Raw genomic sequence first — 144,179 nt, 5'->3', positions numbered from 1 at the left:
GACTTTAGTACCAGGACTATGGGGCTTCACCACTCACTCTGGAACTCTTCTACTACCCCCAGGGCCACCATCTCTTCAAGTTCCTTCTGGACTACTTCCTGCATCTTTCAGGGGAGTGGGTGTCATAAACAGATAGCTAAGGGTTAATGTCTCTTTCACCTGTAAAGGGTTAACAAACAGTGACCTGGTCAGGTGTTGCAGGTCACTGTTTGTTAACCCTTTACAGGTGAAAGAGACATTAACCCTTAGCTATCTGTTTATGACAGTGGGCGATGTTGGTTGTGGACCTTCTGTCTGGGCATGGTGCCTATATGATGACTAGTCGTCTGTCTAGAGTGGAAAGACACAATGGAAGAGAAGCTTTGGACCAATTGTTGTAGCCTCGCTTATTGTTCAGGGCTTAAGTCTTGCCCCATTGTGATTGGTGTCGGGTTGGGAGGTTCACTGGCCCCAGTTTGGTTCTGGGGAGCATAGGGTGATTATTAGACACTCCTGCACCTTCCAGGCTTTCAAAAGGTTTACATGGTATACTCTTAGGTCTTTTCGTTGCCTGGGGAGCTGGACCTCATAGTCCACTAGCCACACTTGCCGAACAATCTCAAATGGTCTGTGCCATTTTGCAAGCAATTTTGACTCTGAAGATGGCAATAACAGTAAAACCCTATCCCCAGGATCAAAAAACTGTGGCATGGCACCCTGATTGTACTGGAGTTCCTGGGCATACTGCACCTGCAGCAAATTTTCCTGGGTGAACTCCCCCAGCTTCTGGAGATGTTCCCACAGTTGCAGGATGTAGGGGACTGACCCCATGACCCTTGATTCCTGTTCTTCCCAGGTTTCTCAGGTCCAGGATGCCCCTCAGCTGTATCCCGTAAAGGAGCTCAAATGGAGAGAATCCCATGGAGGTTTGGGGAACCTCTCACACTATAAACAGCAGTGCAGGCAGCAACTTGTTGCAATTCATTGTCCATGAATTTCCAAAGCATAGCCTTCAAGGTTCCATTGAACTGCTCGACTAGCCCATTGGTCTTCAGGTGATAGACCAATGTCCTGAAGACTTGGTTGTTTAATAGACAATATAATTTGGCCATCAGTTTGGATGAGACATTCGTTCTGCGGTCTGAAGAGATTTCTTTGGGTATTCCTACCCTGGCAAAAATCTTAAGGAATTCTGTGGCTATGTCAGGGGCCATGGTGGTCTGTAGCCAGACAGTCACATAATCTACTACAACAAGGATATACTGGAACCCTAACATGCTTTTTTCCAAAGACCTCAACAAGTCTAGGCCGATCCTCTTGAAGGGGACCCCAGCCACCAGGAGTGGAATCGGAGGGGCCCTCTGTACCATCTTTGGGCCGGTGCACTGGCACTCTGGGCAAGAGGCACAAAAGTTCCACACCTCTTGGTTTATGCCCGGCCAGAAGAATCTCAGTACCACTTGTTACCAGGTGTTCTCATGCCCCATAGGCTCAGCCCAGGGCACTGCGTGGGCTAGCCATAACAGATCCCATCGAAACCAGTGGGGGGACAACAGCTGGCGGACCTCTTCTCCTGTCTGGGGCACCTGGGTTACCCGATAAAGATAGTCCTGATGGACCTCAAAACGTGATCGTTGGTAGCAGCGTGGACCCATTTCAGCCAGGGGTTCCATGTTCTGAATTTGCTCCCCGACCCAATTAAGGGTTGGGTCCTCCCTCTGTTCCCGTAGAAAATCCCCATTTCCACCAGTCACTCTTGGTTGATGTCCTCCTCTCGGTCATCCCCCACCTGCGATTTGTGGCAGGGCCCTTGTCTGGTTAGAGGATCCCTCAGGGAACCAGTCAGCATGTTTCTGGAGGATCCTTGCTTACTCGGTGGTAAGTGCCCCTGCCAGGGCCCTGGGCTGGGACTCTGAGGAGCAAGAAGGGCCACCTCCACCTTTATGGTTTATCCAGGGTGCCTGCAGAACTCCAAAAATATTACAAAGCAGATTTGAGAGCTCAGGGACAAGCAAAAGAATGGAGATAAATCAGAAGTTGTGATTAGGTAATTGGCAACCTACTATTTGCCATCCTTATGAACTTTGCATGAAACAGAGGTGGCACATTGACACAAGGACAGCAATCATTTTATAGCTCTAGTCAGAATATATACTGTATTTTTAAATGATCCTTTATGGAATGCTCCAGCAAAAATGTAATGGAGTTCTATAGAAATAACTATTAAAGGCTAGCGAATTGAGTTTTTCTATTGGTTTTTCGAACAATCTAATAGGATTCTGTAACAGGAATATAATTTTGTATTAAATTGTGCATAATGGATCCAAAAACCTATACACAAATAATTATTTTCTATTAAATTCTATAGGATTTTTCCATAAATTATTCAGGGATTTCATAAACATTTGTTCCATTCTGCACACATTCTTTTATTTAGGGTACTTATTTCCAGATGCTACGTTGGGATAGTCTACAACAGATATGGCAATCTGATTTCAGTTTACATAGCCACTTGCCTGAATCATAGTACCAAGAGATTTTGCTACCTCCTACTGATGCCTGCCCTTTAATATTTAACCCTCTGTTAAGAAAATAAGCGGATTCGTTTGCAGTTGATTTGGAACAGAAGAAATTAGACTAATTGTTATCTATTAGGCAATGATTATTAGGCAATGATTCATTTAAACATTTTACTACAGTTAACATACAAACTTCATCAAACAAAAGCCCTTGTTACCTAAGTGCTTTTTAAAATTATCCTTTTTAGATAAATTAAATGTAACCCTTCCCTTTCAAATGGTTGCAAATTTGCTTACAAATGCTGTATTACAGCACTGGTTTCAAGGTTGCTCTTTAAAATGAAGTACCATGCTAAGCGCAGAGTATTCTTAGATTCACTATGGGATGTATGACACTGAGAACAAAAGGCAGCTTTAAGCCTTTTATTGAGATAAATGGAACAGTAATGGAATTGTACTCAAATAATCAACCAATTACAAAACAATGATATTGTTCTAGCAGTACATGTGGTGTTATATACTATAGAGGTTTCTCGATTAATATGCTCACACCCTTCTTTGGTAACCTTGTGATAAGAGACAAGAGATCAGTCTTGCCTCTGGCATGCCAAGTAAATTCGATGGTCCACATTCCTCAAGTCTTGAGTGAGAGGTGAAGAACTTGGAATATGCTAGAGCTAGAAGCTATAGAAAAGACTATTGAAGCTAACTTAGAGTTTACATAAAACTAGCAATTAAGAACTAACAGAGATGAATTAACACAGAGCAAGATGAACCTAAACTTCTGGAACATGGTGGGTTGCCCCTATTATAGGGCTTGATCCTAAGTGCCTGCCTTCCATGTCCGAACTTGACTTCCTCACCCCCAAAAGTGTTAGGGTATCCTTACTCTATAGGTTGGCATGTTCATGCATTTTAATGACACATTTGTAACTACTAGAGACCATTAGTTCATCCCCACTTCCGTTATTTCTATCCTAACTGGTTATTTTGGTTATTTCCAAGTTCTTTGTGGTGTATCTGTTAAGTCTGAAAAATGTCATAAACTTGGGTAGCCTTACCTACCAACTTGCTTGAACTTGCCCACTTATCTGTGTGAAAGGTCACAAACATATATACTGTATGCTTTAGCTCATCACCACCTATCTAGGGTAAAAGACTTGATCTTATGTATGTTAACTTGCTTAGCTTAACATACAAAATGTTGCCTGTAGGTTCCTTGCGTTACAGCTAAACTACTCGAATACAAATTGATAAACCCATAATAATAACTAACAACAAACTTATAATATAACAAATGATTAAACTCATAAGAATATATATCTTCAAGCAAGCCGGCTAGCTCTAGAGGCTACTCATAAGAAAACAAATGGATGTAAGAATAATACAGAGCACTCCTATTGGCTCCTTCTGGCCTTAAAATCTATCAATCTATCCAGATTAATCCAACACAGTAAAATAATTGCTGCCAAGTCTGGATGTCAGATTCACGAGTAGGGCTGGTCAAAATGTTTCCGTTCAATGTGTTTTTCCATTAAATAAAAATGTTCACAGAAAGGGTCTACTTCAAAACTTCTCAGTTTTTGGATGGAAACGTTTCAGCTTCAGTTGCTAAAATTGCAATCACTTTTGGTTTTATGACAAAATGTTCAAAAAAAAATTATTGGGGGAGAAAAAACCCATTTTCCAAAACCCTATATAAAAAGTAACTTCATGGTGTAATCATCATCAAATGTAAAAGCAGATAAGAAATGTATTGTTAGATGAGAAGTATTATGGCTAATGGTGTCCCAGCTTGATTAAAAAATGTGAGGACCCTGTCATGGCAGATGGGTACCATGAAATTGTGTGCTGTTTTCATGAGTGTGGTTTTGAGTGTTTAAACAATTTGATTTGATCTTCATCTACCACAGTTTATCAAGACTCTCCTGATGTGTGAGGACGTGGAACAAAACAGCTCTCCTTTTGCAGTATGTAAAAGAAAAAATCAGAATGAGAGATAGTGGGCCAGATCCTCAGCTGGTATGAAATAGTGTTGCTACATTGAGGCCAGTGGAACTACATTAATGTACTGTATACCATCTGAGGACTATCCTAATATTGTCTACTACTTCTGAGCAACATAGAGTAAAGATGGGTGGGTGGGGGAAGTGAATGGTCATAACTGAATGTGATTGTAATCATGACTAAGATGAGATCAAACAGAAGACAATGGGGATCTTTGAGTAAGAGCAAATAAAATGTTGAAAGAGTGAAAAAAGCACAAGGATAGAATTAAATAGCTTAAAGTTATGGGGGCGGGAGGGAAGAGGGAAAGGAGACTTTGGAAATGGATGCATGGAAGCATTTTAGGAGGCAAATTATTGAATGCCTAACGGGTCTGCTTGATTTCTAGTGATAAATGAACCTCTAGGTAGGAAGAGCCAAAATAAATTAATGAGGAAAGGGAAAAACATTGAAGAATGGGGGGGAAAAAAAAGCAGGCGAAAAATAAAGAGAAATAAACTAAACACAAACCCCTTACTCACAAAGTGCTCAATGAAGTTAAGAGTAAAACATATCCGATGAAGTGAGTATTCACCCAAGAAAGCTCATGCTCCAATACTTCTGTTAGTCTATAAGGTGCCACAGGACTCTTTGCTGATTTTATGGCTAGGTAGCAAAAGGAAAAAAAAATTGCATGAGTCTAAGACAAATAAGATGAGTTCTGTCCTGCTTCCCATTAAAGTCATTGGGGAAACTCCCACTGACTTCTGTGGAAACAGGATCAGACCTGATATTTTCAAAAATTGTACTATTGCACCAGTGAAACTGAAGTTCTGAGGGCAAATTCTTAGCTGCTGCAAGTTGTCATAGCTCCATAATAATTTATACCAGTTGAGAAAATGCCCCACAAGTGGGATGGAACTTTCCTTCAAACCTACTATTCAGTAATTTTATACAATTTCTTTCAGGGAAAAAATGTTTCAATGTAAAGAAAATCCATTCAAGACTTTTAGTGATCTAATGGAACAAAGAAACACAAACCCTGGTTTTCTTCTATTTTTTTTTTAAATACTTGAATAATTCAAACTGGTTTAGATTAAATAAAAAAAAATCCAACTCCTAATGACTTTTCATACTTTGTAGTATTCACAGAGGAACAAATTCCTTGCTAAGATTGACTAATAGCCTTCTCTGTCCCACCATTGGTTCCAGCCTCAACACACACTTTATTCTAACCCATAACTTCTCCTGTGCCTCCTTTCTTGCTTCCCCCACTTATGGAATGACCTTCCTGAGCTAGTCTGTCATACTACTGTATTTAAATCCTCCCTTGAAGACTCGCTTCTATCACGATGCCTAGACAAAACTAGCCAACTAACTATGTCAATAATTGGGGATGAAAGTATTTTAACTGAAGTTAATGGGGAATACCCTTGATTCACCCTGATGTAATTCAAAACAGATTTTGGTTTTCAGGCATGGGTGGTCTTCACTTGTCCTTCAAACTTAATTGCCTTATTCTAGACACAAGGAGCTGAAGTGGTCTGAAGTATTAGTCAAGCATGAAATCCTTTTTTCTTCAGTTTTGTAGTTTGTCTATAGTTAATATTGTGTCATTGTTTCCACTATAAACCCCTACTTCCAGGGAATTATAACGCAGTTGTAAAAATGTGGTACACAAGCATTCAAACAAGCAGCACATTTGTTTTCATAGTATTTGACAAGAGAAACTCATTTGGCTCTTTTTTTAAATGTAGGAGTACAAAGAAAGAAATAAAAAGGAAGTTACTGCTTTCAGATGTTCCTCCACACTTCTATAACTCAAACATTGCTTTGTTTTTCAAAGTGAAATTTTGCAGCGCTTCCCCTTGTTCATAATGTGATGGATGTGGACTAGTACTTTTGGCTACTTTGGGAAATAAACATCAAAGTAACTGGGTTGGAAAACTAGCTTCTGCACATTTAGCTACCGCTTGTTCAACCAAAAATGTTAGACAGTTTTAAAACTGCAACATGTAGAAGTTGCACTGACACATAAAATAATAAGCCACAACAAGGGTGTGTGTTAACAGATTCCTAGTATGCTCTTTGGGTGTTCTAGGAGGCTTTAGCTCAATGGTAGAATGCCTTCCATAATGGCTGGCACATGGGCAGTCATGCCTAGTAGTGTAACCAGAAGCAGCCCAAAGAGTCAGAGCTGAAGTCAGATGCTAAAGCCTAAGCTGAAGTCACAGAAGGTCAAGAGTTGGAGCTGGGAGTCAAAATCCAAAGTCAGAGTCTGAAGGCATAGTTGGGAGTCAGGAGTCAGAACGGAGCTGGGGGCAGGAGCAAGGTCTGTCATAGCAGCCAGCTAACGATCCACCTAGTTGCCACAGACAACTTCCTCATATCCCCTCCAGGTTTCAGTAGTGTATCTTTACCAGCGATTCCAGGAGCAATGCCAATCAGGCCCTCTGTGAGCAGCACAGCCTGCTGAGTTTGGGCCTACAAGGCTCAGAGCCTATCAGTCAGCACTTTGCCAGAGCTATTGGGTGGTGATGTGGATGCAGCAGTTGCTCAGGGGCCAGCAGACCCAGCTTCTGGACCTGGGGATCCTCATGCCTTCACTAATTCCAGAAGTGAACTAATAGCATGTTAGAGTATGGCTTGTTAATAATCATAGAACATTAGGGTTGGAAGAGACCTCAGGAGGTCATCTAGTCCAACCTCCTGCTCAAGGTAGGACCAACACCAATAATACATTTCTTTAAAAATGTAAAACATTTTCCTGGGTTTTCATATAACGTATCTCTCCGCTATGAAAAATAGTTACTAATAGAAGAATAACAGAAAGTTTTCTCTACTATTTTGAATATATTGATTCATTTTTCTAACACTCTTTGTTGTCTAACCTTCCCTGGACTATATGGACCCTTTCTGACTCACCCTATCCCCTCCCAGATTCTGCGCTCTCCTTTCAGTAGCAGTTTCTGGCCTAGTAGCTACTTTCAGTATAAAAAAGCTGAGTTGGGATAGTGAAGAGTTTTGATTTCTGCCCTGATCCTGTGAGTACTCACACAGACATAGCTTTAAGTTTTATTGAACTCCACATCTCTACTCACGTGCATAAAGTTAAACGTAGGATCAGGGTCTTAGTATTTCAGAATAGGATCTTGTTAGAAGCAGCTAGATTTCCACAAACTCCTGCTGAAAGGTCACCATGGAACTTTGGAAGGCAATTTATAATGGTTCCCTTTACTTCCATGTCCCTCTCTGTTCATGTGCGGTTAAATCTTGCAAATGTTTGCACATAAAGCCTATACATGATCTGTGAAAAATATCACACACAATGTAGAAAGGGAAAGATTTCTCATCCTTATTTTCCCATTAACTATTTCTTGTTTGTGCTCTGATTTTTGAAAATTGAAGCTCACAGTGAAATTATTGGGAATGGCTGAGTGCTCATATTTGAAAATCAGGCTACATATTTAGGGAGATAATATGGACTTACAGAATCATTTTTTAAAAATGTTCAAAAATATAAATTCTTGATCTAGTTCTCCATTGCCCTCAAAACCAGTCAGAGACCTAGGTACTATAGGCCTGTGCCTGGAGCCTCAGCTCATAGATTCATCTGATTACATCAGAATTTTGGTTTCATTAAAAAGCCCTGTAAGTCTGTAGTCCTTATGGAAGTGACAAACTTGAACAAACGAATTGAATTGAGCAAAACTGTTAGAGCACTATCTGCCTGAGTTTGCAGACAGTGTGAAATAATAGCGTGAGAGGTATGCACTGCCTTATTCATTTAGATGGAGTGTTAAATTCAATTACATGCAAGACCCACTGCTCCTGGGAACTTCACCAACATCACTCCAGGAGAGGAATCTGTATGTGGTAGGAAAAAGGTGAAGTTGCAATATCTGGCACAACAGACCAAGTTATAACTGGAGTATCACTAATGTATCTTAACTTTTTTTGGTTGTACCATAGCTTTGCCATTATTTTAATGCTTTTTTAAAATTTTTGTATGGTTCTACAACAGTGACATTTGTCCGAAGGCTATATGTTGCGCTCCTATCTGTGATTTTATTATTTTTATAGTTACCAGGTTAGTAAGTTACCTGTACAATCTAACACTTACATTAAGAAAAAAAATCAGATAGAGAAAAGGTTTCATATCTAAGACCATTTCTAATTACTAAACATATAGAAAAAATAATATACATTCTCTGGAAAGGAAGTGGAACATGAAAATGTATCTGCTGAATGAGATAGGATCATGGTAAAGGGTCAAAGCAGATTATAATTATTTATATCCTTGCTCTTTGTCAGATTATCCATTGTAACTTAATTAAAAGGAAACTGTAGCACTGTAATGTAATTCTCCGACTGGAATAGATCAGTCGTCCAAAGATCATGAGTACTGTTTGATTCTGAAGACTACAGACTGACAAACGTCACCCCACATGGGGAGAATCAATATTTATATCCTACTTTCCCTGTGAAATTCAGCTACTTGGTTGTGCCATCATGGTTTTTTGGGCAAAAGAAAAGAATAAAACTGTTGTGAAGACATTATTCATTCTAGGCAAAGTTAGAAAATAATTTGTAATGTATGCCAATCTAATAACTCAACTTTTAGCAAACAAAGGAAGATTCATCTCCTGGTCTGCCAGCCTAACCACAAATTCTCTGTAAAATACCTGACTCAGAGTATGCTACTAATTTTATGATGGCAGTGAATACCCATAGCATAAGGATTTGTTTCATTATGCAAGAGACTTAGAATGTGAAAGCTAGGTTTTGTTCTCCCAGGGCCATATTCTGCCATGACTGCAAACCCACTTCAGGGACCTGCTAGCAGTGTAAGTCAGACAGAATTCCTTTCTTCTCCCCATAGTTTAAAAAATGCAAGATTATTTAACAGACTCCTTTTAACCTTTGTAAAAACTCCTAAAGTTGAACAATGAATGTAGTTATAAAGTTGTGATTTTTTTTGTGTATTGCACCTTTAAATGCCTAGGAATATTTTCTGTGTTGAAAGATAACAGCCATTTTGTTCTTTGCTACAGAAAAAACATGTGCATGCGCACATACACACACACTCTCTCTCTCTCTCTCTCTCTCTCTCTCTCTCTCTCTCTCTCTCAGCTCTCACATAGGCTTTGCTTTTATTCATTGTTGCTGTTGTGGTTTCTTTAATATATTAGTATAGACTGAGATGGTCAGATCATCGGGTGGTGTAAATCAGAATATGTATCACTGAAGTGTATAGATGTCTGATTTACACCAGCTGAGGATCTGGCACAGTTTCTCTGTTGCAAATTGTATGTCTTTAAAAATGCAATATATTTAAAATATAGTTTTATTTTCTTCTATTTTTATTTTATTATTTATTAAATGATCAGAATGATCATTCAAACTGTGTGAATGTCACGTATAGAGTTTTTTTTTCAGTTATCTTGAAACCAAGTTGGCGAAACAACAAAAACAATGCCAACTGAATAAAACTATGCATGAAAGTTTTGTTTTTAGAGTTCTGAATTAGGTTGCTAAGAAAGTCATTAGTACTTTGTATTTAGATTCTTCCTCCAACTGTGACTTAAAAAAGTTAACAGTATTTAATGTAGTAATAACTTAATAACACATTCCTCCCATAGCAGCAACACAAATATATAATGCAGTAACATTGCACTTGTAATGCTGTTTATAGTATTCACTGAGTGTAAAGTGAATAATTTGGTACATCTGAAAGTGAAAAAGTATTAACTTTTATATAATCCACATGGGATTAGCACATTTTAGATTTGCTTTTCTAATAAAATGTTGACCTATGATATAATTTACATAATATCTGGTGGTGTTTATACAAAATAGAATTTGCTGTAGGAGATATTAATTAGCCACGTAATTTTTTGATTCAGTGAGGAAAATGATATTGTAAGATATCTTTTTACTGTTTACCATTTTTAATCTTTGGGAGGTGAGGTGTAAAAAATTTACTGATGTCAGAGGGAGTCTTTTGTTTGGCTTCAGTTGGATTTGGATTAGATTTTAGAATAGCAGCATATTTCAGACTGCCAGTCAAATTACTGTTTAAGAGGATTTATTCTATGTGCGTACGCGAGCTATAAAATTTATATATAGCATTTGCAATCCATAAAAGGTGCTAATATAACAAACTAATCTAATATACATAGTCCCTACTGATCATATTATCTAAGTCCAGGACCTTCGGTACATGCCGCTACCACATGAGCTAATGTAGTACCTACTGGGTAAGAAACAGGCTTTTAGTTTTGCAGGGTCCAGCTACTAGAAGGTGACATGATCACCTGCTCTAAGCTAGTGTTTTATTTCCTCTTGGTACGTTTTTTCTGGCACATGAAGAAATGGGTTTCAGTTTCTGACACAAAAATATTGGGTTAGAGGGATAAATCAGGAGAGAAAAAGGTATGTCATTAAGTAGAAAATAGAAGGATTTGATCAACAAAGAGGCAGGTGGCAGTCCTGGGATATCATGAAGGTCAATTGCATTTGAGTTCCTTTTTGAATCATGACTATTTATGCTTTTAGTGTAGTATTTCCAGAAATGTTTCACAACAGGAGTTTGTGCCAGTGTGCCATTAGCTGAAATGTCCTACTGTTAACATCCCTCTAGCCTGTCTTTCATGTTTATAAGGCTCCTTTCCATCACTGTTTTTACATTCCAGACCTAGATATTCTGCAGTCCAGCAGGAAACTCTCCAACTTTGGTGGTGTTTAAAACTTACAAGCCCAAAACCAACATGGTAAATAAACTGGAATTACATCTGTCTGGAATTTATTTTTTTTTTGTCTCAAATGAAAGCACTTTCTATCCAATTAATAACTGGAAATGATTTAAAGTAAACAGAGTATAAAAAAGGCAGAATAATTGTATTAGTGAAATGTGAACAACATCTTGAAATTGTAACTTAAGACACAAACCCTGAAAATCAGTCTTTAAAGTAATTACAGAAAATAAATACTTTGTGTTCTTTGAGAGATGTTTTAAGAAACCAGGGGTACCATAATTAAGTGCCACTTGCCAATTTTTCCAGCTCTGTGTAAAGTTAACTGGACATATAAAACATATTGTCTCCTGCTGTTGACTTTTTATTGTCCTGTGTCTGTAGTAAATGCTGGACTGGTATGCTTCAGGATGTAATTGTGTGCAGGAAACCGCAGTAAGGTCTGGGAATAATTGCAACAAAAGACCAAGATTACAAGATAGAAGTTTGCAAAAATCTGTTGACATTTTTATCAAAAGAAATGCTCTAAACACAGTAATTCTAATAATGCATTCCTACATATGGGCAAATACTTGCAAGCGTAATTGACATTTAATATTGCCACACACCAAAACAGTTTTATGAAATCTGATTAAGGCATGAGGTTACCTCATCTGGCCCAGCACTCAACCAGAAAAATATTTAGTTATAATATTTTACAATCTTTTAAACTACAAACTATTCAACTTTTAAAAGAATATGTGTTAAATATGGAATTTGGATCTGTCTTCTACCTACATTTTTAAGTCTTTTTTTTCCTCAAATTCAACTGCCAACCCACAACAATATGCCAGACATTTTTGAAAATAGATTGTTGTTCTGTCTTCCCTTTTCAATTGTTTCAGTGAAATAGATTTTCTTTCTGATACACAAGGTCAGGGAAAGAATAAAGGAGAAGAAAGATGTTTTGTTAACAGGAACTTATGTTTCTGACTAGAAGTTCAAAGTTATCCATGGTCACCCATGACTTGACATTTTGGTCAACACTTGCAGTTTATAAACTTTCAATAGTTTATTTCTTATTTTGAGGAAGATAAGAGTTGATTTAAAGTTGAAAACTGAAGCTAAGTTTTCGGAGACAAATGAAACTAAAGCGGCAGCAACGGAGATTATAACACAAATATTATTGTAGATGATATAGTATATGTCAGGTATAGAGACAATAACTGCAATAGTGTGATAATTTCCCCTCTGGGAGCCATAGATGAGCATTCTAAAAAAGTGATGTTCCACTCATGTAATTGTATTTTAGATGGAAACTAATGAACTTACCTATGTTTCGATGGTCTCTATCAAAGAAAGTATTAAAGAGGGGATCTCTATATAATAAGGTGGGCTGGAGGGCAAAACTGAGGCATATTAGCAGAGCGAAATTTGGGAGCTTCCATATTGCATTATGACTGGCTCTGTTTAGCCATACTAGCCTGTTCCCATGATGAGCAATAAATTCATACCACTCACCTGCACCCCAGAAATAAAGAGCCATAGGATATGAGTGATCAATTGCTCTGGGAAGAGTGTGGGATCATAAGTTCATAGACTCTCAGATTCTAAGGCCAGAAGGGACCACTGTTATCATTTTATTTGATCTGCATACATAGTCCATAGGCTGGGACTGGGGATACTCATCTGCTGTTAACCATAAAATCTCATTGCTTACAATAACCAATAAAGGTAGAAATGTCTTCACTTTTTATTGTTATTATTACATTTAATGTGCACTACATCTACAGTCCCCAACCAGGATCAGGGATCCTTAATGACAAATGCTGTATACAGTAAAAGAAAATCCTTGCCCCAAAGAGCTTAAAGTCTTAAATAGACAAAAACAAAACAATAATATTAAAAAAAAGGGAGGAAAGAAGTATTAATAGTCCCATTTTACAGCTGGGGAACTAAAGCAGAAAGAGATTAAATGACTAGCCCAACGTGAGACAGGGAGTCTATGACTGCTGGGCACTGAGCTCAAATTTCCTAAATTTCAGTTCAGTGCCTTTCCCACAAGAAAAAACAATGAGGAGTCCTTGTGGCACTTTGGAAACTAACAAACTTATTTGGGAATAAGCTTTCATGAGATATAACCCACTTCATCAGATGCATGGAGTGGAAAATACAGTAAGCAGGTATAAATATACAGCACATGAAAAGATGGGAGTTGCCTTAACAAATGTGCATGCGGGGGGTGGGGGGGTCAATGCTAATGAGGCCAATTCAATTAGGGTGGATGTGGCCCATTCACAGCAGTTGACAAGAAGGGGTGAATATCAATATAGGGCAAATTTATTTTTTGTAGTGACCCAGCCATTCCCAGTCTTTATTCAGGTCTAATTTGATGGTGTCAAGTTTGCAAATTAATTCCAGTTCTGCAGTTTTTCGTTGAAGTCTGTTTTTGAAGTTTTTTTGTTGAAGAATGATGACTTTTAAGTCTGTTATTGGGTATCCATGGAGATTGAAGTGCTCTCCTACTGGTTTTTGAATGTTACAATTTTTGATGTCTGATTTGTGTCCATTTATGTACATGGCAGAGGGGCATTGCTGGCACATGATGGTATATATCACATTGGCAGATGTGCAGGTAAATGAGCCATCAATGGTGTGGCTGATGTGGTTGGCTCCTACGATTGTGTCCCTTGAATAGATATGCAGATAGAGTTGGTAATGGAGTTTGTTGCAGGGTTGGTTTCTGGGTAAGTGTTTCTGTTGTATGGTGTAGCTGCTGGTGAATATTTGCTTCAGGTTTGGGGGATGTCTGTCAGCAAGGACTGGCCTGTCTCCCAAGGTCTGTGAGTTGAGGGGTCATTGTCTTTATCCGAGATATCAGACATTGTCTGAAAGGTTTAGTCTGTTCCTGTCTTCTCAAAGATGCTTTGCTGCTAGTTTTGGAGGAACATGAGGCTCTATCACGCAACAATTCATTGGTCTGAAACAGAAGTCTCCACACCTGAGAGAGCTCTGTGGGTGGATTCTTTCCCTATTTCTCACCATTATCGCAGAGGAAGGAATTCAGACTCTTTTGGAGGGGGTTGTATCAGTCACATATGTCAAAAAAAGAATAAGACTTACAGCTAAAGATTCCAAAGTGACTAGTGATTTTGAGTGCCTTGATTTTTTGGTGCCCAAGCTAATATATTTTAAAGGAGACTGGGTTTCAGAAAGTGCTGAGCACCCACCCTTTGAAAGTTGGTCCCGTTTGAGGGATCTTCAGTTGGACACCAAAAAATGGAGGCATTCCAAATTATTAATTACTTTGTAAATTTTTGGCCAGATTAAGACTCGGATTTATTGTGCATGGGCAGAGTGCTGCACCCACAGACAGCTTCATTGACTTCAAAATCCCACAGACATCAGTGAGGCCCCATGTGCCACATGCAATGAATTGTATGCTCCTGGCCTGTGTAAGATCCCTTCACAGAGTTCAGCTAATCTGCAAGTTGCTCCTTTGTGATGCAAATGCTATCCTATTTCTTAAGTGTTTTAAAGCAATATAATACAAATCTCTAATCTAACTTGTGTGTGCCACTTCTCACTCTACTGCAGGTGTTTTTTCAAACATTTTAGCTGTGTACCCCTTTCCAAATGGTGTAGTCTACTGCATACCCCCCTCTGAGATAGGGTCATAATATACCCATGAAAACAGAAGGGTAAAAAAGGGCAGAATTACAGAATTTTTTGCACGTACCTCCTGAGAGCTTGTGTACCCCTAAGGCATGCACAGAGCTTAATTTGTAATGAAAGAGGTTCCAGTACTCAAGCAATTAGGTGGTGGTGCTCAAGCAATTTTTTTACTTTCATAACTGACGTGGAAAGCTCAGAGGTGCCAGAGCTATGAACTGCCAAGCAGGGTTGCCCAGAGGATTCAGAGGGCCTGGGGCAGGGCCTGGTCTTTGGCAGTGGGTCCCTCTTGGAGGGAAGGACTAGCTGCTGAATTGCAGCCGAAAAGTGAAGCGGTGGCAGTAGAGCAGCCTAAGTGCCACCAATCGCGGCTTTTTTTTCTTTCCGCCGCTTGTGGCGCTTGTACTCGCTGGGTGGTGTCCATCGCCGAAGTGCTGCCAAAAACCTGGAGCCGCTTGCGGGGCCCCCGTGGGGCCTGGGGCAAATTTCCCCACTTTCTCCCCCCCTGCCCCTACACCGGGAGGCCCTGCTGCCAAGCCTAGAAGTGCCAGGGCTCAGCCCTGGCAGAAATTGAGCACTGGTACATGTACACCAGTTGGAAAACCACTGTTCTATTGGAACAGTGACACGAAAACAGCCCAAGAATGATGTCATTTACGGTGAGCTTTTAACAGACATCAGCTTTTCAGCTGTGTTTTCTAAGATACATCAGTATAGAGCAGTGGTGGGCAACCTGTGGTCTGCATGCGGCCCATCAGGGTAGTCTGCTGGCAGGCTGCGAGACATTTTGTTTACATTGACCATCCTCAGGCACAGTCCCTCCCCCACAGCTCCCAGTGGCCGTGGTTCACCATTCTCGGCCAATGGGAGCTGTGGGAAGAGGTGTGGGCTGCAGGGATGTGCTGGCAGCCGCTTCCCACAGCTCCCATGGGTTGGGAACGGTGAACTGCGGCCACTAGGAGCAGCAGGGGGCCATGTCTGCAGATGGTCAATGTCAGCAAAATATCTCTCAGCCCGCAATCAGATTACCCTGATGGGCTGCATGTGGCCCATGGGTCGCAGGTTGCCTGCCATTGGCATAGCGAGTATATAGAGACAGGCTTTCAAGCCACACAGAGCTTGTCTGTTTCTTTCTCACCAGCAGAAATTGGTCCAACAAAATATATTACCTCCCTGACCTTGTCTCTCTAGTAGAAAATGAAAACAGTTTGGAACATTAATATAAAAAATTCTTTTGAAGACTTGTCAGTAATCATTTTAGAATTTCTTTTATTGCTTCTGTAAATGGTATATACAGATATCCAAACTTTGATTCTCTGTGCAATGAGAGAGATCCTACAAAGCACTGATATACAGGATTGTGTTTATAAGCATAAAGCTAAAAAGTGATTAACTGGACTACAAGGATATTGGATCTTTCATTAATGAATTAGCTACTGAGCAGCCACTAAGTTACTTCTGCCTCGCAGCAAGGAACAAGGCCACAGAAGAGAATGCATAGCTAAGTGCAACATTAGCGTGTTGAGGATCACATTTACACCCATGTCTCCTTATTAAGACAATATACATTTTCCTAACTTGGTTCTCAAATTGTGGCTAACTTTTACTTTCAGAATGTTGGCTCATGGTTTACTAAGTACATTTAGCAAAGTCCCAAGGCATTTATCTTTTGACAAACAAGTGGCACACAGATTACAAACACCCTCATTTTTAATAAGAAGAAATTGCTTACATGAAACAAACATTTTAACACACAGTGTTCTATCTGGATCTGAATGGCTTCTGCTGAGATCAAGATGGATACAGTTTCTGGGGCCTCAAGTCTCTGTAATCCACATTTCTGTATTAAAGTTAAGAGCAATGGTGGATGCACTGTAGAAATGCAATTGTCTTGTGGTCTGCATTCTGAGTCCACTCTTGTCCTAAGCCACTGAGGAGGAGCAAAAAGTTTTCCCGATGCTGAACTGAATTAACAAGCTGCTCATAACTTTAACAGATGTTCCAGCTTTTTTAGACAGTATAATGTTTGAAGGTAATTATCAGAAAATGGCCTATTACTGAAGACATCTAAACTAGTTATTTCCATCTATTTAAAATACAATGTTTGGGATCTGTGGGATTGTTGTAAATTACTAGAGCTGCAGTGAGCTGCTTGTTAGAGACAGCCTCTCATGAACTAATTCTGGTTGGAATACATGAAAAATATCAGTTTACCCTAACATCTTGCCTATTAGACTCATGCCCAACTCAGAAGAGACCACTGGCGTCGGAAGTGAATGCCTTGGTCTGGTGTGGCTCTGCAACCACAAATTAAAACTGGAGAAACTATGTCTCTGCATCTATAGTTGGGCCTGAGATCCTCTCAAGTGTCTGTATGAAAACCAGTCAAGCTAGCTAGTTTAGGTTCACCCTGACCTACTGGTTCATGAGGAACAATCCTATTAAATCATTCCTCAAAGTGGAAGTGGGAAGAGGGTAAAGAGAGAGAATTTTTAGTTAAAAAGTGTTCTGGCTCTGAACAAGGATTAAGGGAACTTGGGAAAGCATTTAGGTTTCTTAGAGAAAAATAAATAGCTAGAAAGTTATAGAAAAGTAACAAATAGTAGAAAATAGGTTAATTAGTTTGTACACTTTTCCTGAAATTCATAATGTTAATCATTTGTCAGATTGTCTGGACAGCCTGCAAAATTTTATATAAAGTCTTATTATTAATGATTTATGAACAAGGAAAACATAATGGATGTTCTTTTTTAATAGTAAATTTGGGATATGTGCAACTGATGTGACTGATAACTTTTAATGGTCCTGTGTTTAGTGGCGAAGCAAACTAATAGTTAGATCATCCAGGCACCATACATTACTGTGTGATTAGGATGACCAGTCACACACATCATATATGAAATTCCAAGTATAAGAGAGGCAAGTGGAATGACTGAGGTAATTTAACTGTAGGTTGGTTAGCCTGATATCTTTTCTGAGATGGGGTGTCCGCATCTGCATGCACTATTCAAAATGTGCGTGTACCATGGATTTATATAGAGGCACTATGATATTTTCTGTCTTATTATCTATCTCTTTCTTAATGAGTCCCAATATTCTGTTCACTTTTTTGACTGCTGCTGAACATTGAGTGGATATTTTCAGAGAAATATCCACAATAACTCCAAGGTTGCTTCCTTGAGTGGTAACAGCTAATTTAGACCCCATCATTTTATATGTATAGTTGGGAATATGTTTTCCAATGTGCATTACTTTGCATTTATCAACATTGAATTTCTTCCATCATTTTGTTGCCCAGTCACCCAGTTTTGTGAGAACCTTTTGTAGCTCTTCACGGTTTGTCTGGGACTTAACTAACTTGAGTAGTTTTGTATCATCTGCAAATTTTGTCACCTCACTGTTTACCCCTTTTTTCAGATCATTTATGAGTATGTTGAATAGGACTGGGCCCAGTACAGGCCCTGGAGGACACACTATTTACCTCTCTCCGTTATGAAAACTGACCATTTATTCTTACCCTTTGTTTCCTATCTTTTAATCAGTTACCAATCCATGAGAGGACCTTCTCTCTTAACCCTGGGCTGCTTACTTTGCTTAAGAGCCTTTGGTGAGGGACTTTGTCAAAGGCTTTCTGAAAATCGATCCCCTTGTTCACATGCTTGTTCATGCCCCCCAAGAATTTTAGTAGACTGGTGAGGTATGATTTTCCTTTACAAAAAACATGTTGACTCTTCCCCAAATTATGTTCATCTATGTGTCTGACAATTTTATTCTTTACTATAGTTTCAACCGGTTTGCCTGATACTGAAGTCAGGTTTATTGGCCTGTAATTGCCAGGATTACATCTGGAGCCTATTTTAAATATTGGCGTTACGTTAGTTAACCTCTAGTCATTTGATACAGAAGCTGATTTAAATGATAGGTTACAAACTACAGTTAGTAGTTCTGCAATTTCACGTTTGAGTTCCTTCAGAACTCTTGGGTGAGTACCATCTGGTCCTGGTGACTTATTACTGTTTAGTTTTTAAATTTGTTCCAAAACCTCCTCTAATGACACCTTCATCTGGGACAGTTTCTCAGATTTGTCACCTAAAAAGAATGGCTCAGGTTTGAGAATCTCCCTCACATCCTCAGCCGTGAAGACCAATGTAAAGAGTTCATTTAGTTTATCTGCAATGACCTTATTGTCCTTGAGTGCTCCTTTAGCAGCCCCCTGGTTGTTTAGCAGGTTTCCTGCTTCTCATGTACTTAAATGTTTCTGCTATTACTTTTTGAGTCTTTGGCTAGCTGTTCTTACCATTCTTTTTTGGCCTCCTGAAAATGCAACAGAAAAGAGCAACAAAAATTATTAGTATCAGAAGGGTAGCCATGTTAGTCTGGATCTGTAAAAGAAGCAAAAAGTCCTGTGGCACCTTATAGACTAACAGACATTGGAGCATGAGCTTTCGTGGATGAATACTCACTTCGTCAGATGCATGTAGTGGAAATTTCCAGGGGCAGGTGTATATATGCAAGCAAGAAGCAGGCTACAGATAACAAGGTTAGTTCAACCAGGGAGGATGAGGCCTTCTTCTAGCAGTTGAGGTGTGAAAACAAAGGGAGGAGAAACTGCTTTTGTAGTTGGCTAGCCATTCACAGTCTTTATTTAATCCTGAGCTGATGGTGTCAAATTTGAAGATGAACTGAAGCTCAGCAGTTTCTCTTTGAGGTCTGGTCTTGAAGTTTTTTTGCTGCAGGATGGCTACCTTTAAATCTGCCCCTGGAAATTTCCACTATATGCATCCGATGAAGTGGGTATTCACCCACGAAAGTTCATGCTCCAATACGTCTTTTAGTCTATAAGGTGCCGCAGGACTCTTTGCTGCTTTTAAAAATGATTAGGGGTATGGAATGGCTGCCATATGAGGAGAGATTAATGATACTCAGACTTTTCAGCTTGGAAAAGAGACGACTACAGGGGGATATGACAGAAGTCTATAAAAGCATGACTTGTGTGGAGAAAGTAAATAAGGAAGTGTTATTTACTCCTTCTCATAACACAAGAACTAGGGGTTACCAAATGAAATTGTTAGGCAGTAGATTTTAAACAAACAAAAGGAAGTATTTTTTTCACACAACACACAGACAACCTATGGAACTCCTTGCCAGAGGATGTTATGAAGGCCAAGACTATAACGGGGTTCAAAAAAGAATTAGCTATATTCATGGAGGATAGGTCCATCAATGGCTATTAGCCACCATGGGCAGGGATGGTGTCCCTAGCCCAGTGGCATAGCCAGGTTTTCAGTGTAGGGGGAGCAAACACAAAAAAGGTGCCCTCCCTTTGCTCCTCCTCTGGCCAAGCCCCCTGACCAGACCCCCCCCCGCTCACCTTCCCTCCTGCGCCGCCGACTGTCCCTGGCCTGCTCCCAGTGCGTGGCATGCTCTATGCCGGGCTAGCCTGCCAGGTGGGCTTAAAGGCACAGGGGCCCTTTTGCCTCCCCCCACCTGCCGCATTAACAAGGGGTGGGGGGCTGGGGGCCCGAGGAGCGCTTGGCCTCAGAGCCCTGAGCTGAGGAGCCAGTCCCCTCACTCCTCCAGCCGTGTCTGCCCCCCCCCACATGGCTCCTCTGGCCGTGTTGCTACCAGAGCCGGCCGGCAGGCACCGCTTCCGTGCCGGCCTGCCGCTGCTGCCCCATGGCTCCTCCGGCCATGCTGTTGGCAGTGTCGGCCGGCAGGCTACGCTTCTCCTCCTGCTGCCCTGAGGGGAAGCTGCTGCTTGCACTGAACCCCGCTAGCTACCCTACTGCCCTAGCCTCTGTTTCCCAGAAGCTGGGAATGGGGAACGGGATGGACCACTTGATGATTACCTCTTCTTTTCATTCCCTCTGGGACACCTGGCACTGGCCACTGTCAGGAGACAGGATACTGGGCTAGATGGACCTTTGGTCTGACTCAGTATAGCAGTTCTTACATTTTTTTTTTATATTAATCCCAGGCAAAATAATGTAAAATCTGATACAGGATTTAAAAAAGAATTAAAATATAGAATTATAATAAATGCCAATTGATAAAATTTTATGGAAAATTGTCAAATCTGAGTTTTATCTTTGAGATAAGTTTTTGGTTGATAAGGAAACGGCACAGATGTAATACTTTCAGACTTTTGTAAGTTGTTTGACGTCGTAGTACATGATCTTACTGTGAATAATAAAACTTTGCGTCCATATTTTTTTCAAGCACTATTAATCAAATTACAAATAAACAAAGGCCTACCAATTATGACTGGTGTGAGGATAATACTCGAGAAATAAGTTGTTTGCAGTGAAGAATTCAACCTAGACTAGTGCCGATTCAGTTTTTTGGACAGTATAGATATCTTTGGTACTGAATAATCTAAAACAATATCATGATAGATCTTCCTGGCCACTGCGCAACTTCTCCAACCTCTGCCATTTCTCCTAGTCTGTCTCACCTTCCTTCATTAGTTTCTTCCTTCACTCTCCTTTTTTTTCTGATAATGAATATGAAGGAAATAGCATTTATAGTGTGAGGAAATTCTTGCTGAAACATGTCTCATAAGGCACATAAGATATCACTGACCCTAATGTGCCATGCAAAATACCTTTTGTCTATCTTGATGTGATCATTCTTCCAAAATAGCTATCATAATGTTAGCTTAGAAAAGAAAAAAGCTTTTTCCATGTGGATTTTCCAAAGTGTGCACAGCTATACAAATGCGAAGGAAAGGAGGAGGGTGAGAATTGTATCTCATTCAATTCTACCTAGGTGGCAAGAAATCTGTTATGTATTTCATGCTCAATAATAAAAAAAAGGAAACCTCACAAGATTTCTATGTATTGCAAGAGGACTGCCATCTGTGCTCTATTTAATTAGGGCAGCCCTAGTCATACAGTGCAGTATTAAACATGATCTGGCTCAAGTTAAGAAAATTCTCCTTATTTACATAGAGTGCAACAATGTTACCAGTAAAATGTTAACAACATGGAGAATCTGGGAGGGAATGAAACAAAGACAACACAAATAACTGAAACCAAATAGGCACTTGCTTCTAGGGATGGGGAAAATGGTTTGGATAAACTAAGAACTCCTTCCCAACCTAAGGCTTTGCCCAAAACTTGAAAGAAATCATCTTGTGTTTTTTGGTTTTTTTGGTGGTTCAGCTCGGGTAATTTAACTCCTTCTCCACATGCTTCTGCACTGCTGCATTCTAGTCCAGGCTTAAGACAGGAATACTGTTATATCACAAAAATAGCCTTTCTTGAAGCATAAGTTATGTAATTGTTCTGCAAAGTTTCATGCAGAGACCACAGTGCATCAATGCACTGGCTCCTCAGTAGCTTCGGGGTGAAGTTTAGGTTCTGGTTTAGATCTATTAAACTATTTTAGGTCCTGGTTATGTTAGAAATGACCTCTTTCTCCCAGTGATACTGTAACAATCATGGTCTCTGATCTCCAATATATTCTTGGAATGTGTGGGAGACCACTTCTTATTTTAGAAAGTGGAGAAAGGTAACTGTGGGTGGTGCAGCGGCAGGGGGGTCGTATTTTAGACTTGATTCTAATTGGTTGTGAATCTGAAGATGGAAGGTAACAGGTGAAAGTGACCATGAAATGATACATTTCATTATTCTAAGGAACAGGAGTGAGAACAGCAGAATTAGGAATAATAGGCTTCACCAAAGCAGACTTCAATAAATTCAGAGAACTAGTAGGTAGGTAAGGTCCTGTGGAAAGAAAAGTTTAAGAGAAAAAAGAGCTCAGGAATGCTGGCTGTTTCTCAAAAGCCTAACTGTAAACTATCTGAATGTGAAGGAAAGATAGGAAGAATGGTAAGAGACCAATATAACTGCAAAGAGCATCCAGGAGCTCTTTAATGACCTGAAAATCAAAAGGAATCCTGTAATAAAAAGTGGGACCATGGACAAATAATTAAGGATGAGAACAAAGGAATAGTGCAAGCATACAAGGAAAAATTCAGAAAGGCTAAGGCTCAAAATGAGTTACATCTAGCAAAGGACATAAAAGGTGGTAATAATTTCTGTAAATACATGAGGAGCAAAAGAAAGACAAAGGAAAGTGTAGGTCTACTACTTAGCTGGGCAGAGGAGCTAAGGAGGATACCAAGAAGGATGAGTGTTTAATGTCTATTTTGTGTCAGTCATCACTAAAAAGGTTAATAGTGATAAGATGTGTTCAAGTCAGCAGTACCTGATGAAAATCATCGTTGAGTACTTGAGGAACCATTTGAAGCAATCTTGCAACTGTTAATGATTTAACTTCAAGAATCCATGGAGATGGATGAGGTCCCAGAGGACAGGAGCAAGGCAACATAGTCCTTATTAAAAAGGGAAACAAAGAGAACCAGGGAAATTACAGAACATTAAGCCTAACTTTGAGACCTGGAACAAATCATTAAGCTATCAATTTGTAAGCCCCTAAAGGATAATAAGATAGTAAGGAATAGTCAACATGGATTTGGCAAGAACAAATCATGTCAAACTAACCTTATTTCTTTTTTTGACAGGGTTACTGTCCTAGTGGATAGGGCGGAACATAGACATAATATATCTTCATTTTAGTTAGGATTTTGGGATAGTCTGACTCCACATTCTCATAAGTAAAGTAGGGAAATATTGTCTAATATTTCCAAAGGAGTCCAAACCTCCATTTGAAATTTTTATGGGTCCACAAATGAAAAAAGTTTGAAAACCACTGGTCTAAATTAAATTACTATAAGGTAGGTGCACAACTAGTTGAAAACAACTGTACTCAGCGAACAGTAATCAATTGTTTGTTGTCAAACTTGGAGCCTGTACCTAATGGGCTGTTACTGAGGTCTGTCCTGGATCTGGTACTATTCAATATTTTCCTTAATGCCTTGGATAATGGAGTGGAGAGTATGCTTATAGATGTTGCAGATGACACCAAATTGGGAAGGGTTGCAAGCATTTTGGAAGACAGGATTAAAATTTAGAATGACCTTGATACATTGGAGAATTCATCTGAAATCAACAAGATGAAATTCAATGAAGTGCAAAGAACTACACATAGGGAGGAAAAATCAAGTGCACATGTACAAAATTTGGAATAATTGGCTAGGCAGTAGTACTGCTGAAAACTATCGGGGGCTTATAGTGGATCAATAGTATGATGCATTTGCAAAAAAAGACAAATATTCTGTGTTGTATTAGTAGGTAGTCCTGTGTAAGACATAGAAGTGTTGTTATATGTAAAACATTGTCCTGCTCTACTTGGCTCTGGTAACTCCATGATGGCAGAACTGTATCCCATTCTGGACACCACACATTAGGAAAAATGTGGACAAATTGGAAGGAGTCCAGAGGAGAGCAACAGAAATGATAGAAGGTTTAGAAAACCCATCCTGTGAGGAAAGATGATAAACACTGGGCATGTTTAGTCCTGAGGAAAAAACCCAAGGGTAGACCTGATGATAGGCTTCAAATATGTTAATGGCTGTTATAAAGGGGATCGAGATCAATTTTTCTTCATGTGCACTGAAGTAATGGGCTTAATCTGCAGCAAGGAATATTTAGGTTAGATATTAGGAAAAACTTTTTATCTGTAAGGTTAGTTAACTACTGGAATTGGTTACCAAGAGAGTTTGTGGAATCCCTGTCACAGAAGGTTTTAAAGAGCACGTTAAACAAATAGTTGTTAGGTAGATCTAAGTATACTTGGCTCTGTCTCAGTGTGAGGTGCTGGACTAGATGAACACTTAAAGTCCATTCTAGCCCTACCTTTCTATAAGTCCATGGCCAATAGCATCTTCTTGTTTAAAAGGGAGAGAACTGATGGCAGTGCATTTTCCGGGAAAGGTCCTTGACTGTGGAACTCACTTTCTCCCCCTCTATTTTGGTCTGAGAGAGCGTAGATTTATTGTTCATTGGCATATTGCAAGGTTCATCTTACGCTTTTCTGGTTGCTTGAGGATTTGATCTGACCAATTACTGGGTATTATGATTAGTTTGTTCTTTATTGATAAATGGCATATTCATGATATTGATTATTTATGTTATGCTTCGTTATATTTTTAAACATTTGTACAGACACCTAGGATTTGAATAATAATTTTGTAATAAATCAGAATAAATGCATAAATCTTTCAGCTATTCAAAAATCATGAGTTCACTTTGGAAAAAGATGTTAAAATCATGGTAAACATATTTCAGAAACACTACAACAATTATGAAGTATTGCTGAAATCCATTAGGGCATGTATAGTTAGTCTATAGGAAATCTGGACTGAACAATATTTCAGCAATATTACCAATGCTGTGTTATCTGTGGTCATACATAAGTTTCGTGTTATTTCCCTACAAGCTAAGTAATGGTCATTTTTGGACTGAACTGAATGATGTTTCCTGGAGAATGATAGGTTCTAAGTTGTTGAGTCATCAGAAATTAAAAGATTTCTCTTCTTCCTCTTGATGATGAATGGTCTTGGTTATTAGGGAGGAGGAATAGCTCAGTGGTTTGGGCATTGGCCTGCTAAACCCAGAGTTGTGAGCTCAATCCTTAAGGGGGCCATTTAGGGATCTGGGGCAAAAATCCATCTGGGGCTTGGTCCTGCTTTGAGCAGGAGGTTGGACTAGATGACCTCTAGTCCCTTCTAACCCTGATATTCTATGATTATATATTGGCTACTTTAAGAATACTTGCCTGTGTCATGTTGGGACATGACTATCTTCTAAGAGGGTGAATTCTGTTAGCAAGCATATTATTTGAAAACTGAAAAAGAATAAAACAATGGACTCAGCTCTCTATTTAGACCTACTCATCCAGGCTGTGTAAAAGCTTTTCCTATATAACATTTCAAATACTCAGCCTTTCCTGTCTGTTCAGACTGCCAATGCCTTCATAATTTTGTGCTTTGACCTGCTACAACCTTCTCCTCTCTTGCCTTGAGACCAGCCACATTGAGCCCCTTCTTAAAACTATCCAGAACACTGTGGTTAGGATTACGCTTGTGGCTCAGATCCTATCACTCCATCTTTGCATCCCTCCACTGGCTGCCCCTCCTCAACTGCACCTCTATGTTGTTAAAGCTTTTTACCATGTTTCTCTATCCTATCTATCTGTCCTATATATCTAAGATACTAGCTTACTCCAATGATGCCAGCTCTGATTATCAGCTGCTCACTTAAGCACCTCCATGCTTTTTCCCATACAGCCCAGTCTGCTTGGGGGAAAAAATTCCCAATAAAAATGTTTAAATTGCCACTTTATCCTCTTCTAAATCCCTCCATAAAACCTTCCTTTGCCATGATGCCACAGATCACCACTATCTGGCACTGATTGGGTAAGCAGAGACATTTTCTTTTATGCTAAACTCTGTTCATTTCGTTTATAACCTTATCCCTCATTCTGTTGGCTGTCTTGTCCACCCATTGCATCCTGTCTGACAATATACATTGTCATCTCAATGGGGCAAGGGCTCTTCTCACTTGTTACTTGTCTGTATGGTGCCTAGCACAACGGAACTCTTATCCCTGGTAGTGCCATTTTCTGAGACTAAGCACTATCTTCTGCTATTACAACTACTAGCTAATAGAAGACCAGAGTAACAGGAAATGTAATGTACTTTAAGGCACAAGTAGCAGTAATATAGATTTATAAGAACTGTTAACTTTAGAGTTGGCAATATCTTTAATGCAAGATAATGCTAACTTTTCCTATCTAAGTCATATAAAAAGAAACAGCAGGATGTGACATGTATGCTTCCATTCTGTGATTAAACTCTGGAAATAACAAGTTTGATAGGAAATTTCAAGTAGGAGTTGTGTGTGTGTGAATTTATGTAGATATGTAAAATGTTAAAGTTGACTTCATTTAAGAAAGTGGGTTGCTTAAAATATACAAGGTTACATCTGTAGCCAATGTACCAATGCATTGTATGGATAGACAATCATTAATCAGCAGAATAAAATGTGTTATCTGTGGGGTCCTGCTATTATGTCTTCATTTAAACTCTCCTGAATCTTTTGGCTTATTGAGAATCTCAGCACTAATTGAATGGGCATAAAAACAAACTTCCCTTCCCCTCTGTTAGTAGGGCTTTCAGGTCAGGGTTGATACATGTTGGCAGTGTGGTATAGAGGAAACTTGTGTTGTCTCTGTTTTGTGGATCAATAGAAGACTTTACTATGCAAGGTCACTTTATTGCCCTTATCAAACATTGCACTTTTAAAATGAACAAAACAAAATAAGACATGAGCACAAGAGCTTATTAAGCTGCCATCAGATCAAAGACTAGCTTTAATTGAAGTAAACTGATTTACTGGATAATTCATAACGTTGTTAGTAATAGTAGTTGAAATGAGTAAAGATTCTTGGACTGTATCCAGTAGTCATCAGACACTAGGGGATAACACATTTTTGAGGGGGAGTGGGTTACTTGAGAAGTTTATTTGTTGTGACATTATCCATTTGAGGTCTCCTAAAGAAGATAACTATCCATGGAAATTATCTGTTTTTCGTGCAAGCTACTAAATGTCACAAGGAGGTGGCTATTGACCTTTCCATGTCATAACTGACTGGATCATTCTTGTTTCCTGCAATCACTGTGCAATAGCAGCTTGAATCAGACACAGATTTCATCTCTCTTATGTAGTTCACTGAAGTTTCCCAGCAGGGAATATATTCTGCTGAAAAATCTGCACTTAGATAGTGTCTTCTGTTTTAAGCTGCTTCAACTTCTTTTGGTTAGTGAATTTTTAACCACTTATGTTTCCTTTCTGTCCTGCATGAATTTGTATGCCTAATTCTTGGGGACTGGAGGGCTTAGGGGATTTGTAATAGGATACGGTGCACTGCCTCTATAGGTTCCTGGTTTGAATTTGACTCCAGTTGGTACTGATTAAAACTTATTACTACAACTGACTGCATAGTATTCTATATAGAATAAGTTGGTGGTCTCAATCTAGTTTCCAGGGGACAGGTATCCAAATCACCAACATCAGCCTTGTCTGGCAGTCTCAACAGATGCCTGAGACGAAATGAGATTGGAAACTGAACTAGCTGCTCACACCTAATGTTTGTACCTCTAGATCAGCTGAGGTACATGAGCAAGGAAGAGTACAGAAAAGCTGCTACCTGTAATTTAGATGTTCTGTGGCTAATAAGCAGATTGTCATTCCAGGTTCATGTTTCAAGAATTCATTTAATGATTTACAAAAATGGACTGGATTCTTTGAAGTTCAACATGGTGAATTAATATAAATGTTTTCGGTCAAAAAGAATGTTATTGTTTGCAAAAAGATTTATAATGTTGGATTAGTGTGTCATATCCCTGTAGAGTCAGGTGCAAATAAAGAATAAGAGGCTATTAGCATGAGATGCTATGCCAGAAACATTTTTTTTATATATGAGCTAAAGGAGTAAATGTATTAGCTCACCGCACCCACCATGTCCTCTAATATCCTGAGACCATACTATGTTGTTGTAGCCATGTTGGTCTCGGGATATTAGAGGACAAGGTAGGTGAGGTGATAACAATTTTGAAAGCTTTTCTCTTTCACCTGCAGAATATGGTCCAATAAAAGCTATTAATTTACACCCCTTGTCTCTCTCATTGTTGTATATGGCATATGGGGCCAGTATATATGCCCTATGGTTGTCAGTCCAGGGGTAATAATCTTTCTTAAAAGAAACATATATATTGTCCCTGCAGTTCTCTAGAAGATTGCTCTTTTAAAAAGTGAGATGCTATGCCAGAAACAAAATTTTTTATATTTGTGACAACTAGAGAAAGCCAAAGCTGGAATTTTCATGAAAGCCTATGAGAGCTGGGGCTCAGCTACCAAAGAAATTTCCCAAGGCTCTTTGAAAATTCCAGACTGAGATAGGAAGAAGAGCAGGCTGCCCAATTCTGAACTGATTGTGAGGGCTAATGAGGAAGTATTTGAAAGCAGGAAGACAGAATGTAATGAAAGAAACAGACACATTACTGCAGTGCTGGAGAAAGAAAGAACAATGTGGTTAGCAAGGCAATGATCATTGAAGTACTTCAAGAATTCCATGCAGACTGTGCAATTGTTATGGCTATAAGAGGGTGCTAGTTTGTCAAACAAAGTGAACTCAAGATGAAGAAAGACGAATGGGCCTCGAGCATGAAAAATGTCAGTACATCAGGGAGAGCTGGAGAGATTTACCTTAGATAGCAGAAACTTTGAGAACTGAAATGGTTCAATGGATTACTCTGTGTGGCAGATGTCAGAGAGTCCACTTTTTAAGAAAACTGGCAAATATGAATCACACTGCATAGGCATGGAAAAATTTTGTTTCAGTGGCAACAATAAAGAGCACAAATCTTTCATGGCCCACCTTCCATAGCATGAGATTTTTCAGCGACGTATGGTTGCAGGCTTTGTAGCATCCAATCTCTCTGCATGCTCTTTTTACATGTGAAATTTAATCCCCATTACTAAAAGTCAGACCTGGAGTTAGTAATCTAAACATATATTCTATTTCAAATGTAATAATAGAGGACTGTGCTAGGTAATGCTGTTTGAGCTTCCACACAAGAAGTTCAGGGAAAAATATAGCAAGAGTGATGGACAGAAACACATAGACAAGTGTCAACAGTTACTTTCAAAGACCAATTGCTGTTTGTTTTCAGCTCTAAATAAAAAGTTTACTTCATTCCCCTTCACTCTCTGAACCCTATCTCTCATGCAATAAATCATAAATAGTAATAATTATACACTGTACTCTACACTTCACCTTTCATCTGAGAATGTCAAAGCATTTAGTGAATAATTAGTTATAGATGAATTCATTAAGTTTCACACATCCTTGCCAGATAGAGAGATGCCTCCGTTTACTTTGGGTACAATATCCTCTATCTCCTTGCATCTACACCTGGATTCTTTTATGAATGCTCAGTCCATAGTTACTGAATGCTCTATTCAGTACATTTTAATAAGCTACATCAACTGACCCTGAGGGAGAGGTTGCCACCTCTGCTGTTGTGATGGTGGGTCTCTAATGTCACTCGAACATTCTCTAGCAAAATAAAACTTCCTTGGAACAGTATAATTCCAGTACTGGCTACCAGTTGAGAGAGCAGTCAGAATCTTGCACAACAGCAAAAGCTTTATGTCCTTCCCTCCGTCTGCCTTACATGAACCACTAAAAGGAGAAGCTGAGGTGTAACATGGGTGTCTGATACTAAATAACCCCTAGCAAATCTTTGGTTGTAACAACAGCATAATTGTCATTACAATCCAAATATAGGCTTTGATCCTGCAAACACTTCTGCACATGTTTAACATTAAGCATGGGAGTAGTCCCACTGGAACCCGTGGGTTCTAAAGACAGTGGTTGATATAAACCATGTTTTGCTTGTCAATAACATCCTATATGGAACTATAATGCTGAAATTTGTATGTTGGTGGCACCATGCTGCCACTTGATGCAGCCATCAGCCAAACAAAAAGCACAAGCTAGGAGAGGCATGTCGTAAATAAATTCAGAGTCGTCACTAACGTCAGTGCACCCTTTTATTTCGTCATTCTGGTCTAAATTGTTCCATCAGGAAATTTTAACATGTGAGTCCCTCAAATGTTAGCAAACCGCTTGACTACAGCAACACTACAGAGTTGATTCCAAATCCTCCTCTGTCTGGCAGGTGAGACAGACCATTATGGATCTAACTGTGGGCGGGCTTTGTTCGGGTCTGCATTGTCTCAGTACAAGTTAGGATAGCAGTATTCAGCCAGTACCTAGCGTCATACAATAATAGTAATACATAGTACTTTTCAAGTATAGAAATCACAGTGCTACTAAAGGTGAGTAAGCATAAAATTATAGGACTGGAAGGGATCTTGAGAGGTCTTCTAGTCCAGTACCTTGCACTCAGGCAGGACTAAGTATTGTCTAGACCATTCCAGACAGGTGTTTGTCTAACCTGCTCTTCAAAATCTTCAATGATGAAGATTCCACAACCTCCCTAGGCAATTTATTCCAGTGCTTAACCACCCTGACTGTTAGGAAGTTTTTCCTAAGGAACAACCTAAACCACCCTTGCTGCAATTTAAGCCCTTTGCTTCTTGTCCTATCCTCGGAGGCTAAGGAGAACAATTTTTTTTCTCCCTCCTCCTTGTAACAACCTTTTAAATACTTGAAAACTATTATCATGTCCCATATCAGTCTTCTCTTCTCCAGACTAAACAAACCCAATTTTTTCAATTTTACCTCATAGATCATGTTTTCTAGACCTTTACTCACTGTTGTTGCTCGTCTCTGGACTTTCTCAAATTTATCCACATCTTTCCTGAAATGTGTCATTCAGAACTGGACACAATACAGCAGTTGAGGCCTAACTGGAAGAATTACTACTTTATATCTTGCTTACAAAACTCCTTCTAATGCATCCCAGAATGATGTTTGCTTACAGTGGAGTACTTTGTATTTGCTTTATTGAATTTCATCCTATTTACTTCAGATCATTTCTCCAGTGTGAACAGATCATTCTGATTTTTAATCCTATCCTCCAAAGCACTTGTAACCCCTTCTAACTTAGTATCATCTGCAAACTTCATAAGTGTACTCCCTATGCCATTATCTAAATCATTAATAAAGATATTGAACAGAATTGGACCCAAACCTGATCCATGCAGGACCCCTCTTGATGTGTCCTTCCAGCATGACTGTGAACCACAGATTACTCTCTGAGAATGGTTTTCTAACCAGTTATGTACCCACCTTATACTAGCTCCATCTAGGTTGTATTTCCCTAGTTTGTTTATGAGAAGGTCATATGAGACAATATCAAAAGCCTTACTAAAGTCAAGATATACCACATCTACCTCTTCCCCCCCCCCCCCCCCCCCCCCCATCCACAAGGCTTGATACCTTGTCAAAGAAAGCTATCAGGTTGGTTTGACATGATTTGTTCTTGACTAATCCATGCTACCTGTTACTTATCACCTTATTATCTTCTAGGTCTCTGCAAATTGATTGCTTAATTATTTGCTCCACTATCTTTCTGAGTATTGAAGTTAAGCTGACTGGTCTGTAATTCCCCAGGTTGTCCTTATTTCCCTTTTTGTAGATGGGCACTATATTTGCACTTTTCCAGACCTCTGGAATCTCATCTGTCTTCCATGACTTTTTGAAGATAATCGCTTGTGGCTCAGATATCTCTTTAGTCAGTTCCTTGAGAATTCTAGGATATATTTCATCTGGCCCTGGTGACTAAAAGATATCTAACATGTCTAGATAATTTTTAACTTAGCCTTTCCCTATTTTTGCATCTGATCCTACCTCATTTTCACTGACATTAACTATGTTAGATGTCCAGGTGCTACTAAACATTTTGGGGAAAACTGAAACAAAAAAGTCATTTAGCCTGCCACTTTCACATTTTCTGTTATTGTTTTCCCCCCTTGTTGAGTAACAGGCCTACCTCTTTGGTCTTCCTGTTGCTTGTAATGTACTTATACAATGTTTTCTTGTTACTCTTTGTTTCTAGCTAGTTTAATTGGGTACCTTGGCCTGTCTAATTTTGTCCCTACATGTTTGCGTTATTTGTTTATATTCATCCTTTGTAATTTGACCTAGTTTCCACTTTTTGTAGGACTCTCTCTTTTTTGAGTTTCAGATCATTGAAAATCTCTTGGTTAAGCCAGGTGGGCAACACTATCTCTGTTTTACAAATAGGAGGAAACTGAAGCTCCAAGATGTTAAGATACAAATTTTCAAAACTGGCCACTAATTTTGGGTATCTCTGCCTCTCATATATCTTGACTTTTTAGTAAGGCTTATTGAAGTCAATAAAAGAGTTTCCATTGGCTTCAGTGAGCATTGGATGAGGCCTATGGATGACTGATGTTTAGACATGCTAGAATTGATAGAGCTGTGGGTGATCAGCAGCTTTAAAAATCAGGCCACAGCTATCTAAACCTGAACACCAAAAATACAGGTCCAAATTTTCAAAAGTAGCCTAAAGGTCACATGACTTGTGCCATTGGCAGAGCTGACAAAAATATACCAGACTCTCAATTCTGGTGCCTCGTCGACTGGACCAATTTGCCTTTTAGGGATGCATTTATTATATTTTGTCTATTTACATCTACAAAAGAAAAAAAAAAACAGGCAACCAACACAAAAAAAATTATGAATATTAAGACTAGTGTAAAGGTAAATTGAAAACTACGTTTTTCAAAGTAATGTTGAAGAATAATGCACTTGGTAGAGTGGTCAAAAATTATAAAATATTTTACATTTTTTCCTCTCACAAATTCTAAATTTTCATGAACAGTACTGCTAAAATTTCCACACTGGCTGCTCTAAAAAACTGCACAGAAAAACTTATCAATTTTTCCAGGGTTTTTAAATGAAAATTTGAAATTTGGACAACTTTGTATAGCAATGTTGAATTTCCAAAAACTTTTAACAAGCCAGAATGGCTAGATTTATGTGTCTGCTCTTGTTTCAAGATTCCACTGCTCTTACTCCATCCTTTCCTCTAACTGAGCATATGCAGATTGGTATTCTCAAGAGGCTAATAATATTTGTACCACATTTATGTGTTTGTTGGAAGACCAAGGTGACAGCATTTAATTTGATTATCTAGAATGTATTATTCCAGGTGCAATTTGAAAAAAATGTCAAATTTTATGCAAAGGTCAACAGTTATGTACCTTTTTCTGAACTCTGTCAAAGCTTATTTAAGAAATAAGGTTTAAAAAAAAAGCTGCAAGATTGCAGCATTTTGTAGTTTGTAACATATGTGTCAGCAAAGTGGAAAGAATATGACACACCAAATATATGTTTGTAATAGATTAGTGTGCAAATTAGCTGGATATTGTTAAGGTAGTGGCTAGATGGATCGAAGCGAACATGTTTTGCCATTTGTCGTATTTCTTTCTACTCACTGATATACACGCCTCTTAATACTATAGAATTCAGGTCCAGATTTTGCCTTTGCTTCAGATTTGAGGATGTTCAGCACTGGGGTTTTGGTTTGTCCCATTATAAAGAAAAGTGTCAGCTGTAAAATTCATATCAAGTTCTAATTCCTCCTTCCCCCTAAAAGTTCAAAGTGTTTTGGGTCTGGGACGTTGGGTCAATCCAATATCTAGTCAGAGAGTTAGTCACATCAGCAGTATGTGGGCACAGATCTATTCTATAATTTAAGTTTTTAATGTGGCCTAGTAGTTCACAGAGCTGGTGTAAATATTTTTAAGTGATTTTTTTTAATAGGTCTTTACATCTTTGTTTTTAAGTGCCTTCATGCTGAGAGATGAATTATAGAACACATCTTAGGTCTCATTACTTTTCCTTCTAATTTAGTATATAACATACAGGTGCAGGAATGCTTCCTCTGCAAATTATTATATACTCTCTTAGGCTATGCCTTCTAAAGGTTTTAATCATCCTGATACTCTTATAATAGCTAATACTTATTTTGTGACATTAACATTATTTAATCCAGTGTTTCCCAAACTTGGGACACCACTTGTATAGGGAAAGCGCCTGGCAGGCTAGGCCAGTTTGTTTACCTGCTGCATCCACAGGTTCAGCTGATTGCAGCTTCAGGCCCTTGGCCTGCGCCGCTTCCAGCAGCCCCCATTGGCCTGGAGCACCGAATCATGGCCAGTGGGAGCCGCAATTGGCCAGACCTTTGGATGCGTCAGGTAAGCAAACTGGCCCGGCCTGCCAGGGGCTTTCCCTACACAAGCGGCATCTCAAGTTTGGGAAACACTGATTTAATCAATATAGTTTTATAGATACATGTGTGATGTTGCACTCCATATTATTTTTGGAAATATGCTTATAATATGGATATGACATAACTGAGATATACTTTATGCAAGATGGGTCTTGTGAGGTATCATTGGAAAGGTATGGTATCATTATAATTTACTGAATGTGATTATCCAATTGGTATGCATGTACCATTTCTGTATCTAAAGTTAGGAATATGGACTATATAACAATTATAACTGGGTATATATTGGGAAGACACCCACCAGACGACAGGCCATCAGATTTGATGGGCCACAAGGAAGGAACAACAAGACCATGAAGATACTAATCTCTCCCCCTCCTGGGAGGTTTCTGTCTGGGGATGTAACTGTGACATACTAGGTCAGGTGGTCTTGGCACCTAATACTGAACATTACCTGGGACTTCTTGTAACTTTCCACTGGAAGGGATGTGGAGGGGCAAGTTTGGTAAAACAAAGGATTCCCTTCTCATGTAAATCCCTATTTAAGGGTGGGGAGGAAGGCAAACGGAACTCCTCTGCTCCATGGCCTGTCTGTCCAAGAAAGATTACAAAAGGCACCTGAAGGAGAAGGCGGGGGTGGGGAGGAGTCCAGAATGAGACAGGAGTCCAGTCTGAATAGAAATATAACTGGAACTCTGAAACACAGAAACTTTGCAATCTGCCTAAAATAACATTTAGGGTAAGAAATTACATTTTGTAACCTGTTTCTTAAGTATATTGAGCTTTACTTGTGTACTCTGTCTTATTTGTTCAGTAATCTGCTTTGTTCTGTCTATCTCTTATAGCCACTGAAAATTCACCTTTTATAGTTAATAAACTTATTTCTTATTTATAATATAACCCAGTTTATGCAGTTTCTAATTGGGGGACAAGAAGTGTGCACATCTCTCTTCACATTGAGGCAGAGAGGGTGGATTTTTATGAGCTTGTGCTGTGCAGATTTTACTATACAGCACAAAACAGTATTATTTTGGGTTTAATCTCCCAAAAAGGAGTGTGCTCATGAGTGCTGGGGGAGTCCTCTCACACAGAGCTGACTTCAGTCTATGTTTGCAGTGGAGTTTGGCCCTACCTATGTGTGTGTGTGTGCTGCAAGAGGCCAGAGAGCCTAATTCAGCAAAGCAGGGAGAGGAAACCCAGGCTGATAGAGCAGGGGAGGCTCAGTGAAATACCAGTGCATCAGGTGGCATCCCAGAAGGTGGTCCAACCCGTCACAGTATGATCACTTCATTGCATAGTATCTTGACATCACAGGAAGCTGTTGAAGTCCAATTAATTCACTTGAAGGTCTTCTCACACTGCTTTTCACCATTATGAGACAGTAGAATCTGTGTTAGTAGTGTGGCGAGATAAAAATATCTTTTTGGCCAAACCATACCCCCTTTTGAAGAGAGGTCAAAGCCAGTTTAGGCACATTGTGCATGCTGTGGAAATCCCAATTTGTGGTATGGAAGTATCTTGAAAATTTGCATTTCTGCATTGTAGTGGATATAAATTGTCTTATCAGCAGTTTATCTTACATCCACTGCATAGATCGCATGGAAGAATATATAGTCCATTCAGAGTTTTCCTCTTCCTCCTTTCCTGTAATCTAGTTATGGTGATTACTAATAATACGGTTGTTCATTTGGCCTTACCTCAGACCATCTTTGTGAAGGGTGAAAAATGAATCTGAATACTAAACATTCAACTCCCATGTTTGTGGAGCGTGGTTAGTAACCTGATAATCCTTGAGCATTTTTGTGATACTTTACGATACTCTCCAACCACTATGTGTTTAGCTTTGGCCTCTCCTAAACTTAAAAGTTACAAATGTTTGATGGAGAATATCTATGTCAATAAATTAAGTATGAGTGGAAATTAACAGTGCTCAACTTGCACTGGAAATGTTCCTCTTTCCTGAAAAAATCATTTTGTATAAAACTTGAATAGTTTTTAAAAAGTTTCTCTTCCATACAAAAGTATAGCATGTTGGGTCTACTTCATGTAATGTGTAATGCTGGCATTAATTTTGTCTTCAGAGAAAGACCCTCTGTGCAGATTGCCAACAGGCAAAAGGACTACTGATATGATGACTAAATGATTTCGAAATTAGTAAAATGGTGAATTAGTCATCTAAAATTTATATAAGATAATTAAAACCAAGTAGAATGATTCAGACCATAAAATAATATGTCTGCAGCTGAGGTCACTGGCTTTGTTGCATAAATTCATATGTTCGGTTTACAACAGTAATGAAGAACATAGAATATTTTGATTCTTCATGTACTAGTTTATCCCAAGAGAATCCTAGATTCTAAGGTCTAATATGAACATAGGCTCTTCTATTTCTTTGCAACATGTTGTCTATGGTAATACATGCCATGTACCGTATACATTTAGGTATCTGATGTACTTTCCTTTAGGTAGTGGGATATTGAGATCGTAGTAGTTTCACACTGAACCAAATGGCCAAACCTGTGCATTTTTATTTCACCAGCATATCAGTTTATTCATCATGTGCAATATATTTGTCATGTGAAAGCAATGTGCAATTTCCATAAAAATACTGATGAGGAACTTCTGTGGTCCCATTTCCTTCTTATTCATTATATTATAGTCGCCTGTAGAAGCCCCAGTCAGGGATCTGAGTACCAATGTACTAAGTGCTGTACTAACAAGTAGCAAATGACAGTCCCTGAGCCTCAAAAGACAGTCCCAAAGAGCTTCCATGGCATTAAATACTAGGTTCAAACATCTCTTGGATGGATCTATGCAAATATAAAACCATAATATCCTGGAATTAAAAGCAATGCATTTTTCATGTTGAATCTCTTGGCCATAATGTGACATGAAACAGGTAGTTTCTTGTATGTATTTAATGTTGTCATTATCAATTGCTTTGAAATGGTTTCCACAAAAGCAGTCTTCTTGACCACATTACAAGTGTTCATACTCAACATAATTCCAATGGAAAAAATGTTTGTTTGTGCATGCATGTGTGTGTTCAGTGTTGCTCTTTTCCTTCTAAAATTTAATAAGAAATTAGCAGTGGGGGAATAATCCCAGATAGTTAATTTAAGAAAGCTAAATAATGACACCTGGTACTTTAAGAGATGGGGTAACCTCACCTCTGACTTCAGAAACTGGTCCTAAATTTGCTGTGATTCATTTAATATAGAGCTTTGCCTACATAACTGACATGAAGTTGGAGTCTACTTCCATATACAAATGTTTTTGCACTACTGCATCTTACTAACCTTACTTGAACTTTAAAAGCTTTAGAGTTTTGGATAAAGACTTTAAAATGTAGGGTATTTTTCTTTATCCAACATTTACTTATAAATGTGAGTTCATGCTCTTTCTCCTAAAGCCCTTCATTCTTTCATCAAACATGCTTGTTTTAAATTCATTTTTTCCACTGTATAAGCTAGGTGGACCTAGACACTTACAGGAAGAATCTAAAGCATTTGGTTGTTATTAGAGGGATGATAGCTGACTCACACATGCAAAAAACTGAAGAAACCTTACAAATGTTCAAGTGATTTTTGTTTTGTTTTGGGGCTATGGAGTGCCAAACCACATCCTGTAGTATACATGGACCTTTTCTATTTTTTGTTTTTATTATGAAGTATCATTTAAGGCTAATAAAACAATCAAGGACAATATTTGTATTCTCTATTCCCAGCATTTTATTATTTTTTATTTAAATATAACATACTGTACATTGTTGATCAGCCTTTTAAAAAAAACAAAAACAAAAAACTCACCCTCTTCAACTTGATCAGGAGTCTCCTCTTATGGTAAAAGGAACTCTAATACTCTGGGAAGACTGTCTGCAGCACAATTCTACCACACTAAATACCAGAGCATGCCTATAGTGCAGGCCATCATTTTCCTTCAAGAATGTTTTATTTTTGTTAACCATCAGGAACCAACCATTCGTTCCACAGAATGGCTCCTGTCCCCACCTCTTCTCATTTCAGAAAAGTGATATTTTCTATTCTTGGCCTCTGTGAGCAGCGACATGTTTTGCTAGAAGCTGTTTTAGTGTTTTGAAATCCTGTAATTATGAACGTTTACATATACACTCCCCTAAGTCATGTAAATGGTTCTGTGAAATGAGAACCTAGTTTGTATCATAGATGTTGTTAAAGTGGTTATCCAATAGTATATTTTCTCAACCACACATTTAATTTTTGTTGTGGGTGGTCCATTATACATTGTCATATGCACTTATTACTTTAAAAATTTAAACAAGAAAACCTCCCTCTTAATATGACAAGTTTTGCTTTTCAGTCTCAATTACAAATTTAATTTTAACATCTGAAATTCTACTGTAGGTAGATTTTTTTAAAAAATCTCATTCATCAACAAATAGGTTGGAAACCAAATACCATGAAATGCAATGTTAGCTACAAGCCAAAATATTGTGCCTCAAATGCACTTTTTTGTTATAAAACAGCCAACTTTTTTGGAGGAACAGGAAATACAATCTGACTGTTCTTTGTTTTACATGTTATGGGAAAGCTGCTGCTACTGCTTTTTTTTTTTTTAATACACAGCTAATACTTAAATAATTAACTTTGGAAGTGCTGGTTAAGCATTGACTCAAATAAGTTATAGACGATCACAAGAACACCAGCCTTTTTACAGGTAAAACTTTAGTGTTTTTTTTTTAAAAAAAGACACATTTATCAAGACTCCTTTGTATCAAAATACAGTTTCCAAACAATAAAAATAAAACCAACTTTTTCCCAACAATACTGAAGATAGAACTGCACATCAATATAGTCTCATAGTTATCACTTAAAGTATTCAGAAAAAATATTATACTACTTTTTTTTTCTCACTACAGACACTGCAGAGAAGTTTATGCATTTATTTAGTGGAATACAATGTGAAGACAGTAGTACATGTTGGCTGATGTACTGTTTTCTATTCATCTGCTCTAACAAAATGAATCTCAGTACGGTTATATTGATGAGCTATCCATAGCTCTCTACATTTACAGAAATAAGTAAAGCAAAAAACAAACCTTATATTCTTTTAGAATGACCAGACTTCATAATAGGCTTAAACTCATTTGCTCTAATTAAGCCACGGGAATAGTAACATTACATAAAAAGTGCCTGATGTGTTTTTTGAGCATTCATTTATTGTGATGGATATGAAAGATATTCTAACTTGAGACACGGATGCTGTTTTTAAGCTGGCTCTCATAATGTTATATGCATGTGAAAGTAGTCTCTGATAAATGCATGATCATGAATATCCTATGATGTTTATTCAGGAAATACTCTCAATATATGTCTGCGACTCTTCAAGCTGTTAATGAGGACAATTTGTTTGAGTTATGCAGGTTAACTGAATAAAGACTGCAGGACTGTGCTCTTTTTGGACTCACTTTTCGGGAGCCAAATGCTGCTGTCAGGTGCTTCCAATTCCACAGGATAATTCTGCTTGTATTTAAATGCATGCAACATTGCAATCTCATTAAAATCAATGGACTTAAGCTGCATTTAGGGATGTTTCCAAAGATCACTAAAGGCAATGAAAAGATTCCCATTAACTGCAGTGAATTTTGGATCAGACCCCTAAGTAAGACTTTACATTAATCCCAAATACAAATCAATGGGATCTGAATTACATACACATGCCAAACACGAGTGCACCTGAGTACAGATTTGGCCCTCTCCATCCATTTCATACAAGCAACAAAACCCTCCTGACAATGTATTCCTTGAAGTTTGTTTTTGAGTGATGGCAGGTAGGATTCACAAACATAAACACATCCAATGTGTGTGATAAATCTGAGCACTGCTTCAGGTCCTTTTGCTTAAGTGCAAAACAGTTTAGAAGAAAACAGATTGGACATATTCACTGCAATGCTGACTTTACCTTAAAGACTTGTCAGTTTCCTATTCTCAGGCAGTCAGTAAGGTTTTGAAAGTTTACTATATCAAACCCTACGAGAAAAGCTGAAAAAAGGGGGAAAAATAAGGAAGCAACCGAGGAAATCATTTAAAACCAAAAAAAGATATTTAACATCCTATTAAATAAATAACTTAGAGAAAAATAAAAAGGAATGAAGTTAGAATACATGGGCAAACAATACTATTTATTTTGTTAGAATAGTTTAACTCTAATATGCTTATTTCTTAATCCTATCCATTCTTCCATGAGGCCACTCCAGAAACTTCTTTATTTGTGCATATGACCCAAGTGCTTCCAGTAAATGCTTGCGTGTTTAACTGTTCATTGGATCATTAGGCTTGAATGAGCAATGAAGGTCTTTGATATGAGTTAGTATTCCATAAATAACTTTTCCCAAAGATCATTCAACAGATTGTCTCACGTCCTGCAAGTTCTATCACAGAGATAAAAAAACATTATTCACACTGGGAATAGTTCCCATCCCATTTGATCCAGCTTGTATCTTGATTATAAGATATGACACAGAACTAATTAAAAGTCCTTCATGTGCCAGCAATGAGCACAAAACCTTCAAAGGCTTCCCCCCCTTTTTCAAACAAGCAGACGTCTGCACTGTTTCTTTGCCTTTACTCTTCAAGAGGATTACCAAGTATACTTGACAAAAGAGCCTTTGGTTCAACTGCATCAATAAAACAGTTCCTTCATCTATGACATTACTACCATTGGAAGGAAGTGAGCTGAGGTGTTTTTCCTCCTTGTTTTCTGTCCTCTCTTTGTAGCTCCTCTTCCATTCAAGGCCACAAACATTTGTCTTCCATTGTGCTTCCAATTTAAGGATGCGTATGTGTTGTATCCATTTTCTTCTATTCTTTCCTTCAGTTTACAATCGCTGTTAAACTCTTTCTGTAAATAGAGAAAAATGAACCGGCCACTTCAGAATGTAAAGACCTTTTTAACATCATTGAGGATAAAATAATATTGTATACAATAATAACCTGAAGAATTCCAAAGTGCTTTACAAGTTTTCTACATAATCTAGCTGATTATTATAAAATTATAAAGTTTGCTTATTGAAATATTTAATTGCATGCACATTATAACACGTCAGTTATGCTACAAAATAAAAATGTAACCGATTGGGCAATAAATAATTATATATAGTAATAAGAGTATATAATTCACCCACTAGTGAAATGCAGACACCTCTCAGATGGGACATGGCAGCAATACTACATCAGGTTCTTAGTTATAAGCTTTCTCTATGTAGCAGTTATGGACTCATTCACCATGTTGCACTTCTAAGCAAATGAAGTCTTTGAAGTGTCTTGATCCAGGTTATTGGTAGCACATGTTAAATGAATCTATAAACTGTAAAATTTAAACTGTAAAGGCTCATTTAAACTAAAGTCCATTCATACCACTGTGGCACTGAAAAGGAGACTTTAAGTGGCTGCAAATCACTCTGGCAGTGTACATGGACCTTAAGGCCCCTTTAACATGCCAGTAGGGTATAAAGGGCCTTTCCATAAATAAGGATCAGGACCTGAAAGACTTCAGTGCCTGGCCCAATATGCATATTGTAAGAATGTTCACTGTGAACCTAACAAAATTCTGCATACACACTTCCAAAGATGAATGGTTTCCATTTTTCAGGAAAATTGGTATCAGTTTGCTAGGAGAGGATGTAAAACATAAAAGGCAAGTATGTTGTCATGGGAGGCTAATTGTTCCTGTAATATTTACCATACACAGATCTGCTTTTCAGGAGTGATGACAAGAATGTCTTTAATAAACAAATAGCTTCCATATTGAAAAAAGGAAGCCATTTCAATAAAGCCACTTAAATACAAATTGGAAGTCTTTTGCAAGTAGGTCATTTGAAACCCTGCACATTGAAATGTGCAGTAAGACACAAAGCAGTATATATTTCTGTAATTCCTACATGCACAAAGCAAGTTCTTATTTACAGGGAAGCCCACAAGAACCCTACAATGGAACATGTAAACATTGACAACCTGCCTACCTACCTACCTACATATGGTAATTCTAAGGCACCTAGTCAAATGCCGAGGCTAAAATTAAGAAGGAATATGCTAAAATAATAAAGTGTTATTTACGGTACAAATAAGATTATTTTGAGATGCTTTAGACATTTTATTTCTGATGAATGTTGTTAGATACTTTGAGCATTTAAAATGTAAAAACCAGCAACAAATATATAGCAGGAACATTCATATAGCAGATAGTTTAAGTGAGTCTTTAAAATAATTACATGGCTTCAAAGACATTTGAAGGTACATAGAGGCAATATATGACAACTACTTTTTATGCAATTCATATAAATCTTCATGACTTATTCCTGTAGATTTGCCTTTTTAAAAACGGATTAAGAGTTCATTATACTTAGATACAGCTAAGAACTTTCAAACCCTGGCTTAATCTTTCATGTCACCTCAGGGCTTTTCTACCCTTGAAGGCTACAGCTGCATCGCTGCAGTACTTTAATGTATACACTACCTACTCCGACAGGAAGGGTTCATCCATCTTTCTGAGAGATGGTAGCTAGGTTGATGGAAGAATTCTTCTGTAGACCTACTGCTGTCTACACCAGAGATTGGGTAGGCTTTACTACACTGCTCAAGGATATGGATTCTTCACAGCCATGAGCGATGTAAGGATGATGGGTCAACCTAACTTTTTAGTGAAGATCAGGCCTCAGTTATAAACTACAGAAAACATACTTTTGTTTTCTTCACACGGTTGACTGAATCAGTCACACTCAATTTGACTTTCAAAAATGCTCAGAGTCGCAGTATTAGTCCATTAGCAGAGTTATGTAAATGTGGAAAAACATCTCCAGGGAATATATTCTCCCTTTCCCAGAATAGCTCTTTATAGTCACCACATTTAGAAACCTAAAGACTGCTTGGACTTACTTTAATATTTCATCATTTGCTTCAATGGAGGAAAAAAAGGCAAATGGCCATTAACTTAAGCAACAGCTCTAAGCCACACTAATTCTCCTTCTGTCTGGTTAATCCTGAATCGGATAAATAAATCAAATTAAAGAGCCACTGCCCCTTTGCCTGCTCATACTAGCTGTAAAATACCAATCAAAAAGGCTGGCAAATATTTCTGATAAAAAATAAAAATAACTCATTTGACTCCTTTTTCCCAGATGCAGAATTCTATTCTGATCCAAACTTTTATCCTAGTTCACAGATGATAAAAAAAAGTTTTACTGGCATAAATTTGGCCATTAAACCCATTAGTGAACTATGCAGGCCATTCTAAACAATGACAGTGTCATGCTCTGCCTGCAAGTTTATATATGGTCACCAGCCAATCAGGGTCAAGATCATGTGGCCACTCAGGGAGCCGGCTGAGGAATCCTAGAAGCTAGCCTACCCAAGTCTGAATTCCAAAGTAAGTCAAAGTAAGTGCAGTCGGATGGCCAGTGCTGTTTCCTGAGGACCCACTGGGCCTGGGTTCAAAACTGGTATTTGAGACCAGGGTCCTGACATGTACACTATAGATATATGCAGTGTGTGTGTAAACCAGAGTTTAGTTCACCCATTCATGGGGTTATATTACATGCAGCTGTGAAAATGATTGGTGGTGATTCATATATTACACAAACACACATTCTATCTTTTATAGGTAAGTACAGGTTTACCAAACTCTGATTAACCAAAGTTTGATTATGTTCCCGAGGATGTGATTATCCCCTCTCTACTGTATTCTTGTGCGATAATCAGTGTTGCCCCTTTAAAGCTGGTGAATCTGTAAAGCTGATCAGTATGCTGTCCAGTGCACTTTAGAGTTGGGAACCTAGTGTACAGCCTTTAAATACCTTCCAAGCTGCTGCTCCATCATCTGAAACCCCTGTTTATGAGGTTTCATATGCTTCCGTCCAAATTATTGACAAACAGGATTGTACTGTACACATGAAAGAATAAAATACCTTTAAAATTTTAAATTTTTTTAGATTTTCTCCAATGTGTCTGCAGTTTTCATGCTGTGTTGGCTGCTATTTAGTGGGAGATGTGACCGGAACAGACACCAGAAAAGGCCATTTCCATGACGAATGCCAGCAGCCACTGCCAAACTTTAGCCTAATGAACAAACCACGGTGAGCTGGTTTATGAGAGCCTGAAATTTTGATGAAGAACTCCTTGCAGCTCTAATTACTAGAAAATTACAGATAACTGAGCTAGTCCAGGGTAGGGGGAGAAAACTGTGTTATGACTCCTGCAGTCCATTTTGAAAACAAAAGCAACATACTTACAGAGCCATAGACTTTTCCTTTCTTGTTCATGGCTAAATAATAGTTGCTGTTAATCGATTTAACAGCCACAACTCCAATTTCCACAGATGTTATCTCCAATATACCTAAAATACAAAAATGAAATAAAATCAATAAATGAGAGGCTCAGCTCAAAGAATTTTATTCATTTCATTAAAGAAAGTGATCTGCCAGTTACAAGAAAAAAAAGAGATCAAATTTAAAATGAATCCCTTCAAATCATGCTAAAATTCAGTTAATATTCAGAACCAACCAACCAACCAACAAGCTTTAGTAACATTCCTCTCCAAATCACTACAAGAGAATATACAAACATTGTTTCAATTATCATGTTTCCTTTGCTAACCCTGCATTTAAAACCCCCATAAAATACTTACAGTTCCACTCTTAGCATAGATTTCACTAAAAGTTATCAGAAGAGACATCTGAACCACAGCATTAAATTAAATCTATAGCATATGTCAATAGAATGTCAGATTTGCCCCAATCTTCAAAAACAGTGGTAAACTATTTATTCCTTGTAGGACATTTACATAAACTAAATCTCTCAGCTGCATTGAGCTGATAAATTCATTTTTGGCAAGTGTGTTGACATTCTGGGATATAGTAAGACTAACCTTGACATCCACATTATCTTGGGATGGCAGAGAAACACTCTGCTCTGTTTGTAATAAAAGTGATTAGCACTTTTTTTTCAAGACAGCTTTCTGTAGGGCCGCCCAGAGGATTCAGGAAGCCTGGGGCAAAACGGGGGAGTTGCGGTGCTCGTACTCACCCGGCGGCGGTCTGGGTCTTCGGCGGCATTTTGGCAGCGAGGAGCCCTTCAGTTGCTCCGCGTCTTCGGCAGCACTAAAGGGCCCCCTACCACCGAAATGCTGGCGAAGATCTGGACTGCTGCTGGGCCAGGGCTTGTGGGGCCCCTGTGGGACCCGGGGCAAATTGCCCCACTCTGCCCCCCCCCCTCGGGCAGCTGTGGCTTTCTAGGATACTGAATGGCTCAAAGGACCAGTAATGGGATACAGACTCTTATCTTTAGGTTATTTTAATCCATATTGGGTTGTGTGTGTGACAAGTCACTGCCCCATGTGTGATGTTAGTGGTTCCTGTTAATATTAGGCAAGTCTCAATATCAACAAAACCACCACAAAAATGTCATCCTGCAGTGTTAGTAGCAGGCCAGTGGGTATGAAGATGGAGCTAAAACTGACCATGTTCACACTGGGATTAATATCTTGTTTAGGAGCCATATTTAAATTCAGGTTAAATATACTGGTTTTAACATGGCTTATGCAGCCTGTGTAGGTGAGTCCAAACCTTTCTTCCTGGTGTATAAACAGGTCTATACAACATGCTAAAATAGTGTCCTGCCTATACTAGTACTCATCAAGTTGATACAACCAGAAAAACTGCATGCGTGGTAGCAATGGTCAGAAATTTTATGAATAACAAATCCTAGGCCTTCTACACTGGCCAAGCAACTTTAGGAACAAATTTAGTTGGAGCCAGGTTTCAGCAAGTTTTCTACAGTAATGAGCTGCCAACGTTTGAAGCAACAGGAACCCACAACAATTTCCCTCCAAGTTTGTGTTAAACCTTGTGTCCAAGGGGTGCAAGTGCTCTCAGAAATAAGGGTTGGGGTGCTGGGGAATCCATTTGTTTTCCCAGTCACCTAAAAATTCCATATTATAATCACAACTAAGGGAGAAAACATAACTAGGCATTCATGCATTAGCTGGAAATGTTTATTTTTGGTCCTTAAACCATATTAAGTACATTAAGACTATAGAACCTAATCTGAAGTAGGGCTTGGGGTGAAGACCTTATGTGAGGAGCATACTTTCCTGGGCCTTTCTTTGATAATTGCGCTACATACATGGAAAAGCCCATTGAAAGTGAGGTACATTGGTGGGGTGATGCTAGGAAATTTGCAATAATGGTATTTGGTCTGTAGTTAAGGAATTCTGCCTCTAGCATAGAGGGCTTGCAGGAGGAAATCTGTTTGGGCCATGCATATTAAAAGTATTGTGAATCTATGTATGAGAGAACTATCAGGTAATTTTTAATGGTGAACAAGCTGGTGAGGTAGTTAACATTTACCAAAAATAAAGAAAAACATCAAATGGACCCAGTCAATATTCTGGATTATTTTTTCTCATTGAAGGATAAGTGGCTTCATTGGTGCATCCAGCAGCCACAGAAGTGAGTGAGGGCTTTCCACTGACCTGTTAGGAGTTGGATTTTATACTAACAGCCTGCCACAACTAGCCTGATCCTGCTGTTCCTGCATGCACAAGAGTCTAATTGACTTTAATAATAGCCACAAGCAGGAAATAACGGTGGAATAAGGCCCTTCCAAATTTCCTTTTTGAAAATGAAAGGCCATTTTTAAGCAGAAAGCAGAATTAAAAGTTTTCCAGTTTCTCTGTCTTGTCCACATTGAGAGTTACAAACTATCCTTTGGGCTCTGTTTTTTGTTTATTTAAACTACTCCATTTATCAAATCTCTTATTACAAATTTAGAATAACAACTAGATATGTGTGGCTCAAATCTATACCTATAATAAAATATAAATCCTGACAGGCATGAACAATTGAAGCAGTCCATATTATTGGAAACTTTGAAATAGCCCTTTTTCCTTCTGCCATAAGTCTTGTGAGTTTATATTTTCATCTGCAATAAGATAAATCATCATGGTACGGGATAATGTAATGCAGAGAATTCTGTAATCTAAAAGAACTCCATTATGGTGAGATGAGCCTGATTATCTCCTGAAGTCTACATTAATCTCCCCTGAGAACCTAAACACTTACAGTGTGAGTAAACACTGAATGAAGATGCAATGAATAGTGGTGCAGGTCCACTGCCAGTGAGGAGCAGGGAAAGAGGTTTACAATAATATCCAGATCTCAACTCTCTCACCTCCAAAGGCAGGAAAACCAGTAACAGTAGGGACCCATTGGGAATCTGGAGCTTCCTGACTAGTTTCAGTCAGGAAAAGACATGGGCAGCCAGATCAGTGAAAGTTTATGATATCTCAGTCAACATTAACATATATATGCTTTAGGGCATGCCTTGACTGTAAAGTCAGCTTGAGGTATAACATGAGTGTTGCCCCCATCTGATTCCCATCCACATAGACAAATCTCTAGCTTGAATTAAAGTGATACTTTAAACTCAAACTAGCTGGCCTATCGGGGATGCTACTGATGTTTGAGCTAGTGATGCAATGGGGATGTGGCTACTCTGTGCTGGCAACCCAATCACTAGGAGTATGGTTTTTGGTGTGGCCACTCTCCCCTACGCCAGGTTAATGAGAGGTGTTAACCCAAGGTCCTTTCTATACTTAAAACTTAGATTGACATGGCTGCAGCACTCACAGGTGTGAAAAATCCACACCCCTAAGTGCTATAGCTATGCAAACCTAACTTTGAATATAGATGCAGCTATGTCAATGGAAGAATGCTACCATTGCTCGGGGAGGTGGGGTTCATACAGCAATGGAAGAAAACCCTTCCACTGCTCTAGCCTGTGTCTTAACTACAGGCTTGCCCTATGCCACTCTAGTGTCCGTAGTGTAAACATGGCTTAACTCTATAGTGAAGATGTACCCTTTGGCAGCATAGCCAAAGAGAAATAAGGACAGGAGAGGAGTGATGAGCTCCCAAGTTCTAATTCTAACTCTGCTATGAAGTTACAATGGAGGCTACATTGAGTCATTTCACCTTTCCATATCCTGGATTCCCCACCTGTAAAATGGGGCAATAATACTTATTTACTAACCACAGAGGAGAGAATTAGTTAATTAGGGCCAGATCCTCAGATGACCTAAACCAGTGTAGCTCCATAGACTTAAGTGGGGTTAAGGCAATTTACAACAGCTGAGGATCTGGTCTCTAATGTTTACACAGCTCTTTTGAGATTTATTGCCACGTTCACCTGTCACACTCTCAGATAGCTTCAAAGTTTCTCTTTGGCTTGCCTACAAGAGCATTCTATGAAGAACAGCAGCTCTTTAGTTTCACCACCCTGTTGGCCATCCCCCTCCCTCAAAATACTCCAGCTCAGAAACAAGCATCACTAAATGGAGTAACTGTAGATGACAATCCCTGGCTGGGGTGAAGATGTGGTGCAAGCACTCCCTCTGTCCCTTTTTCTGTGTGATTGATATGTTTTTGCTCTTTCCATGCCAGACAGTGATGGGGAGAACACAGACCATTATTTATAAGGAAATTTTAAATTGCTGTAATTCCTAGTGTGGGTCAAATAAAACCAGGTTGAATCCATTTCTAACAAAGAAAGAATCTAAATTAGCATTTCAAGGGACATTATTAATACAGATATGTCAATATTGATTAAACTGAATTATGTTTTGTCATATTATACTTGTAAGAATTGCAACATGTTAAAATAAAATGTTATTCTATTGACCAATATAGTATCACTTTTCAGTGTAACATTTATTAAATTTTCAAGTGCAGTTTGAAACTGGATAGTATATTACTCAAGTACAAAATTGGAATTCAATTAGCCAGTCCTGTTTTGCACTTGAATGATGCATAAATATATTGTAAGTTGATACAGTACTTTAATGCAGTGTTTCTCAAACTGGGGTCACCACTTGTGTAGGGAAAGTGCCTGGCAGGGCGGGGTGTGTCGGCCGGTTTGTTTACCTGCCCCGTCTGCAGGTTCAGTCAATTGCGGCTCCCACTGGCCGCGGTTCACCACTGAGGCCAATGGGGGCTGCTGGAAGCAGTAGCCAGTAAGTCTCTTGGCCCACACTACTTCCAGCAGCTCCCATTGGCCTGGAGCAGTGAACCATGGCCAGTGGGAGCCGTATCAGCTGGACCTGTGGACGGGGCAGGTAAACAAACTGGCCAGGCCCGCCCCGGGCTTTCCCTATACAAGCGGTGACCTTAGTTTGAGAAACATTGCTTTAATGCATACAGTGCAATGAACCATACTCAGTATAACATCAAATACAACAGATTTTTCTGGTAAACTGTGGTCACAATCTCATACTCCATTTTATCCTCACTGATAGAGCAGAACTAACTCATCAGGACGAATGTTATTGCGCTGGAACTGGTTTGACTGTACCCAGTAACCCTTGCCTAAAATGTGGCTGGGTTCTTCTGGACTATTATCAGTTTCTTCTCATCACCATTGGTACAGGATTTATTCTCACTGAGTTCTAAAAACTTGGAAGCGTGGATAAAAAACATTATTTATGTCCCAAATGATAACTTCATAAATACTCATCTGCAGAGTCTTTCTGGAGATTTCAGTGGAGGTTCATGTTTGACATGAATCCTGTGTTCTTAATTTACATCAACCAAATTCTGTGCTTATTTCCTTCCCACCTTCCCCATTGCCAATGCAACCCTAGAAATGTCAACAGAACTGCACACTAGGTCTGTACAGAATTTGGGTCTACTCGATCACACTGCCTCTCTCCCTATGCAATTTTGCCTGATTTATAGTCTCTTCTTTAGAGACTTTATGTTTCATGGCCCTGATTGAAAGTCCATTTAAGTCAATGGAATCTTCCCATTTATTCTGTGATACAGCCATATGCATAATCAAATTTAGATGAGACCACCAGTTTGTTTGACATAAGTCACAAAACAGCCACATATTGACTTTCAGAAATGATAAGCTGGAATGGATTCAAACCAATGGCCTTTGGTAAAAAGATGAAAATACCTGCATACAAGTACTAATCACTTAAGTCATTCGATCATAGGCTGGCCCAGGTAAGAAAGAAACAGATTCTTACAGTAGAACATACCAAAATTGTAATTAAAGTTCTTTTAACCATCTAATGAAAATAACTCTTTGTTTTGAGATTGAAAAGGGAAATATTTGTGGCAAAATGTGTTATGGGTCAACTTCCCATTTGCTCCATGTATTTATACAATGCCCAGCACAATGAAGTCCTGGTTCATGACTGGGGCTTGTAGGCACTACTGCGATATAAATAATGATACTACATCTAGGGCTTGCAGGATTAGGCCCTATATGGTTCAGAAGTTTCATATTCCACAAGTACAATCAGCTTCAGCATGGCAGATAAACAGACTCTGGCATTCTCGTAGCTTAGTCTTCTAATTTCTACAAAACATGTAAAGCGGAAATTATTTTGTGTATAATTTGCCTTCATAATAACCACTATGAAAAACTAATGAAGCAATTTTGGGGAATCTCAGTAGTAGTTGTTCAATTCAGTTTTATGTCTTGTAGAAATCTGGAAGGAAAAAGAAAAAAATCTTTGTGGCCTCCATTATGGTTTTAAAACAGATATCACAATTATTTTACTGTCGTAACTCTATAAACTACAACAATTACAACTAATCCCATTTGACCACATCCACTGTAACAGCATGGTTTTCAATACCCAAATCATTTCCAACTCATTATAATTAGAAACATTCACAATATTAACTTGAGATGTGCCCTGTAGCCATGCATGTGCTCACTTCACAGTTCCCAAAGGCTAGAAACATATTCTCCATAGGAACCAAATATATTTACCTTAAATATACTGTATTTTTATAGTTTACACAAGTGTTCATTATACAAATGACAAGACAAGAGAAGAATGGCTGGCCATCTCACACTACACAGAGGAATTGTAAAAAAAAATAGCACTTATATAGTTTTGTATTGCTATTTGCAATCTTGTGTTCTTGTAAAAGTGCTGGGAACCTGAACTAAAAATATTTACAGAAAATCTTGGGGCGAGTGTGGAATTTAATCACACGGTTCCTTAGGAAATAGTTCAGTATTTTCTGTGATTAATAAAGTATCTGATACTTTATCAAGACGCTACTGCACTAATAATTGAATGCAGCTCTGAGAGTTCCGAACGTATCAGTCAAACAGGATTATAAGACTCCAGGACCTCTTTTTGTGGTGTAGGATGTTGTCTTGTCATTTGTATAACAAACACCTGTAAAATTTCTAAAACTGCAGTTTATGTGTCTGTAAACTTAGACTTCTAGAATAATTCCACCTTCCATTGCCTACCCCCCAATTCTGAGCCCTCCGCCTACCCTTTTGATGGTGATCTCTTACGCTTCCTATCTGTTCTCTCCCCACAAATATTGCCTCTCTGTTCCTGTAATGATCTTGGGGTTCATTACACAACAGACCAGTGAATGAGAAAGGAATAAAACTTTTATTCCCCCACTTCCAGGATACATCTCAAAATTCCTGTATTCATAATACTGTCCCTTACGAGGGAGCCTCTATAAATTATAATCTTGCATCCTAAAAAGCCAACTAGCTCACTATAAACAACCAACAACTATCTAACACATACATTAAATTCTCAGCCTGACTAGTACATTTCCATAAACTACAATTCATACACCTAACGTGTCAACTATTTAGAAAGGAGAGATTTACCTGCACATCTCTCTGAAGTGAGTCTTTACTACTCTCTCTTTCTTCAAATACCCCATTCTCCAGGCAGGTTAGAAAGTCTCTGAGTCTTTCAGGACACTTGATATCCCTCTCTGATCTTCTCAGCATCAGCCTTTCATTAGAGTCTGAATCGTTCTCTTGTTCCTTGCCAGTTTCTCCTTTGTCCATTGATAAATGATCAGTTGGTTGGTAAATGACTGAGTCCACATCTACTGTCAATGTTTTGGAACTTTCTGGGATTACTCTTAGATTTCTTCAATTACAGCTAAATGTATCCCCTTGGTTCGTCTGAACTCCATAAGACCATGGATTCAGCTGTTCTTTAATGGTATCCCTTTGGCCCCAAGTTTTACAGGCATGATTCCTCAGGGATGCTATCATTAGTTTTTCATAGTGGTTATTATGAAGGCAAATTATACACAAAATAATTTCCGCTTTACATGTTTTGTAGAAATTAGAAGACTAAGCTACGAGAATGCCAGAGTCTGTTTATCTGCCATGCTGAAGCTGATTGTACTTATCACCTGGGTTAAGAGATGGGAGATCACAGGCCCTTTTGTGAAAATAATATTTCTGCATCTATTTCTGATTTTCTTTAATCTTCTGTATGGTTTTGTTGTCATTAGATTTCAGTACTTTTTAGGGATTGATAAATTAGATCTAATCCTTCTTTCCATTAACAGCTGAGCTGGAGAAGAGCCAGTGAAGCTTTATAGAAATCACCTCCATTGTCAAATGTCTTTTTCATAAGGTCCTTCACTACCACAAATCCATTTGGTGGTGGGGGGTAATTTGGACTTGATGTTTTGTGATGAAAACCAATCAATGGCAAAGTGCCTAAAATCTGTGCTGGAAAATTGTGGCCCATTATTGTTAAAGATTGCATCTCGAATTCCATGTCTGAAAAATATTCCCTTCATGCCAGCTATTATGGACTTAGTACTAGTACTGTGCAGTGAGCAAATTGCTGGATACAGAGACTAATTATCTGGGACTGTTAAATAATCCTTTGATTGCCAGATAAATAAGTCAGTGCCTACCTTCTCATAGGCTTTCGTGGAACAGGGTGTGGTCTCAGAGGCTCTGCCTGTTGACTTGACTTGTATTTCAAGCATGAAAAGCAGTTTCCTATCGCATCAGCAATGTCATGATTGATCCGCAGCCAATATATCACTTCTCGGGCCCATTGTTTGCATTTCTCAATTCCTAAATGACACTTGTGGATCTTCCATGGCATTTCTTTCCAGGGGCTTATTTGTATTACAACCTGGCTGAATCTGAAAATCATCCAAGTCCATGTTGCAGTTTCAATAGTCTCTTATACTTGGATAGCAATTGCTTATTTCTTCAAGTCACCCTTGAATTAGCTCTTCTTTAAGGATCCCCAGTGATTCATCTTTCTCTGTTTCCCCTCTTATTTGTTGCAGTTTTTCATTAGCTACAGGAATTGACTTACAATCAGATCTATGTAGGCTTGCATCTCTGTCTCTACAGTCTTCTCTGGTTTCATAGTGGAGTCATTGCTCTGGAAAGTGCATCTGCAGTAAACATGAATTTACCAGGTGTGTAGGTTATAACCAAATCATACTTTTGTGGTTTTAGCATCATTCTTTGAATCCTTAAGGTACAATCATTTAGCAGTTTGCCAAATAATTCTAACAGAGGCTTGTGGTCCATGTCAATATCTACAGTCCAGCCATAAATACATTGATTGAATCTCTCACAGGCAAACAATATTCCTAAAAGCTCCTTTTCAATGTGGGCATATTTGGTTTCCTCATCAGTCAGTGATTTTGATGCATACTCCACTGGTTGCCAACAATCACTGTGTTTCTGTAAAATCACTGCACCTAAGCCAGACTGTGAAGCATCTGCTAAAATTCCAACAGGCCTGCTTGAAGTGTAGAACTTTAACATGGACTCTTGTATCAGTTGTTGTCTCAAAACTTCCCATGATTCCTCCTGTTCTGAATCCTAGTACTATTCATTTTTACTTTCTAGGAGTTTCCTCCATGCTGCTGCTTTTGTAGGTAGATCAGGTATGAATTTTCCAAGATAATTAACCATTCTCAGGAACTGCTGGACATCTTTGACTTGGGACATGGCATCATTTCAATGGCTGAAACCTCTTATCAGGTTTTACACCTTCATTGGAAATAGTTTCTCCAACAAAAGTCAGTTCTGCAACCCCTAAGACAGAATTTCTCCCTATTTAGTTTCAAATTTGCAGCTCTGTTGGAAGCCAACACTTTCCAAAGGCTACAGTCACGTTCCTCTTTAGTTGAGCCCCAGATGACGCTGTCATCCATTGAGGTGTCGACACATTAATATGTTTACAGATCTTATGTATGGTTTTGTGGCAGACTTTTGGTGCTGATGTTATGCCAAAGGGTAAGCATAAAAATCTATCTTCCAAATGAGGTATTAAAGCTGCATCTTTTGGGCTTTCTTCAGTTAATTTTAGCTGAAAAAAATCCTGAGGAGGCATCAAATTTACTGAAAGATTGTGCATTCACAAAATGAGCCATAATCTCTTCTCTGTTGGCAGTTGGAAGTGTTCTCTTTTTATAGCCTTGTCACAGTCTCTAGGATTTAAGCATATGTGTAGCCAGCTTTTATTTATCTTCACAAGGACTGGGTAGCTCACTCCTTCCATTGACTCTTCAGTTTTTTTGTATTATTTGCATTGCTTCCATCCTTGAGAGCTCAGCCTTGAATTTGTCATGGAGTGCAAATGGCATCTGTCTCCATGGATATGGATAAGTGGAGGGACCTAATTGTTTATCTGGATTGTATGTTCACCCTGCAAGCAACCCAGCTTTAAACAGATCACGATGTTCCTGAATAAGTGCCTCATAGCCAGGTTTACTATGATCTTATAGTGAGAGCATCCATTTTACCAGACTGAGCTTTTCACAGGCCTAAAATTGGTGTCACCTCTTTTAGTACTACAATGAATGAGAAGCTGTACGTGATGGTTTCATATTTGATACTAGTAACATATCTCCCCTTCACTGGTATATTTTTTGCAGAATAATTAGTTTTTTATTTTGTTGGTCCCTGTTTTAGTCTTATTTTCAGTCTCTCATAACCTTGTTTAGACAGAATATTAACTTGAGCTCCTATGTCCAGTTTGAGTGGAATAATTGTTTCATTCACTTTCATTGGCTGTATCCAGTCCCTCATAAATTGCGCTTCATCCCAGGGCTGGTCTTCACTATGGAGATAAATCCGCGCTGCTGCAATTGATGCATCTGCATCAATTTAGTGAGTCTAGTGAAGACACACCCAATCGATGGGAGACTGCTCACCCATCGAGTTCTGTACTCCACCTCAATGACAGGCAGAAACAATGTCAGCGGGAGAGCATCTCCTATCAACACACCCTGTGTGGACCCTGTGGTAAGTAGATCTAAGCTACATCAACTTGAATTACGCTATTAAAGTAACTTAAATTGTGTAGCTTAAATCGACCAGCTGCTGTAGTGTAGACAAGCCCCCAGCATATCTACGTAAAACTCCTCAACCATACAGTCTTCCACTGCATCCATTTGACTTTTCTGCATTTGGAATCTGCATTATTTTGCAAAGTGATTTACCCTCCCCTCCCACACACTTATGACAGAGTTTCCCAAAGGCAAAACACTGTTTTGGGCTGTGCTGTGATTCGCACCTTCCGCATGACCATCTGTAAACAGTCTCTTCACTAACAGTGGTTTTCACAGTGGGTGGTTCCACTTTTTGAGATGACCTTTAGTGGCTATGTTCTTTTATACTTGTATGAGAATAACCCCTTCTGGTGAATTTAGCTCTTTGGCTTGTGTTTCCACCGTTTCTGCTGCCCTGCTCATCTGGAATGCTTTTTCTAAAGTTAAAACTCCTTCACAGAGCAGTCTCTCTCTCTCAACATGTAGTCTTTACTGCCACAACTGATTCTATCTCTGACCACAGGCTCTGTCAGCTCAAAAGTCATGGATTTTACCGAGTCTCCTTAATTCTGAAGCAACCTTTTTGATACCAGGGAGCAGCTTGCGGTCTTCCTAAACTGTGTAAGGGAGATCTCAGGAACCGGTGCCAGTCCACAGACCGGTCATTGAGAAATTTTTTTGCATATATGTAAAAATGTGTCTCTTTCAAAGGCTTCATTCCTTTTTGGCATGCAATGTTTCTCAAATTTAATTAGTATTTTACTTAACGTCATGTTTTCATCTTCTTCAACTTAAAGTTGTTAAAATATCCAATGCTTCCTCCCCAACAACATGAAAAAGACTGCTGATTTTACTTCATCATTTTTCTCCTCTGCTCATATTGCTGCTAAATACAATTCAAATCTCTGTCAGATTTTTTTTCCAGTTCTCTGCAACATTGCCTGGCAATTGCAGACTGGATGGAGGTTGCAGCACATCCATTTTTGGCTGTCTTCCCTTCTGAAGCCAAGCTACCACCATGCTCATAAAATACATACAAAAGCCGTTGTACTTCTCTGTTTGCTGCTCCACATGCTCCCTTTTCCTCTGCTTTCAGTTTCAAACACAGGAGTTAACCTCAGAATGAATTCAGTCTCTCTCTCATTCAGCATTTCTGACACCATCTAAAGATCTTGGGGTTTGCTAAACAGCAAACCAGCGAAGGAAAAAGGAATAAAGCTTTTATTCTGAAAAGCTATGGAGTGCATCTGTGGTAAACTTCTGCAAGCAGCTACACTGTATTCTCCACACCCTCTGCTTCCATGGATAGGTCAGTGGTTTGAGCATTGGCCTGCTAAACCCAGAGTTGTGAGCTCAATCCTTGAGGGGGCCATTTAGGGATCTGGTGCAAAAATCTGTCTGGGGATTGGTACTGTTCTGAGCAGGGGGTTGGACTAGATGACCTCCGAAGGCCCCTTCCAACCCTGATATTCTATGATTCTATCACAGCACATCTCAAAATTCCTGTATTTATAATACTGCCCTTTGTGAGGGAGCCTTTCTAAACTATAATCTCACACAAACATATCTCTGCAGTTCCCTCTTCTCTCCCACAGACGAATGAGCCCAACTGGCTGGAATGTGATGATGTCAGATGGCTGTTGAAACAGGTAGTTTTCCAGTTCATCAGCTGCCTGACGACAACAGCTTCGATGGTGGTGGCAGCAGCTGTTGTTGGTTGAATGATGAGGGTCTTTCAGTAGGATTCTACCAGACTGTGTTGTTGGAACTTTTGTTTCATGTTTATTATTGGCTGCTGGTGTCTGTTGTCCTGAAAGGTTCCCCTGTATGTCTGGGTTGCCTGGGTCTGGGTCTATAGAGGTGGTGGTGGGGAGCAGATTAAGCAATGACATTAGGCATTTATCAGTTCAAGAGCTGGACAATTCATGTTTGAGGGGTGGAGGTGTTGTTATTGATAGGTCCCTCAGGGAAAGGGTGGTTTCAAGAGAGGTGGGTCAATCAGTTATAAGTGTTTGGTTGGTGGATAGTTGATTATCCACTTGCCCTGTTTGGTGGAGGAAGCCAGACTGATGGAAAGAAAAGGGGGAGGGAGTGAGGAAGATCAGGACACTAAGCCTGCAGTTGTTCACACCTGTGCAAAATGAGTATAAAATGACACCATATCAGAATGTGTGTAATTTATACTCACTTTTGCATAAGTACATATGACTGCACAAGGTGTACAGTGATGAAGAAGCAGGTGCAATAAGTGTAGGAAACAGAGTGAGTTAAGGAAGACGTGCCTTTCAGAAGTGTTTCATTAAAATAAACCTGTTTCACTGACTGTAATCATAATGATTTCAATGTAGTTGTCAGATAGCAAATTATGATACAAGGGTCACAGCAAAATTATTTTCCTACAAATCCAGCAGGGACCACAATGTTATAATTAGGAATAAACATCTCATCTTAAACCATATGCCAAATCTTGATCCAAGAGCGATCCTTTGAGGCTGGAAAAAATTCAGAAGATTTTAAAATGATTTTTAATGTTCTCATAGAACCTCCCCACTTCCTGCTTTAAATCACAAGTGGAAATATTGAAATACCACAAGGAAAGCTATTGCTGTGTCATGCCTAGCCCAACTCAAGCCAGAACATGCTGGATATCTTGTCAGAATCCTGATCATGTGAGATTTCCAATCCAATTTCCAGTTGCATACATTTAGATAACTTGAGACTATCATCCAAACTTTTGGAAGGTTATGGGAACAGAACCTCTGAACTTTTTAAGTTATTACAATGTCAACACAGAGTTCAATGGAGTAAGAGCATAGAAAACTCATGAAGGGCTAGATCAGGGGTAGGCAACCTATGGCACAGGTGCCGAGCGGCACATGAACTGATTTTCAGTGGCACTCACACTGTCCAGGTCCTGGCCACTGGTCCAGGCGGCTCTGCATTTTAATTTAATTTTAAATGAAGCTTCTTAAACATTTTAAAAGCCCTTATTTCTTTTACATACAACAATAGTTTAGTTATATATTATAGACTTGTAGAAAGAGACCTTCTAAAAATGTTAAAATGTATTACTGGCACACGAAACCTTAAATTAGAGTGAATAAATGAAGACTCGGCACACTACTTCTTAAAGGTTGCTGATCCCTGGACTAGATTATCACAGCCCTTACTCAGACATGCAGAGGGATAAGGAGAAGTAAGTCCCTTCTCCCTCCTTTAATTCTCAAGTGGTTTGGAAAATGGGAGTGAGAGGAGCTTTGGCTCTGCCCCCCTACTTACCAACTACAGTAGTCGGCCAAAATCCAGACATAGGGGAAAGTAAGCTCACTCACAAAAAGGATAGTGGTAATGGAGGAACCATGGGAGGAATGGTGACTGTGAGTCACAATTTATCCTCTGTCGTGCTCCTGGGATGGCAAAGCTACACAACACCCCTTACTCAAGGCACTGTGTAGCTAGCCCAAGCATAACAGCAATGCGAGTTAGCATGCTACTGAAAGAAACAATGCTATTGAAACACAAAAACAGTATTTAAAATTAGTCACAGACAAGCAAATTCTAATTTGTCTAGATGCTACAGCCCATATAGCTCACCACATGCAACAATACTTACAAGGATTTTTAAAGTTGTTGTATCCAATTTAGGCCCAGATTCTACTTCCCTCAACTCATGTTGAGTACTAGCAGTTTTCTCCATGAGTGGCCCCATTTTCTAATATAAATCATTGAAGACAAAGAAACAACTTGCAGAGTACTGAGTATTGGTGGCAGAATCTGGTCCAGAGAACAATGTGCTGGTTCTACACAGTCACTAAAAAGATGATATAATATGCTGTGTGCTTGTTTCTAAAAAAAATCTCTGCACGTTTTTAAATGTCACTATATGTTTTCTTAGACCCAGATGTGCATGACTATAAACTGCAGCATTACAATCTACCTGTAGCTGGTAGGGCAGATTCATATTTCAATTTAAAATGTTTTCAGGATTAAAAAAAACTCCTTCAAAATCTTTTCAATGAAAATTCACCTAGGGGCTGATCCAAAGTCCCAGTGACTTCAAAGGGATTTGGTTAATGCCCACAGATTTCACTGATCTGATGATAATTTTATGTTTCCCATCACTTTGCAGTTTTTTTGATTTGTGAACCAAATCCTGATTTTGAATGTACATGCACAAGTCCCATTCCAGGCAACAGGAGTCAGAAATATGCACCAAAGGGAATAACACAACTATTTGCAAACTAGCTAAGAGAAAGAAATGTTGTCAATCGTCTGGCGTTACACAAATCATAATCACAAGGAATCGTATTATTGGATGTTCAGTAGTGGACTAACGTATATATGGGCAAATGGCAGTGGAAACAAGCACCAGGAACATCAACCACAGGCAAAGACTAGTCAGGGATTTTGTGCACTTGCATCTCAAAGGATCATGATAGAGGAACCCTCTTAGGATACTATCTCAACAAAATTACATAGGAACAAAAATGGAGAACCTTTTCTACTGTATGTGACCACATGTAATATCTCCAAATCGACAGAGCAAATGTGGCAGCTGCTAATTTAGATTTAATATTTTGGAAACTCTTCACAAATTATTATTAAAAATGCTTGTACCAATATGTGTTAGCAAATCAAAATTCTAAAAGAATGATCTAAAATTAAGTAAGTCACATAAAACATCAGAAGACAATTTGGTCATAAAGTAAAAATCTCACTGGTGAACCACAATGGTCTGTGTCTGCGTCTGAGTGCTGAGAGCCAGTAGATGATCCAGCACTCTGATCATTTAAGCATTAATTTGCGAGCTCCCTCTTCTCCAAAAAGGCCTGATGGAGGAGTTGAGTACTCAATTACTTAATCAGACTGGGCGAGGGGGTGATATGCTAAGGAGAGGTTGGCCTTCATTAAAATGAATAGGTACTCATATGGGAGCAGCTGACTAGTAGCACCAGACATGCAGCTAGAAGAGGGGGAGGTAACATGAAGGAACTCTCTGGTTAATAATAATATCAACTTCTTAATGTGCTCATTGGTGAAAGCCTGCCACCGATTGTCTTATTTTCAGAAAGAACACATACTGCCTTTTTCTTGGACACCATTTGACTTGAGTAAGTTAATAAGTTGTGATCCTGGGGGAGACAACGATTAGAGCCAATCTACATTTTAGTTGGTTTTTTTCCTATGAAATCTGGCCATTTTTCAAATGTGGACAATTTTGCAAACAGTTTTTCTATGAAAACTTTTCTGCTTTTTGTTTATCGTTTTCAGTTTTTATTTCTTGCCTTTCAGTTGCCTTTTCAGTTTCTGGTTTTGAGTTTTCAGAAGGTTTTCTATTGCCAATTGTCATTAGTTTTTCTAATATGAAATTTTAAAAACATTTTCAGAAGTTCCAGTTTGACAAATGGATAAGAAGATAAAATATCATGCTGAAAGCTTCAAAATATGAATAATCAGTCAATTTTGAAATGCAGCAGAATCAAGTTATCTTTGATATTTTTGCTATGAAGCTCTTCTCCCCACACTGCCCAGTAAAGCGATAACACAAAAAATAAACCCACCATCATTTCAGAACTCTCTACTTTTCACATCTAATTTTAATTGTTTTTTCTTTGTTTCATTTCGGTACATAATAATTGTATTTATCTGAGTCTTTATATGTATTTGAGACCTGCAAATGTAAGTGATCTTATTTTCCAATTTAAAAAAAATTAGCTTCAAATTAATTTCTACATCCTTAGATGCATATTTATGAAAGTCTTGGCCTAAACTAAACAAAATTGTTCTCTCATTTTAATGTGGGGCAGAGCAGCCCCGGGAAAGTATCCACATCAGGTGCTGTCAGAGAAGCCAGGAGAAGATTGTAGGCCCAACATGGTAAAGGCTATAAAAAGCTGATGTAAAGAGCCACACAAAGGAAACCATTTGCAGTGCATGCCAAGTTTTATTAGTCCTACAAAACTCACGCTACATATTCTTGAGTATAATCTACTGTTCAATTAGATATTACTAGGTGAAATTCAAAGGGCTGGAGTATTCAGAAAGTAAGCCTAGATACTCTCAAAGTTCCCTTCTGGTCTTGAAATCTTTGAAAAACAGAGATTCTAAGCCAAATGTTATGAGATTCCCAATAACTTCAGAAAGTCTTCATCATAACCCTAGAAAAAGTTATTTATCAGGGGCCTGATCCAACTCCCACTGAAATCAATTAAATGACTCTCACTAATTTCAGTGGGAGTTGGATTGGGCCCTGTCATAAACAGATAGCTAAGGGTTAATGTCTCTTACACCTGGAAAGAAGTAACCTGAAACACCTGACCAGAGGACCAATCAGGAAACAAGACTTTTTCAAATCTGGGTGGAGGGAAGTTTGTGTCTGAGTTCTTCGTTCTTGTCTGCTGCTTGTATCTGTCCCTCTCGGCTATGGGAAGGATTTTTCTATTTCCTGCTTTCTAAGCGTCTGTTTCCCAGTTGTAAGTACAAAAGATCAAATAGAAATGTATATATTTTTTGTATTTACATGTGTGTAGTTGCTGGAGTGCTTTGAATTGTATTATTTTTGAATAAGGCTGTTTATTCATATTTCTTTTAAGCAATTGACCCTGTATTTGTCAGCTTAATACAGAGAGACCATTTTTATGTATTTTTTTCTTTTTACATAAAGCTTTCTTTTTAAGACCTGTTGGAGTTTTTCTTTAGTGGGGAACTCCAGGGAATTGAGTCTGTGCTCACCAGGGAATTGATGGGAGGAAGAAATCAAGGGGAAATCTGTGTGTGTTAGATTTACTAGCCTGACTTTGCATTCCCTCTAGGTGAGGGGGGAAGAGAGATTAGCTCTCGGTAATTCTGTTTTCCAGGACTGGGAACGGGGAGGGTGGAGTCCCTCTGTTTAGATTCACAGAGCTGGCTTCTGTGTATCTCTCCAGGAACACCTGGAGGGGGAAAGGGAAAAGGTTTATTTCCCTTTGTTGTGAGACTCAAGGGATTTGGGTCTTGGGGTCCCCAGGGAAGGTTTTTGGGGGGACCAGAGTGCCTCAAAACACTCTAATTTTTTGGGTGGTGGCAGCTTTACCAGGTCCAAGCTGGTAACTAAGCTTGGAGGTTTTCATGCTAATCCCCATATTTTGGACGCTAAGGTCCAAATCTAGGAATAGGTTATGACAGGCCCTGTCTTGTATCCAGTAGAAGCAGTCTTGTCACAAATGAAATAATGATCTTTTCTTCCACTATTATGTCTTCAGTGGAGAAATGTATGCTCATAATAATAACCTCCTTTAACGTCCAAACTTCAGCTTGTTCGAGTTCCCAATTCCATATAGCACGGATATATCAAGGGGGGTGTATAAATTATAAGGCGAAGGAAGAAGAATTTTTTTAGATACTTATCTTGCACATCAGCAGAAAGGTGAAATTCATGCTAAATGGATTTTGGGGGTTCACTTCATTTGGACTGTATAAGAAGGCAGGCTCCCCTCCTGTCCTGAGATCCCACACAAAGAGCCTTGGACACTTTGTATTTGTTCGCATCTCCATGAGCTTTAGTTGTATTCCTGCCACCAAATCACTATCACAATCCAATGCAGCAACTGTTGCTGCTGTTTTCTGTAGTCCTCAATCCTTCTTCCAGGAAGAGAAATCGGTCTCACCACCCTTAGCTCTTACTTCCTCTCGAAGATAATGACTAATTAGCTCCTTAGTATATCACTCCCTCATCCAGTCTGATTAAGTAAGTGAGTACTCAACTCCTCCATCAGGCCTTTTTGGCAAAGGGGGAGCTCACAAATGAATTCTAAATAACTCTCTCTTAATACAATATATTCTGTGTACTTACTGTGATGGGTTGGACCCCTTGGGAAGCCACCTGATGTGCTGAGATACCATAGAGTCTACCTGTTCTGCCAGCATGGGCCCCTTTAACCTGTCTTGCTGAGCCAGGCTCTTAAAACCTCCTCTAACACAGTGGTTCTCAAAGCCAGTCCACTGATTGTACAGGGAAAGCCCCTGGCAAGTTGGGCCGTTTTTTTTACCTGCCGCATCCACAGGTTTGGCTGATAGCAGCTTCTACTGGCTGCAGTTCATTGCTCCAGGCCAATGAGGGCTGCGGGAAGTGGCGCGGGCTGAGGGATGTGCTGGCCACATTCCTGCAGCCCCCATTGGCCTGGAGCAATCCTTTGTTTCCCAAACTTGATCCCCCTTCTCTTACAGTGGAAAGTTACAAGAAATCCCAGGTAATGTTTTAGTATCAGGTGACAAGACCATCTGACTCTGTAGTATCACAGTGTCCATGAGTCAGTGGCAGTATGGAGCATAAGCAGGAAGGCCAAGCCTTTTCACAGTCCATTGTCCTTGCTGCTGGGCCATGAGCCCTGTCTGGCTTTTCCATTGTTGTACCTAAAGTGTTAGCGGTGGGTGTTACCCAAAGCAGCATAGCTGAAATACTGATACTTAGTCAATATTCCTAACTTCAGATACAGAAAGGATACAGGCATACAAATTAGATCATCACATTCAGTAAATCATAACCTTTCCAATGATACCTCACATGAGCCATCTTGCATAAAGTATCTCTCATTCATATCAGCAGCATATTTTCATAAAGAATATGGAATGACATGTCACACTTATTTCAGCCTACAACTAATAAAAATATGGCATTCTAGAATTGTATGGAATGCTTTTATTATATTGCTATTTATTAGAAAACCAAAAAATTACAGAGATTTGTATCTTACTTCATATGTTCAATATGCTTTCTTCATCATCAAAGGTACGCAGCAATGTTAACAAGGCCTGCACACTTTCACACAGATGTAAACAATTGCATGATATAATACAAGCATCTGACATATGTCTTTCACAGTGTTTTCATCTTTAATACTTGACTGCTTCCTAACCTGACTGAATCTGCTATCTTCAGTCCCTTAGTACAAACACATTTTTTTTAAACTCTGATGAACAGTGATAAATGCTGTCTTCTTAAACATTCATTCAACACTTCATCAAAACATGGGATGACAAAGTCATCAATCTTGCACTGGAACTTAAAAGGCTGATCTGAAGAGCATGATCACTTCACACCCTTCTGTTCTCATTATCTTCTAGTCTACTTTTTTATTGTTTCCCCATCTTGCCTGCTGACATCCTCAGATAGCAGCCAGTTATTCTGTTCTGCGCACTGGACTACATGATCTAATTGCACAAGCTTGTGCCTCATGCCTTCTCCGTTTGTACAAATTCTGTTTCCATAGCTAAGCTGCTGAGGACACTTTTCTTGACTTTCTTACCCTCCTGCACACACATTCACAGACCTGTGCCTGCAACCCAGTTAAACGACAGCACTTGAACTGTGGTTTCATAAATTCTTTCCATCTCTTTCATTCAACCTACCAAAAATGTTGGCAGTCATATTCAGTGTGAGGCCTCTGCTCATTGGAATCCGATAGCAAAAAAGACAATCAAGTAACAGTTACAGGGGGCTAAATTCATGTGGTGATGTTGAGGATGAGGAAGACCCTCCAGCACAGAATCACTGCATGGGAATGGGCAGATGTTGAGTGGCCATGAAAACAGACCCAACACCTGTCTCTGTACAGGCTCAGTGATTTCTACACATAGGCATCCATGGTGGAGAGTGGCTGCGGTTAAGGCAGGGGCATGCCAATTGGGCCTGAAATCATGTGACTTCAGGGGCCACAAACCCTGCATGGTGTGCCCAGAGATGGTATATAACCTGTGGAGCTGCCCTACTTTTGGCCTCCACGTTGTGAATTTAATTCTATTCCTCCACTACAACCACTGTGAAGTTCCTGCCCAAGAACTCTTTTACTTGGGCTAAGAGTCTATGCTCATAAATTGCACCTTAGGTGATTAATCACATTAGGGCTTGGACTGGTTTTATACATTTGAAATGACTGGTACTTAAACCCCTCCCCCCCAACTAAACAATACTCTACAAGGCCTGCTTTTCAGCTGGACAGAGACCTTGTAATTCCTAATGGAGTTATGGGGTGTCCAGTTCCTCTGAAAATCATGCTCTTGGGTGTCACAAGATGAACTTCGATAAATGAAGGCACCCAAAATCAGTAGCCATTTTTGAAAATATGACCCACAATGCTCACATTTCCCCCCAACCCCCATTTTTGTGATTTTTTTATGTTCTTGCCACCCCATCATCTAAATGGCTGATGAGTCACTCCCTCTTTCCCTCAAACCAACAATGCAATCTCCTTTCTTCTTGTAGTAACCACCAAGAAAAATAGCTTGGACAGAAAAAGAGTAAATTAAAACGTGACTAAAATTACTGTGGTTGCCATTAAGCAGTGAAAGACTATTTATTTACTTTATTTATTTTGATGTTTTAAGACATACATGTGCCTGTACTGGGAGTCCCTTCCAATGTTTAAAACAACACAATAATGAACAATTACAACACATTGTGAAAATCCACTGAAATGCATATGTACAATTGTACTACACTTTTACTCCATTATACCACAATTAACAAACTCTTTCACCACTCTGCCCCCAACACACCGAGCTGGTTTCCTGGTCATGTGCCCGTGAAAGAAGAAAAGCATTACATTGTGTGCAAACAGGTAACAAGCACTAAACTGAGAAGGAGGGAAGATAAGGGACCCCTGTGAAGAATACACTACTGGCAGCTCTCTCTGTATAATACAGGCCATAGAACTTCTCCTTAATAACCATTAGCAAATTCCTTTGTGTAGCCCTCCTCAAGATCTCTTACATACACTGAACAAGATCCATGCAAAATCCATCCTAAGATTGCCCTAGAGGCAGAGGTGAAAGTAATCTGGTACGATCTGGTACGACTGGACTGGCTTCTCTGATGGTGATTTAAAAGGCCCAGGGCTTCAGCTGCTGCAGGGAGCCCTGGGCCCTTTAAATCACCACCAGAGCTCCGGCAGTGGGCTTGGGCGGGGATTTAAAGGAGCCCTGGGCCCTTTAAATTGCATCCAGAGCCCTGCCGCTGCTACCTCAGCCCTAACCCGAGCCCTGCTGCCCAGGGGTAGCAGTAGCAGGGCTCCTGAGGTGATTTAAAGGGACCGGAGCTCCATGGCAGCCGAAGCCCCAGGCCTTTAATTCGCCCCTGAGCCCCGGAGCTCCCAGCCGCCTCTGCAGCTGGTAGCTCCAGGGTGATTTAAAGGCCCTGGGACCCCCAGCCACAGCCAGAGCCCCAGAGCCCTTAAATCTTGAAAGGCCCCATCTCTTCCAGGTGAGGCCATGCCCCTTCGGTTGAGGCCAAGACCCCGCTCAGGACTCCAGTGTACCGATAAGTCCTTTAAACTACTTTCACTCCTGCCTAGAGATAGACAGACATTCACCCAAAATCCCCCTCTGGGTTGTTCAGTATAAAAAGGAGAGAAGACACTTCCAAGTAGTTCCATCCACTCCTTCCAGGGACCTCAGACATATCAACAGCACTTTGTACAAAAGGCAGCTAACAGATCCAACAAACTCAGCTTGGCCATGTTGACCTCAACAAGTTAGAAGATCACTAATCAATATCCTTAGTGAAATTTCTGTCCCAAACCTAGATTTAAAATGAAACTGACCAGAATCAAGAAAATCTGAAGACTTTAGATATTGATTTTACCATTTGGCTACTGCCCTCTTCATGTATTCCCCAAAATGGAAGATGTGATACTAGTCCCTAATTGACAAGATCATCCTCTTTGGTTGAGGCCTTCGTCAATGCCTCCTTGAAAACACCTGTCATACTAACCTTATACTACCCTCAGAAAGAGAAGTGGTTACTACTTCCATCAGATCATTAAGGCTCAATTCTCCTTACCAATTACTGAGTGGTATTTGCAAAGCTGATAATCCTTTAGGTCCCAAAGTCTATTACAGTCATCAACTGTTTTATGGGATTATCGCTATGCTAAAGCACCAAACTGTAATAACTGAATGGAGAAGGTTGCTACTGCACATGGTTCATAGCATCTGAAACAGAGTAAGATCTCTATCCACAAAGCATCTCCACAGGGACATGATAGTTACGATAAGTCATAGCACCAGCTCATAATGTCATTCCAAATCACTCAAACCTGGTCAATTAACACCTCAAGAGGTTGTTCTAAGACTGTTAAAAGAAAAATCACGGAGTATAGTGCATATAACATTTCCTGGAAGGGAGCAGGGACTCCTGCTGGTTTCATTCTGAGAAGTGTAGTTCTCAGAGCCTTTGTGACCAAAATTGCCAACCAGTAAATCACAATGCTTTAGGAACTGAGAATTCTATAGTGGCTTACTACTACTACCTAGCTCTTACATAGCACTTTTTGTCCGTAAATCTCAAAATACTTTACAAATGAAGTCAGTATCATTTCCTGCATTTTACAGAGGCACAGAGCAGTGAAGTGACATTCCTAAGGTTACCCAGTAGGATAGTGGCAAAGTTGGAAATACGAGCGAGAAGTCTAATCACTAGATCACACTGCTTCCTACTAATAGTGGTCTTTACTCATTTACACTTTAAACCAGCTAAAATTAATCTTTGATTTCCATTTTAACAATTCCAGTGTTGCTGGGGTTTTATTAAAACCCATACTTCCAGATCTTGAGTCTTTCCAGTATTCTTTCATTAAGCTGCTCCTGCAAGGTGCCAAGTGACTTCTGTAAGTGTTGAGGATAATGAAAGTTAAGGATGCTCAATACCTTCCAAATATTGGGTCAATCATGTTCTAAATTAAACTCAGGGGAATTTTGCAGTTGACATCAGTGGAAGCAGGAACAGGCCCTGAATCTGTAAATGCATTAGTAGCATTTAACTCTTAGAAGATCACTGACTTTTGACAAGAAGGTGGCTAACAGGGCACAATAAACTATGTGTAAGGAGACAGTGGCAGCTGATTCTGATTTCTCTTCCAACATGTGGAATATGTTACATCCACACAAGTTTTAAGCTTTCATCTTGAGCAGCTGTGAAGGTGAAGGCTTGTGGCGGTCTGACTGGTTAATTAAGTCTGACTTAAAATTCACCTAAGTTAGACTAACATGGATAGGAAGTCAGGTTCTGCTAGTTGTTCCACCTTTCACCTTGCCACACATCTGGGAAATATTCAGTTCAAGATCATAACCTTGCATTTTGGCATTAACTACCTAAAAGAAGAGAAAATTAAGATATCACCAACAATTTGCCTTTGACTGGGAAAATTAGAAGCATATTTGAGATGTAAAAACTGGTGTGCCAGTAACATTGCTGGTAATGATAAAAGGCTGCTATGTTTTATTATAATGGAATAAAGCAAAGTTGACAGTCTTAGTCAATGCACATTTTTAGCAAAAACAAGACAAGAAAATCCCAGTGGGTCTATCAAATTCAAAGGGAGAGAAAAAGAGAGAGAGAAAAAGGTGGGAATACTTAGAGAAGAGTATTTTCAATGAGATCTATAAATTGAAAGCAGTATGTGTAAAATACTGTAACAAATTGGTGATAACTCTGCAAAAATGGGGATAGACACTAGTTCCTTCTGTTCCACCAGCATAGTCCCCTATTGTTCAGACTAAAGGAGAAGCTTCTTTAGGTGTAAACAGGTTAGAAACTATCGCCATGGCTATGCTGGCGCTTTACAGCACTGCAATTTTGTCGCTCACCCCCCTGAGCACTGCAAGACACAGCGCTGTAAAGCGCCAGTGTAAACAGTGCCGCAGCACTGGGAGCGCGGCTCTCAGCGCTGCAAGCTAATCCTCATGAGGATGTGGAGTACGTGCAGCGCTGGGAGAGCTCTCTCGCAGCGCTGGCGCTGCGACTACACTCACACTTGAAAGCGCTGCTGCGGCAGCACTCCCGTGGCAGCGCTTTGAAGTTTCGAGTGTAGCCATACCCTATATGCACACTGGAGTCGGTCCAACAGAGGGTAGTAGTACACATTAGCCAATTCATGAGATCATCAGCACCATCATTGTTTCACTTCATGGAAAATACTATAGGTCAGTTAATGATGGGCATCCCATTTATAATCATATTTCCAGACAAAGGTACAGATGTGTCTCCCATCACCAAGAATAAGAGACCCCAAATCTCCCTCATCCCTCCTTTGGCCTTTAGAAAACATATCTTAGGACACTAGAAAGGGTTTGCTGTTATAATTCTACTGGCAAAACCCCCTTCTCATGTAGATGTAGCTTCTATCAACAAAAGCACTTTTTTGCTGATATAATTGCCTCTAATAGAGCTTTTGCCAGTACAAAAATGTTGAAAAAATAATCATGCTCCTAACCAACATTACTATTCCGACAAAAGTTTCTAATGTAGACTGGGCCTTAGAAACCACCACAAGGAAAACCTCCTAGTGTTTTCTCCCACACACCGATGATGGAGAGCTATCTGGGCCTTGTTTGTAGAAAAATTTCAAAATGAAGTTTTGTACTGTTTGAACTGTCTGTCTGAAAAAATATGGCAATAATTGTGTACAATCAGAAAACTGGATTTTTATAGACTGATGTAATTCCAGAGCAGGTAAGCTGTCTTCCCTCTCTCATGCACACATATACCACTTCAGCGGACATCAAGCACAGAAAATGTCTGCAGAAAAGGAACACTTCTGGTAAAGCTGTGCGTGAATGAGTTCAAGGGTTATGACTGAAATTGTCTTATAACCATAGCTATAGTGTATTGAATTTATTGAATGCTATAATTCAACTAAGACATAGCTATAAATTGAACTATATAAAGCTGCTAAGTGAGGTTTTATGGCTGTATCCCTTTACATATTCAGAAAGGATTCATGGCCTTTTTGATGTAGGACTCCATTCCCTTATTTGCGGAGTAGCCCGTGTGGTCAGGAAAGGTTTCTCTGCCACGAAAGAGATCAGGTGTTTCACCCTCCTCACTCCTGTGGCTTCTAGACACAGGACCTTCTGCATGGACCATATTGCCAGGGGCTTCCTCAATGGCTGATTGCCACCAAAAAACACTTGGGAAGGTTTTCCACACCATAAAAGGAAAAGTAGTAACATACAAGGCTTTACCCTGTGACAGTGTGGTGGAATCCATAGGAAACCTACTGACCTCCTAACCCACCCTTGCCTACCTTCAAAATCTAAGCCACTTGTGGGGTCAAGAGGAAAAGGGATGCATGGCAGGGAGGTGGCACTCCCCCTTTCTGCAACCCCTATCTATAGAAGGATCTACAGACACAGGCTACCTTCTGCTAAAGTTGCTAGCATTACCTATTACATTACCCAGTCACATTTAATGTCACTACACCTGGAAAGTCATTAACTTTAACCTTAGCAACTATATTCTGGACTGAACAATGGGTTGCCTGAGTGGGGAAGCCAATTTGACCAAGTTTCTCTATGGGGGGCTGATGAAGTGGAAAGGGAAATTTCTTGAACAGGACACAGCTACAGAGGTGACAATGCAGAGGTCTAAAAAGGACTCCCTGGAGGAACCAGGGAGAAGGCTTTTGGAGGAACAGCAAACTAAGGGTATGTGGGATTCTGCTTTTGGATCCCCTCAGAGCAGTCTGGTGACTGTTGATTCGATGTGTGATGGTGTCATACATCCATATGCATGGCTTTATGTGTGTTGCTACCAAGTCACAGGTAATATGTCATTGGCTATCTGTGTCAGCTTCTTGGGAAGATCATTTATTAGAAAATGTTCACGTATCCCAATTAGGAAACTTTGCATTGTACAACCAATTGATGACAATCAAATAGGTTCAATAAAAGGGAGAAAGATTAGTTCTGCACACATGGCAAACTCTGCACATTTCTTCATCTTCTTCAGCAGTGACTTACTGTGTGACAAGAAGAAAACTGGAAATAAGAATATATGGGGAAGCACCATATTCTGCAGATGCAGCCACAGCTCTCTAGAAATAATTTTCATCAGAGGATCTCAAACCACTATACAAAAGAGGGTAAAAGCTTGGAAAAGAGGCAGTTAAGGGGGATGTGATTGAGGTCTATAAAATCATGACTGCTGTGGAGAAAGTAAATAAGGAAGTGCTATTTACTCCTCCTCATAACACAAGAACTAGGGGTCACCAAATGAAATTAACGAGCAACAGGTTTAAAACAAAAAAAAAGGAAGTATTTCTTCACACAACGTATAGTCAACCAAGTGAGCCAGAGAATGTTGTGAAGGCCAAGACTTTAATAGGGTTCAAAGAAGAACTAGATAAGTTAATGGAGGATAGGTCCACCAATGGCTATTAGCCCTGAGGGGCAGGGGTGTTCCTAGCCTCTGTTTGCCAGATACTGGGAGTGGGCAGCAGGGGATGGATCACTTGGTGATTGCCTGCTCTGTTCAATCCCTCTGAAGCACCTGGCATTGGCCATTGTCAGAAGACAAGATACTGGGCTATATGGACCTTTGGTCTGACCCGGTATGGCCGTTCTTATGTAAGTATCATCATCACCATATCACAGATAGGAAAACAGAGACCATAGAGGGTAAGTGACTTACTCAAGCTCACATAGTGAGTTTGTGACAGAGTCATGGAACCCTGCTGTCCACCTGTTCAGTATTGTGCCTTTACTGCAAGACTATTCTCCCTCTCTAATTAACCCACATTCTTTCAGGTAACAGAGGGACATGAATTTCTGACTACATGATGGGAGGGGAGCTCCACAAGAAAATCTAATAGAAACAGGCAGGACATATGTTTTATTGCTAGTCTGCTTCAAACAGGAATTGTACTTTGGAAAGAAAAGATGAGTTGTGAAAATGATGAAAGAGACATCTAAAAGTGAGTGAGCAAGATAGGAATTTACTGTCAGAAATGGTAAGAATCAATCACTATCTAGTTGGGATATGTATCTTTGCCTGAATTTTTCTTTCAGACAAGATGACTATAGAGATTGTGAGATTTATTTATCTTTTAAAATCTTTTATTGATCAAATGTGGAAGGAATTGGAAACAAAAGAATTTCATGAGAATCTAGGGAAACTTGATAGAGTTCCCCACAATACATGAACTTTTAGAAAGGACAATGCAATATATAGTGTTAGAGATTGGGAAACCAGATACATTTCAGGTTGACGAAAGCATCTGTCCTGCATGTTTAGTTTCTTATGCCTTTGATGTGTTCAAAATATCACTAGAGTCCTTTCCTCATCTTCCCCCATTGCAGTGTGAGTTCAAAGAAGCATGTATTATGAAAAGGCTAAATTGTAACAAAAGCTTCTTAACAGCTTTGAATTGCAACATATAGCTTCAGTACAACTTTATTTATCAAAAATGCCCAAACATCTGAGTCAAAGTAAAGTACCCTATTAATTTGTTAGTGGTTCAGTGATTAGTGTATTCCGTTTCATCTATCAGAGACAAAAGAAATGAGGATTTTATTTATTTATTTATTTATTTTAAAGAGGGTGAAAAATATAACTTGGAAGTTTGTTGTGCACAAGGGAAGTATCTATACTGAGACTACCTACTCGGCTGCTTAAAAAATAAAATTCAGCTGTATCTTTGTAAAGGAAGTGAAGCAAATTTAGCTGGGAGGGAGAAAAATCATCAAAATCCCCCTTTTTGTTGATGCGGTTTCAAAAATTTTTGTCATAAGAGAAAATAATTCTGCCTACTTAGGGTAAGATTCTGATACCACCACTTCTAGTGTAGTCATATTGACTCCAACTCAAGAATGAAGGTACTACTCATGTGAGTAAGTTCATCAGATCAATCCCTTGAAGAGGAGAAAGACTAAAATTGAGGTACTTGCAAAATATCTGAGAAATTTAACCACGGAGATGGTCATATATGCAACAGGACTTGCAAAATTCAAGAAACAAAGGACAGAGTATCTCAAAAAATTTTTTGACTACTTTATGGAAGGCTTGTATTGCTAATTTGCCAAATTTAACAACAAAATAGCTAGTTGTTTTGTTCACTTTAATTTTAAAAAGTTAATTATGTAGGCAAATGTGTTCAACTCTTTTGAGAGTGGGCCAGTTTTGTCATCTGTGTTCAGTCAAAACACCACACTGAATTCAGCTGGGCAGTATGGGCTGAAACTATAGAATGAAATGGTGCTATACATTCAACTGGCAAAATAATTGAACTACAATTAGTGCTGGGTGAATAATGCCAAAAAGCAATCATAAATATTCAACTCACACAATTCACTTTTGCAAAGTCACGCCACTTTAGTGTTGATTTTCTACAAACATACAAGAGATCATGTTTTACTGGCACAAATAAGGAAGTGTATTTGAAAACTGTATGTGTTAGTGATGTTCAGAAACACAATCAAAATTTGCACATGCATTTCTTAGTGCTAGAAGTGCTTACAAACTCATCTAACAAAGGGAGCAAAACCACCAGGGTGTAAATGAAGAACAACCCCATTGAAACCAGTGACATTCATCAGTGTACATTTGAAGAGAAACTTTTCTTATGTGACTTATCTGACCAATTGAACATTCATGATGAATGCACATGGAGTAGGATCCCTGAAAAACTAGCTCTCAACTATATTAGAATAGCAAATAAATTTGAGGAAATCACAATCTGTTTGTGGACAACTGATAAACAGAAAAGGCTGCTCAATTAATTGAGTAAATCATCAGTTGTGAATTTATTCACTCAGTTTTAGCTGCTACTATGAAAATCAGATTAAAATACCTTCTGAAACTCCTCCCTCACAGTCTCTTCCTCTCACCCTCAGTTCATGCCTTTCCCCTCCATTTCTTTCTTCCCTCCCTCCCTTTTCCCCTGCTCTACCCCCTTGCCTCCTCTCTTCAATGTCTCCTCTTACTTTCTTGGAGCAGATCTACAATAGAATATTAGATCAATCCACCTCCATCACTCAAGGGTGTGAAAAATCCACACCTGCTAGCAACATAGCTAAGCCAACCTAAGTCACCATGTAGACAGTGGTAGGTTGATGGAAGAATTCTTCCGACCTAGCTAGCACCTATCTGGGAGGTGGATTATCTATGCTGACAGAAAAACTCCTCCTGATGTGCTACAGTGGCTCAGCTGCAGCGCCGCAGCAGTGTTGCTGTAGCATTTTAAGTGTAGACAATGGCCTTTCCATTAACCCAATCCTCTCAATTAAAACCCACATCCCAAAAAGTAAAAATCAAGGAACTAACATGACATTTGCTGCCCATTCTGCTTCTATGTTCCATCCCCTTCCACTACCTTTAGGCTGCCTTGCCTATTTAAAGTATAAGCTCTTCAGGGCAAGGACTGTCTTTTATTTTGTGTTTGTACAGTGCCTAGCACAATGGGACCCTGTTCTCAGTTGGTCTCTAGGCACTACAATACAATAATTAGCAATATGTATCCAAGTTATTTCTAAGACACATGATCACATTGGTATCTTAACCCAGCTAAGCACTATTATCAGGTGTTATAGATGGGTTAAACAAGATATAAAGGATTTGACCAAAGCCATACAGTGCATCAGTGGCATAACAAGGAGTTCTTGTCTCCCAGTTCTGGATGATAACTATTAGACTTCACTGCCTTTCAATATCCTCTGCTTTCTGGAGTCCTAAAACTTATACTCCCTTCCAAAATCACCAGGAACAAGTTGTACTCTGTGCTCAGTCATTCTCCCTGGCTATTTCATAGAATCATAGAATATCAGGGTTGGAAGGGACCTCAGGAGGTCATCTAGTCCAACCCCCTGCTCAAAGCAGGACCAATCCCCAACTAAATCATTCCATCCAGGGCTTTTTAAGCCTGACCTTAAAAACTTCTGAGGAAGGAGATTCCACCATGTTCCTAGGTAATCCATTCCAGTGCTTCACCACTCTCCTAGTGAAAAAGTTTTTCCTAATATCCAACCTAAACCACCCCCACTGCAACTTGAGCCCATCATAGAGGGCAATTAGGTTAGTCAGGCATAACTTGGCCTTGGTGAATCCATGCTGACTGTTCCTGATCACTTTCCTTTCCTCAAAGTGCTTCAAAATTGATTCCTTGAGGACCTGCTCCATTTCACCTATCTTTTATCGGTTCTAAAGCTTCTACTTATAAATTGCTCAGTATTTAACTGTACAGACTATCTGCTGTGAACAGCTCTGAGTGAATAAGGCAAAAAAAATTGCTATTTGTTGCCCCTTTACTTAAAACATGACAAAAAACCCGACTTTTAGGTTCAGCAATGGAACTGAATCACTAAAGGTTAAATTTTTATCCAGGTTCACACCTGCATAAATATTCCCATACTTCTTGTCCATGACACTTCAGTTGGAGCATAAAAATATAGGGGACTTTTGTGAAGAATAGGTAAGTGTGTATATTTCTGCATCTCTACTCATGGTGCCTCTGGTTCTATATATTTGTATGCTAACTACGGAATGACTTTATTATGGGAACTAAATAAAACAATATGTAATCTGAAACAAACCACACACATTAGATGTCAATTCCTAGGCTATAGATGTAAAAATAAAGCTAGAGGTGTGATCCCAGGTTTTTCATATGTCAAGAGACAAATCATTACACAGACTGGTTAAACTGTCTTGACTTGAAAGTTATTTCAAGTATTTAAAAGCTGCATTGTCTGTAGAATTTATTTTTATTTTTGTTTTGTATTTCCACTTGGAAAGGTTTTTTTGAAGCACTGTACTTCTGGTACTGAACGGTGTCAAGAAACAGAAAAGTTATGATGATAGAATCATGCTACAGGTGTAGAATAAGGACAGGCTTTTTTAAATACTTCGCATGTCAGGGGTGTAGGGTGAATATGCTTCGCCTAAAATTGCATGTAATTCAGCACAGACATGGAACATTACTCATCTTCCCCTCTCATATTTCTGCCCACAAGACAGCTGTCAGTGCTGTCTAATGGACAGATCTGGCCTAAGCTTTTTTTCAACTGGATACAGGAACAGGTCAGGAGAAGCAAATAAGTGCCGTCAGTAGAGGTAAGTGACTAGTGAGAAAAAATAAGTGTATGGTTTCACTAATCATGAATACCTTTTCCATTCAGCCATGTTCACACCCTTTTTTCTTCACTTTTTAGCAAACATCCATGCAGGCAGGTTTTGTCTGCAAGAAAGTTGGCAAATGGCTGCTTTGTGTGCATACCCATACTCACCTGTTAATAAGGGTATCCACATATTAATACAGGTGTCCAGTCCACTGTTGATGCCAGAAGACTTTGCAAAACCACCCCCATTTATAAATTTTCAGTCATCCAACCAGTGAGCAGAAATACTACCTTGCGATTTAGATAGTCAATGAATAATAACAACAGAAAAGGACTAGTTGATTATAGTTGAAGCAAGCAAATTGCAAATAACCTTTGGGCTGAAATATGTTCATAGAGTAACTGAAGATCCATTATCAAAAAGAAGTCTGCTCATGGATACTTCACAAACAAGAAAGAGGGCTAAATTTGTCAGATAATTTGTTCACTATAAATAGTTTGGCCAACTCTACTGAAATGTAGTTCTGAACTTAAGTGCCTGAAAAGTGACTTTGTGAAGATGAAATAAAGGGCTTTCATAGTTTTTCTCTCTCAGAGCCAAATTCAGTGCTGGCAAAAGTAGGGATGACTTAATTGATTTCCATGGAAATGTGCCAGCTGGTGCTCAGCCTCAGTTTGGCCCCCTACAAGACCTCCACATCATATGGATTCAGTTTACAAGTTGATTTTTTTTTCTTAATTGACGGCACTGCAAACAACTTATGATCTGAAAAACAAGCTCAGTTCTCTTTAACCATCCTTAGTAATAAAGATCAGAGCTCAGTGGATGTTGATGGTATATAATTCCAGCACACTCTTCCATAAGGGTATTGGTTTTGTAGTATGAACTGTAGTAATATCTTTTTTGTCAGCAAAGCATGCAAAAACTACATACATTTTCAAAAGCAATCAGTAATGGCCTAACTCTGAACAGCTTTACCATTCACTTCAATGGGAGAAAAGTTAAAGCAATGCTGAGTTCTTTTAAAAATCCTACCCATGGATGACATCAATTTACTCCGAGGGTTTACATCAATGATGTCAAGTTACACCCACTGAAGATTTAGCCCTGGCAGAGTGGTTGGATACATGAACAAATCTCCCACTGACTTCAGTGGAGAGTATATACAAATACCAGAGGCCAATATTGGCTTTTGAACCATGTAAGCCTTGTATATGAAAATGAAATAATTCTGTGGCTACCAGAGATAAATGAAAACGAGATAAATCAGCTTCCTCTTTAGAAAAAAATCAGCGGACGATAGTATGTCTCATTTTATTCTAGGCAGGTCTGGTAGCACTGCATATTAGGTTGCTCAACACAGCCCATTGTAAGACCCTATTTTCAGTTGTTTATAACCTTGCCAATTTGGGCTGAAATTTTCCATGCAAAGTGTCTGCCTCAGGTTGGATTTCTGGGGAAGTTTCAGCCAAGGTGGTTTAGCCATTTCTGAACACAGAGCTAATGAAAATATATTGTTTTGCCCCTGTTAAAAAAAATTCTAGTGACCTTTTATTTGAGAAGATCTAGCACCACGATGCTTTGAAGCAGGGCTTTTACCTTTGACCAAGAGTGCTGGTGGCGGTGGTGGCCTTTGTGGCAGAGAGGTGCCTTTTCCCATCCCCATGAAAACCCACCCAAATTTGGCCAAGTTATGAGCCTTAAAAAACAACAACAACAACAAAACAAAAACAAAACAACCCACAGTTCAAATATAAGTGGTAGAGATTTGCTAGAGGTTTGGAGCTAATTTCCCCAATGAATCTGTCCATACTGAGCATGCTTCTGCATGGGCTTGAGCAAGACTTTTCTTGCCACTGCAGCGCTAGGCTGGTATGGGTGATGCTGGGACTGGGCATCAGAACTGATATCAGGGAAGTTCTCTTTCCTGTGCTGTCAGTGGCCCCATTGCTGACCCATTCAAATGCAAAGGGGACAAATGCCAGACCAGGCAGAGTAGACTGGGACAAGGAGCCTGAAGGGGGCACACAAAATTGGTACTGGAGGCTGCCAGGTGGTAGGGAGAAGAAAACTGGGACTGGGAGATGAGTGGGGGCAAAGGATTAATAAATGTATAGATTTTTAAGGCCAGACAGGACCATTAGAACATCTAGTCTGACCTCAGAGGAGATTGGGACTTGGAGCTTGTAAGGGAAATAGGAGGCTAAGGGGGGGAGAAATAGGAGGGGGAACAGAAACTGGCTGGGCAAAGAAACTGGGACAAAATGGGGTGGGGGGGGAAGGGGATAGGAGACCGGAGGAGGATCTAGGGGAGGGAGACTGCCATTAGAAGTCAATGGTAATGGGGAAGATAGGTGGGAAGAGGAGGAAGAGAGACGGATCAGAAGAGGAGCTGGGATGGAGAAAAATGGACCGACTAGGCAAGGAGACTGGGGCTGGGAATGGAGGGTTGGGAGAGAGGGTGAGTGGCAGGGACAGGTAGGAATGAACAGGGCTGAAGGGATCAAGCTTGAGGGGAATGGGCAGAAGAGTCTGTGCCCTGTAAAGCACATTCCTCTCCAGAGCCAGGAATGGAACACACTATTCCTGAGTCTCACCATTCCTGTGCTGTCAGCAAATATCTGTGAAACACATTGGTGAAGTGTCCCATCCCCATCTAATGTCCTATCCCCACCCACACTGAGAATGACAACCTGTTACTGCTATCAGTTACTCTGTTAGTTCAAGTGGCAGAGTTCTGTGCTGTGGATCCAAATGTGCTAATTCTGATGACCTGCTGTGGCTGTCAGTACTGATGCCAAACGATGGCATTTCTGTTTTTCCAGTTTGATTTTTAAAAACTAAGGAAATAACACGCCACTGCCCCTCTACATTTTATTGATGAGATAAATGGGCCACAAAGGATTTAGCCAATTCCACATCATGAATCAGTGACATAGGCAGATGTCTTACCAATTCTTTGGTATGCCTTGAGACATGAACACAAAAGTAGGGGGAATACACAAGGAACATGGGCACAAGAGTTAAGTAAAATCACAGTTCTTATTCTCTACAAGCAATACTAGACATCCCAAAGTGTGCAGGAATGGATAAATAGGAGACTAATACATCTATAGAAAAACACTACGAAATACTTTAGTCTAAGCTGGGAAGTAGGTTTAAAATAGAGCTTAATTTCATTTTAGCCGGTGCATAGGTCTCATGAGGGCTTTATATACAGGAGTGAATTTCACACAGTGGAAGGAGCAATCTAAAGTACTGTTGAAAGGTACTGATAGGTGGTAGTGGAGAGCAAAGTAGACATTGGTTTGGAAAAAAATGTAATGTAACTGCAAAATCTGGGCTGCATATTCTTGCATACTTGCCAACAAGCTCTGTAAATGTGCACCCGTTTTCATATATTTGCATAAATTCTGGCATGTTCTTTTTTGTTTTACAGTTAAGGTCTACTACACCCCAGTGCAGAGAGCTAATTGCATGCATGCTAGGGAGCTGAAAGCACCACCAATTTTTTAAAACAAAAAATATAAATTAAAGCCAAAGCCATTGAAAACATTTCTTTTAAAAATAGATTTATTATAATTATCAATAATATTTTTGTATTGTGGTAGCACCTAATCTCACTCAGAGATTATGGTCCCATTATGCTAGATTCTTTACACACACCTTGCTTCCAAGGGTTTACGATCAAAGTGTATGATGAGACACAACAGGTGGAAACAAGAAATAGATAGGGTGAGCAAGCACAAGGTAAACAGTGTGGCTATTACGATTAGCCTGATTAGTGGCTATCACAGACAGCAGTGTTTTGTAGGCACCATGACAGGTGAGTTTTAAGTGGTGATTTGAAAGAGGACAACATGGTGGCTTTGCAGATTTTTTACATAGAACTCCTTGCATGTATAAGAGGCAGAATAAGAGAAGATACAAACGCATTTGCAAGAAAATTAGACTCATGGGCAATAAAGACTGACGTTGCTGGCAGAGCACAGGCAGGCCTCTATGGATCTAGTGCTCGCAGAATTCAGGTTGTTGGACTTGTGTTATGTAAACAATAGCATTGTGCTAATAAGCAGTGTGTTCAGGCACCACCTAGTGTTTCTCTGAGCAGACAACAAACGCTACCTACGGATGAATTCTGGCCATAATTTATTGGTGTCTGTGTGCAAGATGAGTAGGAAGTTGTTTTGTGAGTGGGGACTGTTGGGAGAGGAGAGGAAAGAGGCTTCATGATGAAATCATCTCCAGATGTCAGTGAGACCTGAATCTCAGATGCCATCCATGTTGCCAATATGGGCTTTTGAGACAGAGTTGTGTTCAGCGCACAGTGTTGTCCACGATAAGTTCAAAGTCATGATGAAATCACATGCAGGATTATTTTTCAGGAGGATAATTGGAAAGTTAGGATGGGAACCCTCTAGTATGCTTTGGGAAACAGGAATATAACCTTTTACTTATCCAGCCTGCTTTATCTAAGCTAAAACACATTTTTTTTAACAATAGCTCACACTTTAACAAACAGCCCTAACCAGTCTGAACAGCTATGTTAGAAACTGATTTAGCTGATAATATGTTTAAAATATGGCTCATAACCACCACTGAAAGGCAAGCAAGATAGAAGTTCTGGCTATAAAATGCTTTCTTTAAATACCTATTTCAATTGTGTCTTTGAAGGCCTTTCTTGTACCACAGTCTATAGCTTGGCACAGAGAAGGCTGAGTCCTTCCCCCCGTTCAATGGAGAAATGGCCCCAAGACTGAAACCATCAAGGTTTACTTCAAACCAGACTTTATCACAGGTCTTTAGACTGGGGGGAGGAGCCAGTGAATTAACCCATTGTCCAATGTAGTTCTCAGGTGATTTTTTTTTTTTTTTAATATAAATGTGTAAATTTCCTTGACTGGAGCTATACCACTTCACAGTCACTGAGGTGGTAGAGATGCTCATTAGTATCTGTAAAACATTTTTCAGTATAGTTATATTTCACTATAACAATCTTTTGGATTAACAATATACCAATAATGAAAATCATATCACCTTTTAAAATGCTACATTATTATAATTTAGGGCTTAATTTATCCCCTTTGAAGGAGTAGCCTGCATATGGAAATTGAAACTCTTGAGCTGAAATTCATTGGAGTTACCCTACAGCCATAAATCAAAGGTGCAAGCTGCTCTCCATGGGTAAATTCAAGAGAGAACGGGGCCTTATTTGCCATTCCTTTGGGGCCTGATTCAAAGCTCATTGAAGTCAATGGAAACCCTAATATTAAATTATTGAACTTTGGACTAGGTCTTTAATTGCATTTATTCCAGTAAACTCAATTTCATCACTGCACAAACCCAACTCTGACCCAAAATAAATAAATAATATTTCATCATATACACACAAAATCTTCTGGGAAGTAAACCACACCAAAATTATACATTAGTGACTCTTACTGATCAGCCACCTATATGCCATATGTTGTTTTACCATGAATCAACAATTTTATTCACTTTTCCTGTTAATATACAATACAGAACATTTTCTCTAAAAGTAATTATATGTACTTTACCAAAAGAATCTCATTTGATAAATATATTTAGATGATATTTCTCAATTGGCAGTAACCCTTACAAGAAAATATTTAGACACCACAACCAAGTCAAGAAAAACACATAAAACAAAAAACAGACAAGCAAAAGCCAGGTGTCAGAGTTAAGTGTGTTGTGATGAATTATGCATTTCTTTGCACTTGATTAGAATACTGATCCAGATCCTCAGCTGCATACATCGGAGCAGCTCTCCCGTAATCAATAGAGATATGCTGATTGACACCAACTGAGGACCCAGCCCAACATATTTATGTTTATTATTGGGCAGGGTACAATTTTTTCATTCCTTTCCTTGTTATTAAATTTGTGGGTTTTGTAACTGATATAAGTCAGTTCACTGTTGTCACTTAGCAGCCCTACCTGGTGTTTGAAATGAAGTTTGTTTGTTTCTGGAATTCTAGTTGATCAGTGGTTATCAAACTGGGATCCACAGATTGCTGGTGGTTTGCAGAGAACTGGCCAGTCATATGCTTCTGGCTTCTTCTCCTCATTTCCAGCTGCAAAACTGCATTAAAAGGCTATTAAAATACATAAAGGCTAGATCCACTGGAGCTATTCAAATTTATACCAGCTGAGGTCTAGCCTCAATACTTTCTAGTGGTATGTCTATACTTGGAGCTGTGGGTGAGAGTCCCAGGTCGAGGAGACATACTCGCATTAACTCTCATCGCTAAAAAGAGTGTAAAGCAGTGGGACGTGCTAGCTACATAGGATGACCAGATGTCCCAATTTTTGGGTCTGTTTCTTATATAGGCTCCTATTACCCTCCACCCCCGTCCTAATTTTTCATATTTGCTGTCTGGCCACTCTATAGCTACCTGAGTACATGCACTCTAGGCACACACTTGGGGCAACTAGCCAATCCTCCTGCTCACGCTGCTGCAGCTACAGTCTATTTTTAATGCTCTAGCTTGATGAGAGCTAGCACAAGTATGTCTCCTTGAGTTGGGAACCATACCCACAATTCCAAATGTAGACACATCCTTAGCAATACTTTTCCACTTAGCTTCTGTGATTGCCGCAGCAGCCGTATGAGTGAGAGGTTTGCATGATTGTGAATGTGAGGGGAAGAGGGTCCATGGGGCACTTGTTCTATTAACACGTGCTCCACAGTATGAAGATCTTTGAGTATCTCAGTATAAGTGAAACTCTAGTAAAGCACTTTTTTAACAATTTTTTTAAAAATAAAGAAACAATTTCAAATGAAATCTGTGTGTCATTTATAACTCTTAAGGATTGTGAAAACACTTCAGTGGCTTCTTTAGAAATGCCCTTTATCTTAGGAAGCAGAGGGTTATATTCCAGTGAAATACAACCCATATTCCTGGCCCTACTCCCAGTGAAGTCAATGGCAAAACTACCATTGACTTCAAGGACAACATCAGGTCCTATAATTCCAGCTCCTATTTTCTTATTATGGTGTAACACGCTAAACAGATGCACAAAATCCCTTGAGGACATGATGCTGATTTTATCTCAGGAAGATTAGCGTTAGCTGCTACCCAGTTGCTGGAAAGAAAATGAAAAGTAACATTTTGTTACCATACACCTGTCACTGATAAGCGATTGTGACAAGATGCCATGTGCTTGATGAAGGTCAGGCAGTTAATGTTGACTTACTGCATTAAGAGCCCATTTACTTGGTTTTAGGCAAGGGTAGTTTACTACTTTCCAATGAAAAAGGAAACATTAGAAGAATGTAGGTTGTCTAAAGTAAAGTCAAGGAAGCCTTTTCTCCTTTAAGGTTAACTTTTCTAACATCTCTCTAATTACTAAGGTACAGATCTCATAATTTTCCTCTTAAAAGGTTAGGTAAATAGAAGTACAGATTTTACCTTTTAAAATGGGGAGCAGCACTTGTTTTATCTCCTAAATGACCTTATTTTTAGCAGACACTATCATTAAGTTATACTTGTAACTGGAAGGGCAGTGGAATAGTTATTTCTAGAGCCAACATAAATGCAACTCAATGTGATCTAATTCCATGTGACTAAGGTGATCTGCATCCTCCTATTCAGCAAATACACTCAGGATGAAATTCACTTCACAGTGCCTACGTACTGCTTAATCCCCATTCAAGGTAAGGGCATAAGTGGTACACAGAACTTTTTGTAGGTCCTTTGGCCTAGAGTGAATTTCACCCCTTGTGATTTTAGGGTGTGTGTACTATGCACATTGTGTTCTGCAAATCCAAATCTTATTGTTAGTTGCCTCCACCCTTCCCTTTCCTCTCATTGCTTGTTACAGTCTTGTTTTGTCTTTAAATTAGAACATAAACTCTTTGCAGCTGGGAGGGACAGTGCCTTCCAGTGTGTTTGCACAGCAGCTTGCATAATGGAGCCTTCTGGGCATTACCGTAATGCAAATCATCAATACAGAAAAAATGTACGTAAACAGTAGATGGAGTCTTCAAGGTATTAACATCTGATCAGCTGTTTTTATGAAGGTGACCACCTCAGGTTAACTATAAAAGAGGACATACCTGGTGAGCCCTTAACTTACCAAAAAAAAAAAAAAAAAGAAAATATACAAAGACAAATCTGCCCTACAATTTCTCCAAGTGACTTTAATGGAAGCGTTCCTAGTGGAGGGAGAATTTCACTCAGGATGGGCTTGTCGACATACAAACTTGCATCAAAATAGCTAAATTTGTCTTAATTTACACCTTTTGTTATACCACTGCAATTCTTTGTGTGGCAATCTTATAGACTTGCACTGAAATAATAGGAAGTGTGAATTTAGTTATTTTGCTACTCCTTTGTGATTGGCCCTATTTTTTGTTTGTTTTTTGTCCAGTGGTGCTGCTATAAGAAAGAGATGCATAATTCAGTGTAGTGTGGCATACTTCTATTGTACACTATTTGGATTCACTTAATAATTCCTCCTGTTGGTTTTCACTGCAAAAGCACTGGTACTATTTACATCATAGGATATGGTTGGATGCCAATTCTGCACCTCCCCAGAATTTAGGTCCTCCTAAGGGTGATGCCCACATCTGCAGCAATGTTTTTAAATATTGAAAAGAAAAAGCCATTTAAGAGCATTTTTAAAATTATCAGGCTGAGCCAGAACGTATGGACAGACTGCAGTTCTAGTCTGAGGCTGTTGAATAGACACATACCCATCTGTGTTTTAAGTTGAGGGTGTAACACACAGCCCTGTGTTAGGAGCTGCAATGACCCCAGCTGTGTCTAAGCACTGGGAGGGATTGTGTCAGAAGACACAACCCTCATCAAGGTCTTTTTGGATGGTGCAGCGGGCTCCCCTCACTGTCCTTGTTTTTCCTTGCTCCTGTCCCACCCCATTTTTTATCACATGCACCAAAAGGGAAACATTGATCATGCACCCAATCATAGGGAATTGCAATTGTGTCCTGTCCCTTCATGGAAGGGGATGAAGTTCCTTATACACCACACTCTGAGTTCTATGCTGGTATAAGCTCCAGCCCTTAATGTTTTCCAAACATGCCAAATACCATCTTAGAAAATCTTTTCAAACTACATTTATCAGCACCAGTATGACTCAGCTTCTGTCACTCTTTTGGGCCATGAATTCGTCAGGAGGGTAGAGATGGATTTAGCAGGTAAAGCTGGAAAATGTTGACTGGTATGCACCACTGCAAAATTCTGATCTACAAAGTCATCCAGGCAATTCTGCTTTCGCTGGCTCTTCCCCTCCTCCTACTAGATTGAAGTTTGTAAACCTCAGAGATGCACTCAATTTGCCTCAAGTTTGGGGCTTGTAATTTAAGTTTCATTCAGTCGAGTCTGGCTCTAGTCAGGATGATAAAGCTGACAAAACAGTTAGTAACAGATGGCACCAGATGAGCTATGAGGTTCAGTCTATGTTATTTTTGTTCAAAAAGTTAATATTCGCCTGTACATTTCAGGCCTAATTTTAGTAGTGGTAAAGAATGAACATTTTGCAGAGTGAAAGAAATAAATCAGCTCTGATGAAAACTGCTGTCGTGGTTACAGGCTAAGAGGATGGCTACCCTCTAATCATTATCACCCACTCAGTTATATGGGGATTCCATGGATATGTGACTGCTAATCTGATCAACATTAACTCACGCACTATTGCCCACTAAGCAGTGGACACCTCTTGCCCTCAAGAGGGGTGGATCAAAAGGACACTGACAGTCACAAAAGCAGCTCCCCCAAGACTGGGTGCATTCAGGAACTGGAGTGGGTACTTGGCTGGGAAGGCAGCATGAAAGCATGCTGTTAAATACTGGTTTTGTATATATGTGTGAGTGAATGATGTGCATTCTACTGTCTGACCCACAGAGAGGGCATGGGACCTACTACTTGCAGCAGCTACAGAAAATCTCTTTCGGCTTGCTGTAGACCTGTGTTCTTGAGCACAACCCTCAGGATGCTGGGCCTAGCTGAGTGATTTACATAGGAATGGTTGTCTTCAGACATAGCTTTGTTACAGCAGGTTTTGTGCAGAACACCTTGGTCTCTGAGACATCTCAGCATCCCAGGATGTAGGGGACTGAACTCTCTGCCAGTTTGAGAGACCAGGGTTTTTCTTGGGAATTCTGTGGAGACTCCGTGAGTCCAGAGTACACATATTACAGCATATAGGCTAAATTCATCTCTGACATTTGCAGACACAGATTTCATAGCCTTCAGTGCTGGCATTAGGGCCAGACCCTAGCTTGTCAGAGTGGCACAAAGGGACAAGAAAGACTAGCTAAAAAAGACAATTAAGGGCTCACCTTTCATAAGGAATGCCTGGCTAGCATAGCAAGCTCTATACCACCCACGCTTGGCCAACTGTGGCAGGGTCTATTGCATAGGGTGGGTGGAGCTAACCTTGTAGAATGGTCTTTTGGGGGTGGTTCCACCGAGGGTGGGACATGGGCTAACCCACTATTACCACCTGAATCAAGTGGGTGGGTATATATGGCCAAATGAAAATATGTTATATAACACCACACATAGGGGACAATTTGACCCCAAACCAATAGGATTTCTTGATTATCTTCTAGCCCTGCACACCGATGGAGGCTGGTGACATCTGAAAGTGAGTCACAAAACTGAATCAGAGCCAATTTGTGGTAGCATTCAATAGTGATGCTGTATCTGACTCAGAGCAGGATGAGCAATGTATCTATTGGGTATCCGAGAGGTGGGTGGGAGGAAGCCCGCCCACTGCTAAAGGATCCCCCCTCCAGCCTAAGGGGAGGATCCACAGGACTTCAGAAACCCACTAATTCCAGGGGACAACTAATAAAAGAACAGGGACAGGAGTGAGGTCAAAGGGTCAGAAGGAGGGAACCTAACGGGAACACCGAGCAGAGAACCCCGGACAGCACCCACTGCTCCTCGAAGGCGTCAAGGGAGCCAGTGGATGCCGCCCAGAGGAACTCCGCCCGGATGCGTGATCGGACCGTGGAGCGGAAGCAAGCCCCACAGTCACCGGAGTCTCCGTCGGCCAACCTCCCCTCCCTGGTCGCGTGGATGGCCTTTTTAGCCACAGGATGAGCAATGTACCTATTGGGTGTCTGGGAAGTGGGCGGGCGAAGCCCGCCCATTGCTAAAGGATCCTCCCCCAGCCTAAGGGGAGGAACCACAGGGCCACAGAACCCACCGAGTGCGGGGGACAACTAATAAAAGAACAGGGACAGGAGTGAGGTCAAAGGGTCAGAAGGAGGGAACCTAATGGGGACACTGAGCAGAGAACCCCGGACAGCGCCCACTGCTCCTCGAAGGCATCAAGGGAGCCAGTGGACGCCGCCCAGAGGAACTCCGCCCGGATGCGTGATCGGACCATGGAGCGGAAGCAAGCCCCACAGTCACCGGAGTCTCCGTCGGCCAACCTCCCCTCCCTGGTCGCGTGGATGGCCTTTTTAGCCACAGGATGAGCAATGTAGCAGGGTGGCTACCCTGCTCCTACCCTGAAGGGCTTAAAACAGCCTTGGGGAAGGTTGTGGCTGGGAGCTACTAAGCTGGGCTGATGGGGAAGTGGCTGCAGCTGGGCCACACCCCACTCAGGCCACAGCTGGCCTGTATAAAGAGGCTGGGAACCAGGTGCTCAATAGTCTCCCTCTACCTGTAGAGGGAGAAGGGCCTGGCTGCAGGGAGCTAGAGACAGGGTACCTGAGTGGAGTAGGGTTGGGGAAAGGCAGAGGAGCTGGGGAGCTCCAGGCTGTGGCCTAACATTGGGCCAACTAGGTACTGGGGTTTGCCGAGGGCAGCCTGGGGTAGGCCAAGGCAGCAGATCCAAACCCAACCTTGCCAGTGATGAGTAGGCTGATACTGCAGTCTGCCCTGGGGTGTAGGTCTAGACAATAACTGGCAGTAGCCTTCATCTGAGATGAGGTGGGACTAGTGGATGGGGATTCCCCAGGGAGGGGAGACCCTAAGACGGAGGGGATTACTGCTAGGGAGCAGCACCCCAGGTAAAAGGGCACTGGGGTCCAAGGAGGGACATGGGGGCCAGAGGACAGGTGGATCACTGGCCTTCAGAGAGCGCTCCAGAGCTGGAATGAGCTAATTTCCTGAGAGACCAGCAGGAGGCAGTGTAGGGGTAAGTCTGCACCTCTACAAGCAAACACCTGTGTAACACTGAAGAGCTCCACCACTGTTCTCTTTTTAAGGCAAATCCTATGGTGCATAGGATGCTGCCATTGCACAGTTTAAGCCTATATTGCCTGGATAGCAGCAAGCCTATGATACTGCATCCTAGTGACTGCTCTTCATGGAACAATTTAATAGATTAAATTAGAGAAATTAAAAAAAAACTATAAAAATTGGAGAGCACTGAAAGGCACTCAAAATGTTTCTCTTCCCTAAGGCAGTGTTTCCCAAACTTGGGACACCGCCTGTGTCAGGAAAGCCCCTGTCGGGCCAGGCCAGTTTGTTTATCTGCTGCGTCTGCAAGTCCAGCCAATTGTGGCTCCCACTGGCTGCGGTTCGCTGCTCCAGGCCAATGGGAGCCGCTGGAAGCAGCGGCCAGTACCTCCCTTGGCCCACACCGCTTCCAGCAGCTCCCATTGGGAGCTTTGGGTTTGCACAATTAGACACACACAGAAAACAGAGCCTGTTTGGATTTATGAGCAGCCCAATTCTGAGTGAGTTTCCTTTACTTTTATTAGAGAGTCTAGAAGTCTATGACTACATGCACTGAGAGTACATGTTATAGTTTCACAGGAATTTTTCTTTAAACTGATTACTAATGCACTAAGGACACAGTCTCCTTTCAATTATCAGGTGTAATCCCAAGGACTTCCTTGGAGTATACGAGATAATTTTACCCTAAGAAATCCTGGTGGAAGAACAAAATATGAGAATGGTGCAAGCTATAATAACCTTATTTAGGTGAATTTTCTTCTGTGCTTTTAAAGCAGTCAAGTGACTGATGACTGCAGAAACTTGAGTCAAGGAATTTTCCATAGGAAAAGTGACCAATTCACTTAGTACACCATTAGTGCAACTAATCTTTGAGTTTATGTCTCATCCATACATATAAACTGATTAAAGTTATATTGCTTAACAAGATGGTAAGCCCTACTAAAACTGTATTACTTTCTGTGCTTCTGAAACATTATTTACTTTGTTTCTGCAATTTTTGAAAATATAAAGTGCAAGTGCTAAATATTATTCTGTTCAACAGGCTGGGTTAGTATGACATTTAGTCTTACAGATGGGTGCTTAGAATAACTATATATTTCTAAGGAGGAGAGAAGTCCAGGGTGAAGAGTGCTTTTTCTTTGGGCAAATGTACTTGCTCCTGATAGCATTCAGGCCTGCCAATGGGGTGAAGGAGGGTGCAAAGGGGGCAATTGTCTGGAGACCCCTGGCCCCCGCTGCTGGCAGTGCAGCGGGGGCTAAGGTAGGCTTCCTGCCCACCCTTATTCCGCACTGCTCCTAGAAGCAGCCAGCACGTCCCTGTGCCCCCTCCCCAAGCGCCAACTTTGCAGCTCCCATTGCCCAAGGACTGCAGCCAATGGGAGCTATGAGAGCGGTGCCTGTGGGCAGTGGAAACTCCCTGGGCCCCTATCTAAGAGCTCCTGCCAGAGGGGATGTGCTGGTTGCTTTCGGGAGCTGCCCGAGGTAAGTGCCGATGCCCTGACTCCTCCTCCACCCCAACCCCCTGACCCAGGCTAGAGCCCACACCCAAACTCCTTCCTAGAGCCTGACTCCACACCCCCTCCTGCAACCAAGCTCCCTCCCAGAGCCTGCACCCCACACCCCCTTCCACACCCCAACCTCCTGCCCCAGCCTTGTGAAAGTGAGTGAGGGTTGGGGAGACTGAGTGATGGAGGGAGGAGGGATGGAGTGAGCGAGGGGGAGGCTTTGGAGAAGGGGTGGGATAGGGAGAGCCTCGGAGAAGGAGTGGGGCAAGGGTCTTTGAGTCTGCACAATTAGACAGTTGGCAGCCTACCGAACGGGCATGTGGAAGCCTTGGCCGTGCTGGAAGAGTGTGCCCAGCAGTGCAGCCGGTAGCTCGCTGGGCACCAGCCAGTGCAGGCACAGCACTGTCCAGACAGCATCTGTGTGGGTGTGGGGGCCCACTGATGGTTCTACCCTGGGGCCTGGAATTGCTGTCAGCGGGCCTGAGCAAGGACTGACAGTTTTATTCAGGGCCAAAAGAAGGCAATGCAGCAACATCACTTCAACAAAATATCCTTCCTGGGTACATAGGAGCAAGGCCATCAAAACACATCGATGAACTTGAGTTCCCCACAGTCTAAGATGTACAAATATTTTATTAGCAGGAAAACAGTGTCCAGCTGTCTCATTTAAGCTCTCCATCCTCCTCTGCAGGAAGCCAAATGGTTCTAGGCACTTACATAAATTTGGTGACATCTGAAAGAAGTGTTGTGCTTTGTCCTGCAGACAGGTTTTGCATGGGAATATGTTGTATTAAAAAAGTTATAAAGCAGCTGGAGATTTAATACTGAATCTGTGATGGATAAAATCCAGGGCTACTGGCTCTGCTACTGCTTGTCCTTAGTCACACCAATCTCCTCTCAACCGACACATGTAACATATTAACAGTCCAATAATTAGTACACATTCCTGTCTGCTACTTAAAACTTCACTCCCAGATGCTGCTTTGGTCTAATCTCAATTTTATTACCTTTGATTCACTGTGCTTTGGAATACAGTCTCCATTGCTATTCATTAGACCCAACAGTGGTTAGGCAGACACTAGCTGAAGTCAGGTTTCTAACAGGAGTGCCCTTGCTTTTAGTTCATGTGGCTAAGTTCTATAAATTAGTCTGAGTCTTTGTTCCAAAACCACAGCAGCACGTGTTGGTGTACATAAGCAAAATAACTGTTAATACTGGAGCAAACCAAGCAGCTAGATAACGTAAGTCAAATGGATGTTAGGCAAAGTTAAAAAAAAAAAAAAAAGGGTATTCATTAGCAATGCCATCTTGGCTAAGAAGGTCATGTCTATCAGTTTACCTATTATTTTTCTAATGAGCACACACATAGATCTCCCAGCACCAGAGATCTCACCTTATCTGTGTCATACTCTGTGTATCTAAGAGTAACAACCTTCCAGAACTAGTCTGCCAGGCTTCTCCTTTCTCCTAACTCAAATTCTGCTTCTATTGAGGTGCTCATGAGAAGTGAGTCAACCATGCCATTTAATTTTGTTTATTGTTATTAAACAATAACTAGTTTCACTGGTTTGTGTACATGCCTTATTTTACTGCTATAGCCTTGGTTCTTCCTATCACAACTGCTCCCTACTGTTTTGTTGTGTTTGAAATTAGATTGTGGGTTCTTCAGGGCAGGGATCATGGGTTGTTTTTTTTTTTATGTGGAGATAAATACCCATGTTTGAACACTGTAAAAAATAATATGGGGCATTGAAAAAGTTGGTTTTCTCCATAAAGGATTTTAAAAGTCCTTTCTATTAAAAAATAATAGAAATAAGATGTCGGACAAGTACTATAGTAAGGATCTGGTCTGAACTGTTCAAAGCCAGGGAATGCATTTAAGGCTAGGTTGCTGTTCACCTGCCTTCTCATCTGTGGATACAGCAGAATGCTTGCAACAATAAATAATAAAAAAAAGAAATTAATCCACTGTTTGGAGTTAGAGCTGTTGGAAATATTCAGAGTAAAACAAGAAACTATGAAATTTGCCTGACTTTGGATTTTGTTACAAACTCAAACCTCAGATCAAGTTTGTCAAAAGTTCACAAAACCTTCAGGTGAACCTAGGCTGACATTTTTGTTTTGGATGGAAATCATGCCAAATTCTTGGTTTTGGCACAAAATCTTGACTGAGTTTGGCTTTAAGGGGTTGGATATAATAAAAACCCAAGGTCAAACCCACAATTTGGAGGAAGGAGAGGCATACATCCTGACAGAACGATAGCACAGAAAATGCTTACATTAACCACTGATGACTACAACTGGCAAATTTTACAGAGCTCTATTTAAAAAACAGCATCTCTTTCCTTGACTTTTTGGAGTTTAGATCATACCTTTAAGACATGTATCTAGGTTTTTTTTTCTAGACATCATTCTGACCTGCATTTGGTTCCATGTCCAAAGTTCAGAGCGATTCCCATTTGTGATAATGAAATAAACAAACAAATATAACAAGCCACTCAATTTCCTGAGTTCAAATAATGAGTGACTGAGTGCTAGCATCCAACAAGCTGTCATACCAATGAGAGAGGGAATGGAGTTTGTTTGCCACATTCTTAATAAAAAAAAGTACTTATGAAACACTTGCCCAGCCATCTTGATAATGGGAAAATCGACAACACACGTATCATGAAAGTTGGGGTGTCCAGACTGTTCAAATCAGGGTGTCACTTGACAACTTGCAAAGAGCCCAGATCTGATCCTGAGAACGCTGTGTAGTCTGTACTCACAAGGACTATCCCATTGACTACAATGACATTATCATTAGTGGAAATGGAGACTACTCACTTAAATGAGGGTTTGCAGAACAGGGCCCCCTATATGCATAACATGGAACAGACAGTAACCACTCTCAAGGCCAAAGCCTTGGTCAGTGTGAATCACTCCACTAACTTCAACGGAGCTATGCCAACATATGCCACTAAACATCTGGCCCTCAAACTTAAATATGTAGTGTGGTCTACAAGTCCCTAATCTCAGTATGCACCCATCTGGATTTGAACTGCCTTTGTATGCTAGGGCCAGTATTTGCCAAAGTCCTCCCCATTATACTAAACTAAGGGTGATCAAGAGTAATATTTCAGGCAGCTGCACTTTTGGACACCTCCGTTATAAAGCAAATGTTTTGAAAGCTGTCTTCTTAGCAAATTCAACAATTAAAAAGGAGCACTACTAATTGTTAATCCTGGGCATTATAATATCAACAACGTTTGGAGTCTGTTTCAATTAATATGAAACAGGACCTTTTCCATGAGAGCAGAATTAAACTCAATTTAAGAATACACTGCCAAGTCATTAAGATTAATCATTTCATTAGCTGCACTACCTAATACTCCTTTATTACACAACATATTAGATGTTGTAAACATCATTTTTTGGCATTCATGGTTTTTAATTCAGGAACCAAACTTGGACAGCACAGTACAACATTTGGCTAATGACTATCTTATCTTGGTTTTTGTAGTAATAACGTATAAACAGAAGTAGACATTTACTGGCAGCGGTGCACAGCAGAACTTGTGCCTTTCCTTTTCATAATTCACAGTATCACGCTGGCATTTGTTATACATTTCTAAGCACATTTTGACAGCTAAAAATGTCCCACATCATATCTCAGCATAATGAGCATTTTACATTATATTGTTATTTCTAATTCATTTTTTTAACTCAATGGATCCATTATTTTTAGTGTAAAGGAATTCTTTGGAAATTCTATTAGTTAATTATCCAAAAGCTGGAGAATTGTTGAGTGTTCTGTGATTCTTTTCACTGTGCTCTTATGCAGGCTAATTCAAGGTGGCTTCCATGCAAACAATGTCCAAGTTGGTTCAAGCATGTGAGCCAAATCAAACAGATTTAAAAGATTATTGTGCTGCTGCTCTGAAGGAGCAGGAATGAGGTGAGACAGAAGTGAATTGCCACACTTTAAACTCCCTGGCTGACCTTCCAAGCCCTTCCCCAACTTGTTCTTCTGCTCTTAGAAGTGTAAAACTGCCCCCACTCCATTAAAAAAAAGAAAACTCTGTTAGTTTGCAAGAAAATGAGTGATAAAAGAGATGGGGGTAATATCTGTGAAAGAGGGATAAATACACATTTCTCTCTGTGTTAAACAGAGATAATAATGGATTTAAATGAAGTTTAGAACTCAAATTAAATAGCCTTAAAGGGACACCATCATTTTAAAAACTGCTCTTCTATCTGAAAATGTTGTACCTTCTGTTGTTACAACTAACTTCTAGCAGAATTATAACAGAAAGATCAGTGAAAACATTTTATATGATTTATCAGTTTGTTTACTGTTCACACTAAACACTTTTTGTATAGGCACTTGGACTATTTCCACCGATATAGTCAGTTTCCTTGTTTGTGTGGATCTTCCACGCAGCAGCAAAGGAGAGAAAATAACTTTCGTAAAATAGAAAAATGTGATTATTTAACCTCAAAAATTGACAAGAGGACTCTAGTGCAGGTGAAGTACACAAAATTACTTTGAACTATTTTTTTTAAAATTTGCCAATTTGTAATCTTGTCATGTCCCTTTAATTCAAGCCCAGGGCTGATAGAGTGGAACTTTAAAGGTATTAAATGTTTTGATGGATGTTTGAGATTCTTATTACATGTGCATACAAAAGAGATGCTGTTACAATGCCACAGAGAGTACATAGCTGACTGACATACTTGTTTGAATACATACTAACTCATCTGTAGTAGACGGCCATGTGAGAAAGAAGCTTCAAAAACCAAAGAGATAGTACAGGGTACTGGCTGCTTTCCTGCTTTGCTAATGATAGCTTTCCCCAGATTGTTTATGTAGTATACTAGGAGTGTCAACTGATGTGGATAGTACTGGAAACTTTCAGGCATAATTAACCTCTGCAGCCTTTTAATGCAGTTTCACCTATAATCCACAGTCCTATACTGTGGAATAGTGTAACAGCTCTCTTAAACAACAATTGCAACATTTCATGAAGAAGTTAATGATTAAAGCCAGACATATAGACAGTAGAAACCCTCCCCCCTGAACCCCTGCCCAAAAAAACATATGTTGTCCATTATCTCCATGCAGTTGTAATGGTCCTCATTCTACCCATGATATCTTTAAAAGTCAGTGCGCTGAGAATATCTCCTGTTGATAAATCTATATCAAAAAGTCATGAACAAATTAAATTGTGCCTACTGGCCTCAGGAAATTCTATATGGAAAAGATCTGTCATAAAAGGAAAAAAAAAGCAGGTGTCTTCCTCTCTCTCTTCTCCCCCGCCCCCAAAATTATATACTTGTGTAGATCATATCAAATGCAAATAGGTGGCAACATGCAGAACATGTTTGTGCAAAGATTAATTAACATTCTTGCTCTTGGTAAAAATGTGTTATGCTCTTTATTCTCCATGAAAAATATGCAGTTTTATAAAATTAAAGGCTAACTCATCAGTTTGCAGTCTGCCCAGAGTAAGGGGCAGTGTGTTGTTGTGCGGTCCCTGAAGCAACTCTGGAGTTGCTCTGGTCCTCTTGGGAGGGAACAAACCATAACAAGTCTGTACCTGGTGGTAGATACACTCCTCAGTGCACCAGTGTAACTTCACCATTGGGCATGTTGAGGGTATGGAGTAAGCCACTCCCCTTCCACCCACACCTGTGAGGTGGGGATGCAGCAGCTCTGTGGAGCTTGTTTGCCTCATGCATTGGAAGTAGAGGAATGAGCAGTTGCCTTATGCCCCTTTGCTCTCTGATGTTGCCCACAGGGCAGGCCAGAACCTGATCTTAAACTGGTTGGAAAGAAATTGGTTACATTGCAGAAGGTAGACATTTCATGATTAGGATCCTACCTTTTAAATTACTTTATAAATAAAAGAAAGAAAACATATCAATCATATACAAAATAGATATAATGGCCCACATTTTAATAAGCGTGGGTACTTTTGCACATGCCTGAGTTGTAGGTGTAAAGAAGCCAAATGTACAAATCCAAGCCAAGGATTTAAGTTTGTGCAGATATTGCTGCATGGACACACTTTAACATTTTTAAGCCTAAACATGCAACCAAATCCATAGCACAAATGGAATACAAGTGCTTGTGAAACATGATGATTGGACAGTACTAGAAACTGAAGTCTTGAGGCCACAGGCTACATACAGTCTGAGAAGGGGTAATACAAGCTTCACCACAATGCCCTTCCAATGTGCCTCATCCCAGCTCTTGAGGACTGAGTGTACTTCAATCACTGTGCCAATGCATTCCTTGAATTCTTCAATAAGGCTGCCAACAAGGGCATGGAGCTGCTGGTTAGTGCCAATTATGGTGTTCACTTCTGCATTGGGTACAGTAATCCACTAGGAGCCTGATTATGCTTGGGACAAATACCATATACTACTGATCAGAGTTGCATCTGCTCACTCTCCAGTTTCCTTTGTACTCTGAATTTAAATAAAGCTGGCTGGGAATTTTCCAAGAAAAATGGTTTTTCAATGGGAAATGCTGTTTCATTGAAAACAAAAAACTGTTTGGGGGAAATGATCCATTTCAACCAATTTTTTTTACTCCAAAATTGTTTGGAAAATCCTTTTAAGATAGTCAAATGTTTTGTTTCAACATTTTCTAAACAAAAAAATTATGCCTTTCTGGTTCAAGACACCTTTTCATTAAAAAATTTAAACTCATAGTAAAAAAAAGTTTCACAATTACTAAAATGAAACATTTCAACCAACCCAAAACAATATTTTTCTCCAAATTTGGGGTTTACAACATTTTTTGAGATTTTGGCTTTTCATCCCCATTTGGGATAGGAAAAATTTCAATATTCCAAATTTCTGTGGGATAGGGAAATCATTTTCCATCCAACTCTAGCCATAAAATGAAAAACAAACCAAAGCAAACAGACAAACAAAAACCTTCCAGTGCTGTGATTTCAAGATTAGGGGACAGCATGTACAAAAATATTATTTATGCCACATTTGTGATGTGGGTGATATCCATGTGATACATTGCAGATCCATGATAAATTAGTTTTTCACACACCTTTGACTCACTCACCTGCCCCCTAATCATTTCTGCCTGGGCTACATCTACCATTGCAACACCTTCAGCAATTAACCTCTCCCCACCATCAATTAATTAATTTAGTATTGTACATGAGCTACTGGGAAAATGTTTCTTTCTAAATCCTATATATTGCATTTTCTATCTCAATATTACTTAGAGTTGGGTAATACTCAGTTCTTGACCGGGTAATATGGTTAAGGTCTGATTTTTTTGATGAACCATGAGGACTAGTAATGAATGACAGCAATATATCTTCAGATAGGGTCCATTCCCAACTTCCCAAAAGGATACATAGCGCTTGCATCTATCCTTTGATAGTCCCAAGTTTTTTGGACTTCACAATCATATCTTTTTTTTAAATCTGCAAAGGTAATTACATGTAACTAAGAGATTTTTAAAATTCATTTGTTATAATTTTCCTCTTCCTCCCAGAGTCCTGTACAGTTGCACACTGAGCCATCTTGGCTTTATTAAAAAAGAGATTTGCAAAATAGCTCCAATACAATTTGTAGAGACTCTATCACACTTTATAAATAGCCTTTGTGTAAAATATGTGGCATACACAAAATACATGATGGTATTCTGTGGAGTAAGCTTATCAGAGGTGTGTGGGAAATGGGTTCCTCATCCTGGGAAACATTTTGAGATTTTGAAAAATTTTCCCATCTCTAATCAGGATGAAAAGTTGAACTCTTAAAATTTTTTCACTAATTGACAATCTGGAGGGGGAGGGGAGAAGACTATAGTTTTTACCATAGTTAGATTAAATTTTGAACTTGCTTCAGTAACCTTCATCAGTTCTTATTTTCCCACCAAAGAATATTTCTTGAAGGACACAAAACAGGAGTTATGAGTGAAATTGCCCATTCTCTCATTGTTTTGTCCACTAATTAGGCCTACTTTCTGACACAACAATTTTGGTTGATAAATTTCCAATTTCACATCTTTTCTTTTTACCAAGTATGAAGTTAACATAGTCCTTGAGTTATATGAGTAGGCCTTTTTGTTTAGATTAATTAGACTGTCTCCCTTTTGTACCTTTTCCCATCAGCATTTGTTGTTATAAATTATTGTGACATCTTGTGAACTTATGCACACTTCTGATTGTTGAGCTCACAACAGGGGTAAATTGTAGGCCCAATTATCAAAACAGAACTTCACCCAATAAGTGTCTGAGACAATCCCATAATAGTTACAATGCATCCAATTGTTCAAGCTTTGAAAGGATAAGACAACTATAAAAAATAAAAATAATTTAAAAAACTTGGAAAAATTACTAAAATTAGATATCCATGCATCGTTATGTTGTAACTGTAAGGTCTGACGGGATGGGATCTTCCTGGGCTAGCAGCAAGTGGTGTGTACCCAAAGCATAAATTATCAAATTCCCATTCCAATTTCCAGTGCTCTGAAGCTCTTGTTTCTATCCCAGAAGGGTAATGAGGCAGTAAACCTTAAAACTGTCACTAGTCCAGATCACAGCATTGCCTCTTCAGGTTCATGGGTCATTGTATGGAAATTCTGTATTAATGTGAATGGAAAATGTTTCCCTAGCAAGTTTTCTTTTCTTTTCTTTTCTAAATGCTGCGAAGTTGGAACTGTTAGATGTAGTCCTGGGGGAGATGGATTACTGTACAGAGTGCCGGTGAGGCAGTAAAAAAGGTGTATGGAATGTAATTTACCAAATGATTCTGAAATGTTTTACTTGGCTATCACATGTATGGGGAACATTTTGTGATTCCTAGGAGCTAGTGGTGGAGAACAGGACAAGAACTCTGGCAGCTATGCGGAACCTGGGAATCTGCCAGGTTTGGGAGCTAGTACTACAACCTTTTTAGTGTGGGGTTAAACCCCACCCCACAATGAGATGATTGCCTCCCCAAAAGCACTTTCACATGGATTTAAACATGGCAGGAGATGATCTGATCCAATGTTCATTTTTAAGTAATAGTGAGTCATTAAATAGAGGTTCTAAGCAGCAGAAATCAGTGTCCATGGTTGGACTATGTGCACACTAATGCATTGCTGATCATTGTTCCTGAAATGGCAGCATGGGCTACCTGGCCTTTTCAAACCTGGTTTGCCAAGTGTATAAAAAAGGAAGTTTGAGAAAGAACAGCTGGAGTTTTGGTCCATAGCTTTTAGCTTCCTTCATAGCTTTACACAAGATGCCTCTTTTAATGATTGCATAATATGTGGCCTGGAGGACTGCTGTATCTTAAAACAAAAGTCACAAACCATTCCCTGCCTGCCTGATACTTATGGAAATCCTACAGAGTGTAAGCATGTGTGTGTGAAGGAGAGAGAGAATGAGAGACAGGGATGGATAGGTATGAAAGGTTCAGTGAGCCCCCATCTTACTTATCAGAGTTCACAGTGGAGGCAGGTACCGTAGAGAGGCTTTCAGAACAATATAGTCATCATTTATTCTGACAGCTCCCTCATCCCTGAGGCTATGCAATAAGGATAATTCCAACAATCGGGCTTTAGGAATTCTTGTGGGCTGTATTATTCCAATATTAGGGCTTGTGCAAAGGAGGCAGAGATGGTGATGGTGCTAAGATAGCTAGCTGGACAGAGCACAGGATATGGGGAGTGCTCCCCCTACCTGAAGTGCTCCCCCTATCACCAAGCTGCTCTGTAGTTCCCAGAACAAAGGTGGCTTTTTTTTAATTTGATTTAGTTTTTAATGTCCATTTTCTCTCCATCCCAAGCTGATCTTTTCCCCTGGCCACTTCAGCCTGCTGCAAAGCTGGCATCTTTTCAGGGTTTGCACAGCCCACAAATCAATGAGTATTTTCTCCCGGGTTGACCCCAAAGAGTATTTTTATAAGGCAGTGAAAAGATATATCTGGCAGAAACTGAAATCACAGCACGAGCAATTTGGCTACTTTGATTTCCCAAATTCAAGAAAAAAAGCAATACAATGGATAAAGAACTGCGATTATGGGATGTATAATTTATATATAGCGCCACTGCCTCTCTGTTCAAAGTCTCAGTAAATCTATGATTTTCAACCTGATAGTGCTCCTTTTACTACAGTTCTTATTTTCCCCTCACAAGGAAGTCTTGGTCCCTGTTCTGAGCCATTGTTAGGAAACATAGAAATTGCCATACCAAATCAAACCAGTCATCTGTCTAGCCTGGCATCCCGCCTCCGACAGTGGTCAATACCAGCTGTTTTGGAGGAAAGTGCAAGAAGTAGATAGTTACAGAATTATTAAATCATAGACATGCAGGGTCATAAGGGACCTCAAGAAGCCGTCAAATCCAGCCCCCTGTGCTGAGGACAGACAAAATAAACCTAGACCATTCCTGACAGGTGTTTGTCTAACCTATTCTTAAAAACCTTCCATGATGGAGATTCCACAGCCTCCCTTGGAAGCTTATTCCAGAGCTTACTCATCCTTATAGTTACAAAGTTTTCCTAGTATGTAACCTAAATCACCCTTGCTGCAGCTTAGGCCCAGGTACTTCTTAGGTACTTCTTGTCCTACCTTCACTAGACATGGAGACCAATTGATCACCATTCTCTTTAGAACAGATCTTAATTTTTTTGAGAACTGTTATCAGGTTCTCCCCTCAGTCTTCTTTTCTCAAAACTAACCATGCACATTTTTTCAACCTTTTTTCATAGGTCAGGTTTTCTAAACTCTATCGTTTTTATTTCTCTCCTCTCAACTCTCATCAATTTGTCCACATCTTTGCTAAAGTGTGGTGCCCACAAATGAAAACAGTTCTCCACCTGAGGTCTCACCAGTGGTGAGTATATGGGACAACTACCTCCTGTGTCTTACATATGACATTCTTGTTAACAACCTCCCAGAATGATATTAGCCTTTTTCACAACTGCATCACATTGTTGACGCATATTCAATTTGTGATCCACTGTAAACCCCAGATCCTTTTCTGCAGTACTACAACCTCACTTGTTATTCCCCATTTTGTAGTTGTCCATTTGATTTTTCCTTCCTGTGTAGTACTTTGCAGTTGTCTTTACTGAATTTCATCCAATTCATTTCAGACAAATTCTCCAATTTGTCGAGGTTGCTTTGAATTCTAATCTCATTCTCCAAAGTATTTGCAACCCCTCCCAGCTTGGTGTCAATCACAAATTTTACAAGTATATGATCCACTCCGTTATCCAAGTCATTAATAAAAATATTGAACAGTCCTGGAACCAGGACTGAGCCTTGCAGGACCCCACTAGATATATGTCCTCTTAGTTTGACAGTGAACCATTGATAACTGCTCTTTGAGTACAGTCTTTCAACAAGTTGTGCAACCAGTGCACAGTGATGTCATCTAAACCACATTTATGCAGACAGCTGCAGTGGCACAGAAACCGGCAAACAGAGCCGTAAACAGGGAAGCTTAAGTGGGAGTTTGCAAGGGGAGTTTGGGGAAAGACTAAGAGAGGCAGGCAGAGGAACAGATAGGCTAGTGAAGCAGGTGTGTGGTGTTCTGGCAGTGTCTTGGTGCTTGTTGGGTTTTTTTTGTTTGTTTTTTGTTTTTTTGCTGTGGGTGGTGGTGTTTTGCTTTGGTTTGTGTTTCCCAGACTAACAGGACTTAGGTGAGAAGGCTGTGACAGATACAGAAGCAGCAGTGGTAGCGAGTGGAAGCACACAATGAAGATGACTGGATGTGGAAGCTGCAGCATGTACATAATCCTGGAGGGGGTACCTGAAAAGAGTTTTGTGTGCATGAAGTGCTGCCTAGTAGAGCTGATGGAAGAAAAGATCTGAGGATTGGTGATGCAGTGGAAACTCTGGTTGAGTTTAGAAGGGGGTTCCAGCGGATGATGGAGCAAAGACATGCGGAGGCTGCAGGGAAAAGCTCAGACTTACAGATAGAAGCAGGACCAAAGAACTCTGAGGGGAGACTGCTGGGTGAGGAAAGTGGACAGTGGAAGCATGTGTCTAAGAGAACCATGCAGAAGAAAAGACTGGCTAGTGAAGGAAAAACAGAGCTCAGGAACAGGTTTGTGGAGTTGGAAAATGAAGAAGGGGCACAGCAGATGGTCACTGAAGGTGGGAGGGCAAGGAAGAAGAGATGAGCCGCTAGTACTATAGGAAGAGGGGAAGAGTTAATGGAGATAACACCAAATATGAGCCCCAGGAGGATATGGGATGGGTTGCAGAGGATTGCAAGGGAGACTAGGAATCGAGAGGACTTGCAGCTAGAGGGAACGGGATAGACCAGAGAATCGCACCATCACCAGGAAAAGGCAGGTCTACATGGTTGGGAACTCCTTACTGAAAAGAATAGACAGGCCTGTAACCAGAGCTGATCCAGAGAACAGAAGGGTGTACTGTCTGCCAGCTGCTAAGAAACGGGATGTGGACCTGAGGCTGAAGAGGATCCTAATGGGAGCAGGAAAGAATCCACTGATTGTCCTTCATGTGGGAACAAATGATAGGGCTAGATTCTCACGGGAACGTATCAAGGGAGACTATGCCAGGCTGGGGAAGATGCTTAAGTAAATTGAGGCTCAGGTGATCTTCAGTGGGATTCTACCTGTTCCTAGAGAAAGGCAACAAAGGGTGTGACAAGATTATGAGGATCAACAGATGGCTCAGGGAGTGGTGCTATAAGGAGGACTTTGGGATGTATGGTCACTGGGAAGCATTCATGGACAGAGGACTGTTCTCTTGGGATAGACTTCACCTCAGTAGGGAGGGAAATAGACTTCTAGGATGGAGGCTGGAACAACTGATTAAGAGAGCTTTAAACTAGGAATTGTGGGGAGATGGTTGGGAGATGTCCAGGTAATCTCCACGCCGGATTTTAACATTGAGAGGGAAGAAAACGAAGTAAGAAAGGATACAGCCGTGGGTAGGAGAATGGACATAATGAAAAAGTGTACTGTAGATACCAGTCTAATAGGTGATACCGGCGCTAGAATGTCTGGGCCTAATCAGGTAAAGAATGTGAGCGAAGCCAAACAGCAAAAATAAACATGTTTGTACACCAATGTGAGGGGCTTGGGTAACAAAATGGAGGAACTAGAGCTACTGGTGCAGAAAGTGAAGCCAGATATTATGGGGATAACAGAGACATGGTGGAATAGTAGTCATGACTGGAGTACAGATACTGAAGGCTATGTGCTGTTTAGGAAAGACTGAAATAAAGGCGAAGGGGTGGAGTAGCACTGTATATCAATGATGAGACTGTAAAGAAATAAGAAGGGATGGAATGGATAAGACAGAGGCTGTCTTGGCAAAAATCACATTGGGGAAGAAAGCTACTAGAGCCTCCCCTGTGATAGTGCTTGGGGTATGCTATAGACCACCGGAAACTGATCTGGATATGGATAGAAACCTCTTTCACATTTTTAATGAAGTAAATACTAATGGGAATTGTGTGATCATGGGAGACTTTAACTTCCCATATATAGGCTGAAGGACAAGTGCTAGTAATAATAATAGGGCTCAGATTTTCCTGGATGTGATAGCAGATGGATTCCTTCACCAAGCAGTTGCTGAACCAGCAAGAGGGGATGCCATTTTAGATTTGGTTTTGGTGAGTAGTGAGGACCTCATAGAAGAAATGGTTGTAGGGGACAACCTTGATTTGCGTGATCATGAGCTAATTCAGTTCAAACTAGATGGAAGGATAACCAAAATAGATCTGTGACTAGGGTTTTTTATTTCAAAAGGGCTAACTTTAAAAATGTAAGAAAACTAGTCAAGTGGATTGGACTGAAGAACTTGTGGATCTAAAGGCAGAGGAGGCCTGGAATTACTTCAAGTCAAAGTTGCAGAAACTATCAGAAGCCTGCATCCCAAGAAAGGGGAAACAATTCATAGGCAGGAGTTGTAGACCAAGGTGGATGAGCAAGCATCTCAGAGAGGTGATTAAGAAAAAGCAGAAAGCCTACAAGGAATGGAAGATGGGAGGGATTAGTAAGGAAAGCTACTTTATTGAGGTCAGAACATATAGGGATAAAGTAAGAAAGGCCAAAAGCCATGTAGAGTTGGACCTTTCAAAGGGAATTAAAACCAATAGTAAAAGGTTCTATAGTCATATAAATAAGAAGAACGCAAAGAAAGAAGAAATGGGACCGCTGAACATTGAGGACGGAGTGGAGGTTAAGGATAATCTAAGCATGGCTCAATATCTAAACAAATACTTTGCCTCAGTCTTTAATGAGGAGCTTAGGGATAATGGTAGGATGACAAATGGGAATGAGGATATGGAGGTAGATATTACCACATCTGAGGTAGAAGCCAAACTCAAACAGCTTAATGGGATGAAATCGGAGTGATGGGGGCGAGGGCAGGTAATCTTCATCCAAGACTATTAAAGAAACTGGCACATGAAATTGCAAGCCTATTAGCAAGAATTTTTAATGACATTGAGGTCAGTGGTAATTGGGACAAAATACAACATGGTTTTACAAAAAGTAGATCATGCCAAACCAACTGATCTCCTTCTTTGAGAAGGTAACGGATTTTTTAGATAAAGGAAATGCAGTGGATCTAATTTACCTCTATTTCAGTAAGGCACTTGATACAGTTCCACATGGGGAATTATTAGCTAAATTTGAAAAAAGATGGGATCAACATAAAAATTGAAAGGTGGATAAGGAACTCGTTAAAGGGGAGACAACAATGGGTCACAATGAAAAGTAAACTGACAGGCAGGAAGGAGGTTACTAGTGGAGTTCCTCAGGGATCGGTTTTGGGACCAATATTATTTCATCTTTTTATTACTGACCTTGGCAGAAAAAAGGGGGAATGTGCTAATAAAGTTTGCAGATGACACAAAGCTGAGAAGTATTGCCAATACAGAGAAGGACTGGGATATCATACAAGAAGATCAGGATGACCTTGTAAACTGGAGTAATAGTAATAGGATGAAATTTAATAGTGAAAACTGCAGGGTCATGCGTTTAGGGATTAATAACAAGAATTTTGGTTATAAGCTGGAAGTTATTGGAAGTAACAGAGGAGGAGAAGGACCTCGGAGCATTGGTTGATCACAGGATGACTATGAGCCACTAATGTGATATGGCTGTGAAAAAAGCTAATACATCAGGTGAGGTATTTCCAGTAGAGATAAGGAAATGTTAGTACCATTATACAAGGCACTGGTGAGACCTCATCTGGAATATTGTGTGCAGTTCTGGTCTCCTATGTTTAAGAAGGATGAATTCAAACTGGAACAGGTACAGAGAAGGGCTACTAGGATGATCCGAGGAATGGAAAACATGTCTTATGAAAGGAGACTCAAAGAGCTTGGCTTGTTTAGCCTAATCAAAAGAAGGCTGAGGGGAAATATGATTGCTCTCTATAAATATATCAGAGGGATAAATACCAGGGAAGGAGAGGAATTATTTAAGCTCAGTACCAGTGTGGAGACAAGAACAAATGGATATAAACTGGACACTAAGAAGTTTAGACTTGAAATTAGACAAAGGTTTCTAACCATTAGAGGAGTGAAGTTCTGGAACAGCCTTCCAAGGGCAGTAGTGGGGGAAAAAGACATATTTGGCTTCAAGACTAAGCTTGATAAGTTTATGGAGGGGATGGTATGATGGGATAGCCTAATTTTATCAATTAATTGATTTTTGATTATTAGTGGTATATATGCCTAATCGTCTGTGATGGGATGTTAGATGGGGTGGGATCTGAGTTACTACAGAGAATTGTTTCTTGAGTGTCTGGCTGGTGAGTCTTGCCCACATGCTCAGGGTTTAGCTGATTGCCATACTTGGGGTCAGAAAGGGATTTTCCTCCAGGGCAGATTTGCAGAGGCCCTGTGGTTTTTTTGCCTTCCTCTGCAGTGTGGGGCACATGGGTCACTTCTGGAGGATTCTCTGCACCTTGAAGTATTTAAACCATGATTTGAGGACTTCAGTAGCTCAGACATAGGTTAGGGGTTTGATACAGGAGTGGGTGGATGAGATTCTGTGACCTGCATTGTGCAGGAGGTGAGATTAGATGATCATAATGGTCACTTCTGACCTTAAAGTCTATGATTCTATAAGAGGGTCATGTGGGACTGTGTTAAAACCCTTACTAAAATCAAGATATCTCATGTCTACTGCTTCCCCTATCCACTAGACCAATAACCTTGTCAAAGAAGGAAGTTAGGTTAGTTTGGCTTGATTAGTTCTTGACGAATCCATGCTGGCTATTCCATATAACCCTATTATCCTCTAGTTGCTTATATATTGTAAGTAATTTGTATATTGTATAAGTGCAATAAGTATATTGTAGTAATTTGTTCCAATAGCTTTCCAGGTATCAAAGTTAGGCTGATTTTTCTATAATTCCTCAGGTCTTCTTTGCTCTCCCTTTTAAAGACAGGTACTAGGTTTTCCCTCCTCCATTTCTCAAAGATAACTGTTAGCAGTTCTGAGATTGCTTCAGCTTGTTCATTAAGCACCCTAGGATGAATTTGATCAGGCTCTCCCAACTTGAATACATCTAATTTAATTACATATTCTTTAACTTATTATTTTCCTATTTTGCATTGTGTTCCTTCTCCCTTAGTGTTAATATTAATTGTGGTGAGTAGCTGATCACCATTACTCTTTCTAGTGAAGACTGAAGCAAAACAAACATGAAACACCTCAGCCTTCTTGATGTCATCAGTTATTAGCTCTCCTTCCCTGCTAAGCAGAGGACCTACACATCTCTTTGTTTTTCTCTTACTCCTAATATATTTAAAGAACACCTCCTTATTGCCTTTTATGTCCCTTGGTAGGTGTGGTTCAGCAGTTTTAATGAGGGTCCGCAGATTGTGTCTAAAGGATCTGCCAAAGGTGACAATGAAAATAAAGTTTCAGATCCCAGAAAAGGCCTTCCATTTCTCCGATCATTCAAAATACCTCGCCTACGGGTCAAAACCCAGAAGTACTGTTGTAATCATAGAAGCCCACAGTTCAGTGCCCTTTCTCACGCTGCATCAAATGTGGTGCCAAGCATGTGCAACATTTATAGTTGAATTCTGTTCAGTCAGTTTTCAGTCCAAGACTTCTATGGTAGGGGGTCTGTGGACCACAGGTTGAATTTCCAAAGGGGTCCACACCTCCATTTGAAATTTTTAATGGGTTCACAAATGAAAAAAAGGTTGCAAACCACTTGCCTTTCTGATTTTCTCTGTCCGTGCTTGTGCTATTTTTTTGTCCTCTTCCTTAGCAATTTGTTCATGTTTTCACTTTTTTTAGGATTTCTTTTTTGATTTTTAGGTCATTAAAGAGCCATATTGACCTCCTACTATTCTTCCTATATTTCCTTCACATCAGGATAGTTTTCCTTATGGGATAACCTTCCCATAAGGAGAAGTTTCTTCCTAATCCCCATATATTAGAGGTTGGTTTATGCCATGGTGCATGAGTTTTATTTAACCCTCTCAAACATTTATTTTTAACCTTTCTATTATGACTTTTGATGTTCTTATTATCTATATAAATGTCCAGTCCTTTAACAAAAATCTTGCTAAAAGTTTTGCTCTAGTGATAACTTGTGGCAATGAGTTCCACATACTTTTTCCCACAATGTACAGTTAGCATTTCCTTTTAATTGGTTTAAAATGTATTGCCTTTCAATTTCAATGAATGCCCTTTTGTTCTGGTATTATGACAGAGTATATGGAAGTGACCTGATCTCCCTACTCTATACCATTCATTATTTTGTCTACTTTCATCATGAACCCCCTGATTCATCTCCTCTCTATTCTAAACAGCCCCAATCTTTCTTTCACTAACACACACACAGAGAAATCTTCCCTTCACCATTCCACTTCTAAAGAAAAACTCATCTCAATGCTTTTAGTCATAATTTTACAAATGTAAAGCTTGAACTCACCCACTCACCATCCATTCTGAGCCATGACTAATTCATATGGTATGTTTACAATGTAAATAATTTTCTTCCTTGGCTCTTCTATACCAGCTCAAGATTTTTCTCCCTGGTCCTCATTTTGAATCATGATTAACACATATGTTTAAAATAAAAACCTGCTTTCTCTAATGTCTCAGCAGCTGATTCTCACCCATTGTTCTCTTTTCCAGCCCTGGGTCACAGAAACATTTCACAGACAAAGCCAACTTCTTCCACTATTCTAAGTGATATCAGATCAGAGCACTATAAAGGATTATGGGTAAACACTTTCTAGCAAGGGAATGCTTATGTTAGCAATGTCACAGTTGTCCTAGCTGAAGCTGTCAGAAGAGAGTCATCTTCAAAGCGCTATACAAATGCTCTCCAATCTAAATCTTGGATATCATCTTATATGAGGTTTCCCTCTAGCCCTTTACTCTCCTGGCCTCAATACCCTCTTTATTTCTTTTATTTTCATACCTTCTTTCATGCTGCCTCCCTCAATGCAAGTAATGACCTTTTTACCCCACTGTGACCTCACCTTCTCCCTTGTTTAAATCCCTCCTAAGAACTCACTCTTCTTGCAAAAAAGTCAATATACCACTGCAAAAAGGGATAAAAATAATGTAGCTAAGGTAATTGCTTCTTCTGGATTTCCCAATTCATCTTGTGGTCTATGCCTATCTTCTGGAGTGTGCATTAACTAGGGCATGGGCTGTCTTGAAATCTATCTACTGACCAGTGCTAAGCACACTGTCAGCACTAAAAAATAATAAATTGGAATACGTTTTATCTTATTCTGTGCTTTCATGCTAAAACAAACTCAGATCTACCATGGACTTCCCCAGGACATCTGATGGACTGATATTTGCTCCCCTCTTTCCTTCTCCCCCAGCTAGCACTGGTCTACTCTCACTAGTAGTTTTCATATAGCCATGTCACTATTAGTTCAAGACACTCTCTTCACATCCCTCTATCTGGAACATCATTCCACTACTTCTCTCTCGTATTGACTCTTCATCTGTTTTCAAAATCTTCTAGACACATTTCCTTCTCTCCTCATTTCTCTTTCTCTCTACATATGTATTTCTATATTTCAACTTTGTACACGTAGTATTTAACTCTGTGAGGTGTTCTAGGACAATGTCAATATGAAAGATAAACCAAATGTACTACATAAAGCATTGGGAAGTTATCATTTGAGTAACCAGTCATCAACATTCATTTTGTTAATGGAAAAAGGAAAAGGAAGAGCACATTTTATCCAGAGACATCCGAGACCTAATCATTGGGAGTTCTTGTGAAATAAGGTACTACATAGAAGGAAAATGGGTGGCAGACTCTACCCTTTAAACACTTTGCCTCAGTTTCCCTCTCTGTAAAATAAGAGAAATAATACAAGACTGTTGTGAGGATTAAATATTGAATGTTTCCAGAGCACTTTGTAAGTGAAAGAAACTATAACATTTTCCAATCTGGATGCCTAAATCTATAGTTTGACACCTATTTATTTACTTCAAGCACCCATGTAGGGTTTCCTCCCCACTCTGAACTCTATGGTACAGATGTAGGGACCCGCATGAAATACCCCCTAAACTTATTTCTACCAGCTTAGGTTAAAAACTCCCCAAGACTCAAATCCTTCCTTGTACCTTGGATTAGGTAACACTGCCACCACCAAGTGATTTAAACAAACATTTAGGGAGGGCCAGTTGGAGCGTTACCTTCCCCAAATATCCCCCCAAACTGCTACACCGCTTTTCCTGGGCAGGCTTGAGAACAAGCCCCCTTTCCTGGGGAGATTTAAGAATATATCCTCACCAACTGGTACAACTGATCCAAACCCTTGGATCTTAGAACAAAGAAAAATCAATCAGGTTCTTAAAAGAAGAGTTTTAATTAAAGAAAAAAGGTGAAAGAGTACCTCTGTAAGATTAGAATGGAAGGTAATCTCACAGGCAATCAGATTCAAAACACAGAGGGTTTCCCTCTGGGCAAAACTTTAGTTACCAAAAGAAAACCAGGAATACCCTCCCTCTCAGCACAGAGAATATTCACAAGCCAAAATAAAAGTAAATCTAATGCATTTTCGGGCTAAATACTCACTAACTCTATAGGAGTTAAATTGCTTGCTTCTTTGATCTTGCTCTGACCAAGGCTGCATGGAATAGACAGACAAAACCTTTTCCCCCCACCCCAAGATTTGAAAGTATCTTGTCCCCTTATTGGTCCTTTGGGTCAGGTGCCAGCCAGGTACTTGAGCTTCTTAACCCTTTACAGATAAGAGGATTTGGTGCCTCTGGCCAGGAGGGATTTTATGGTACTGTATACAGGAAGGTTGTTACATTTCCCTTTATGTTTATGACAACCCAGATTGGAACTTTCTGATTTGAACATTTTGATCTGTGTTAATTTTTTTGCTACTGTTGCTTGGGATCCTGCTGTCCCCTCCATCTTATTAAAACTAAACATGGAGTATTCTAACATAATAGCTCAAAGTACAACAGTATCACTAGTATAAAATGTAGAATTTTGGACTGTTAGTATAGGGTACTGTAATACTTTCTCTTTTTTATAAAGGACTCTAATCCAGCTGAAAACTTTATTTTACCATCAGTTATTTTTGTTTAGAGCTATTTTAACTTCTTTTTCTCCTAATGGAAGCCAATTAGAATAACGAGGGCAAAAGGTTAGACATACATCTGGTCTCTCCATTTAACATCCAGGTTTATCTTTTACATCATGCTGACAATAATTTAGGGTGGGAAAAACCTCCCAAAACATTTGTATATTTTTCCATTACAAAAACTGCAGCCTCCATTTTTCACATATTTGACATCTGAAATAGCTCAGACAAAAAGAAAAAAACATGCTTCTTAGTTTAATGTTTAATTGCTGGAGCCAAAAAAGGTGAAGAAATAAGGCAGGTCTTGTATAGCTGACACTGTTTAGAAAGTAGGGTATACCAGGCATGGCTCTCATTATATTTAAGTGAATTAGTCTGTTTCCTTTAAAAATGAGATTAACAAGCCACCAAGGGCCTGCTATGGGGTTCTGACACTTTTAGTGGCTTGTGACATATGACTTGTGAATATCAGCTCTCCTTCAAAACCAGAAAACAAATCTACCCTTACTATAAGGAATGCCAAAAAACTAATATCAGGTTATGTTAGCTAGAATTCATTACAGGGACACAAAAAGGAGGAAAATCCTTTATTTGACTAAATGCTGAGAATATAATTAGACATCCTGTAATCATTAAAACATTTGTCAGCCTTTATCTGACAGCAAACAGCTCTATTTGAAAGCAGAAGTACCCTACAGCAAGAAAATATGTACAATAAATTGTCCTGTGAAGGAATTCAGTCATGGGCTCAAATAATGGAACAACATATAGCGCTTTTTATTCTGAGATTTACAGACTGACCCTGATTCTGCAAAGCCTTGATCCTATATCAGCAGTGTAAGGACCACTTGTGAATTATACAAGAACATACTTAAATAGCTATGCCCTTAAGGATTCCTTTGGAAAAACTCATCCCTGCATGCCTTCTATTAGCCATGTGTTATCACTGCATATTTGCCAGTATGTGATAGGAGTTCCATGTACAGAAGACTTGCAGCATCAGTCTTGGAATTTATACAGTGCCACTGAGATGTAGTCACCTTGGTGGAGAGTTGCAGCCAATCAGCTGGAGGAAGAGAAGGACATAATTTTGGGCAAGGACAGTGGGGTAAATACCAATACTTTCATGAAAAGTGTCATGGGATCTTGAAAATTCAGATACAGGGGACTGGACCTTGTTCTTCTCTGAAATCTGAAGGGAACTCAATGTATCTACCTATGAAGATGAAGAATTATTTTTAAAGAAATATGCTCTAGTTCAAATGGGAATTAATTCAGGGAAGTCCTATGGCCTGTGTTACACAGGAGGTCAGGCTTGATGATCACAGTGGTCCCTTTTGGCCTTATAATCTATGGACATGTGAAGGGTTGAATTAACCTTCACAGAATACATTTACAGTTCCAGGGAATTTTAGAAATGTAAAAGCTAGAGATTAGACTCTCTCTCTGGCTTTTGCTGATTGCACATAAGAAGGATAGATATACTGAATAATCAAAAAAGTGAGGTGAAAATTAGCTTCCCTGAAAAATATCCTACTTTATAGCAGCGCTAGAAAACTGTATTGGCATATAATAAATAACCTATAATTTAAAAAAATGAAAACAATATATTTTACTTTATAGGGTAGACAAATTAATTTCTGTTTGTAATACTTAATAGCTAGATAATTCTTCTTTACTGCACTAATATTATATTTCAAATGTTTTTATGAGAAGTATGTTTCAGAAGAAAAACTGTGTTCACTCAGACCATGACTTCCCATTTAAGAGAGTTCAATTCCCTTACAAATAATATTGAGTATACAGTATAACTCCGATGTTATGAACTAATTGGGGATTGAATACTTCATAAAATCAAAAAGTTCATAAAATTGAACATCTCAGAATTACAGTAGGTAGAGTGTATAAGTTATACATTATCCCTGAATGACTATAATGAGTGGTAACAGATATAACTCTGTCTCTCCTTTCCTGACAAAACTCTGTCTTTTCAAACCTGTTCAGCTGCGTGAACGTTGGTTGAAGGACTGAAGTCATGACAGAAGGAAGACATTGGCAGCAGGAAAATGTTCATATAACCGGTTGTGCATCAGATTAACGTTAATAAAATTGGGGCTTTACAGTATGATCATGCTAGAAAAACAATTTTAAAGTTTGTCAATTCTCATGCCTCAGGGCATAAAAAAACATTGTTAGTTGGGGTCATTGTCCCTGGTGTTATAGGTTTGCACAGTTCGATCCATTATTCATTCTACACTTATGTGGCATTAGTCACTATCAGTGACACTATATCAGATTAGATGAATCATTGGTCTGTCCTAGTCTGGTAATTCTGACGTTCTTACATCAAATTCAATGAAAGAAAAAAAAAATTACTTTGACAGTTAGTATGGCATTTAATGGGCTTTTACATGAAAATAAACTCTGTGGTGGAAAATTCCAGTCTCTTATGAGCATTTGATACCAGGAAAGAGCATAAAATGGCAGCCTGTAAAGGAGCTAAGCCAAATACAGGCTGAGCTGTGGCTCAGCAGGATATAACAAATTGTTATCTCAAACCCATGTAGATATTTTGATGTTTTTAAACCCAGGCATATTGCTTTAGAACGATCAGTTCAATGAGCCTGCCACATTGCTAATATGCTGCAGATTGTGGTTAGTGTCAATTGTTGCACACTGCCAAGTTCAACTGAAAACATTTTGATTAATGCTTGTTGCATGGCTGTGGCATCCTGATTACAGGGAAAGTACTCTTAAGACCAAATGTTGCCTTTCTTAGTCATATAAAACTTCCTCTGAGATCAGTGGGCATTTTGTAAGGCAAGCAGTATTAGGCCCATAAAGTGTGAAATACCAGGCTGAAGTACAGTAGCGTGTGTTAAGTGTTGGTTAACAGTATAGACTATAACTTGAAGAGAAATCATCCCTATTCATGTACACATGTGACTACAGCAGGTAGGAAGGTTTTGCAAAAAATGAAATTTAAATGAAAAAGCAGATACAGAATGGCATATACATTTTCTGATTTTTTTTTTTTTTGTGACCAGGTCCACAAATGAAATATTAGAATACAGTATGGCTAGCAGCTGATAATGCTTTCTGCTTATGCTGTAGTTGTGTTGTGAGGCTTTATTCTAATTTAATTAGAAAAGCAATTTCCATCAGTTAGCAGAAGTAACATGGTACAGTACTTAGTATATTGACTGTGGCTGACTGTTTACTATGGAAAGACAGAAAACATGTGGATCAAAATCCCTGTTGGTGCTGCAATGTATTGTAACGTGATAGAGCTGTTTCTAAGGGCGTTCCCATCTATTAAATAAAACACCCATTACAAGAACATTTAATTTGCAAACTCAAGCACTCTGAAGTTAGGAAACACCAGACTTAAGGTTCCTTGTACCTCAGTTCACCCCCTTGTGCATCTAATGGGAAATGTTGGGCCACTTAACCATAGGCATCACTTGCTACATTGCCTATAATGTAATAGCAAGCTACAGGATGTTCCTGTGTACTGATCTTCTTGCTCGTCAATATTGTTCAAGACTTTCCTTGTGTGTGTATGGGCCTCACACCGACAGCTTCTCCTCAAGAAAGCCTACAAATGACACAAACTGGCAATACAGATGGGATCCCAGAATAAGCGATCGCTGTTGACACTTCCTTAGTCAGTGAAGCAGCAATTTTGTAATATTTTATTCCAAACAGCACTAAATATCTTTCTGAGCCTGTGTAGGGTGGTTTGGTTTATTGGACATATGGATCCCTATGATGAATTATATGTTGAAAGACTAGAGCAGGTTTTATTATGCTAATAGCATTGCAGATACAAAAGCTAACACCCCTGTTTACCTGTATGATCTATTATTGTGTACACTCACAAAACCAATGAAGTCAAAAGAGAAGAGTTTCACAGATATTATTATAGGTATTTTATAAAGGTCTTTGTCTCCAAATCCTCTTACCATAGCAAAAACATTTTCTGTTGCATAAGCAGAATCAGCATATGGAATCCACAAGTGACTGTGTGGTAGAACTGTAGAAATTAAACAAGCATGGTATATTTTGAGCAAATCTGGATGGGTTGTTTGGTGTGTGGTCTGAGGCATGAAGACACAGAGAAACGGAAGTTGATCTTCCATGTTTTCCAGCTGCAGATGTGTCTATTTTAATGAAGACTGCAGCAAGAGAAGTAGAAATGACCAAGAGTGATGTACACCAGATTAATGTCACATTAGCCAAGTGTCAGACTGAATAACCTTATTGTAAGTGTTTTCACTGTAGTCAAATAGAGTATAAACTAGAGGACTGTCATTTCAAAGAAGAGCTATACCGTAAGTGCCATAAGAGAAGGCAAAAAGAGGGTGTGTGTGTGTGTAAAAGTAAATGCAATTGTTGCAAATTCAGCCAAAAGAATAAGGCCCTAGGATGCCAAAGGCATGATGACAATAATGAAAAAAAGGATATCCCAACTCTAAGATATATTTAGCACTTCAAGAAGGTGTAGACTGATTTGGAATAGCCTAATATTGTCAGAAATTGATGTCATGATCAAATACCTGTGGCCTGGTCTACACTACTCATTTAAACCGAATTTAGCAGCGTTAAACTGATTTAACCCAGCACCCATCCACACAATGAGGTCCTTTATATCGATATAAAGGGCTCTTTAAACCTGTTTCTGTACTCTTCCCTGACAAGAGGAGTAGCGCTGAAATCAGTATTGCCATGTCAGATTAGGGTTAGTGTGGCCACAAATCGACGGTATTGGCCTCCGTGCGGTATCCCACAGTGCACCATTGTGACCGCTCTGGAAAGCAATCTGAACTCGGATGCACTGGCCAGGTAGACAGGAAAAGCCCCGTGAACTTTTGAATTTCATTTCCTGTTTGCCCAGCATGGAGCTGTGATCAGCACAGGTGGCGATGCAGTCTCAAATCCAAAAAGAGCTCCAGCATGGACTGTACGAGAGATACTGGATCTGATCGCTATATGGGGAGAAAAATCTGTTCTATCAGAGCTCCGTTACAGAAGACGAAATGACAAAGCATTTGAAAAAATCTCCAGGCTATGATAGAGGCCACAGCAGGGACTCAGCACAGTGCTGTGTGACAAGCGTAACAGAAAGCCAAAGAATCAGAGAGACACTCATGGAGGGAGGGAGGGTGGACTGAGGACTCCAGCTATCCCGCAGTCTCCTAAAGCATTTGCATTCTTGGCTGAACTCCCAGTGCCTGAAGGGTCAAAAACATTGTCCAGGGTGGTTCAGGGTATATCTCGTCAATTTACCCCCCTCTCCCACCCATGAAAGAAAAGGAAAAAAATCATTTCTTGCCATTTTTCAATGTCACCGTATGTCTACTGCCTGCTGCTGGTAGACGCGGTGTTGCGGCGATGAACAGCAGCATCCCCTCCCCTTCCTTTCCTAATGGCAGATGGTACAAAATGGTGGAAAACAGTCATCAGCCCGTAAGTGCTCCTGGCTGGCCTCGGTGAGGTCTGCCGGGGGCACTTGGGTAAAAATGGGAATGACTCCCTGTCATTCCTGGCAGATGGTACAAAATGCTGGATAACCGTCCTCATCATAGCAGCTGGAGCCTGAGATCCATCAGCCATCCTTCCCCCTTTTGTGTCTATAGAAAAGATTCTGTACTCCCTGGACTATCATAGCAGCGGGAGGCTGCGCTCCTCTCCCCCGCACCCTTTAATGTCCTGCCTGGACTATCATAGCAGCTGGAGGCTGCCTCCCCCTCAATTTATCTTGCTAAAAAGTCAGTGTTTCTTATTCCTGCATTCTTTATTACTTTATCACACAAATGGGGGGACACTGCCACGGTAGCCCAGCAGGGTTGGGGGAGGAGGGAAGCAACGGGTGGGTTTGTTGCAGGGGCACCCCTAGAATGGCATGCAGCTCATCACTTCTGCAGGATCTCTGGGGCTCTGACCCAGAGTGGCTCTGCTCTCTGGCTTTCTAGTAGACTTGCCCCATATTCTAGGCAGGACTGACTCTATTTTTAGAAAAAACATAAAGAAGGGAACGACCTGGGGAGTCATTCCCATTTTTGTCCATGTGCCCCCGGCCGACCTCAGTGAGGCCAGCCAGGAGCACTCATGACAGCAGCAGATGATACAAAATGATTGATAACAGTCATCACCACTTTCCAATTGCAAACAGTACAAAATGATTGATAACAGTCATCTCATCACCGATTTACAATGGCAGACTATGCAACAGGGATGGTAACCATCTCTGCTACCTTGCAAAGGCAAATGAATGCTGCTGTGTAGCACTGCAGTACCGCCTCTGCCAGTGGCATCCAGTACACATACGGTGACAATGACAAAAGGCAAAACAGGCTCCATGGTTGCCATGCTATGGCATCTGCCAGGGGAATCCAGGGAAAAGGGGCGCAAAATGATTGTCTGCCATTGCTTTTATGGAGGAAGGATTGAGTGATGACATTATCCAGAATCACCTGCAACACTGTTTTTGCCCCATCATGCATTGGGATCTCAACCCAGAATTCCAATGGGTGGGGGAGACTGCGGGAACTATGGGATAGCTACGGAATAGCTACCCACAGTGCAACGCTCCAGAAATTGACGCTAGCCTTGGTACATGGACACACACCACCAAATTAATGTGCTTAGTGTGGCCGCGTGCACTCGACTTCATACAATCTGTTTTACGAAACCGGTTTATGTAAAATCAGAATAATCCCCATAGTGTAGACATACCCTGTGACTAAAGCATATAGAAGTATAGGGAAGGGGAACAGAAAGAAGCTGTGCTCATGGCGTATTTCCTAAAGCATCTACATTTATGTTTTTATAGAAATGTTTTATAATGATTACAGACAGGCCCAACCCACAGAATTAAGATCTAGTCTTGAAACATCGCAAGTTTAGGTCTTTAAGATACAATCATTTCTGATGTTTAGCACACCTTGTCTGTCATGAATGTAACACTGTTGTACTGTATAATAAGATTTGGGCTCAGTTTGTTACAAAGATAGGACCCATTTGCATCTGTAGCTATACTGTTTTATCACTGGCTATTATATTTTTAATGTTTGTAGTTGTGTCCAGCTACTACAAGAAGCTGATCCTATAATCAATAAATCAATGTATTGCACTAATTTTGACTAAAGGGAGTGCATGTATTGTTAGTTTGTGCTATGCAATGCAATTGAATGATCCATACAGTGCATTGAATGAATGAGTAAAGCTGTGAAGCAGAAGCAGTTACAGAGGTTACCAAGTTTTATTTGATACTTGAGGGCAATTTCCCTCACTTTCAAAGATCTTTGTTTTCCTTTCCCCAACATCATTTTAATATACCTAAAATACTTGTATGAAAACATAAATCATACCATGAAAAAAAAATCAGCCATATGGTTATATACAAAAAGAAAATCTTGGCTCATGATTGCCTAAAAATGGTCATTTGATGAGGCAGTAAATCCCTTATTGTTTACTTCCTCGGAAGTCAATGATATTGAAGTCTGGAGTTAAATGAAATTGCATTGAAAGCTATTAATCATCTCTTGTGACCTCTAACTTCATCTCATCTTTAGAATGATCTGAAAAGAAATAAACCTCCTGGCAGTTTGTGTACTTAGATGGGAATCTTGATTAACTGTTTGAAGGACTGAAATAATAAATATATATTATGTAATAAAACAGTATATTGAAGTCTTCACTTCGGTCTCTCGCTATATTATACACACAAAAACTATGTTAAAAGAACATCATTAAGGTTGCAAAGTCAAGCACTCAAAAGTTAGGAAATGCCCAAATTAAGATTGCCTAAGCAACTTTAATTCTACCCCCTGGTGCACATGTATTAGGGCACAGTCTCTTAATTACATCATCCATACAATTTTTTCCCCACAGGATCCTGCCTCAGTCAGTGCAGAGGAGGATCCACTCTGGGGATGAAGCTTGGTTATATAGTGAAGGAGATTGGTATTTGTAAGCCCACTTGTTCATTTGTTGCAGAACCTGGAAGGTTGTAGTGAATGAGGCACGGCATTGCAGGAAGAGAAAGGATGGTCTCCCAGCCAACTAGTTCCCAGTCCCAATTTCCTTGTTCAGCTTCTCATCCAATCTGTTTCTTCCATACACGTTCACTCACTCTGAGTCCCTCCCATTTCCCTTCCAGTCTCTTTGCTCAGCCTGTCCAAGTCTCCCCCTATCTGCTCCCAGTCCCCAGTCTCCTTGCTCAATCAGTTCTAGTCTCCTCTGTCTTCTGGTTCCCAGTTTCAATCTCTCCTTCAGTGGCCTCCAGTCAGCCTCTTCCACCCCTACTTCCTTGTCCAAATTTATGCTGGCCCTCCTCCCCAGGTCTGGCTCTTCTGCTCTCTGCATTTGAATTAGACAGCTACCTGCTCCATGCTGCTTGGACCCAGCGGGAGAAAGGGGGTGTCACTGAAAGCATAGAAAAGGAAAGGTTCCTTGTACTCAGTTCTGGAATCCATTCCTGGCACTTCCAGCAGAATTGCAGTTAAAGTCTCCCCTCCTTAGGGCCTTAAACTTCTATTTCCTATTAAACTGATCCGCTTCCCATACATTAGAAGACTAGCATATACTACTTCATTACTCACTACAAATAGATATTATAGTTGATACATGTGTAGTTAAAATAGCTGAATATACAAACCAGTAAAGCTTACACAATAAAGATATTTCATAACACTAGACAGATCATATATAAAAAAGATTCTTCTACTCCACCATTATACTAACCTGTCAGAAACTTTGCAGAACTCTGACATAACTTAGTGTACTGAAGGACTGTGCTTCTTTTGAAAACTTTACTACACAATCACAACAGTGTACAGAATATTTCCATTAAAGACAAAAACAATGGGACAATGATAGTGAGTGATACGGGTTCTGTGGCAGTGGGGAACAGGCTTTACTCTTCATTTTCACACAGTATTTCCAAGTTTGTTTGTTTGTTTTTTCGAGAAATGAATAGATTGTTGTAAATGCAGATATTAAATTTTCGAGTGCTGGCTATGTTGCACTGAAAAAAATTCAACCTTAACCCTTCTAGCAAAGATTTTTGATTGTGAATGCTCTACATAGTTGATAACTTCTAGAGCAGTGTGTTTAAACCAAGGTGTTCTCTTTCAGTTTGTGTATTTCATCTCACTAGTATTCATAATACTGAAGTTGTGCCATCAGCTACAGGTAGGAGGACATAGCAATAGTGCATATTGTCACAGATTCTGGGGGAAGGGAACAATCCAATTCCCTATTGTGCGTGGAAGGACCAGAGACTACATAAATACTGGCTATCACTGGGTGGCATGCACAGAAGCTGCAGTGAAACAATTTCAGCCACATTACTCTAAGAAATTGTACACGTCCTTTGTGGGTTTGTGACTTCACACGTTCAGGGTGAGGGTGATGTCTAATTAGCACAGTAGCTCATATACTTTTAATTTATAAAAACAGTTATGTAAGCAGTGTCTGAGTGACTGTGCTAATGTAACCCATACCTTCTTGGTGTGGCACTGTCGCCCTCTAGTGGGACCTAGTCCAGCTAGAGATGAAGAAGTCTGCCAGAGTCTTGGCTAAGCGATATTAATCTGTTAGCTCAGGTAGTAGCACTAAGTTTCAGAGGTCCCAAGTTTGATCCCAGCCAACATTAACTGGGGTTTGTTGGTGTTCCCCTAACTCCTGTGTTGAGACTCAGATCATTCTGAGTGTATATCAAAATGTTTCCAGAATCTTTCTCAAAACCTCAGCCTTGTCTATACCCCAAAATTGCACCAGTTTAACTAAAATAATTTTTTCCATCAGTTTAGTTAAACCTGTCCAAACACCAGTGTGGACACACTTAAACTGGTTTACATCTGACTTATAATGATTTAGCTCAATTTAGTTAGTATGAAACTGACTATACCAGTACCTGTGTTAATCCTTTGAGCATGTCCAGTGTACACTAAACGTTTCCAGAAGCCTTAGCAGACTCAGACTGAGCTGAGTATTTGTGCAGTTAAAAAAGTGACATGCCTTATCTGCAACAAACTTGCCTCATGACTGCATATGAAATATTCCATGCCCTGCGCTTTCTATAAGGAGGAAGGGTAGTGTAGATACCAGTCTAATAGGTGATACTAGTGGCAGAATGTCTGTGCCTAATTGGGTAAAGAATGTCAGTGAAGCCAAATGGCAAAAATTAAGATGTTTGTACACTAATACGAGGCGCCTAGGTAACAAAATGGAGGAACTAGAGCTACTGGTGTAGGAAGTAAACCAGATATAATAGAGATAATAGAAACATGGTGGAATAGTAGTCATGACTGGAGTACAGGTATTGAAGGCTATGTGCTGTTTAGGAAAGACAGAAAAAAAGGCAAAGGTGGTGGAGTAGCACTGTATATCAGTGATGAGGTAGACTGTAAAGAAATAAGAAGGGATGGAATGCATAAGACAGAGTCTGTCTAGGCAAAAATCACATTGGGAAAGAGCTACTAGAGCCTCCCCTGAGTTAGTGCTTGGGGTGTGCTACAGACCTCCAGGATCTGATTTGGATACAGATAGAGACATCTATAATGTTTTTAATGAAGTAAACACTAATGGGAAATGTGTGATCATGGGAGACTTTAACTTCCCAGATATAGACTGGAGGAGAAGTGCTAGTAATAATATTAGGGCTCAGATTTTTCTGGATGCGATAGCTGATGGATTCCTTCACCAAGTAGCTGAAGAACCAACAAGAGGGGATGCCATTTTAGATTTGATTTTGGTGAGTAGGGAGGACCTCATAAAAGAAATGCTGGTGGGGGACAACCTTGGTTTGAGTGATCATGAGCTAATTCAGTTCAAACTAGATGGAAGGATAAACAAAAATAGATCTGGGATTGGGTTTTTTATTTCAAAAGGGCTAATTTTAAAGAATTAAGGAAATTAGTTAGGGAAGTGGATTGGACTGAAGAACTTGTGGATCTAAAGGCAGAAGGAGGCCTGGAATTACTTCAAGTCAAAGTTACAGAAACTATCAGAAGCCTGCATCCCAAGAAAGAGGAAAAAAATTCATAGGCAGGAGTTATAGACCAAGCTGGATGAGCAAGCATCTCAGAGACATGATTAAGAAAAAGCAGAAAGCTTACAAGGAGTGGAAGATGGGAAGGATTAGCAAGAAAAGCGACGTTATTGAGGTCAGAACATGTAGGGATAAAGTGAGAAAGGCCAAAAGCCATGTAGAGCTGGACATTGTAAAGGGAATTAAAACCAATAGTAAAAGGTTCTATAGCCATATAAATAAGAAGAAAACAAAGAAAGAAGAAATGGGACCGTTAAACCCTGAGGATGGAGTGGAGGTTAAGGATAATCTAGGCATGGCCCAATATCTATACAAATACTTTGCCTCAGTCTTTAATGAGGCTAATGAGGAGCTTAGGGATAATGGTAGGATGATAAATGGAAATAAGGACATGGAGGTAGATATTACCACATCCGAGGTAGAAGCCAAACTCAAACTCATGAGCCACCAATGTGATATGGCTGTGAAAAAAGCTAATGTGGTCTTGGGAATGCATCAGGCAAGGTATTTCCAGTAGAGATAAGGAAATGTTAGTACCATTATACAAGGCACTGGTGAGACCTCATCTGGAATATTGTGTGCAGTTCTGGTCTCCCATGTTTAAGAAGGATGAATTCAAACTGGAACAGCTACAGAGAAGGGCTACTAAGATGGTCCGAGGAATGGATCTGTCTTATGAAAAACCTGTCTTATGAAAGGAGACTCAAAGAGCTTGGCTTGTTTAGCCTAATCAAAAGAAGGCTGAGGGGAGATATGATTGCTCTCTATAAATATATCAGAGGGATAAATACCAGGGAGAGAGAGGAATTATTTAAGCTTAGTACCAATGTGGACACAAGAACAAATGGATATAAGCTGGACACTAAGAAGTTTAGACTTGAAATTAGACAAAGGTTTCTAACCATTAGAGGAATGAAGTTCTGGAACAGCCTTCCAAGAGGAGTAGTGGGGGCAAAAGACATATCTGACTTCAAGACTAAGCTTGATACGTTTATGGAGGGGATGGTATGATGGGATAGCCTAATTTTGTCAATTAATTGATCTTTGATTATTAGTAGGTAAATATGCCCAATTGTCTGTGATGGGATGTTAGATGGGGTGGGATCTGAGTTACTACAGAGAATTCTTTCCTGGGTGTCTGGCTGGTAAGTCTTGCCTGCATGCTCAGGGTTTAACTGATTGCCATATTTGGGGTCGGGAAGGGATTTTCCCCTCAGGGAAGATTGGCAGAGGCCCTGGAGCTTTTTCGCCTTCCTCTGCAGTGTGGGGCATGGGTCACTTTCTGGAGGATTCTCTGCACCTTGAAGACTTTAAACCACAATTTGAGGACTTCAATAGCTTAGACGTAGGTTAGGGATTTATTACAGGAGTGGGTGGGTGAGATTCTGTGGTCTGCATTGTACCTTCTGACCTTAAAGTCTATGAGTCTATACATCCCTTGTCTTCCACACATGCAGACTATGCAAAGTTTGTGGGAGTGGGTGGGGGTTCTACCCTGTCTTCTTGAGACCATTTGATCATTCCATGGAAACATCCCTCTGAGCCCACAGTGGGATGATGAGTTACCTTGTCCTTTGAAGCTTTCCCTCCTTCTTGCTTTTAATTTTGTTTCCTACATGTCCTCTGTCACAGAGCCTTTTAAATAAAGTCCTATTTCATCAGCACTGTAGATGTCAGCAGGGAAAACTTTTCAAGAATGTGAGGAAGTTTTTCGTACTGTCACTGCTAAGCTGCTCGTGTGTCTGCCCACTGCTTTTTGTCATGCTCTTCTTTGAAAGTGACATTGAAGCGTTTCTTCCATCTGGTAAAGCAACTGTCATTTGCCTTAAAATAGTTTAATCCAAGTAAAGCAGCAAGCTGAAGGGCTTTTTCCTTGATTGTGGGTCCAGCAAGCAGTGCTCCCTGTGCCCTCTTCTCCTTGAACCATATAAAGATAGCTGGTCAACATCAGGGGCTTTTCCTTCACACCCACTCTTACGGCAGTTATTCAACTGTCCATCATAGTATTTAGCCAAAAGTTATCCTTCTGCTTCCATATTCTGCATGCAACTGACCTGTGCAATTCCCACTTGACTGCAACTTGGTTTTGAATAGCCCTTGGAGTTGGACGGTCTTGGATAATCTGTACTTTTTCTTTCAGTTAGAGCAGGGGTAGGCAACCTATGGCACGCTAGCTGATTTTCAGTGGCGCTCACACTGCCTGGGTCCTGGCCACTGGTCCGGGAGGCTCTGCATTTTAATTTAATTTTAAACAAAGCTTCTTAAACATTTTAAAAACCTTATTTACTTAACAATAACAGTAGTTTAATTATATATTATAGACTTATAGAAAGAGACCTTCTAAAAATGTTAAAATGTATTACTGGCACATGAAACCTTAAATTAGAGTGAATAAATGAAGACTCAGCACACCACTTCTGAAAGGTTGCTGATCCCTGAGTTAGAGACTTCTTGGCATTTTGTCTGTTTTTGCCACACAAAAAAATGATGCAAGTAAGTGGAGTATGTGGCATCACAATGTCACAAATGTTGCTCTTATGTGGTGGCTATGTTGCTGAGTGGACACTTCACATTAGGGAAAGTGTTCCCAGAGAAAATGTTGCTGGTAAGCAGCAGTTGCTCTTACAAATTGTTGCTGCGAACAAGGATCTACTGTACAAGCATCAAGAGAAACACCATGTGGAAAGTTAGAAAGAAATTAAACAGCTTTTTGTTTCAGCATATTTTAATTTTTGAAGCTTGCCCCAGTGTGTGAAAATTCCTCTTTAATCACAGAAGATACACAATACTGACAGGTTATTTAGAGCTAAACATGTAAGGAGATAGGCTAATAATTCTTTAGCCTAACTATAAAATAAGGTAATGCTTTACTACTACTTACTATGAATCTATCAAGCAATAATTGGATGCACGTGTTAGTAGCAGTAAAAAGGTATTGTCCAGTTCTCCACCTTACATGGGAATATAGTTTAAGTGTTTTCTTTGATTTACTGTTCTAATTAGAACAGAATGTTCAAAGAAAGAACAAAAGTGACCTGATTTAAAAGCAAGGAGTGCCCCTAAAGCTATTGTTTTGCATGTGACCTGGCTCACATTTAAATTAACTGAAACTCACATTTGTGTAAAACTGTACCCCCTCAAAGGATTAATTCAGTTTTAATAATCCATTCAAAGATGAAAGTGTACACACTTTTTTCCTTGAAGATTTTGGTGTTTATAGACAGAGACGGCTTTCCAAGAAACAGGTTGATTTCTTCTTAAAGCTTTGGATGGCATTTTTTATGTCTGATTTCTTCTTTATTCCATATTGGAAAGCCTCTTTGTTCATTACAATGAGTTGGCACTAGCAACAAAGGCAACTAGTACTGTGAGAAAATGATTTTCCCAGTCCACAAAACCAAGTAATAAAAACCACTGATTCACAGAAAAAATAAAGCATCTAAATAATAAGAAGCCATAGACATTAAAATACTGGAGAGCTTTTTTCACTAAATAAATCTTTGGGGTAAGAGAAGGATAATCTCTATGTTAGCCATGCATGGTCTGACTTGCAATAATAGTGCATATGCCAACATAGAAATTAAAGTATATTGGTATAGAGTCCATTTGTAAATCCTTCCTCCATTATACAACGAAGTTGTGTTTCATATCCTGGAGTGAGTGATGCGAAATTTTCATTTAATTCCAACAAGATAATATCCACTATTAATGTTGACAAATTTTGGAATTATACACTATAAGGAACATTTGTACTATTCTAAAGGCAAACGAGATCATTAAAGTCTTTAAAAATAAGATTTAAAAAAAATACCCTGCAACAATACACTTTAACACTCCACTTCTTACTGCAGCTGCACAGAATAGTTATGACATTAGATTTGAGTGTGAACTGTAATCTTAATTCAAAACTTTTTTTGAGTAATTAAAGACTGAGTCAAGCTTAGGAGAAAAATGGATAGACTCTAGAACTACTCCCATAGTGGCTGCTTAATCACTCTACTGACTTTACTGACACCATTTCCACCTCCTCAGCTGGAAAACGTTTGAGAAAAAACACAATATTGTGGTTCAGAAAGGATTTTTTTTCCAGTAGCACTCACATGAAGGAGGTTCTACCTTGTTTGTGTTTAACATTCATGAATCTTCAATGTGATAAAAATAATTGGGAACCACCCAAGACACAAAGAGTGGAAAGACATTGCTTGCAAATATAAGCTTTCCTTCAACAGGTAAGGCTCTGTAGACGAGCGAAAACTTTAGTCCTACAGGACCTGATCCAACTCCCACTAAAATCAGTGGCAAGACTCCCATCAACTTTAATGTGAACTGGGTTGGGCACATAAAATTGGAGACTTAAGAAGGGCTTCTGAAAACATTTTAAAATGCCTTCTTTCAAGACAGAGGCTCTTACACTATAGTGGAACATGCTTGAGACGTTTCATACTGCCTTGAGCCACATATTACGGTCCTTACCAAGTTAAGACTGAAATAGCAGTGTGGAATATGTAAGCTTAATTGTCCTTGGTCTCATATTCTTCTTACGTTGTCAGGGTGATCCCCACCTAATGCTGTCTCAGTCTTCTTTTGCAAGGGATTATAAATCAGATTTATTAAGACAAAAAGAAAAAAAAAAGACTCCTTACAACTATAAATCTTAAGAAATTTATGATAAGGCTTCACTATCAGTGTGGAGGGTCCACATGGTGGTAATGCAGTCACGGTAACAGGAGAGTGTCATGTAGACATTAAATAATAGAGTTCCTTCCATATACATAAATCCCAAGTGTCTGTGCTTGTATGCTGATGGTTATAAATTATGTAACTGAACTCCAGGAACAACCTAGACTTAAATGAGATACCAGTTAAGTAATAAAAATATATAGATTTCCTTCCCAAGAAACAAAAGTATTTATTAGGAGGCAGTATATGATTTCCTGAGGTCAATTTTTGAAAAATTTTTTTGAACTGTCAACAACATGTAAAAAATGACACCAGGGAAATACATGAGCCTGGAAAGCAGTCTTTAATATAAAAAAAAAATATTGCTTAATATACTAAACCAACTCTGAAAGAATTAAAATGATCTCATACATTCTGTTCTAATAATATCCAGTATTAAGACAGCACTGTTTGCTCAGTGTTCTAGTCTTTATTTAAAGATGTACATCTGATCTTATTGCAGCTATCTCACTGTTATTTACAATCAAATTAAATGGTTTTATTACACCTGGGAACAGTTAAACATTGTTTACAGCTGACAAGCCAATTACAAGAGACAATGAAGTTAGTAGATTTTTCTTATAGTCATGTATCCTTAATCGAATGTGCCACTGTTAACATAGGTGACATTGATGTAGATTTTCTTTGTGCATTATCTATCCAATACAAAGTTCACTGAAGTCAATGCAAAGACTGCAAGGGCCCACTGAAGTCAATAAGTAGATATACTAGAAGATACAATCTCATCTGCTATAAAATCAGTGTGATTCCATTGATTTAAATATAGCTGCATCAGTTCACACAAGCTCAGAACATACCCCTATGGTGCCAGTCTAATTTGAGTGTAAATTCCTTGTGGTAGTTGCTGTGCCACCTTCTATAGTATGTTTTGTACAGCACTGTGCACATACCACCTTACTGGAAGTGAAAGCCCATGGGAGTGAATGGGAAATCTTCCATTGATTTCAGTGAGCTTTGGATCAGGCCCACAGATTTAATACAATAGAAAAAAAATGAATCCAGTTCTGCAATCCCTATTCAGGCTGCAGAACTTAATAACTGTGCAGTTCATATTTTACCCTCTTCCCTTGTTACTGCTATCCCTATTAACATTCATATCTTGCATACTTTGAGGCCTTCAGCAAAGTTGACTCTGTAGTCAATTTTTTATTGTTTTTGACAGTGTAATACTAAAAAGACTGAATGTACGTCTACCTTAGCCAACTCATCATAAGTTATATGGGCCAAAATTCACTCTCCATTATACCCGTGCAATCCTACTAATTCCAGTAAGATGCAACTGGGCCATATGTCTACACACAGCAATGCCTCTATCTTTACATATGCTAAAAGCGTAACACTCTTCTTAGCCATCTCAGATGTCAAGTTATAGGCAATACTTCTGTACTTACTCAAGGCTTTTGTTTCACACATGCTCACAGTCACTGGAGCGCACTACAGCTGTTTTATTCACTTCTAGAAATGGACTTATCAGGAGCTGTAGCAAGAGGACCTTGCAGCTGTAACACTGAGGTAAGAACTAGTGCCGAGTGGTAGAGTTTCAAAGGGCAAAGCTCTAGATGTAAAGAATAATAAAACAAAACCTAAACTATACTATGTATATCTATAAAAGCAGCAAAGAATCCTGTGGCACCTTATAGACTAACAGACGTTTTGGAGCATGAGCTTTCGTGGGTGAATACCCACTTCCTCAGATGCATGTATATCTAGTGACAGATATACTCCAGCTATGATAAATTATGCAAGCTCCCCCAGACTTCTCACAGAATAGTCATAATTCACCCGTTCTGTTATCCTGGAGGTATGCAAAGGCTGAGGTAACAGTTCTGGTGTAATCAAGTTGGAAAACATCTGCCAAAGTAAACTTTTATTTAGTGCATACTATATAATATTTATAGAGCAAAGCAATGAATGCTTCTTGGGCCATTTTAGGAACTGGAAACTAAATTGTACTTTCTGAAGGTTTATCCTGACTTTCTCAACTGTTCCTTTTACTTCATAGCATTTCACTGGCAAGCAGCCATTAAAACTGTTGTCTAATTATGTAGCATATCAGAAGCTTGCAGCCCCATAGATAACATTTTTTGTAGTGTAACTGGATTTTAAACATTATCATCTCAGTGAAAGAAATTAATCCCCAAATTAAAATATTTAAAAAATAAAGCCATGGGTGTCAATAGTAATCATTATTTGTCTAGGGAAATGTGATTTTGGATGAGGAACTTATTTCAGGAGGTTAAACACCCTAATATTTAACAGACTACAATTTGATGGGCTGGCTAGATGGCTTACCTCTTAGGTATGGCAGGAGTTTATTCACATGTAATTACACATTTAGACAATATCTTAATGATGATACAAAATACTGCCACTGACTCAAATCCATCTGGAGATTATGGTGGTATTCTGATTACATAGCCACATGTTAAATTATGATTCACAGAACCTATGCTTTTCACTTACAATGTTTTGATATGGATGTTCTTGAAATACAAGGCAACATAGGTGGGGATCATTTAACACAGTTGTGCGCTTTCATTAAGACATTTTAATTTGCATTGGTATGTAGTTAAAGAACAGTGTAGATGTTTGACTCTTTTTGATCTGATAGCAAGAACTTAAATACTTACTAAAATATTATATATCCAGATGGGTTTGCTTTTTAAAGGTATTCCAGTACTGTGCTTCATTTAAGCACTCTCAAGTTACTCATTTTGAAGAAACTGTGCCCTTCATTTACTTTATGTAAACTTTGCTGACAAGAAGCTATAATTATTTTGTAGTTTCTGAATTAATGCTTGACTTACGTCACTTGATGATTACCTGTTTTGTTCATTCCCTCTGAAGCACCTGGCATTGGCCACTGTTGGAAGACAGGATACTGAGCTAGATGGACCATTGGTCTGACCCAGTATGGCCGTTCTGAAGTTGTTATGTGCATGGGGGGAAACAGGTAAACAAATCTATGTTTTATTTAATTTTTGGCACTGCAGACAAACATTCTGCAAATCTGAAAATATCTATGACATGCCAACAAGAATATTAACTACCTTCTAATTTTATTATGTGTTGGGTGAAAAACAAAGTCCTAGGCATAATGCCAGATAGATTAAGGGGAGTTGCTCCTACTGTAGGACTGGGGCTCTGATCATGTGTATGTTTGTGTTTCCCTTTATTCTCTTTCCTCAGTTAGGGACTCATCCTGTAGGCACTTACACATGTAGGTAACTTCATTTAAATGAATAGCTGTACTGATTAAAATAGGACTACTCACCTGAGTAAAGTTACTTGCCTGCATTAATGTCTGCAGAATCAGACATTAATTCCCATTCCCTTCCTGAAGCAATATGTTCACACAAAACCTATTTACTTTACAAGTAGAGGAGTACACATTTAGAAACACATTTCTAAGAAGCTCAGTACTCTGCTCTATTAAGAAACATGGTACAACAATGGTAACAGCTAGAGGTACGGGCTAACCTACCAAAATGAAGTCTTCAGGATATGATTGTATCTCATAAAACTATTTTCTATGAAAATTAAAAGACTACATGGTAAAACCAATCTGCTTTGACACCTAAAGTATTACAAACATAGGTCTAACACTGCAGAATTAACACCTGTGATAATATAAAATATGAAAATAGGTTGCTAGCTGTAGCAAGTGGAAGCAATGACACAAGCACTCAAATGAAAAAAAGGCATATTATGGAGGTGTAAAGAAAGAATACAAGTACTGGAGAATTAACTGTAATTTTTTTTTTAAACATACAACATGGCATCCTGCCAAACCACAGTCTGTACTTTACTTACTGTTTCAAGCAGCTCTCATTTATTTTTAGTTTAGCAGGGCATATATCCCTAGGTATATCTGGGTTTAAAAAAAACAACTAAGCCTAACCAGCTGCTCTTCACCGGTAAGATCAAATAAAGCAGCTTTTTCAAACATTGGTATAGCACAGGCTACCTTTCCAACACAGGGATGTTGGCATTTAAAATTACACTACAGTGTATTGTACAATGTTTTTACTACAATGTATTGTGATTTACTACAGTTCCCCACCCCCTCCACTTGAGATTATTCATTTTCTTGCCTGCACAAAAATTACATTTCTCAAGACTGACTACTAAAAATATATTACCAGAGACACAATATTACTGTAAGCTAATTAGTATTAGAGAAACGATCTCTCTACAGGGTAAACTACAGCCACTGAAACAGCCTTGTGACTTTTACTTTGAAAATATTTCTTCTTTAAAAACGATGACAATGAAATGTGTGTGAGGTCCGTATGAGTACAGCCCCAGATGTTTACGATGCAATAGTAGTATAGCAGTGCTGCAATATGAGAGCTTTCCGAAGAACAGAGTACAACAGGACACCACAAAGCAGCACATATGCTATTGACAACGCAGACATGAGCATCATGTTACCAGAGAGAAGGCAAAATAAGGCAAAGACAAATAGCAGCAGTGGTGCCTTGAAAGTTAACTTCATGGGCTGCAATCGCTCAAAACCCAACAACATGCAGGGACAGAAATCAAAACCAGAAAAACACTTTTCACAGGATAGAGAGTGGAAGGATGGGGAGGGGGGGAAGAAGTAGATAAATCTTGTGGGGCTTAAAGGGAGGTGGGGAATCAATGTATTGTTTTAAACTAGAGTTCACATCAAACCATTCTAATGACGGGATAATTGTTTTCAGACTCTGTAGAAAATACCCTCCCTTCCCCCTTTACAAATCTTTCTAAGTTGCTTTTCTGCCAGCCCAGGAAACCAATTGTGTTCACTCAAACCATTTGCAAAACAAATTTCTGGAGAGAGATGAGATGTGCAGATAGGAGAAGGATGCAGCGAGCAGAGTCCAAAGAGACACCACCCCACCTCTCCCTGTCACCTTCCCAAGCAAGTGCTCTTGAAAACTAAAAGTTTGGATGGCAGGGTGGGGGTTGGCATGTGAGCAAACGAGATGCACTATTAGTGGGGTGACTGTCCTAGTTGTGTGAGGCTTTTCTGGGGGGAGAGGTGGGATATTGATTGGGCTCCTTCTGGGCGCTCAGTTTTCAGGGGCTTCGGGGAGTCAGTACTTACTGTACGGGCAGTTCTCCTTCTTGGTCCCGCTGACCTTGCCGTTCTTCTCAATCTTGAGAAAGTACTTGTTGTAAGAGTAGAGCTTCCTCCAGCGCACATCTCCCTGGAGGTGATTGTAGCTCCGCACGTGCCTCCCGGCACCGGCAGGAGAGGAGAAGGATGCAGAGGAGGAGGAGGATGAAGAAGACGCGTTGGTGGCCACCGGGGACCGCATGTCCTGGCAGATGACAGACCCAGAAGACACCAAGAAGAGCAGCAGGAAGAGGCAGCAGCACCCGCAGCAAGGCAGGTGGGAAAAGGCTGAGGCACCATTTGTCAGTATCCATTTGCACATTGTACTGAAACACTGGGCGCTGGAAAATGTCTCATCAGAAGAAACATACTGGAAGGGTAAAACCTGGTAAAAGGCAAATGGAGAGCTGGTGGCTGCGGCTTCTGGTTAGAGCCCTCTGAGCTCTGATCTGGCCTGAAGCGAGGGCACCAACATCCATAACTCGGGACAAATCGCCTCAGAAGTTGCTGCCTTTTTAATCCTTCGAGTCCTCCCTCACAGAAGAAAGTTGGTGGGGTTTTTGTGTGGTGGTGGTGGTGGTGGTTAATCCTCTTTCCTTTTACTCTCACCCCCCCTCCCCAACCTGGTCTGAGGCTTCCCCGTGGTTATTTCGTTCTCTTCCTCCCTCCTTTCTTTACCATCTTAGATGCAGAAAGGTCTGAAAAATAGATGACAGCAGAGTGAACAACGATAGCAAAAATAAATAACGACTAGAACCCAAGGGGGTACTGGAAGGGGTTTCTTGCCCCAAGCCCACCCCCCCCCTACACACACACACACACACACACACGATGACTTTTGCACCTTCTTCTGATTTCCCCACCCCTTTCCTTGGCAAAGCGCAAGCCAGTTGTACAACTCGTCCCTTTTCACTGACAGCCCAGGAGGAGGCAGTTTCTTTGTTTTGCTTTGAATCCTCCAGAAAGTACCAAAAAAAAAAAAACAAACAACAAAAAAACAAAGAGAGAGAGAAAAAAATCCCAACTTCTCTCCCCCGTCTGGTTGTAAACAGTTTGGAAGCTGTAGCCTCAGTGTATATCAGTGATTACAAGCAAGAGGTGGGATGTGCCTCTGGTGGTCAACCCTTGTTTGCAGGGGGTCAAGCAGCGGTGGGACATCTGAAACTCTTTTGCAGCTGGAGTGAGCAAATGCCTGCTGTGGAGGGAGCCTCCGGACGGAACTGCCCTTGCTTCCTCCCCGTCTGCAGCAGAAGTAGCAGCCTTCAGCTCTTTGCTAATTGCTCCTAAAGCGTTCTTCTCCTCCGAGTGCTGGCCACCAGCATGGCTTGGAGACTCATGCTTTACTAATTTCCCTGTCTTCCAGGCTGAACCAATCCCCTCTAGGGAACCCCCCTTCTTTCCTTTCTTCCTCTTTTTTATGCTTGTTTTCTGCGCAGGGTTTTATTTTATTTTTTTGGCAGTGAAGCGCTTGAGAGAACCACCTGGAGCTTGTTGCTGTACTTTCTTCCCCCACCCCCCTTCCTGGGCTAGACAAGGGATCGGGGGCGAGACTGGTTAGAAGAATATAATGCAGACAAGCCCTGAAAAGTAAGATTATATGTTGGTCAAGGAGAGTAAAAGGGAAGAGACATAATTAGTTCCCTTTCCTTCCCCTCTGCCAGCTTCCATGGAGGTCTCTCCCCCTTTAATATACCATTGATTTCTCGCTTCCGTTGCTGAAATAAAAAGTTCACACTTTAGCCTGCTCTTCCTTTTAAGCCTCTCAAGATTTATCTCCCCTCACCCTCCTGGTCTCAAATGAAATCGGGGATCTAAATGACCTATAATTTCTAATTACTAACATGAGTCATTGACTGAATCAAGCGTTGGACTTCAAAGCAAAATGGGCTTTTATGGGGATTGCAAAGTTTTCCCCATAAAATCTGTCTGAATGGTTTTCTGTGGTTTTTTTAACCAACAATTAACAGGCAACCCTGTGTGATGCGCTAAGTTTTTATACCTTAATAAGAGACCAGGGAGTGTCCCTGCTCGTGATTAAGGACAGTGGTACACAAGATATTAAACTGTGCATGAGCATTCACTAATGTAAAATAATCTATATAAAATGCAAGATAACCAAACACGATCAAGTAAGAGAATAGATTACAGAGGGAAACTGACATTATGTGGAAACAAAATGAGTTATCCTGTGCATAAACATAGAACTTGTCTGAGGGAAATAATGCTGATCAATAGAATGCAGTGGAAAAACAGCCTCTGCCATTATATTGTGCATTTGGAATCAATCTTACTTTGAACAACAGCAAATACATAAAAGACAAATAGGTAAAAAAATTAGATTGATTCATTAGGCTGGGCTCTTTAGTATAGTGTTAACTTCACAGTAAAAAATTAGAAATGATTTTCTCCAATTTTGATGTTTATTCAGTTGCAAAAGAGTCAGCTCTTAAATTTATGTGCTTAGATTCTGCGGGTGACATTTAAACAACCTTGAAAATGGAACCATTTAATGCTGGAATCAATATGTTTTATGGTGTTGTTTATGTTACTTCAGAATATTTATTCTTCATATTTTCACTATGGTAAAGGCTTCAGAAAATTCTGGGGCTTAATTTGATTTAGGATTTATTTTTGTAGTTACTAATCTTAAAGAGAAAAGAAAAAGGAAAAGTTTATTTTATAATGAATGGCTGACAACTTTAATGTGGCCACAATGTTAATTTCAATTTTCTAGCTCATAGTTTTATACCTGGGTTACCCACAATGTCTGAATACGGTATAGGGTTTCTGAGGGATCTGTGTTTCAGCCAAAAGTTCAGCTGATTAAAAAAATTTAAAATGACAAGTAATTAAAAATACGTCTTTTAAATTGTACATTTGATGACACCATTATATAGCCCTTTGTGATAACAAATGTCACAAAATGCAGCAATTTTTAAAAGAGTTTTTCTGCACTGGGAAGAGAAAATATAACTAGAAGCTAAAAAGGCTTTATTTAAAATATTATTTAAAGCCTCACAGCTGAATTTTCTGCTCACGTGAGAAATTCTACTTAGACCTATTTATAACTTCTGCTTGATTGCATGACTCAAAAATAAAAATTGCAACTTTAGAAGTTTCATATTAAATCTGGTTCTGGCAGGTGCAATACTTAGTGCAGTACTTAAAACCACTACAACAGCTAGAGTCCTTTTCTATACTGTGCGATGACAGGGAGGGCATTTACAAAACAGAGCCCAAATGAAAAGCTGACATAGCTTTTTAGATTATATCTCATTCCTTTTTCTACTTTCTGTATAGCCTTTCTTTTATGGCACAGTTGAATCCCTAAATACCCCACTACTTTGTATTGTTAGGTCACCTCTTAGGTTAGCCTGAGAAAGCCTGAGAAAAGTTCCACAGGAAAGATGCACTATTTAACGGAATTCAATCTGTCCCAATAGATTTGAATCACTAACATAAATGTATGAATGTAGATTATATCTCTGTAATGAGGCCTGAATCATTCTCAGTTACTTCAAAGGACTGAAATTCAACCTTCCTTTTTAGCAGCAACAATCAGACCTTAATGGGTTCCTTTATTAATTGTTCCACTGCTAAGTTGAAAAGGAACTAACTTCAGTACAGGTCCTACACTAGAAGTGGTACCTACTACCTCTAAAACCGTTTCTTTTTTGCCTCCAAGCTCTTTATGATTTTCACATAGCTTATTTAGTGGCATTCTCAGAAACATTCAGTAACATTGACTCATCCACATTGAAACAAAGCAGCCCCCCCCTTTTAAAGAATATATGCAACGAATAGAAAACATTTTTCAGGGTGTTGTTTTGGCAGATCAACTTTCCTCAGAATGTTGGGGGAAATGAAGTACACATAGGAATTTTAATTGGAAATATTCATAACAATCTACTAGCTTCCGATGGTTGTATCAATTTCTTTTCTTTTGATCAGTAGAGATCTTTTTTTACAGTAAGAATTCCAAGTGTTCCTGTAGTTAGACAAAATTTCATTCTTGATTTGCTGGAGTATCTCACGGGTGGACACACTAGGCTCTGCCTACTTTTGATTTCCCTCAAACTATCATCTTTACTTGGTGTTGTATGTAACTTCTATGTCTTTAAGTTTGCAGTATTGGTGTCGCCATCTTGGTCCCTGGATATGAGACAAGGTGAGTGAGGTAATATCTGTTATTGGATCAACTTCTGTTGGTGAAAGAGACAAGCTTCCAAGCTCCACAGAGCTCTTCTTCACGTAACCCTGAAAGGTTGTTTAGGTAATAAACTTGTCTGAGGAAGAGCTCAGTGGATCTTGAAAACGTGTCTCTTTCACCAACAGAAGTTGATCCAATAACAGATATTACCTCACCCACCTCGTCTCTCTTATATCTTTAAGTGTTATTTTAGTCAGCTCACTCTGAAATACCACCAGCCTCCTGTACAGACTTTGGACTGCTGGATAGTCATCATGACCATTTGCTGCTGACAGTGTAATTAGAGATGTATATTCACCTTATTGGATCCAATCCTGCTCCCATTTTAGTCCATAGGAATTTTGCCAGCTACTGCAATGAGAGCAGATTTGGGCAGGTGACGTCATTCGTAGAGAGAGTGCTGCCTGAAATGATGCAAAGAATGTTATATGACAGTGATGATGCAAACAATGCAGTCTGTAGGCCAAATTCAGGCTGCAGAGTTCTGCAATGACCAATCCCACCTGTACAAAAGTGGTCTGACAGGTAGAATCCACAAGTCCCAGCATGCAAAACTCTGTGTTAATGAGAGGCAGGCCACTCAGACCGAGCACTGCTTGCTGAAACCTTTACACCGTATGCTTTACTCCCATAAATGAAGGCAGATGCATCTGTGGCATTTTATGCAAATTATGGTTTATGACAAGTCACCATTATGGTTCTCCTGTAAGTAATCTGCAATATAACAAAAATTCTCTGTCCTTCTATAGTGCTCTTCCACATATCTCAAAGTGCTTTACAAGGGTGAGCAAACATTATTATTCCCATTTTCCATATAGTGTGAGGTACAGTAGAACCTCAGATTTACAGTCACCTTGGGAATGGAGGTTGTTTGTAACTCCATAACTGAACAAAATGTTATGGTTGTTCTTTCAAAAGTTTATAACTGAACATTGACTTAATTCAGCTTTGAAACTTTACTATGCAGAAGAAAAATGTTGCTTTTAACCCTCTTAATTTAAATGAAACAAACAGAAAGTTTCCTTACCTTGTCAAATTTTTGATTTTAAAATTTCCCTGTATTTTTAGTAGTTTACATTTTAAATAGTACTGTACTGTATTTGCTTTTGTGTGTGTGTGTTACTTCCTGATTGCATACTTCCAGTTCCAAATGAGGTGTGTGGTTGACTGGTCAGTCCGTAACTCTGGTGTTCATAACTCTGGTATAAAGAAATTAAGTGACTTGCTCGACCTCCTGAGGTCCCTTCCAACCCTAATAATCTGTGATTCTAAGTTCACACGCGGTGAAACTCATTCCTAAGCATAAGACCAGCACAATGCACCTTTTAAGAACCACTTAATTAGGTTTTAAGTGATACATAGACCTTGGACACAGGCCCTCTGCGCATGGATGAATTTAATCCACAGTGAGTAAGTGGCAGAGATGGGAAAAGAACCTAGATATTTTCATTTCTAGACCCATTCTCAGTCCAGTAGACTATAGTTGCTCAATACAGTATAAATTGCCTGTTGCAATATAGATGACTGCATGGGTATTACCTTTTGTAACACTTGAGCAACCCTTGAGTTGTTGCACACTCTTAGAATCTTCAACTGAGTAACTGACACAATTCCATGTATATGAGCAAGGACTATATTAAGAGTTTTAACAGAGTTCAACTTGTTTGCATTCATCTTTCAAAAAGAGCTTGAATGTCTAAGTCAGTCATAACCATGAAAACACATGCAAACAGCAAGTCTGAAATAAACAAAATTGAGTTAAGCCAGGCCTGCCCTAGATCCATACTGCAGTATTGTAATTAAAGCATAGAGCATTAAAGGGAGACTGTCAACTTAAAAATCATGTATATTGCATAACTGTACTACTAGGAGCACCTTTGATGGATAAAACTGAAATAATTTTAAAAATCCAAGATTCTGTTTGCAATTCACTCAGCAAGGACAATGAAAACAGATGACTCACTTTTCCTTTTATTTCTATTCAGCCCTCTGGACCATTGATGATCCTACTGGAGTCAATAGTAAAACTCCCAGTAGCGTCTGTGGGAGTAGGATTTGGCCAGTTGGCAATTTTGCTTTTCAGTTCTCATGCATTAGCACAGTGCTGCAATGTGGGAGTTGCAAACACAGTAAGGGGACGTTTAAATTCAAACAAAAAATATTTTACTGAAATGAAAAATAGCTTCCTTAAAACAGTTCTAGGACATTTAGATTTTGTAAAAGCTCTCTCCAATCCTCCACTTCACTGACATTTTCAGCTAAAGTCTTAAGTATTTCAGGAACTGATAGCAGTCTCTGACTTTACATCATCATCCACCAATATTGTACCATCTTCAAAAACTGCAGGTTACTAGATCCACAGGTCTTCTGAATTTGCAATGACAGATATCCAAAAGGGACATGGTTTGGACAGAAAGTTTAACAGATTTCTTTGCTGCTGTCTGAGATAGAACACTTTAAAATGGTCTATTCTCTCAATATGCACGCAAAACTGCCATTGATGACAGCTGTCTGCACATACTCAGAAGGTAATAGATCTCAAAAAGTGTGAATAAATAACTGATTTTTTGTTCTAGAGGGGAGCTGGGGAGAAGAGTGGAGAATAAGTCCTGGACTCTCCTATATCGTAATTATCTGGCTCATGTTAGTGTTTTATACGTGTTTTTAAAGAGACAAATGTAAAATATAGTACTTAAATTGATGTGACTTAAGGGACAGAGCACTGGACTCAGACTCAAGATACCTGAGTTCTACTCCTGGCTGCTACTAGCCTGCTGGATGACCTTGGACAAGTGACTTCACCTCTCTGTTCCTCAATTTTCCCATCTGTAAAATGGGGATAATGATTACTGACCTTCTTTGAAAGTGGTTTGAGATCTACTGATGAAAAGCTGAGAGCTAGGGATGATGATGATGACTGTTATTAAGGATGTTGGGCCAAATGCTGCTTATCTTACTCTTGAAGCCAGTGGTATATATGCAGCTAAAGCCACCTGAATTTGGCACATCTAGTAGATTTGTGAAATTCCCTCATGAACTTCTGGTGCAAAAATTAATGAATGGATTGTTGTTCTCCATAAAAACAGTTTTCCATATGTGGAAGACAAAATAGCATTAAACTCCATATTCTTTATTCCTTCCAGGCTCCAATAGTTAGAGAATGCAATAGAATAGATGTAAGGATCCAAAGGGAAGAACCTGCAACTGCTGGTCCCTCAGTAACAGCCTCTGTGTTGCCAGCCACAGCAGACCAGCAACTGACAGGCTGTGATCCTTGTGGAGCCAAATGCCACAGGATTTGTGACAGCTCATGGAGGGCCTGATTGGTAGTGCTTCCAGGGTCCCTGACTGGTCAAGGTGCACTACTTCTTGGTGTCCCCTCCAGACTTATCTGTGCAATTAGGTGGCTGCTATGACAGACTCTGCTCTTATGCCTGCACCTTGGCTTTGATTCCTGACTTCCAATTCCATCTCTGGCCCTACCCACTAGGCTTAACTGGTTGCATCCACTAGGCACAACTGCCACACTGTCTGTGACAATAGAATTGCTTAAACAACGTGTGAGAAGTGTGCACATGACAGTATTTCATGACACACCTGTTAGTGAACATGAGGCATGGGCTGTCACACCATTTTTTAGCCTGTTGCTTTACTCATGCTACAAGCTCCATTATGTAATAATATATAATAATTACTGGACCTCTGTATTATGTCTGGTGTGTTTCTTTGTCACAAATGTATTGGCTAAGATGTTTGGACTCTGCATGTTAAGCAGATGATTTAGAAGATAGTTTATTCTTCATAAGATGCTAATTATGGTTAATTTCCCAGTCTATGTTTATGGTTATGTTATGTCTGGAAAAGAAAGTATGGTAAACTTTGTAAAATAATATATGTGTGCCACATAGAGATGATATCCATGTAATTTTTGTTTGATAAATAATGCTATTTTTTAAAAAGAAATGAGTAGGAAATTCATTCTACTGGGGTCCAGTGGAACAGACTGCAGGACAGCTCCCAAAACACTTAACTAGTGTCCCATAAATAGCCATGTACATGAGTTGAACACTGACCATGTTTGGTAATATTTGTCTGACTCTAGAAATGCATACCCACAGCCAGATCTGTATACTCCAGTCTGCAAAATCTACTTTAAAGGGCAGAATCTGCAGGGACTTCTACCATCCTCAGAGAATATATTTTCTTTTCTCTCTGCATACAGAACTCCCTCAAATATAGGCCACTGAAGTCTTCCACTAAAATGAACAAATGGAAGCAAAATCAACAGATCCTGGACAGGATGGGCAGAAGAGGATAGTAATGACTGCAAGATGCTCCCTTCTGTCACCTAATCTCATCTAAGCCCATTTGCTCCAAGTCTGCAGAGCTTGGGATCCAAGGGTCTGGGCATACATGTTAGGGGTGAATGATGGCTGCACCTTGTGGCATATCTCACACACACACACTTACTTACTTACTTCCTGATGAGAATTAAAGCTGATCGTCTCAGATACTGAGCCTTTTGTGTGAATTCCCACTCTCCCTGGATATCTCAAGATCTATGGAATTTTCTCACAGATTTTGGGATACCCATTGGGTTGGTGGGTCTTACTCCAAACCATTCCTAGAAGCCGGACCCATCAAAAGGAACATTGTGCTGGAAATTTGGTGTCATGAAAACCCTGGAGTGTCCTGGTCCCTGTGCAAGTTTTTCCTTGCATAGGGATAATTCAGTCCTTCAGTACATAAAATCATATTCATTACTTTGAATCCAACATATAGTAAACTGGGCTAACTTCCTGCTATAGGATATAACTTAAGCAAGATTAAAAATAAAAGTAGACTGTGTCATGAATAAGAAAAATACCTGTAGTTTCACAAGCTTTTATACAAATAAAGTCCTGGTCCCTGAAGGGTGCTGACCATCTACAATTTCCTTTGAACGAAGTCCAGATTCTCTTACGCAGAGGGTACAGAGCTCAGCCAAAGATCAACATCTTGGCTAGGCTCTGTGCCTGCTGAGTGCTATCGGAATTCAGGGAAGGAGTCCCTTCTAACCAGTGCTTGTGGAGCTGTCTGAAATGGAGTTGAGAGGTGGAAACAGCAGCTGAACACACTCCGCTCACTACAGACAACTGGAGTAGCAAACTGGGCTCCCTCTTTGTTATTTCACAACTGCAGGGGCAGCTCACACATTGACTGCCACAGAAAAGATAATGAGTAGTAGTCAATGGGACTACTCCTGAGAGTAAGCACTACTCAGTATGAGTAAGGGTTGCAGAACTGAGTCCTGTGTTGATTGAGAAATGTGTACAATAATAGGTAAGCAATGAGCAGCCCCAAGTTTAATGTGTATCTATATTCTGATCATACACCAGTGGTTGCAAGATCAGGCCCCAAAAGCGGTTCTCTGCTCTTTAAAGGACATAGAACATAGTATGCTCCTGATACACTAGATTCTAATGGAGTGTGCATGTAAATGCTGAGCTGAAAACTCTCCCCCCACCCCCAAACTTCTGATCAATCTTTTAACAGGTGTAGAATACATATCTCACCTACTATAATCTGAAGGATACTGGCACCCCTGCACAGCACCAAGTTTTTGTGGTGTCTACTCAGACATGTTTTCTGGTTTGGGGTACTCTGTATACCTGAAGACAGCATCACACTCTTGAAGCTATTTAACTAAAAAAGGTCATGACTAAGGCCCTACTTAATTTGTGATATTGCAGAAATTGTAAATCCTACAATATTAGGCTTCCACTGCAATTTTGTCAGCTGGCTGATTGACAGCAGGAGTCCTGCCATACACTGTCAGCCTTGCGTGGCTGATGGGCGGGGTCCCGCAGTCAGCCCTGTGCATGATGGGGCTCCCACCGTCAGCCCTAGGTGGCTGGCATCTGGGGCTTCCGCTGTCAGCCCTACGCATTAATAATTGTAATACAGTTGCAGCAAAATGTCTGGTTATCAAAAAATGAGCAGACATAACATAGTCCATGAGTGTTTATATTGTTACAGCAAATTTTTCTTAAACAGATATTCTCTGGCTTTTCCAAATTACCACAATTAATAAAGATCCATAAAGGGATAGCTCAGTGGTTTGAGCATTGGCCTGCTAAACCCAGGGTTATAAATTCAATCTTTAAGGGGGCCACTTAGGGATCTAGGGCAAAATCAGTACTTGGTCCTGCTAGTGAAGGCAGGGGCTGGACTTGATGACCTTTCAGGGTCCCTTCCAGTTTTACAAGATAGGTATATCTCCATATATATTATTACTTTTCAGTGATTTTCCATGTTTTGTCGGCAACTCAGCCGCAATTATTTGACAATCACCCCACGATTCAAGTAGGGCCTTAGTCATGACTGAAATATGACCACTCAAATATATACACTCTTATTATTATTATTCAGTGCTTATATTTTGATAGTGTGCAGAGGCTCTGATAAGTCCCCTCTTGTCCCTGCCTCAAAGAGAGTCGATAGTTTAACTGTGACCTTTCCTTAAGATGTTTTTGTTCTTAAAGAAGGTATGTTCCAGTTGTGAACTAGTTATGTCTCGTTAAATGTAAGTTAAAATGAAACCTCAGAAATTCAATTTAGTCATGATTTATGTTTATTAGCAAATTGTTTAGGCTTCTATTAAGATCAAAATACATAAGCAAAGGATAATGATACGGTATCCTCTTTCTAAGATTATTTAAAATGTATACAACATGTTAAAGATTTAGGAAACTCTCTGAAGTGAAGTCATCCATCCTGCTAGCCTTAGAGACATAATTTTTCTGTATAGTATATAGCTAACAACTGGCCACACAGATCCACATTACTAAAGCTTTTATCCACACTGCAAGTCACTGATGATAATTAGCTCTAAATGCAAAATTCCCTAAATTTGAAATTTGATGTAGCCTTCAATCAATTGCAAAAGAAGGCATTTGCATGCTAAAAATAACGTATGTTGCCTCTTGCATGTTAAAAATGGACATAAATGTCTTCCCTGGGTATTCACTAAATATTAGAAAATCACTGCAGGCATTTTTCCAACCTCCAGTATGCAGTTCAGGGGTGCATAGCCCTTAAAGCCAGCAGAGTATGCCAACACCAGAGGTATTTCTGACCATAATAAGCACTTGAAGCCTATGCGTACAATGCAGGCTAATTCTGACCATTTTCCAGAAAACTGGAGAAACAGATTGCATCCAAACAGGCAGGCTGCAGGAGAAAAGAAAAAGAGAAATCTCAGTTTCCTTCTCCCTGCCTGCTCTTGTGAGCAGGGCCGGCTTTAGGCCTATTCCACCAATTCCCCCGAATTGGGCCCCGTGCCTAAGAGGGTCCCGTGCCCAGTGAGAAACCCTTCCCTGGCTAGAGGTGCCTTTTTAATTTTTACTCACCTGGCAGCACTCTGGGTTTTCAGCGGCACTTCGGCGGCGGGTCCTTCAGTGCTCCCGAAGACCTGGAGCAAGTGAAGGACCCGCCACCAAAGTGCCTCCGAAGACTCGGACCACCGCTCAGTGAGTACAAGCCCCACGTGTTTTTTTTTACATGTGTTTTTTTTTTAAGTCATCCCTGCTGGGGCCCCGTCGAAACTCTTCAAATTGGGCCCCGCACTTCCTAAAGCCAGCCCTGCTTGTGAGGCTGCCCAACCTCATTACATTTTAACCCTATTATTTTCATGATAAAGGGTTAATCCTGCCAACCCTAATTCTCCTGAGTTGTTCTCACACAGGTTTCAGAGTAGCAGCCATGTTACAACAACTCCCCCAGATAAGGGTTTGTAAGACTGGGCCCTTTCTATTTTATGCATCTGAATATTCAAAGATAATATGACTGTGACAGGGTGTGTTCCCTGCATTGGCTCTGAAAGGGTTAATGTGGGCCCTCTGACAGGCCAGTTAGGCTACCTTGCTGCACCTGGAGTGACAAGCAGGCTTAACTGAGGATGAAGCCCAGCTGGACAGGAGCTGAGTGGTTAGTTTAAAGAGAGGAAGTACAGCTTAGAAAGGGACTGTATGGTGAAACTCTGCAGTTGTTCTCTGTTATTAGAGACTAGAGAGAATAGAGTGGGAGGGTCAAGAAGGAAGGCTGTGGCAGAGTGTAAGTCCTGGGAGTCTTACCTAAGTAGAGGAAACTGGCAGGAGTGGCATGGACCATGGTCTGGTGACAAGCTCTGACAAAAGGTCAGAACCTGGACTTCCAAGAAGAAAGATCTGAGAGGTATTTAATTGAGAGAGATGTAAGGCTAAGCCAATGAA

The 144,179-nt window shown here is 39.8% G+C and overlaps 1 protein-coding gene across 2 annotated transcripts; it reads right to left on the bottom strand.

Moving 5' to 3' along the window:
- Positions 1 to 39,150: 39,150 nt before the first annotated feature.
- On the bottom strand, positions 39,151 to 132,758 carry FGF10 (fibroblast growth factor 10). 2 transcript variants are annotated; one of them, XM_030567772.1, is made up of 4 exons: positions 132,562 to 132,758; positions 131,706 to 132,415; positions 44,854 to 44,957; positions 39,151 to 41,468 (listed from the first exon to the last, which is right to left on the bottom strand). In XM_030567772.1, exons 2-4 carry the CDS (start codon positions 132,037 to 132,039, stop codon positions 41,271 to 41,273), a joined length of 636 nt encoding a protein of 211 aa, XP_030423632.1. In that variant the 5' UTR covers positions 132,040 to 132,415; positions 132,562 to 132,758; the 3' UTR covers positions 39,151 to 41,270. The 2 variants fall into 2 exon arrangements, with proteins under 2 accessions (XP_030423632.1, XP_030423631.1); XM_030567771.1 differs by lacking the exon at positions 132,562 to 132,758 and having other exon boundaries at positions 131,706 to 132,473.
- Between the last annotated feature and the right edge of the window lie 11,421 nt (positions 132,759 to 144,179).

This window comes from Gopherus evgoodei, chromosome 6 (assembly GCF_007399415.2).
Source record: "Gopherus evgoodei ecotype Sinaloan lineage chromosome 6, rGopEvg1_v1.p, whole genome shotgun sequence".
In the NCBI taxonomy this organism is placed as follows: Eukaryota; Metazoa; Chordata; order Testudines; family Testudinidae; genus Gopherus; species Gopherus evgoodei.
This window is presented reverse-complemented; position numbering and strand designations above follow the sequence as displayed.

Bases quoted from the DNA above. Each gene is read 5' to 3' on its own strand.
- FGF10 (XM_030567772.1), bottom strand. From the start codon at position 132,039: ATGTGCAAATGGATACTGACAAATGGTGCCTCAGCCTTTTCCCACCTG. The intron at 44,958-131,705 runs GTAAGTACTGAC...TTTGTATTTTAG, and splicing joins GAAGGAGAACTGCCCGTACA to GTATATTGGAGATAACATCT. The intron at 41,469-44,853 runs GTAAGTATGTTG...CTCTATTTACAG, and splicing joins AAGGAAAAGTCTATGGCTCT to AAAGAGTTTAACAGCGATTG.